We start from the raw sequence: 127982 nt of genomic DNA, 5'->3' as shown, positions 1-127982 counted from the left end.
ATATATATATATATATTATACTATATGTTGAATTTCAAAAATTAAACACATTGTCAAACTGAATAACTTAAATAAATTGAATGTTTTGCACTTAATTAGATAACCAACTTACTGTTTTAATACAACAAATCAAATTAATAATACCACTCCATTTAGTTGGTACTACATGCATGTGGCTATGATATTAAGTTAGATGTTACTTCCAAAATATGAAAGAGTTGAAACATATTATAATATATAGTCTGGCATAATAAAGTGAGTTTAGAAAATATAATTTATAAATTTAATCACTATTGCGATTTGTTAGGCTTAATACATAACCAACTCTTTAAATTTGTCACAATATTTTATTCAGACATTCGAACTAAGCGTTATTTCAATTAAATATCTTAACTCCTAATAAAATATTACAATAAGATACTTCCACATTTCAAAATTTAAAATTTCTTGCATGTGTTCTCATTTGTCTGTTAGATAGTTAAGTTAATCAAATAAAATATGTTATGTTTTTTAATTATATTCATTCGCTTCAATAAGCCGTAAATATACATTTTATATTTGAGATTGATGTGTATAATTAAAAGAGATAGATGTATATTATATCTAACTTTTTAAGGGGGATGGTGAAGTAAGAATCTAATTCCTTTGATTAATTAATTTAAAAAATCTAATTCCTTTGATTAATTTTTTTTAAGGAATATATGTCTTTTGAGCTCATTTTCATGCAAAAAAAAAAATAAAATGTAGACCCAATTTTCTATGCCATGCATTACATTATTTATTAGTTGTAAAGTAAGTCAATAACCTTTGTGCAGCTTTTTATTTTATTTTTTACATGCAATTATTTGTTCAATATATTGCTGTCACATAATTGGGACAGCTCTAGTCTAAGGGTAGATCTATCATTGAAGTTACGGATTGTAGTTATTTGCCTTTAAAATTTGAAATATATTTCACTTTTAAATTAATAATAATAATAAATAATGTGTTGAAGAAATTGAGTTTGATTAAACTCGTAATAAATATGCTATAATCATCTCTGAATGTAGCATTATAGTAGACTCTAGGAAGGATAAGATGTATATAAATTTTATTTCTATTTTTATGAGAAAGAGATGTTGTTTCTGATAGACCATCGGTTTAAAAAAGTGCAATCAAAGAAGGATTTAAGTAAAAATAGTGTATTTATTTTTATCAACATAAATTATATATGCTAACTCTATATATAGGAGTAACAAATGTCAACGAATATGAGCGCATTCCCAACATAAGTTGTGATGGAATGATTGAGATCTCCATCCTTAATTAGAGGTCTCGAATTCGAGTTCCTGCGAATGAAAAAAGTAATGTAAGGATTATCACCGGCAGAAATTAATCATATAATGCGCGAATTCCAAATTTAATATGAACCCGAATATCGATCGAAAATCCGACATTCAATCAGTGTCATGAACTCTTTAAAATCTTAGATCTACTTTTGGTTGTTGAAACATGTTCCTCTAAATAAACCTCACGTGATTAATACATGGAGATGATTCTCATGAAGATTCCAAATTATTTGTTAACTATGAAAGCTAATGACATGATAATGTTGTTTAATCGATTTTAGAACTTTTTGCATGCATGCATTATCAGAAAAGAAGAAATAATTAATATCTCTAAATTCTAATTAGAGAATAATTAAACAACCAACTAATTTGATTCCACTGATGGACTAGTGGGTGCTTAAAGTAAATCCAAAATTTAAAATTTACGAGTTTAATCAATAAGGTTTTTTTATATTGAATGTATTGTATTTTTAAAATTGAACTCAGATTTACAATGTGTTAACTTTAGTGAATTCTTATATTAATTTATATTTCACGTTGAAAGTATTGAATTTAAGTAAATTTGATGTCATAATATTGCTAATGTATTGAAAAGTTACATGACATGTGGATATTAATACTTAGCACTTAGCTATAGTTATTAATTAACATGTATTTTAACCTTATTAATCAATAAGTTATATAAATTTTTCATAATTTGATATAAACACTTAAACAAATAAATATTGAGAAAAATTCATAAAAAATATAATATATGTGTATATTTTACATTCAACGGGATTTTTGCTATTTATATAACATCTTATCTTTTTTCTTTGTTTTTTTATATCGGAGTTGTGGGGAAATTGTAGGGGTGTACATGGCCAGGTTGGTTCGGGTTTTTCTAACATCAAACCAAACCATTTGTGTCGGATTTTTAAATCTATAAACCAAACCAAACCAATTAAACTCGGGTTTTTCAACCTCGGGTTTTTCCGGTAAAGTATTCATACAAACATATAATTTACTTGTACTTTAAAAAATTCTTTAGTCCTACCAAAATACAACTATCTAAGGTGTTTCTTAAGAAAATAACACAAAATATGATATGAGTAATGACACTAAAATATCCAACAAAAAAATAATAATAATGAAATTGAGTAAAACAAATATTGCAAATTAACAAGTCATAATGAAAATGATCATAATTTAAAAGTACTAAATCATGCTAAAATAAATTTAATAAGTATTAGTTACATGACTAAATATTAAAGGAAATTAAAATTAGATTATGTATTTGAATTGTCTAAACCAATGTAAAACCAAGGAACAAATATTCAATATTATTGTCATTCTTAGTGTTGAATTGATTTTCTTTTTGCATTAGTATTAATTTGATTTTGATTTAAGCTTTATTATAATTACCAACATCTGTGTACTATAATTTTTATTGAACCATTTAGAATTCTTAGTTTCAAACTTGAAATAATATATTAAAGAGAAAATGGTCTAAAACCCCCCCCTCCCCAACCTATACCCGAAATCCCAACTACACACTGCAACTTTACAGGAGTCCTATCACCCACCTGAATTGTTTAAAACTGTAATAATTACACCCCTAAAAAGCCATAACCAGATTTGTGTTGGCCTGTGAACTTCACGCGTTTTACAGGTGAAAATTCAACTAATTTATTTATTTTTTTCAATTTTTTTATAATTCCTTTCACTTTTTCCTATACTCTCCCAATTTCTTAAAATCTCTAAAGGTAATTTCTTCCCCCAATTCTTTCAAATTCCTATGGAATTGTGAGAAACAAAGATGAATATCGACCTTGTTGTGAGAACAGAGGTAGGGTGGTTGTCTCGGAATGGGAGAGAGATAAGAGGAGAGGGTAAGAGGAGAACGGGGTTTTGTTGGTGGTTTGGGTTTCGCCGGAGGTGGCGTCAGTGGTGGCTGATGGTCGAACAGCAAAAGAGGGAGAACAAACGAAAGCACTAGCAATGCCATTAATGGAGGTCAATTGAGATTGAATCCTTTCATTTATTAATTGAAATTTGAGATTGATAATTAAAGGATCTACAAAAAAAAGGAAAAAAACATTCTCATTAGGGAGTTCAATTGAATTTGATGTAAACCCAATTTAATTTTTGTATGAGAATTTGGTCTTTGTTACTATGGAGAAGAAACAATGGTTTATTTTAAGGGTGGGGAAGATGACTATTTTCTCAGAAATTTTCGTCAAAATTCACCTTCTAACGCGCCTAGAGGAGGTGAGAACACCTCCTATGACAGGTCAGCATTTAAGTGTATAGAAAATAGAGAAATATAAAGTTCAGGGGGGTTATAGGACACTCTTGAAGTTGGAGTGTGTAGTTGGGATTTCGGGTATAGGTTGGGGGGGTTTTAGACCATTTTCTCTATATTAAAAGATAAAAACTATGATAAAATATAAGAAATATTTAAAAATTACATCAAAGAAAATATTTTTATGTATAAAATAAAATTTTAAAATTATATATATAATGTCGGGTTGGTTTGGTCTTGGGTTGATTTTTTTTAGTTAAAACCAAACCAACCCAAATATAGTCAGGTTTTTTTTTTCAACACCAAACCAAGTCAAACCAACCACTAGTCGAGTTTTTTTTTCTCGGTTTGACTCAATTTGCAGTTTGATTCGATTTTCAGTTCAGTTTTGTACGCCCCTAGGAAATTGTATCAAAGCTAAGATACAATTCTAATTGTCGTCATTAGTTGCACAATTCCTTATTTAACACGAGTAATTATGCAACAATATAACCAATTACAATGGTTAATAGAATTTAAGTTATTGGTTTGTTGCAGAGATGTATAATTTCATACTAATAACAAATAACAATATATATATATATATATATATATATATATGTTTGTATACATGCACGGGGCCCACTCCTATCATTTCTATTTTTCTTCGTATTTCATATTCAATGAGCCCACTTCCTTTACCTTTCTCTTTAAGTTAGGATGAAATTTCTAATTTCAAACTATCCAATAATATGTATAATTCAATTGTGTATCAATCTTTCTTCTACAACTTCAATGACAAGTAATTTTTGTACATCCAGAAATGATTTTTCTTAGTACTTCACTTTTTATCATTTCAAGAATTAATTTTTCAAACATTCATTTTTGCTTAGCTTATTCTATTAGCAGAAGAACACATAGTTATGGTGACCCAAGTGAGTAAAAATTGACAATCTTTTTAATCTTGAGGGGCAAATCTAATGATGAAGAGGAGAAAAGTATTTTCACGATTCTTCTCAGAGGGAGGAGGAAAATAATGCGTGTACGTTTTCTGCAATTTTATATTTATGAGTTAAAGAGGGAAATAACTTATATTATGGACATTGACAAGGAGAAGAAATTTCAAACCTTATCGATGAATTTCCGTACCCAAAAATGTTATAATTTTTTATAGGGGAGAAAAATTTCAAACACGAAATTTGAAATCAGAGAGCATTAGAGAGGATTACGAACCCCACAACGTAACATTAGGCTTTCAAATGAAAGATACCATTGGAAGCTTTGAAATGGAAGATGATAAAACTTAAGCTTTGAAAATGGCAGAAAAGAGGAAGAAGAAAGAAGATTTTTTCGAGAAAATGGCCAAAAAATGCAAGCTACAATTGGCAGCCTTGATTTTAGGTTGATTTCATCTTACACATGGATTTAAAATGCAGATTATATGCTTTAGATAAGTTTTTACGCGCCTAAGGAAAGTGCATTCATCTTCTTGGACATGTCAGCATTTAAGGGCTACAAATTATTAAAAATAAAAGGTTCTGGGGATTATAGGACTCTCGTGAAGTAGTGGTGTGTAGTTGGGAATTGACTAATAGGTTAGGGGGTCATTTTGCCTTTATCTCTCTCTTTCTCTCTATCAGAGTTGTCCTAATAATTTTGGGAAACGAATATATTATCCTTCTAGAACCGGGAGAACCTTTTCCTTATTCAATTAGGACTACTTAGAATCTATATATACAGGGGATGCAGTTGGTGATTCTTAGGTATTGTAAACTTTTCTTTTCTGTTCCTTTATAGTGGAAAACTCTCTCTGCTTCGTTACTTTATTTTCAAATGGGAAAAAACGATTTCTTGACTTCGAAGGCAATTGCTAACAGAATAAAAGCAAAGGGAATGCAGAAATTGCGATGGTACGGTCAAATGTGCCAAAAACAATGTCGAGATGAAAATGAATTCCAGTGTCATTGCACGAGTGAGTCTCTTCAATGTCAAACGGAATTTTATATATATATATCAAGAATCTGAACTGTAGCTGCCACTTGTGGTGGTACTAGTATCTATCGATCTGTTTAATTTAGATTCACGTTGTGTAGGATATGTTAGAAGAAAGACATTGTGTATTAAGAGTAACTCCATTTTCAGGGTTCAAACGAGATCTTTAGTTAAACGTGAAGAAGTCATATCACCACTTGTCTATCTCATAACAAAATAATGAAACTAGTTTTTTTCGATATTTTGTATCAAAAATTGTGCTCAGTTATATTTATTTTGCAAAGAACACTTGAATGTACCAAAGTATAATTTTAGAAGTGAAAAGTGAATCGTAAAATAAGCTACGTACAAACCATTTTCCAAATTTGAAATACAACTTCATGTTAATTTGAAATTGAGAAAATTTTATAATTGACATATATAAGACTAATTATTATTATTAATAATTATTTTCATAGTTAACTCATTAAAGAAAAAATGTAACTTTTATGGCTAAACCACCCCTAGATTGGGTGTCATGGATGAAATGGTTTCTCCGTTAATCAAAGGTCTCAGTTTCAAATTCTAATATGAAAATATGACTCCAAATGAGCCCTGCAAAAATGTGAATGCAAATTAGTCAAACTACAATAGAGATACCGAACAAAGAGGGGCATAAGAGTCCAAAAACAAGGAATTTGAAAAAACTAAAAACGTAAAAGGGGCTTATGCCATTGTAACAAAAATAGTGAATACTCCGAGTCGCCGGATTTTCTCGCCGCCGGTAGTTTTCCGACTAGTCCCTACCATGGCGGAGGAAGATAATGAGTTTCTGAGCTTATCCGATCTAGAATCTGAGCTAGATTCAATCCCTATCCCTATGTTCTTCGACAGAAATCGCCATATTTGTTATTTAGAGATGATGCTTGAGCTACTACCTTCACCTTACCAATCGCAGGAGATCAATCGCCTCACTCTTGCTTACTTCGTCGTCTGCGGTCTCGATATCCTTCGCTCTCTCGATCGCGTACGTATTTCTCTCGACCTTTCAGTTCACCGTCGATTAGATATCAACAATGTTTTCACTACTCTCAGAGAAGTGAAAATATTTATATTTTTGTCTATATGTAGTTAATACTGTTTTTATCAGAATTGATATCTGTATTTGCTTCTCAATCATCTACTGAAATGATTCTAATTATAAAATTGTTTTATATTGCATCTGTGCTGTTTATATGACGCTTTTATAGCCAAAATCATTGCTCGGATACCAAATGTAATGTTCTAAACAAAATGAACTCAGATAATTCAACCAAATTCAATTAATATTGCATGAAATTGAATTATCGAGCTAACCACTAATAGAATTATATCAGAAATGAGCCAAACTGCCCGACAAGGACTCGAATTACAATGAAAGCAATAAAAAACAGCTAAATGAGAAAAAATCCAGATATGACTAATCTTCACTCCAATCACAATACTAAAATCACCACCATACCTGAAAAGATGAACCCGATGTTAGGTGAGTGATTTAGGAAGTTTCCGTGGATCACAATTGAGATTGATTGAGAAGATTGTGAGGATATAGAGAAACTAGAATTGGAGAAAGAGAGAGAAGAGAATATCATACCAGATATATGCCTCTTCTTTCTAATTGAATTGGTTTTATATGTGATGATAGGTTTAATTTGAGTTGCTCCTTACCTTTTAATCTCAGCCATCCACCCGTACATACTAACTTTTGAATTGTTAATCCCTGTGCTAAACTTCCTTATACGCTGTTGTTTGAATAAGTAATGACTCAGCTCATTACACCCTACTTTTTAGATAGTGTAAAAATAAAATTTAATGCAGCATAATCAAATTTGAAGGTGTTTGCAAACTGGAAAATGCCTAAAACGTGATAATTATCTAATTTTTAATGTTTAGAAAAGCTGGCTAGCAGAAGTGATCTTTTTACTGACTCCAGGTTGACAAAGAAGGGGTGATTAATTGGGTTTTATCACTGAAAGCTCATCCGCAAGACGAAGCTGACTTGAGCAATGGTATGGTTCAGTTAATGTAGAGAAGTGACTTTGATTAGTCAAGCAGTCCTTAAGTTGAAAACATTAGAAATTTATTGGGACTTCTGGTTTTGTGCAGGACAATTTTATGGGTTCCATGGTTCTAGAAGTTCTCAGTTTCAACCAAATGACTATGGGGTACAAGAATGTGGTTATTATTAACTGTTAATTGTTGTTGAGGACAAAAAAACCGATCTAGAAAACTTATTCCTCTGGACTTACTCGTCTTATGGTCTGTACACAGAATGCACTCCCAAATTGCAGTCATTTGGCAAGTACTTACTGTGCACTATCCATATTGAAGACTCTTGGCTATGATTTTTCACTACTGGATTCCATGTCAATCATCAAATCAATGAAAAATCTTCAGCAACATGATGGGAGGTACTTTGTGTGGCCTTACTTTCTATTGTTTTCAACTCTTTGATCAGTGCTACATTCTGAATCTAACCTAACCTCCTTATTTTGTCTCTAACAAAGTTCTTTGTTCTTTGTTACTTCATTAAAACAAAAAAGTTCTTTGTTAAACTTCAAATACCCTTGGGTCTATACGCCATTGTTTTTGCTTACTCTCGTAGCACATATGGTAGAAGGTAGAATGGTAAATGCACTCTATACCCAGGCACCAACCCCATTGGTTCTCAATTTGGAGATATCATTTTCTTATCTTAAAATCAGTAACTAGTAAACTTTTGTCCTGCAAAGCATGTTGGTAAATAAAATGAATGAGACAAATAGGGATAATACTATCCGGAACTCCTACCTCAGGTAAGTGGTATACCCCTTTCTGACCTTTACAGACTACCACTTCTGTTATTAGCATTCACAAAGTGGAGCAGCACATTTCAGCTGGTGGGCGTTGTCTATGCAACCTCATATTGAATTAGCTAGAAGTCTAGAATTACAAAAAACAGACAGAACCATCTACTGGTCTACTGCAACTAATGCTTAAACCCTTTTTCATTTGCATGCAATATACCATTGTAGTTCACCAGGCAAAGCTTCATTTCTTTTTTATGCTCCAAGTGAATTCTAAAACTGAAGCCCCCCATAACCAGGATCTCAGCTTGTAAGGATCATGTGGTGAGCACTGTTCTGTTTGTTAGAACCATTACATGTTCGATGAGTTACAATAAGTTTATAACTGTTCATGAATGATTGTCAAACATTAAATGGATTAATTTTTTCAAGAAGACTAAAATGTTATCAAATAGGTGGATGGTCTAAAAGGTGAGTGAATGAAATAGAGGGACCAAGTGTTACTCAAGTATGTTTGGGCTTTATTAGTAATGTTGCTGGCAAGATTAACCTGTCCAACCTATTTCCTCGTTCTCTTCCAGTTGCTTTTTGATAGAGAATCTAGATTTGAGAGTTCTACCCTTTATTCCTGTCTCCTGAAGCTAAGAGTTTGGAGGTGTGGCATCATCAGGTTCACCCTTCCTGCTCAAGGCCACATCAACTGACCATACTGGATGACTAAATTGTATCTTTCTTTCTTTGTGTCCTGCAAGATCTATGAAGCAGAGTTAACATTTTCTTAGCTCACGACATTAACATTTTTTCAAATTGTTGTATTTACTAGAATTTCCTGAATCAGGCCCTTATCTACTATATAGGAGTATGATCTTCTTTGCTTGGTTTCTATGCAATCATGATAAAATCCAATAGATTAGACCTACCGGAATGGGCTTGATTTAATTGGTCAACTGATTAGACATCCTTGAGAAACAACTGTGCAATGGCGAAAAAGGATTGCTTATATCTCTTATTGAGCATGTCTGGTCTCAGATTTTGTTGTTTTGTTATTTCTGAAGGTCAATAATTTTTTTCATGCGTACTAAATACTAATTCAACTATCCTGGAGTATGTGCCCCGAAAAGAAACAAGAATAAAAAGGAAAAGAAGGGAACCAAAGAAAAAGGACAAAGGATTAATAATTTCAAAATAAAAAGGAAAGTGCTGAAAGTACTTAAGCCATGGTAATTGTGCATTTCTTTATGTATGGAGGCATTAAACAACTGCCGTTGGAAAGCTAGGACGTACAGATTGTTATATGCATCATTGATTCTGCCAATACGTCTTGAGAGCTATACCATTAGATGCATCTTTTACATACAAATATTGATAAATCTCCTGTACACATGTCCCAACTGTGAAATTAGTATGTCATATTTCTTTCACTCCCATTTCCTTATCCACAACAAATTGAAAAACTTTGACATGCAAAAGAGTGTGCCACAATATTGACCTCAGAAGATATGGGTGTTTATTCCTATTTAGGTTCTTTTTTATTAACTACTGCTTTTTTTTCTTCAACTTCCAGCTTTATGCCCATTCATAGTGGGGCAGAGACAGACCTCCGCTTTGTATATTGTGCAGGTATGATGATACTCTGCTATTGAGCTTATTGAACTTAAATACTTTTAGAATGAAAATTGATTTTGCTGACCTGCATACCAGCGGCAATCTCTTCCATGTTGGAAAACTGGAGTGGCATTGACAAAGAGAAAGCCAAAGAGTACATAATAAACTGTCAGGTATATGAACATCTGTTTTCGCTAAATTTCTTGTTCTGTATCTTTGATAGAGTTAGTGCTCAGGTGATGTGTACTTAGATAAATAAATGATATCTCATATTTGGCATATAGAAATTCATTCCTATTACCAACATTACTGTGTTTAGTTTATTGGCTGTAAACAAACCCAGTTAAGTATTTATTTTTATATAGTTGAGGTGCGCAATCTGTCATAGACAGGACTGTTATTAGGGAATTTTCTTACTTCCACAGAGAACGTCACATCCTTATTTTGAAATTTAGATTTTGTTCAATATTTGTGCATTCTCAATTGCAATTTAAGTCTGCCACCTGAAAAACCTCTTGAAACTCTTCAGGATTAAAGGTCTTAGAAATGGTTAAGTATTATAATTGACGCCCTTATGATAAATAAGTCTCTCATTCCTGAGATTATTGATGAGGAGTCAATGTTATAGATTCATCACTTGAGTTTTCATATCACTAGAGTTTTCTTTTGCACTGATTCTTGGTAATGCATCTCATGTCAAATATTGTTGTCTGGTTCATGCAGTCATACGATGGTGGCTTTGGTTTAACTCCTAGTTCAGAATCACATGGTGAGTGAATACTCCCATTGATGCATATTGTTAGATCCCTAGTTTTTACCATTCATGCAAGTGATGTCCTACTCTTTTGATGTCTCATATTAGAATCTTTTACTTTGATGATTTTAATGGGGGGGAGGGGGGATTGGAGAAAAATAAACTATTGCAAGTTCATCTAAAAAAATAAATAAAATGGGTGGTTGAATTAAAAGGATATTAGGCTAGCAGTTAAGTGGCTCCTTTCATTTGCTGGGAAGTATGTGTATCATTCAATAGGATGATATGCGATAAACATCATCCAATCCAGCTTGTCAAAAAGGAAAAAAAAAAGATAAATAGATAAGCGCACCTTTGAATGTTTCCTTCTATGGGCAGCCTCTCAATCGGATTACATATTTTTAAATATCTTGAACTGCTTATCCTTCATCTCTCTTTTATGATCTTTTCCTTTTATCAACTTGGGTCAAAAGTTGAAGTGGTAGAGTGAAAGATGGTTCATTTTCCTATTAATATAATAGTTCTCATAGAGGGTGATTGTTTAGTATCACAGGTGGTGCCACTTTTTGTGCGGTTGCATCTCTCAGATTGATGGGATTAATTGAAGATGATATATTATCGAAGAATGTATCCTCTTGTTTCATAAACGTGCCCTTGCTTCTAGACTGGTGCCTACAGGTAAAATTTCATCGAATACTGTATGAAGTTCTTATATTGCTCTGCTACATATGCTTTTCAGTATTCCTCCAAAGATTAAACGTATATGATTTAAAGATATCAGATTACAAACAGTAAAGAAAGTGTAATGTAGAACAAAGTAAGGAAGTAGGAAAAAAGAACTCCGGCAGCGATGACTATTTGTCAAATTCAATCCTTTGACGGAGAAATTGTCCATACCATCTTTCTGTCTTGCATTTGGTGTAACTCAATGTTGCTTCTTGCAGAGACAGGCAGCGACTGATGGTGGATTCCAAGGTAGACTAAACAAAGCTACTGACACCTGTTATGCTTTCTGGTGAGTTCGAATTGCTTTATCTTCAATAGATATCATTTTTATTTCTTCTGGCCTGACAAGTTGATATCCTTGATTAGGGTGGGAGGAGTTCTAAAGATCTTAGGGGCTCACAAGTTCATCGACCATGAAGGCTTACGTAAATTTCTTTTCACCTGTCAATCCCAGGTGCTTCGGCTTCTCCTCTTTCTTTTATCTCATCTATGATTGCTTGAACATTAGCACAGACTTTTTTTCAGCTTGCTAAAATTCAAACCTTTTTTTTTTGTTGTTGCTGTTCTACAGTATGGTGGTTTTGGTAAGACTCCGGAGCAGCTGCCAGATCTTTATCATGCCTATTATGGATTTTGTGCATTTAGTCTGTTAGAGGAACCCGACCTCAATTCAATCTGCACTGAACTGGGTACAACAATTGGACCTGTGCAGCTGCTATGAATCTCGCCTTGCGCTCATGATCACAATGATTTTCAAGGCCCAGGTACAATTAAGTTGCTTCGAGATAGAAGTATTGATACTTTTTATCTATTTCTTTTAGTCTTTTCTGTGTATTATTAAACTATAGCATATTTGATTCAAGATGTTTTTTGGCATTGATGATACAGCTTTATTTTCACCCTGTTTTGTTCATTACCTTTGAAAGTGATCACCTAATTATTGTAGCATTTTTAACATTCTGCTCCGATATGTTAATGATAGTGGCTTTGTCACAAGTAGTCGCCTATCTAATAATTGATTTGTCTAGTGGTAAGAGTGTACCGCGTGATATGTGGGTTAAGTGCATGTCACGGGTTCGGATCCTGCCAATAAAAGCTTAGTATTTAAGTGGAGGATAGTAAGTGGACTCATTATCCACCAAGCTTTCAATCTTGCACAATTGACCTTGGGGATCTCTTCGTTATCCAAAAAAAAAACTTGAATTTGATCATGTATCACAGAACGCACTTTGTGGGATTATACAAGGTATGTTGTTGTATCATGGGTTGTGGTGTAAATGGGTCCCGTGACCGGTGGTGACAAGTTTCGAACAGACGACCTCATGGGTGCAAAGTGGGGCTCACAATCATCAATCCAACAATCAAGTAAGGTCATTTAACTCATATGTAGGTTAATACATTAGTTCTATGAGTGATAAAATTTTCGGTCCTCGTTTGATAGAGTCCTCTCGTCTTCAAATCTTGGGTCCACGTTTGCATGTAAAGCCCATTTAAAGGAGAAAACACTTTTTATCGTAATATTTTCATTTTCAAGATACGAATTTTAAGATTTCTGATCAAGGATGGAGGGATGATAATGAGCATTCTACCATAACCTTACTTATTTCCTTACCCCTTTTTTTTTTTCAAGATGTCTATTTTATTTTTATTTGACACTAGATAGTAATATTTTCATTTGTACTATATAATATAATAATATATTTTTAAAATGGTTGTTAAAGGCAAATGGACCAAATGATTCTTTAAGGTGAATTTTACCTTTCGGCCTGCGACACGAGATATAATCACGGGCAAGTGTACATGTTTGTTCTTTACAGAAAATGCCAATTTTTCATCACTCTCCACAATTTATTATTTTCATCCCTCCTACTTTTGTCATTATGTTTTAGTTGGTACTTTATCTTTGGTCCAACTTTATATAATCACTAAAAATAAAAGGTACTTAAAGAAACAACAATTTGTTAATTCCAAATTTTGATACACATGTATCTACATAGAGATGTGATTGAAAAGAGTCGAATTGATCACGCTTGATGATTGAAAAAAGAATAACAAAATTAGTATTTGATCGGAAAAAAAAGTAAGGTTATGGACATCATAATCATCTATCTAAATCATTTCGTGTCAGTGGGGCTTCAAACATTCAAAATATGTTGGGATTATTGAAAATGACATAGCATTCCTGGTGATAGTTATCACCTTTTATCATTAAATAGGGATGTTGAATTTGAGTTAGAAGAATGGAGACTATTTTGATAAAGAATGTTTTATCAGATTTTGAGTTTGAACTCTAAAAATAGATTCTTTTCATGTGAATTTATTTGATGCAAATTCTTCATTAGAGACTCTTTCTATCTCATAGTGAATTTATTCAATGCAAATTTAAATTAGTCGGATTAATAGATTTCAGATGTTAATTGGCGAGTATTTAAAGGGAAAAGGGTATTTATTTTAATTTTAAACTTTATTTACTAGAGGGGAAAATCTAAAAAGTGAAAAAGGAAGGCTTTTCTTGATCTCTTTGTCTGAGTTAGAAAAAAAAATGAAAATGCATAAACCCAAAAAAATCAAGAAAGTTCTTTTGTGGTGGGTCAATCAATTTTCAAATGAAAATTATACATGTGTTAAAGAAAAGAAATTAGTGAAAGATCATTATGATTCAAGAGCATGCATAAAAAGATGGGGAAGATTATGACTTGTAAATGAGATATTACACAAAGCAATATGGAAAGTAAAAAAACTTCAACCACAACCACAACCACAATATACCTATTATAATTCTACAAGTGAATCTGAATAAGATAAAATAGACTCTCGACTCAAGAATAAACAGTTGGAACTAATAATGTGGGTTTCATATTATGGTAACAACTTGATTCGGGGAAGGATCCAATCACATTGGATTTCATATACACAACTTTATCTTGCATTTCTATCATAGTTTATTTTCGCGACTTGAATTCGTGATACTTTATTACATGAAAACTATTATATCTTATATTTGTTTTCTTAGGTAGTGTTGTCATTATCTCCTTGAATGATTGATTACAGGTGTATTTTTTTACAGAAATTGAATAGAAACAAACCAACCTCCACCCCCACCCCCCACCCTCCACCAAATAACCACTTGCATAGTGGAATCTGGACATTATTTGCAGTGTGGCAGACTGCAAAGAATGTTGTTCCCCCTTTGAAAATTTCAGAAAACATTGCATTGTGACTTGGCTTTTATCATTAACTTTACCTTCAACTTCATTCAAGTATGATAACAGAACTTTACTCTTTATAATGTTAAAAGTATAAAATAAAAAATAAAAGATGGTCAACTTTTAAGTATCACTCGTTATGCTAACACTTTGTTATTCTCTAAAAATGATCGAAAGGTCAACTTTTGAGTATCAGATTATGACTTATCACTTGTTATGCTAACACTTTGTTACTCTCTAAAAATGACTAAAAGGTCAATTTTCGAGTATCAGGTTATGATTGATCACTCATTATGTTAGCATAACGAATGATCTATAATAACCAGATACTCAAAAATTGACTTTTTAGTCATTTTTGAGTATTTGGTTATGATAGATCATTCGTTATGCTAACATTTTGTTACACTCTAAAAATGATCGAAAGGTCAACTTTCGAATATCAGGTAATGATTCATCATTCGTTATGCTAATACTTTGTTATGCTCTAAAAATGTATCAGGTAATGATCGTTATACTAACACTTTGTTACACTCTAAAACAGATTGAAAGGTCAACTTTCGAGTATCGGGTTATGATTCATCATTCGTTATGCTAATGCTTCGTTACTCTTTAAAAATGACTAAAAGGTCAAACTTTCAAGTATGGTTATGATTCACCATTCGTTTTGCTAACACTTTGTAACTCTCTAAATATCATGTCATGCAAAAAAAAAAAAAAAAATCCACTAATATTGCACTATGACTAGGCTTTAAGTCATTAACTTCACCTCCAAAATCATCAAGATGATGCAAGCAAAATAAAGCTCTAAAACTCATACACTAATAAAACAAAGAAAATGAGTCATTCTTTTTAGTACAATCAAGGGTTCGTGGGGGTTGGGGGGTGGGGGTTGCGAGGGGGGGGGGGGGGGNGGGGGGGGGGGGGGGGGGGGGGGGGGGGGGGGGGGGGGGGGGGGGGGATGAAACAAAATTTACTCTTGCTGGTTGAGCTGTTGGATTGGAGGTGAAGAAGCTAAAGGTAGTACTTGTGAAGAGCTTGATGAGTGTTGTACATGATGCTGATCATGTTGTACCTCTCTGTTCTTAGGGAAAATGAGTGTAATGAATGGTCCACTATTCTCCTCATGATCTTTACACATCTTTGAACTTGATGAAACTTCAAGATTTTGATCAAATCTTCTACAAAACTTGTTTTCTGCATCCCTCAAGAATTGAAATGTTGGTGGAGGTGAAGAATTAGACCTTATAAACTTGTTGAACTCAGCATCACTTGTTGATTCAAGAAAAGGGTTGAAATTGAAACCATTTTTTGACATAACAATAGGACTTAAAGGTGGAGTAAAACAAGAAGGTGAAGCAAGTGGTGTTAAAAAAGGAGTTTCAACATTTAGACACAAATCACTCAAACTTCTAGTTCTTGATCCTTTTCTACTCTTGGATTTACCATCTTCAGACTCCAAATCCTCTTTAGTTTCCTCTTTGATAGTAAACAAAAATCTTGGTGGTCCACAAAGTCCCATAAACTCATTATCCATTGTGTCATCTCCAAAGGGTTTGAACCAAAAATCACTACTTGAATCCACATTTGACCCAAGTTGAAGTTGTGTTGGTTCATGGACTAATTGTGTATCAGATGAACAAATTTCTTGGGATTTTAAAGCATTGGGGGTAGTCAAAGAAGTTGTTGAAGGTTTACCACAAAACATATAACAAAACTCTCTTGCTTTGCTACTATTGCTATAACCATCTTCAAGATTTGTTTTAAGAATCCTATTTTTCCACCATAACAAGTAGTAGAGCTCAGCAATAAGAGCTAACAAAAGACAACCAAATACCACACTTAAAGCAAGTCCCACTGAGCTTAAAGATTTCATCTTTACATCTATTTGAACCAAAATCAAGAAACTTAAAAAGACACAAAATAAAAATCCAATCTTTCACCTCCAAGATTTCATCTTTTTACATCCATTTGAACCAAAATCAAGAAACTTAAAAAGACACAAAATAAAAATCCAATCTTTACATCTATTTGAACAAAAAATCAAGAAACTAAAATGACACACAATAAAAATCCAATCTTTCACCTCAAAGATTTCATTTTTACATCTATTTGAACCAAAATCAAGAAACTAAAGACACAAAATAAAAATCCAATCTTTCACCTCAAGATTTTTGCTTTGAATCAAGAACTGGTTTAGAGAGAAAAAACAGATGGAGACAGCTAGTTTTCTTTAGTGAAACTATAGTGAAAGCAAGAAAACAAATTCAAACCAACAATTAAAGAAAATGACTAAAAAGTAAGAAAAGATTTTGCCTTTTTGCTGATCATCAACTTATTGAATGATGATGTACATGTTATAGAGAAAAACAACAAAGGTTTATTACTAAAACACCCATGGAATCTAAGTTAGCAGATGTGGACACTCATTAACTTAGTTTTTTTAATTAGAGAACTAATAAAGGTGATTTAGGGTGTTTATTTAATTAGTTTTTATTTTAAGGTAAATCTTAACTAAAAAATCGACTAGAGGGGTTACTCAAATGGTAAGCACTCTCCATTTAAGTGATCTTTGGACTAGTTTGCGCGCATCTAAATTGTTCTACAAAATATATATACTACCTCATATATCTGAATAGACATCAAATAACTCTTATCTCCAAAACTTAGGTAAATTAAAAAGATTACCTAATATTTCTCATCTCTATTATAATTTTGAACTCCAATCTCCCATAACTATCACTTGGTTCATTAATCCATTATCTCACATTCATTTAATTCAAATGAGTAATAGAGTGAGGATTGGAGAGAGGGTAGGAAAAAAGATAGGTAAAAACCATTGTCTAGTTTCTCTTTTTTTTGGTACAATTTGAGAAAATTTTGTCTAATTTATACTTTATAATAGTAAGGTCACATCTCTCTAGAGATGTTCACATGGGCTCACTTAGAAAAGTGCCCTATCTTTCATCAATAGTCTCTCTTTTTTCCCCTTTCCTTTTGCCATTTTGTTTACCCCTCCTTTTCCTTATCCTCTTTCTTTGATTTCTTTTGTTTTTAATTCGCGCGATATTCGTTTTGAGGCTCAATTAATTTAAATTTATATTGAAAGTCTTACTTTGAAGGTAAAATGCTTTCTGTCAATGACGATTTCATTCTCAACTCAAAATCAAAACTTTTAATAAAAATAGAGAAGTACTTATACTCGTGCCACACTTTTAGTTGGGGTAGCTATTCTAGTTCATTTGCATAGTGTTTGAAAAAAAATGATGAGGTTAAGTTATAGGTAAGAATGCTAGGGTTTTTGACAAATGTTCAACTTGTATAGCAAATATTACATATACTATACTTGAAAATTTAAAAATGGGGTAGAAAAGGATGATAATAGTAAAGTGGGGAACAATGTTTTCTTTATTGGGCTCTATCTAAAAGGGAATTTACAAGAATATACATATATTGAATATGTGAGGATAGTTTTATCATTAAAAAAAATAGAATTTAGCGACGAACAAATTTTGTCACTAACCTATAATATCGTCGCAAGTTAATTAGCTTCAAAATGGTTATCCACCTCTAACTTTAAATCGCACATAGCTTCCTTTTTCTTCTTCTTTTTGTGAGACATGCCTTGAAAATATATAGTTGTTGATTCTATTACATGTAACAAGAATAACTGTGAAATAAAATAGTGAAATATAACGATAATTTACTTTTATTGAAATAGCTTAAAATCATAAATTACCTGTTTCTTTCAAAGAACAATTAACCTAAGTAGTTGCTCAATCGATCACCTAATTGCTTAGACTAAAAAAAATAACAAATATATAATATAGGTATAATATAGATTTAGTCAAGAATCTATGTATATCGATTAGGAAAAATAAACGGTAAATAATTTGGGTAAAAACCCTATTTCTAAGTCTATTAGACCTAACATAAGCTACTTTTGGTAGGGGTCTATTACTTAAGTGTTGCACCATTTATAACACTCATTAAAATGGGACATATAATCCAGCTGTTTTTCTTTCCTATTTCTACCTTATTTTGATCGATATTTATACTGAAATTCGATTAAATTTAAATTCGTATATTGTAAGGTTCATTTTTCAAGATAACGCTTTCAACAACAAAAAAAACATCATTTCCAAAAATTTGAATTCGAGACTTTTAATTAAAAAGATAAAGATCTCAATTATCTTACCACGACTCATATCGATTCTTATTTTGTTTGCATATGCATGACATTAGCTTATGAACAACATTTTCACGTGCACTAACCTTTCAACTTTCAATCCCCACAGTATGTTTGCATACGCCGATGTAATAATTCAAGAAAAGTATTCGACCATCATCTTGTTGTTTATTTATTCTTAGAACGTATTGATTTGATTTGATTTTATATAAGCGGGATCAAGCATGTTGTCTTTAGAATCGAAATTATATATAGAATTTTTTTGGGAAAAGGCTCGAATATACCATTGAACTTTCAAAAAAGGATCATTTATGTCATCCGTTAAAAGTTTGGCTCATCTATGCCATTATCGTTTAAGAAAAGGCTCATTCATGCCATTACTTTTTAACAGTGGTTTTGCAAAACCATTTTTTACACATGGCCAATTATAATTCGGCCACGTCATTAATTTTTTTTATAAAAAAAATCAAAATTCTGAACAAAAATTGAATTATAATTCGGCCACATCATTATTTTTTTTTAATTCAATTTTTGCAAAACCATTTTTTTACACGTGGCCAATTATAATTCGGCCACGCCATTAATTTTTTTTATAAAAAAAAAATCAAAATACTGAACAAAAATTGAATTAAAACAAAATAATGACGTGGCCGAATTATAATTCAATTTTTATTCAAAATTTTGAAAAAAAATTAATAAAAAAATAATGATGTGACCGAATTATAATTGGCCACGTGTAAAAAATGGTTTTACAAAACCACTGTTAAAAAATAATGGCATGAATGAGTCTTTTCTTAAACGGTAATGACATATATGTGCCAAACTTTTAACGGATGGCATAAATGAGCCTTTTCTGAAAGTTCGATGGCATAGTTGAGCCTTTTCCTTTTTTTTAATCATCCTAAAGCTATTAGAAAATGATTTTTAATTTTAAAAAATCCATTAGAATATCTATTCGGAAGTTTTCACAACTCAATCATAATAGATGAAATCATCAAAAAAATTGACATTTTCGAATTTTGTCTCTAATTCACTTGAATTACACAAAAAAAAATTATGCCAACTACTATTTTAAAAAAAATATGATCGAAAAGTGGCTAGTGATCGCTAATTCCGAATATAAATAGACTTAGATGGGGCTCTAGTTTGGGCCCTCTTATATCATTTTTGTAAGACATCCTCTTCATCAAGGGTCACTTACACTTTTGTCCTTATAAATTACTTAACTACACTCCTTTACTTACATTAATATCCATTTATCCCTATTTATTTCAAAAATTTCAAAAATCCCTTATTTACCTATGTATCCCGTGCACAACGCTATGTATCCCGCTATGTGAAATGTATCAAACGTTATGTATCTCGTGCACAACACTATGTATCCCGCATGTATCTCGTACACAACGCTATGTATCCCGCTATGTGGAATGTATCAAACCTAATGTATCCTGTGCACAACGCTATGTATCCCGCAAACATCATTTTTAAGGGATATTTTGGTAAATAGAAAACTAGAAGGGATAGGATGTTATTTAGTACTTATAATATGTGGTTCCTATAATTTATACTAATTATATTGGTCTTTCATTTATACCCCTCGTTATAAGTTTATGTTTTCGTATTACAGTATCTCATAAGTTATAATCAAACGTGACTTTAGTTTTTAAAGAGCGTATGTCTCACTAAGCTAGCTTATTTAAACAGCAAAAATTAAAGATTAATCTATTTGAAAGACAACACGTGCGATTTTTTCGAGAAGTGTGTAAGTGAAGGAATCCAATGATTTTGACAAAAAAAAGGATAAGAAGAAGTTTGTGGGGAACAATGTGGGCCTTTAATAAAGTTAGTCTTATCAATAATCAGGCCCACATATGTCAATTTCATCAAAATGGGCCTTTAATTTTGTCTTATCATTGATATGGGCCTCATATGTAATGGGCTTATCACCAGGGCCAGGAATCTTGATGGGCCCAGAGTTTTATGTGTGCATATTTGCACTAATAGGGCACAAATAGCTAATTTGAGGATTCTTATTTAAAGCATAATCAAAATTCATGAATTTTCGTAAGTCTATTCGTTTTAGAATTAACTATGTTTTGTCAAAATTAAATTTAAGACAAAATAATTGAAGTTTTTGTATAAATTTTACCCAAATATCTGAAGCTGGTTATAACACTCTTTTTTTTCGACTTCAAATCTTGATCGAACCCTTCTCAAATCAACACAAAAGGCCCCCAAGTAGTTAGCTTCACTCAACAAGTTTGATTGGATACAAAAAAATTTAAAAACGAAGAAAAAAGAGAGGACCTAGCTCAACTTTTTTTTAAAAAAAATGTTTTTTCTTTAAATTAAGGAAACTCAAAAGAAGAGAAGTGGAATCATTTATGTAACAATATACTAAAAGAATATAGACACTTTAATTTTGGGTCACATATGGTCCAAGTTTAATATAGTATGGTCCTTTGCATCTTAGTCTATTTCTGGATATAATTCACTTTCCTTAGGTTAGGTATAAAGAGAATTTATTTATTTTTAATTAGCAATTTTGAATTTGAGTTTTTAAAAATGAGAAAAATCTTTTTTGGAGCTTCGCCCTTCATAATAGACCATGCAATATGCAAATTTAAATTATTGAATCACAATATAATATTAAATATTGAATGAAAAATCGAAAAGGAAAAATATATACAAGAAAGTGTTGATTATAATATTAGAATATGTTTATTAGCGATAAACATAAATTTCATTGAAGGCATTCAATTTAATACATAAAGTAATTTTTGATGTATATATATCATATATTTTTGTATATGTTTCATATAATTTTTCGATGAAGAATATGTTCAATTAATCACCCTTCATTTTATGTGGCTACGTTACTTACGAGTGTATTTATTGCACCAAAACATACAAGTTAAAAAAAAAAAAGCTTCATTTTATAACTTTAAAGAGTGGTATGTATAAATTAGCGAGTGATCAAAGGTTTTCTTGACACATATATTGCTCGTATATTGTTAAATTTTATAGATAATATATTAAATTATCGATCGTCTAACTTTGTTATTACTTATAAAATTTTAAATTATGTTATTAATATTTTCTTACAAGTTTTAAAATTTATTTAAAATGAATTCTTAAATCATAATCTAAAAGGTTTTTAAGTTGCAAGAGAAACAAATAAAATAATCATATGCTAAACAAATAAGAGACAAATTAGAGAAATTTCACTGATTAATTAAGATGAACTTGAATATGATATCATGATACAAAAACAAATATATTAAGTCTAATTCAACTCTGAGAATTATGTGGATCACTTAAAATCATATCAAAAGATTAATTTTCTATCTCCACTTAACGTGAAACTTCAACAATAAATAGAAATAACAAATTTCAAATTTAATCAAGTAGATTAAATATAGTAAAAATTCTCAATGAAAATATATAAAGTTAAAATCTTGAATCCGTTTTCCTATCGAGGCGGCAACCTCTTGATTATACCATCAAGATGTGGTAGATGAGATTACTAGACGTCTTGAGTTCAAGTTCAAGATAGGAAATTTTTTTTTGATAGAAAACACTTTCATTATATGAGCCCTACACTACACAAATTTAAATTAGTCAACTCTAATACGAAATTACAAATATTGGACCTCGAGTGAAAAAAAATAAATATGTAGGACCACTCTAATGTTCTACATTATTATGTTTTCAATCTGTTAATAACAATTGAAAAAAAAAAAAACTCCTCAAATCCAATCTCATCCACAAAATTTGCCTTTGCACTGCTCTCCATAATCTCAATCTTCAATCTCCTCTAACTCACTATAAAGTTGTTGATGGCTTCAGCTTCTCCTTCTCAAGCTAGTCTTCTACTTCAGAAACAGCTCAAAGGTATTGAGTTTTTTGCCACTCTTTTTGTTACTCAGCTCAAAGGGTTTTTTAGATTTTTGTTGTTTCCCTTAATTTGAATGTAAAGATCCTTGCTTTTTCATATTTTTGTACTCATAATTCATTATATGGACTGTTTGCTTAATTGGGTGTTCTTGATTTTTGTTGTTTACTTTAATTTGTATGTAAAGATCCTTGCTTTTTCATATTTTTGTACTCATAAATCATTATATTGACTGTTTGCTTAATTGGGTGTTCTTGATTCTTATTGTTGAGATCCTTGTTTTTTCTTCATTTTGTGCTAATATTCATTTTATTGACGGTTTACTTAATTGGATGTTCTTGATTCTTATTGGTTTCTTTAATTTGAATGTAAAGATCCTTGCTTTTTCTTGTGTTTTGTAATGGTATTCATTCTATGGACTGTTTGCTTAATTGGGTGTTCTTGATTTTTGTTGTTTCCTTTCATTTGAATGTAAAAATCCTTGTTACTTCAGAAATAACTCCAATGTATGATTTTTTTTCTCCTTTATTTTGGTACTTGTATTTCATTCTATGGACTGTTTGCTTAATTGGGTGTTTGTAATTCTTATTGTTTCATTTTCAGATCTCTGTAAAAAACCAGTTGATGGATTTTCAGCTGGTTTGGTTGATGAAAGCAACTTATTCGAATGGAGTGTCACCATTATTGGACCCCCGGAAACCTTATAGTGAGACTTTACTTGTGTTAGTTTAAAGATTTTTTTTTTCTTTTGATTTGTATGTTAAAGTTCTTTGGGTTTTTTCAATTTGTTTGGTTGTTGATGGTTTTTGTCTTTGATTTAATGTATGCTCGATTGAATAGGTTTGTGTTTTCTTATACGTTTATGAAAATTTTGGGTCTTAAATTGTTTTCTGATTCAGTGGATGCTGTAATTCTAATAAAAACACCATGGTGTAAGGTCTGATAAGTTTTGTGAGTTATAGTAGGGCTTAATGTACAGGAGAAGTTGTAATTTTGCGCCTAGGGTATATCGTTTTTATGTTTCTCGGTTCTGGAGCTTTGGATTAGATACAGTTTTTTTAATTAATATCAGATACAGTTTTTATGTGTTAATATTTAGAAACTTATTCAGTATGGTGATGAAATGAAATGAGCTAAAATGAAGAAGTGGGGATTCATAAAGCCGACCCCGACTTATTTGGGATTGAGGCGTAGTTGTTTTTGTAATGTTTAGGACCTTGCGTCCAACTTTTCCCAAGGGTGAACTCTCTATCGATCATTAGAAACTTATTTAGTGTGATGACAAAATGAAATGAGCTTAAATGAAGAAGTGGGTATTCATATAGCCAACCCTGACTTGTTTGATTGAGGCGTAGTTGTTGTAATGTTTAGAACCTTGCGTCCAACTTTTCCCTATGGTGAACTCTCTATCAACTGTGTTCCTCTTCACCTGAAAGTTTTCTGTGAAATAAAAATCAATAAATCTAGGTGCCACTAACTTTGCACATTACCGTCTCTGGTTTTTAATCATATTCATCGACTTTTTCCCCGTCCAAAGATTCCGATAACCTTTTATTAATCTTTCATCTGCGTTTGATGCAACTCTTATTGTTCGCCTCACCCATTCTTGCTATTTGCTAAGAAGCATCGTACACAGGTAGGTAGATATAGAATACTTAGGGGCACGAGACTCTCTTCAAGGAACTCGGCATAATAGCTGTCTAATTTCAGGAGAAGGGGTGTCTCCTCAGAAAGGGGGTTGGAGTGACCAGGCCCAACTGTTTAAACAGAAACTCATGCTCATTCTTGGTTGACTTTGCAGCTTAGCAATCGTTATGCATATTTCCCTTTAGGTAGTTTTTGTTGTTTAAGTTGATGACTTTAGTTAAGAGTAGATATTTCGTCATTTCCAATGTTTACTTATGCATTAGGTTGGGTTGGAAAAAAAAATCCTAACTTTGTGTAATTGTTGCAACTGCAGTGAGGGGGGTTTCTTTAATGCTATCATGAGCTTTCCTCAAAATTATCCCAACAGTCCGCCTACGGTTAAATTTACCTCAGAGGTTTGGCATCCTAATGGTACGTAAGCTACACATATATTTCGGAGAATTAGTGAAGTGATTGATCTTCAGTACCATCATCGTCTCATTATTTTTGGCTCTATCGCGAAATTCTGGTTCGACATACAGTTTACTCTGATGGAAAGGTCTGCATCTCAATTCTTCACCCCCCTGGTGATGATCCAAATGGTTACGAGCTTGCTAGTGAGCGTTGGTCTCCCGTCCATACGGTATGGAAACCTGTTATTATTTCAATTACCAAAGAAAATAATCTTGAGCTATGTTGCTTTGACTCTCCAAAATATTGTCGCAACCTGCACCCGTATCGGATTCTTTAAAAAAACACTACTTTTGGGAGGATCCGACATTCACCTAGCGGTACTTTTGAAGAGTCCGGGCAACATAGATCTTGAGGACCGAGGATCTCAATTTCTGCGATATTATTTTGTACTATATGGCTGGTCTTCTCTTCTATGAGACTGCATTTAATTTTCAACTATCTCGAAACTTCTGGTACTTCTCCAATTCAGAATCTCATGGAATTTTGGATCACCTCGTCTTTAAGTCCATATTTTGAAGTAACAACATGTTCATTGTCTTCTTTCTATGTATGTACATGAAATAAATGTTTCCGCCTTCTTTTCCTTTTGGCCAAACACATACACAGCCCCTCAAACTTGGCCCAATTTTTCATTTTGGCACTCCAACTTAGCCTTGTTCCATTTTAACCCTTGAACTCCATTTTTTCTGTTCCATTTTAACACGAAATACTATTTTTATGATTTCTTTATTTTATATATATTCTTCAAATGCAACTTCTTATTTTAAATCGACACGTGTCAGTTAATTTTAGTTAAAAAAATTAAAAATTAACAAAAAATAATTCATTTTAAAAAATAATAATTTCTTTTTAAGAGTGTTATCTATTTTTGTATAAAAAATAATCGACGAAATTGTGTTGGTAACATTTTTTAGTAGTGTTATTAGCAATGAACAAGAGTCTTTTTTTACTCGTATTGAAGATGAGTTTTTTTATTCGTATTGATTTATATTAAAAATTAAAAGTGAGTATTTGCGTTAAATTTAGATAGCCTAGATGATAAGAAAAAATAAATAAGTAGTGTTATTTAATTTAATTGAATGTTTAAGAAAGAAAATCAAAGAACTTTCGTCAATTTATTTTCATGCAAAAATACAGAGAAATCTCAAAAAATAATATTATTATTTGAAAATTTTTATATTCGTTTGCGATTGTTTAATTTTTTTATGAAAATTAACAGGCACACGTCTATTTTTTAAATTTTTTTAACTAAAATTAATTGACACGTGTCGATTTAAAATAAGAAGTTACATTTGAAGAATATATATAAAATAAAGAATCATAAAAATAGTATTTTGTGTTAAAATGGAACAGAAAAAATGGAGTTCAAGGGTTAAAATGGAACAAGGCTAAGCTGGAGTGCCAAAATGAAAAATTGGGCCAAGTTTGAGGGGCTGTGTATATGTTTGGCCTTTCCTTTTTATTAGTAAAATAGATGTTCCCACTTCCTTTGGTAAAAATGGTTATGGTGCTGGATCTCGTAAACTTATCTCGTGGTTCAGCTCACTTTACAGGAGTGAAGATCTATGGTAATATTAGTGTAGATCTATAGTAGCAATTCCAAAAGTGACTGGTGTCCAACAACTAGAAAATATCCACTTACTAGTACAAGTTGGACAACTTTTTTTGAAATTGAAAACAACAATGTATTGGTTTAAACTTGACTTTAACTATCTCAACATCTGTGTCAAAATTGGAATATAGGTCAATAAATTAATCACTAGTTGCATCATAGGAGTGATTCCTCCTATTTTCATATAAAGTTTGGTAATATTGTAACTGGAAGACCACTGCCATACCGACCTGTTTTCTTTCCTCTTATTTGTAAAATATCTTCTGTGAAACCATACGTGATTCAACCCGAGGATAATTCTAAAGAGACACTTTTTGCCAGGTTTGACTATATCTGACCTATCCAAACAGTTCATGAATTGTGCTATTTGATGCAATTCAGTTAGGACACCTTTTTATTTCTAACTCATCCACAAAGGTTTTATAGTTGGCTAGACAACTTGGTCTATTTCTTTTAACAAACTAGACATAAGAATCAGATTAATTCTGTAAAATAATTTGTTGTTTTCACTTTTTTCGTAGCTCAGAACTCTTTTTTACCTATTATTTGAGCCTAAAGGCTGCATCGCTTTGTTTCATTCGTCACTTCGCCACATAACTCGCTTTTGAACTAAACATGCTTTTTAGTGTTACATCGGGGAGTGGAGGTAGATGGGAAGGGGATCCTACACACACCTCAATTGTGGAAGGCGGGGAAGTTCACCGAGTGAGCTAACCTTCAACCCCTTATGTTTTTGAATGGTTGTCACTGAGGGGCTAATAGGCACATTTTGAACATACATTAGGTGTCTAATTGGAAACAATCTCATTTGAGGTGTCTAAATGAATATACGGGGAAACTTTAGGCGACTTCCATGTATTTGGCCTTCTCCTGTTGTGGTGGGAATTTAGAATGTTGTTTCTTTCAGAAATTCCTTCTTTGATGCTGGATACCTTTAACATCTCTCTATATGGGTATATGATGATCCCCTCTTTTAAATGGGTGTGTCTTGATGTGGCAAATTACATTTGATAGTGTCGCATGGATCAAATAGGAAAGCGATGCAATTCACGAGCTTTTGATATCTATTACCTTGTTTGCTTCTCTTCCTTACACTTCTGTGTTCGATGGTGTTTCTCTTATGATTGTTGCTCCTGGTTGTTCGGTGTTCATTTGTTGTATGTTATTTTTCCTTCAAACACACAACTTCTCTATAATAAAAAATTTGACTGGCTATATGATATGCAGGTGGAGAGCATAATGTTGAGCATCATATCAATGCTTTCAAGTCCTAATGATGAGTCTCCAGCTAATGTCGAAGCAGCTGTAAGTAAATCCAATTTATGAACTTCTTTTTTCCCACTTGTTCCCTCTGAACTGCACTGCGCTGCGCTGCGTTGCGTCCTCCTGGTGTGGGTATAATTTCCGAGATTCACCTTACCATATGGGGTCAAAAGGCCAAAATGAGTGATTTTAGCCCTTAGAAAAAGAAATTTGATTCTTGAACCCCTTTTAACGTCATGTCACATCGAGGTACTGAAGGGAAAAAACAACAAAATTCAATCCAATTTATCATAATTGATTGGTTAACTGTACTCTGAAACCATCTCTTCGGGGATTGTGAAAGATGTTCTACTTGAAATATTCTTGTTATTGCTTCGACTCATATTCCCCAGAAGTGGATTATGCTCTAATAGCTCCAAATGAACTTACAATGTTTCCCTTTTCAACTCTAAGGATGGATAGATCTCGTGCCACGAATTTACACGAGAATTTGTCCGATGCCAAATCCTAATTCTGCTGTTATCACCTTCTAACGCCTTCTTTTATACGTCTCTTTCTGGCATATTGCAGAAGGAATGGAGAGACAACAGAGATGAATTCAAGAAAAAGGTTAGTCGTTGTGTAAGACGGTCCCAAGAAATGACGTAAAACTAACTTCTTTCGTCATCTGCTGTCGATTGATACAAATGTAGAATTGCTTGTCAAGGTCATACCTCTCTGTAGTCTGTATTATTATGCCTTTTCGTTCCGCGAATTCGGTCATTGTTTTACATTTTTTGTTATAACATAAGTTTTGAGGTTCATTATTTCATAGCTCTAAAGATGTTTACTGCTGGTCTCACATTGTCTGTATTTTCCTTTGTAGTCTACTAGATGTTAATGTACATCTCAGAAATGAGCTAAATGAATCTTTCTTATACTTCGATTATCATATTAATTTGTTGTAGTTATTGTTTCACTTCCGTTTATTCTTTTTTTTGGGACTTTTTTCCGTTGAGCTGAGGGTCTACTAGAAATAACCTCTCTACTCAGACCTTACCCTTCCTAGACCTCATTTCGTGGTATTACACTAGGTATGTTGTTGAAAATTTGGCTCGTTAAAGAGTTTTACCAGAAATTAGCTATTTGTTTCGTGGTATGTAATAGACACTAACAAACATTGCCTATTTTCGTGATGTGCAATACTTTTCGTGTCAACTATAAAAAGAGAGCTTATATTGCTCCGACTCTTCAAAAATGGCAGTATAGTGCAATTTGGGATCATTTGCACTTTTGTCCTTACTTTATGTTGTTCTTTAATTTATGTCCCCTTTAACTAACCATTCTCTTGTGAGGCATAAGTTTATATTTTTGTATTATAATATTTCACAAGTTATGCTTAGGTTGTCAGGCATCATTTCAATTTTTAAAGAACGTATGTCCCACTAGACATAACTTCGATTGCTAAAAAGCAAAAAATAAAGATCAATCAATTTGAAAAGCAAAACGTGCCCCCACCGATGTCAATTTCATCAAATGGGCCTTTAATGTTGTCTTATCATTGATATGGGCCACATAGGTAATGGGCTTGTTACCATTTTTAAAGGCTCATAGCTTTATGTGTGTATATTTGCACTATATGTCATTTTCCAGGGGAAAGTACATAAATAGCCAATTTGAGGATTCTTATTTAAAGCATAACCACAATTTATGAATTTTTAAAGTCTATAGAATTAACTTCAAAGATATAGGTAAATCAAATTTTAGACAAAATAATCGAAGTTTTTGTATAAATTTTACTTTAATATCTGAAGTTGGTCACAGCGATCCTCATTTATGCAACAATATACTAAAAGAATATACACTTTAATTTTGGGTCACATATAATAGAGAGTAATATGGTTCTTTGCATCTTAGTATATTTTTTAATATGATTCACTTTACTTTTTTTAGGTATACAAAAAAAGAATAACATCGGTTGTGATGAGATGATCGAAATTTCTTTTTTTTAATCAAAGGTTTTGAATTTGAGCTTCTAAAAATGAAAAAAAAAAAAAAAAAAACCTTTTGGGAGCTTCATCGTCAATAATGGGTTATGTAGTACACGAATTCAAATTTAGTTGAACCACAATATGATATCAGACATCGAATGAAAAAACAGAAAGAAAAAAAGGTATACAAGAAAGAATTTATTGCAATATCGGAATATATTTGTTAGTGATAAAACCATAAATTTTATTAGAGATGGTCCATTTAGTATATCGTAAATTAATTTTTGACGTATATATAATTATATACCATACATTTTCTTATATGTTTCATATAATTTTTCGATAGATGATGTGTTTAACTAGCCATGATATGTTACTGACAAATGAATTATTGCACCAGAATATATAAGTTAAATTTTAAAATATCTTTCATTTTATAATTTTTAAAGAGTGGAATAAAGGCAATGTTCTAACATAAAGGTGCATATTTATATGACACATGAAGATAGCAAGAATTTGGTTCTTTGGACCATCCTATTTTACGGTTATTGTACGTGACGATGAATTCAAAATTTACTTTTAAGATCTTACTGCTGAATTCGTTATATTGGTAATTATCGTGAGTTTATGACTTATCATGTTCTTTTTAACTTTTAGTAAAATCTCACATGTATATATATCTATATATGATCTATATCAAATATCGAATTAAGTTGAACCATTAACTATATGCTCCATCCGCCTCTAGTCATGCATGTTTCAATACCGGCAATGTTAAAATAAAAATATGAATTTTAATAAATACCTTTATTAAGAAAACCATCTAAAAGATTTTAAACATTTTGATTGGAGTTTTTCTCTATTTTTTAATAAATAATGGGTTTGAGTTGAAATTTGAAACTAATTGAAATGATGTAAAGGGGTTTTTATTATTTATTTTCTTTTTTGTTTTTTAGCTTTTGAACTATCGAGACTTATCTTAATATATATAGTAACTTAAACACATTAAAAATGTTGATTATGGTGGTCCTAAATACCAATTAAAAATATACACATTATCTCTAATCCTTTTTAACGTGACGTGTACATCAATTTTCATATTTTGATTATTCTATTGAATAATTGTTATAAATATCTTTGGCATTATCACTTAAAAATATAGAAGATGATTCAAAAAGTTAAGACTCACTTAGATGAAGATAGGCCATAAAATAGTTAAGAGGCAGCTTGTTTCAAGTTCACTCGACTACGATGAATTAAAATATTTTTATTGGTGCTAATTTGGATTTCGGGAGATGGAATAACATTTAAAATTTAAATTCAATTATAATTTCAGAGTTTATAATTTTGAACCTCGAGTATGATAAAATATTTGGTAAGGAGCACATATGTATTGAGGAATTTCATATTTAACTTGAGAATGATTAAAAATTAAGATAGACTTGACTATGATAGTATGATATCAAAATAAATATCATGTCTAACCAAAACTATGAGAATCACTCAAAATTATAATAAAGAATTAATTTCTATATTTACATCGAACCCGACGCATAACTTTTCAACAATAAACACAAATAATAAATTTCAAAGTTAGTTAAGTAGATTAAATATAATAATAAATCTCAATCAAAATATATAAAGTTAAAATCTTGAATCCGTCTCTTTGCACATATAGCAATCTCTTGATCATACAACCAAAATATTTAATGCAACGAATGAGATTACTTCTTAATCTGAAGTCTCAATTTCGAGCTTTGATATAATAAAATATTTAATAGGTAACACTTCTATATTAAGGAATTTCATATTCAACTCGAGAATAATTAAGAATTAAGATAGACTAAACTATGATATTATGAATGCAAAAACAAATATCAAGTCTAACCAAAACTAGGAATATCACTCAACAATAAATTTCAAATTCAATTAAGTAGATTAAATAAATAGATGAAGTTAAAATTTTAAATTCGTCTCTACACAAATAACAATCTCTTGATCATACTACCAAAAAATTTAGTGCAACACATAAGATTATCTTTTAATCAGAAGTCTTAATTTCGAATATTCTATAACATATTTGATAGAAGCACTTTTAGTAGTGAGGGATTTCATATTTAACTCAAAGAATTAAAGATATTTAAGCCTCCCTTGCAGCCTTTCTTTGTTTGGTCTAAAAGAGTACTTATTTGACTTCTAAATTGAAACCTCTACAGGGATTTGAATAGTTTGTATAAATCTACTGATTCTGTTTTTTGATTTCTTTGCCAAGAATCTCTCTGAAGTATAATGGCTTCAGCTTCTCAAGCTAGTCTCCTACTTCAGAAACAACTCAAAGGTATGTTTTTTCTTTCTTACTCCTAGTATTTTGTTGTTGTTCTTTTATTTGAATGTGAAGATCCTTGCTTTTTCACTTTTTGTTTGTTGATATTCATTCTATGAACTGTTTGCTTCATTGGGTGTTTTTGATTTGTGTTGTTTCCTTTAATTTGAATGTAAAGATCCTTGCTTTTTTACTTTTTCTTGTATGCATATTCAAACTATGGACTGTTTGTTTATTTGGGTGTTCTTGATTTTTGTTGTTTCCTTCAATTTGAATGTAAAGATCCATGCTTTTTTGCTTTTTGTGTACTCATATCATTCTATGGACTGTTTGCTTGATTGGGGGTTCTTGATTTTTGTTGTGTCCTTTAATTTGAATGTAAAGATCCTTGCTTTTTTACTTTTTTCTTGTATGCATATTCAATCAATGGACTGTTTGCTTGATTGCGGGTTCTTGATTTTTGTTGTTTCCTTTAATTTGAATGTAAAGATCCTTGCTTTTTTACTTTTTTCTTGTATGCATATTCAATCTATGGACTGTTTGTTTGATTGGGGGTTCTTGATTTTTGTTGTTTCCTTTGATTTGAATGTAAAAATCCTTTCTTTTTTCACTTTTTGTGTATGCATATTCAATCTATGGACTGTTTGCTTAATTGGGTGTTCTTGATTTTGTTGTTTTCTTTCATTTGAATGTAAAGATCTCCTTGCTTTATTACTTCTCCTTGTATTCATATGCACTCTATGGACTATTTGCTTGATTGGGTGTTCTTGGTTTTTGTTGTTTCCTTCAATTTGAATGTAAAGATCCTTGCTTTTCACTTTTTCTGTACTCATAGGGAACGATCCATACTAGATCTGACCAACTGCCCATCCTTCCTCCTCTACGTTCTTGATAGACCATCTGTACATTCTATGATCTGTTTGCTTAATTGGGTGTTCTCGATATTTGTTGTTTCCTTTAATTTGAATGTAAAGATCCTTTCTTTTTTGTTTTTTTGGTACTCACACTTCATTCTTTGGTCTGTTTGCTTAATTTGAAAGTGAAGATCATTGCTTTTTTTGGGAAGTCATATTCAGTTTATGGACTCTTTGCTTAGTTGGGTGTTCTTTATTATTATTGTTTCCTTAAATTTGAGTGTAAAGATCCTTGCTTTATCTAGTCATATTCATTCTGTGGACTCTTTGCTTAATTGAGTGTTGTTAAAGTTTGTTGTTTTCTTTAATTTGAATGTAAAGATCCTTGTTTTTTCCACTTTCAGATCTATGTAAAAAACCAGTTGATGGATTTTCAGCTGGTTTGGTTGATGAAATCAACTTATTCGAATGGAGTGTCACCATTATTGGACCGCCGGAAACTTTATAGTGAGTCTTTACTTGTATTAGTTTAAAGATTTTTTTTCTTTTGATTTGATGTTGAAGTTCTTTCCTTTTTTCAATTTTGTTTGTTCGTTGAAGGGTTTTTGTCGTTGATTTGGTTTATGCTCGATTGAATAAGTTTGTGTTTTCTTATATGTTTAAGAAAATTTGGCGCTTGTGATCTGTGCAGTAGGCAATAGTGTTTTTATGTTGCTCGGTTCTGGAGCTTTGAATTACTGATGAGCTTCTGATTAGATACATTCTTTTATCTGGTAATATTTAGAAACTTATTTAGTATGATGATAAAATGAAATGAGCTTAAATGAAGAAGTGTGGATTCATAAGCCTACCCTGACTTGTTTGGGATTGAGGCGTAGTGTTTTCGTCGCTGTTGTTGTAATGTATAGAACCTTGCATCCAACTTTTCCCAGGGTGAACTCTCTATTGACTGTGTTTCTCTTTACCTGGAAGTTTTGTCTGAAATAAAAATCAATAAATCTGCACTCTCCTTAGTCTCAAACGAATCTATGAAGTTCCTTGTGGGACTAGGTGCCACTAACTTTGCACGTTACCGTCTCTGATTTTTAATCATATACATCAACTTTTTCCCATCCAAAGTTTCCGATCACCTTTTATTACTATTTCATCTGTGTTTGATGTAACTCTTATGGTTCGCCTCACCCATTATTGCTATTTACTAAGAAACTGAAAGAAGCATCCTTACACAGGTGAGTAGATATAGAATACCTAGGGGCACGAGACTCCTTGACTCTGTCCAAGGAACTCAGCAGAATAGCCTCCTAACTTCAAGAGAAGGGATGCCTCCTCAGAAAGGGGGTCGGAGTGACCAGGCCCGACTGTTTATTACTGAATCTCATGCTCATTCTTGGTTGACTTAGTTAGCAGTTTGGCAATTGAAATGCATGTTTCCTTTTAGGTAGTTTTTGTTGTATAAGCTGACGACTCTAGTTAAGAGTAGATATTTCGTCATTTCCAATGTTTACTTATGCTATAGGTTGGGTCGGGAAAAAATTCCTAACCACGTGTAAATGTTGCCAAGTGCAGTGATGGGGGTTTCTTTAATGCTATCATGAGCTTTCCCCAAAACTATCCCAACAGTCCACCAACTGTTAAATTTACCTCGGAGATTTGGCATCCTAATGGTACGTAATCTACATGTATATTTCGGAGAATCAGTGAAGTTATTGATCTTCTGTACCATCGTCTCATTAATTTTGGCTCTATCGTGAAATTCTGGTTTTATATACAGTTTACTCTGATGGAAAGGTTTGCATCTCAATCCTTCATCCCCCTGGTGATGATCCAAATGGCTATGAGCTTGCTAGTGAGCGGTGGTCTCCCGTCCATACGGTATGGAAATCTGTTATTGTCTTCTTTCCTATGAATATTCATGAAATGGATGTTCCCGTTTTCTTTTCCTTTTTATTGGTAAATTAAATGTTCCCACTTCCTTTGGTAAAATGGTTATGGTGTTGGTTTTCGTAAACTTATCTCATGGTTCAGCTCACTTTACGAGAATGAAGATCTACCGTAATATTATTAGATCTATAGTAGTAATTCCAAAAGTGACTGGTGTCCTACAACTAGAAAAATATCCAATTACTAGCTACGTTACTCCGACTCTTCAAAAACCGTCAATAGGTGCATGCTGGATCCTCCAAAAGTATTTCAGTTTTAAGGATCCAATACAGGTGCAACAACATTTTTGAAGAGTCCGAACAACATAGATTACTAGTACAAGTTGGACAACTTTTTGGAAGTTTAAACAACAATAAATTGGTTTTAACTCGACTTTAACTATATCAAGATCTTCGTCAAAATTGGAACTCTAGGTCAGTAAATTAATTGATGAAGCTTTCTTATGACACCTAGTTGCGATCAATGCTCTTTCAGTAAATTTTAACTGGATTATTAAAGAGTCAAGAGTAACATGTTTCATGTTTGCGTAATGCACAGCTATTGCAGTCATGGTTAATAGTAAGACACAACATATGCAGGTGAAAACTGCATTTCCAAGTTCAATAGAGTCGCGTCAACATTAAACAATCTTCTTATGATGGATATTTTCTTAATTTTGACCTAAGGTACTAGTCTTTAGTGGAGATAGAATCTAATTATGACAAATTTGCAAAGCCATGAAGTTCAGTACACACTTGCACACATTGGCTCTCTCTCTCTCGTACAAGTCAGTCAGCAACCAAAGACAGTTGGGATCCTCACCAGTCACCACTAATTCTTAAATCGGAATCCATGTGAATTTTGCATGTCTCTTACCCTCGACATCATTAAAGATACCTCTGTTCTAGTTACATCGTAGTAATGATTCCTTTTATTTTACACCTAGCTGTGTTTCTTTCCTCTTATTTCTGAAATGACTTGTGCGAGACATACGTGATTCAGCCAGAGCAAAATTGAAAAAGACACTTTTGGCAGGTTTGACTGCTTATGACTGATCCAAACAATTCATAAATTATGCTATCTATATGAGCTTGTGGTAATCCCTCGTTTAAATGGTTGTGTTTTTATGTGTCAAATTATAAAAGAGAGTTCCACGGGTCAAGTAGGATTAACGAACGGGTGAGCAAGCGCCGTGGTAACAATCCAGGCGTTATTTGATGAATAAAACTTACCTTAGGAAAGTGGTTCAGGTAGCTCAGCTGGCTAGAGCAAAGGACTGAAAATCCTCGTGTCAGTGGTTCAAATCGATGTAATTCATGACCTTTGACAACTATTACCTTTTATGTTTCTCTCCTTTACATTCTGTGTTCCAATTCTTGATCAAGAAAATGTCCTTTTTTGTACTTCTCTATATTTTTCAAGGTTGGGACGGTGTTTCCTTTGATATCGATTCTCTTGATTGTTTGGCTGAAGTTCATTTGTTGTATGCTATTTTTCCTTCAGCACTAGACTTCTCTATTATCAAATTTGACTGGTTGTATGATATGCAGGTGGAGAGCATAATGTTGAGCATCATATCAATGCTTTCAAGTCCTAATGATGAGTCCCCTGCTAATGTCGAAGCAGCTGTAAGTAATCCAATTTATCGACTCTTTTTCACTTATTCCCTTTGAACTGGGCTGCATTGCGTCCTCCTGGTGTGGGGTAGGGTAGACACTGTATGTAGAAACTCCCCCCGCCGCCAAAACAAACCAGGGTATATCACCATGAGGTATCAGGTTCCTATGATGCAATTGGGACTTATCTGCCGAAATGAAACAATTTTGATAGTCCCTTGTGGTAGCGGAGGTAAAAAGTCCTAGGTGATTTCTTCTCATCTGTTCAAGTCTTGATGGATAGAGTTATCCTGTATTTGCGTTGGTGGGATGTAGCAGGTACTATGTGGAATTAGTCGAAGCTCATGCAATTTGGCCCGGACATCGCAATTATTAGAAAAACTGATTAGGGCCATATCATTTGAAGTTCATTGAAGAAGATCATTAATATTCTCTTCTTCTGAACCTCTAAGGTCTTTTTACAATGTTTCTTGTGTTTCCCTTTTCAACTCTAAGGATGGATAGTTCTCGTGCCATCGAGACTTTATCCGATGCCAAATCCTAATTTGAGTGTTCAAACTAATATCAGGAGAGACGACCATGGCCAGCATGTGCCCGTTATTTGGTTTTTCTTCTTTTGTTGTAACGCCCTTATTCACGTCTCTTTTTGCTGTCATATTGCAGAAGGAATGGAGAGACAATAGAGATGAATTCAAGAAAAAGGTTAGTCGTTGTGTAAGACGGTCCCAAGAAATGATGTAAAACAAACTTCTTTCGCGTCATCAGCTATTGATCGATACAAATGTAGAATCGCTGTCAAGGTCATACCTTTCTGTATCATTACGCCTTTCGTCTTGCAAGTTCGATCGTTGTTTACATTTTTTTGTTAAAACTTAGTTTTTGAGGTTCTTGCCATTAAAGTGAGATTTATTTTATAGCTCTAAAGTTGTTGAACTGCATAATGTACATCTCAAAAATGAGCTAAATGAATCTTTCTTCTTATTATTAGAGAACTGATTATTTGTTTCATGAAAATTTGTCTTTGTTACGATGTTTCGTTAGGCTTTCACTTCCGTTTATTCCTTTTTCTAGATTGTTTTCCCTCAAGCCGAGGGTGTATCAGAAACAGTTTGTCTACCTCTACGGTAGAGATAAGGTCTGTGTATACTCTATCCTTTCTAGACCTCATTTTGTGGGATTACACTGAGTATGTTGTTGAAAATTTGGCTCGTTAGTGAAGGGTTTCCCATGGGAAACTCGTCTCAAACATTACACTGGATATGTTGTTGTTAGTCTACAAGTCTAATTTTGTGTATCGAAAAAAGTCTCTCTACCTTTACAAGGTAAGGGTAAGACTACATATACACTACCCTTTCCAGACATCACTTGTGGAATTACAGTGACTATGTTGTTACTTACTCTGCAAGTCTTAGCAACAACAATATTGTTGTCTATAGAGTCAATACATAAAATAACAAAACATTGAAGGAATTTTCAACATGGACAAGAGGTCGTTGCTCAGATGATAAAAAAAATAACTTTATTTTCGTTTTTAGTAGTGTCTAGCTAGATTCTTACGTTTTAGTTTAATCCGAGGATGTTCTCAATTTTATCCCGAGGATTGTTGTGGTTCGATTTTTTTCAGACCCCGCGCAGAATGAGAGTTTAGTGCACCAACTTATTTTTTTTTTATACACTTAATATAATTGATCATTTCTTGTATGTCAATATTGTCATGCTAAATAAACAAATAATTATCTTCTTTTTTTCTAAAGGCTAAAGTATTCATTACCTCCTTGAACTTGAAATTTTTTATTTGGTGTACACTTAAACTATATTCCGTTTTAATTACCCCCGAACTTGTTTATTCCTCCATCGCGTACACCTTTATTGTCCACCTGACATAGAAATTGACAACTCACTCTACTAGGAGCGTGAGGAAGTTATTTTTTGCCACATCATAAAGCTACAACGATAAAAAAAACCCTGTAAAATCTCCATTTTTCTTTAATATTTGGCATATTTTAAACGAAAAATAGGGCAAAATGCAAATGACAAGTAAAGGAAACAAAGATTAACACTTGCTTGGTAAGAATTCAGACAAATTTGAAATTTAATCGACCAACTTCACGTCTAGAAAAATCCAAATCCAGAAGGAGTTTCGCGAAATCAGCCTTTATTCAAAAATAACTTTTAAACAATGAATGTTTGATATTTATTTTTTTGCTATATTAATTTATCTAGGTGGCTATTATTTATCCAGGTGGAAATCCACATCACCACTTTTGCCAGCTATCGCGCGCATGTAGTCAATAGGAGCAGGTGGACAAAAAAGGTGTACGTGATGGAGGAATAAACAAGTTCGGGATAATTAAAACGGAATATAGTTTAGATGTACACCGAATAAAAAGCTTCAAATTCAGGGGGTAATGAATACTTTAGCCTTTTCTAAATAAAAAATTTAACATCAACCAATTTATTTATTTTTAAAAAATAATAAAATTTTGTTTTTTAAGTGTTAAAAAGTCATTCCTTTTTGCTTGGAAATTGGAAGAATTGACTGACTTTTATTGTTTTTTTTTTTTTTTACAATTTAATAGTTTAGTCAAGGAGTGCATGAATTATTTTTCATATATTTTAAATTCTCTCTATTGACAATTACCACATTTAAGGAGCTTTTTTCAAATAGAAAAAAAAATAAGTATTCTAAAAAATACATTAAAAACCAAAGTAAAAATAAGAAACGATAAGTGCATGTAATACAAGCTAGTGATTTTTTATATGGTGTCCGCTACTTATATTAGAATCTCAACTAATTTAAATTTGTATTACGCAATCAAAGTAATAAACAAAGTATTATTATTGAAAGGGGAAATGTTATTATTATTATATATAGAAAAAGGGAAAAAGATAAACGCAATTATTATATATCCATTTCAGATGGAAATCCCAAAACCTGAAAGGAGCGTCTAACAGCTTTAATATTATAGAAAACTACCAAACATTATAAATTTATAATCCGACCAATAAATCAGAGATCTCGAGTTTGAGCGTGAAAATCAAATTATTTTTGCACCTATTTGCTTCAAAAGTAGATTTTTTTAACACAAATTCAAATTATTCAGATATCAAAATAAATATTTTCTCATCTCATTACGTAAAAGTATTACTATTTGAAAAGTCAAACATTTTTTCATGTGATTACTCATAATTTTTTTTGAACATTTTTAAAAAATATTTTGAATCATTCAGTATGTTCGCTTGTAACACTTTTCGTATAGCTTCCAAATAAGTGAAATTATGCATTAATTTATAAACGAAATTAAGTGTTTTAACTTTCATACTACAGTCCCTTGCGCATATATTGAAACAGAAGTATTAAATATCACGTGAGACTTACGAGGGTAAATACTTATACTTGCTTGTATCAAATATCTATAACAATCTAATATAAATACCTGATGCAAATAATTTTTTATCGAATATAAACAAAATGTAGTCAAAGGAAAAAGAGTATGTAAAGAAGAAGAAAGAAGCACGAAAAGTGCGCTAATAACCCCACTTGTTCCCATTCGTTTCTACCTAATAATATTGAACTGTCTTTTTCTATGTTTTTTTTAAATAAAATAAAATAAAAATTTCAAAATCTATTGATTTGATTAATTTTAATTTATATTAAGTAAAAGAATTATCGTAAATTACTTGATTTTTAAGGCTTGAACTTTTTCTAGAAGGGTGCGTCAAACCAACGTAGTAGCACAATACTAAGGCGATACGTGAATTTTCTAGAAGGGTGTGTCAAACCAACGTAGTAGTACAATACTAAGGCGATACGTGAAGATCCCAATAACAAGTTATTTTGTTGAGTTAATATTGTATGAGTCGTTAAAACATGAATCAAATGTTACATATATCTTGAAAGTACCTATGCCTTCTCATTTTCATAGATTCTTTTATTTATTGTTTTGCGTAATAATTTGTTATTCAAAATTTACTGGTTTGAATATTTAGATTTATATCAAAAAAATTCATTCTCTCAACACGAATCCAATCCAACCATTTCACTATATCCTTGATGGCAAAAGTAATTTAATTCAAATATAACACACATTAAATTCGGGTATAACAATATGAGTTTGTCCTAATTGTATTTCTTTATTCTTTATTAAATAGTTTGAGTTCGAGTTCTTTATATGAGAAAATTCTAATTGTGAGAGTCTTTTCTAGAAATAGATCCTTATACAATACTCAAGTTCAGATTAGTCGAGCTTTAATGAACACTTGTGATGCTTATATTGAGATTAGTAACAACGATCTGCTACGCAAATTTAAATTAGTCGAGCTCCGAGAAATTATATGTTCTCTTGCTCCATTTATCATTTATCCTTGTCATGAGAATCATGCCATGTCTCGTGACTTCAAATCCCCAAACAGAAAAAAAAACTTTTTCACACATGAAATCAAATTTTCCAGAAAATTAATAAATTCACCCAACTTTAATTTCTCCATGAATTTCTCCATCTCCGTCTGAATTTCTCGCCGGAAAAAATGATGAGGTCGCCGCAGGAACCGAACCGGAACGGCGGTATTAGAACTCCGTCTCCCCGGCCGAGAAATCAATCTCAGTTTCACTCAACCGTTTCCGTGCAAAAAAACCAGCGGTTAAATATTTTGATACTCATTTTCCGGTTCGCCGCCTTCTGCTTCTCACTCGCCTCTGCAATTTTCATGTTCGCTAACTCTCACGGCGGTGGCTCCGATTCCGATTCCGATTCTCTTCGGTGGTACCACTTCGATGCGTTCAGGTACTACTACTATTAGCTCTTTCTATTTTTCTCGAAAAAAATATATTAAATTGAACTTAATTAAGCATATTTGCAATATAATTAGCTGATAAAACTACCTTAATTTGAAAATTTAGATGAAATTTCTTCGAATCCCCTTCACTTATGTTATCTCGACGAGGGTGAGTCAAGCAGGACTAACAAATTTCGAAGGTTAAAAAGTTTTTTTTGTAGCGTGTATATATACGATTATACATATATCATATATTTGTCGACTATTATAAGGTTAATAAGTTCATTAAATTAAACGATTATTTAAGTTGATTCTTTTGAAGAAAAAAACATAGCTCAAGTTGTCATGGTAGCTAGTTTGGTGCTCGATTGCGTAGTTCAAAAGTCAATTTTCTGAGATCGTAGGCCAAAGCAGACAATACATATCAATAGGCTTGGATCGTGACAATTTTAATTATGAATATACAATCAATTAGTCAATTACGTCTCAATTTCAAACGATTAGATCGAGTTTTTTTTTATTTGAAGTCTATAATGAGATTTTGTTTTTCTATAGATTTGTGGCAATTGCAGCTGGGATTGTAGCATTGTATTCACTATTCGAAATTGGAGCTTCGGTTTGGGAAATATCAAGAGGCACCACTGTTCTTCCTGAAGTTGTACAAGTTTGGTTCGATTTCGGCCACGATCAGGTTCGGCAGAATTCAGTAATTTTAGTTCAAATCATGTATTTATTTTTTAAAATTATTGAATATGTACAAGTTATTTTAGAATCTAATAACTTAAAAACACTAAAATCTTGAATATTCATAAAGTTTAAATCCTGACTTCACGTTGGTTTAAGACGTGAAATGAGTCAATTATGTTTGCATTACGATAAGCTGCATGCATCACACCTCCTCGTAGTTTTCTTCACGAATTCTATATGAACGCGAAATATTTTGTACGAAGGCATAGTGTGAGAAAACACATTGTTTTTACTGTGTAGGTTTTTGCATACATGTTGTTGTCGGCAGATTCGGCGGGAACGGCGTTAGCTCGGACGTTAAGGGATCGGGACACGTGTACGGCTAATAATGCATTTTGTGTTCAATCAGATATATCCGTCGCCTTAGGATTCGCCGGGTTTATGTTCTTGAGTTTTTCTTCTTTATTATCGGGTTTTCGGGTCGTATGTTTCATACTTAACGGGTCACGTTTTCATATGTAATATTCATTCATCATTATGTTGTAAACTTTACTCATTAATCTTAATGAAGGTAAATTTTGATTTTAGTCTCGTATCTGATTTAGCATAATGAACCTTTAAACTATATATCGAATTATCAACTTTTACATAACTTGTTATTCAATAATTGAGGATAAGGTAATCTTATAAATAGTGTAAATATAATATAGTTTCTATTTGTTATTTTAGTTACTTTGTATTTTGTTATTATGTTGTCATATTTTTCTCGCAACTTGTTTTGAGAAAAATCTCTTTTGAGTCGAGACAGTTCTTCTACTCTGCAAAGGTAGGATATAGTTTATGTATACTTTATCCTATTCTGATTCCATTTATGGAATTATACAATATTATGAGAACTAATAATTGAAACACCATGAAATGCTAACATCCATTTTATGAAACTATCACCTCGTAAGTTTAATCTTAAATATGAATTGTGAACAATGAAATGTTATATTGAGATAATAAATATTCCTTCATCTTTAGTTGAAGGTCTCAAATTCGAATCATGATAATACAATTATCTTTAGTAAAAAAAGTGCTTTATTCCTGAAATCAAACGTTATCATGTGAATTCAAATTAATCGAATTAAAATGATTCTAGCGAGTTTCTTATTCCTCAATAAGACAATGATGGTTAGCTTCGTGGTTACGTTAGATAACAATGATATGCTATAAGATACTTTGAATTTGTTCGATTTTATCGAATATATACATTGCACTTAGTTTAACTTTTTTTTAAAATAAAACAAAAAATTAGCTAAACATTGAATTATTTATTCTTAGTTGATTTGGTCCCATTTTGGCAAAAATATCTTGGCATATCTTGCACTATTTTTTTTCTTTTTTCGTTATTCTTTAGAAAAAAAATCACTCAATTTTTGTCCTCTCAATCATATACTTGACAAAAAATTATCTATAGATTATAGAGCTAATATAATTGTGAACCAAATCAAGCATAATAGGATATTATAAATTTATAAATTCATAAATCTAAGTAAATTTATACTTTCTTTTGGACAATTTCTTTAATATTAAATAATCAAAACATATTTTATGACCCTACAAGCTTTCTATATATAACCAAACAAATACTATTTTGAAATTCCTTATCTTAGTATAGTGAAAGCATTTTTTTAAAATTTGAGACAAATGAAATGAAAAACTTAAAGGACACACTCTATAAATAGATTAAATTCGTTTATCATTAATAAAATGTATCAAATTTAAGCTTAAAAAATGAAGCAACTCCTAATAAGAAATGTCTCCTCCTTTTTCTTAAAATAGTGAAAAGATTATCATGGACAACCAATATTTCTTCGTACAGAGCACTCTAAAGAATCATAATTTAAATGTAGTCATTTTGAGCCTCAAAACCAGAAAGAAAACAAACAACTAGTTACAAATTTTTTGAATTAAACTACTATACTTTTACTAAACACACGAGTTTGAATTAGCTAATTCAATGAGTTTCATATTGCAAAAAGCAAAATATTTCAAGTTTGTTATTTTTAAAATAACACTTGTCAAAGCGAAATAGATGACGCATGAAATGGCTCACTCATGCTCGTTTACAAATTCTCTCGTAAATTTAAATATTTTGTCAAAAATTATTGTGACACGTAAAAATTAACCTCCTTATTTCTTTAGGAGCATTTAAAGTCTAACGTAAAAAGTAAAAGTGAATGAAGAGAGTAGTTATATTACAATCATTATGAGTTTTGGTAGAATGATTGAGATTCCTACATTCTTAACCAAACTTCTGAATTTCAACTCTGAACATGAAAAAATATTAGGACAAACTACATAATTACACAAACATTACTAACATATATACTAATAAACTCTATAGTTTGAAATAATTATATATTGTCTCATTAATTAATAATTTTATACCAAACTTCAAGTTACATACATTTTATCTTTAATGTCATATACATTATGAGACATATATATACATAGGAGAGTGGCGAGCGAGAGAAAGAGGTGAGCGAGAGAGAGAGAGGAGACAAGCGAGTAAGATAAATGAGAGGCGAGCGTGAGAGTCAACATGTATCTTTGATACTAGATACATGTATCTTTGATATCAGATACATTTTGAATACATATACATAAGGAGAGACACAATCGAGAGAGGGAGAGAGGCGAGCAAGAGAGTCAATAAACCTCAGATATATGTGAATCACGCTTGAATAAAGTGTATCTGAAATAAATTACACTTAATTTAACCGCATATATACAAGATACATGTATCTGATGAATTAAATATAATACAAAAAAATTCAAAAACTAAAAGAATTATGCCTCAGTAATGGATGATGTAATTGGCGAATGGAATTAATCGGATTTCAATACGAGTACAAAACACGTGATCTAGCGGGGGGGACGGCGTGTCAACGTGGCAATCCAATCCAATAGAAAAAACTAAACCGTGATTCAGTATCAGGTGGGACCCAATATCTGTATCTTCTAGGGGAAACCAGACGACGATAGGAGAGTGAATTCACGCGCCATTTGCCCAAGCAAAGTATAAACCTTCCTTCCCGGTCAACCTCCGCCGTACTCCGCCATATTCTTCCCGTCGTCAGCGATTTCTCCCTGAATATCAACACTCAACCTAAGTTTCCGGTGAACTCTCGCCGTTAATTCAACCTGATAGTATATACGGTACGAAATCCGATTTTGTTTCAGGTAATTGACTGAACATCCACATGTTAATCGAGAAAATATGTAGTAATTAATGTGTTCGTCTTTGATTGATTTGATAGCTATTAATGTGTTCGTATCTCCTGTTCTCATTTGCTCGCTCTGTTTTAGATGATTATGGTTTCATTTTTAGTCGGTTTAGCTGCATAATTTGTGAATCCTTGTTGAGAAATTCGCTTGCAATTATAGTGATTATTGAATATAGGAAGAAGAAATTCGTGACTAAATAGATTTAGCTAGCTTTTGCTCGTAGATTTTGGGAGTAATTTTTGAAAATTTAACTTCAAATATTTGTTTTAGATGATTATGGTTTCATTTTTGGGCGTTTTAGCTGCATAATCCGTGAATCCTAGTAGAGAAATTTGCTTGCAATCATAGTGATTGGTGAATATGAGAATAATTTCGTGACTAAATAGATTTAGCTAGCGATTGACCATTGATTTTGGGAGTAGTTTTTGAAAAGCTTGGGACTTACACTCACAAAACTTATATTTTTTCCAAGTAAAATGCATGTCTAAGCACAACTTCAAAACTCAAATTCTGAAGTTTCAAATTTCAGCTTCAAATATATGGCCAAACAGGAGCTTAATTTAGATATTATGAGTTCATTGTCATCCTTAAAGATACCATAACTAATCCTGATTATTGCTAAATTTTGTTTTATATTGGAAGTTTCTTCATAGCGTCGTCATACTTAGCAAGTTTTAAAATCTGGTTAATATTCTTTCAGTGGTGGTTTTGTTATGTCTGCCTGGTATATATGAATTGATTACACAATAATCCAATAGTTGGGCGGGAAAACTGGTGTATGTTCTAATTTCCACGATTTGTTTTTTCTTTTGTTGATGCAAAGCTGTGACTGAGATTTATGAGGTCGTCAATATGGGTGACTTACCATGTCCACCATATTCTAACAAAAGTTTGGAGGCGCGGATGATTAGCAAGGAAAAGCTACCGAAGATTTGTTTAGTTGCTTCTGCTACAAAGCACTTCTCAGCAAAGACTTTGAAATGTATAACTAAAGTGAAACACAGTGTACAGACTAGTGGAGCTGCTGGTGATGTTGTCATATTCTTGGCTACCACTGCTGTTCTAGAGGTTGTACGAAGGCTGAGCAAAGCTAAATGTCCTTTTATTTGGCACGGTTTGCAGGCGCTGCAAGCTTTATGTTATCCACCGCTTAAGTGGATCCAAAAGTGGGTTCCTTTGGAGCCATTGGTCAGACAATTGCAGGTGGGTTTCTGTTCATCTTTTAGTGCATATAATTCTTGCAATTCTGGGAATACTTGCATTCACTTTTTGAATTTGTTATATTCTACTTGTGAATTTTTGACAACTACGGTTCCTAGTATTTGGATGTTACCAATTCATCTTTAATCTGCTGTATGATTGCACATCTGGTTATCTGGAAGTGTGTTTCTTTGCCTGTCTTTAGTTTTTCTGGTGCTTGTTTGCTTGACAACATTAGTGAAAAGAACCAATGTCTTTTGTTTTTCAATAAATTATGTGAGGATTGTGACATTTCCGTTGCCTATCTATCTTTTCTTTTCTACTTATGTTTCTGAAGATTACAAGGAGAACAACCCATTTGTGTTTTACATTCGATATATGACGTCATTATGTTAAATGTTTCTCATGAGTTGAAAGTGCTGCAGAAGGTTTTGGACTCATTATAAGCATGTTCATAACCACCTTGGTCACAATAAAGCAAACAACATTTGTGATTCAGATGCTAAATCTTGAGTGTAATGTTGACTTTTTCCCATATGGCTGTAAATCCTTTTACATGAGAGATCCAGGTTCTGGTTTTTGGCCCAAATATTTCTCTTTTATTTGGCTATTTTTGCTGGTTACTGTTTTCGTATTTTAGAGAGCACCTCTTGTTTGATTTAGTGCATAAAAAAATAATCTCTTCTGGCACTTGGCCTTCCTTATAATTTATGTTATCACTGCTCATTTAAGTCACCTCAAATGTTGGATTCTAGAAGCGGTCTTGAAGGGCTTTAATACAAGGAATATTATATAATCACAGCAGATGAACTTCTTTTTGTTTGGAGAGATGGTATATGTTTTACTGCTGCAGCACTTCATAGAAGATAAATTGTTGACAGCCAAGACTACTTTAGTTGGTTATTTGTTATTAGATCTAGCATGCATAACTTAATTTTCTACACTACTGTTTAATCTGCTTAACTTAATATTCAACGCTGTTGTTTAATCTGCTTAACTTAATTTTCGACACTGTTGTTTATTCTTTTCAATTTTTTTCCTTTCAAATCGATTGGTGTTTCTATTGTAATGACTATGCTTATTTTGGTAGAAATTGTCTAGGCCAATGCTATTGCTCTCAATTGCAACAGTTTTCTCCGATCAGTCATCATCTACGGGAGAAACGACACCGAACGACTTTCATCATTCTCAAGCATATTCACAAGCAAGGTAGGTGTACCATTCGAAGTATATTTTCTTTGGAAGTTTCTCACTTCCTGGACTACAGCAGCTGTCTAATGGCTAAAAGGATATAGTAATAGAAGAGTTTATAATTTCATGTCAAGTTCAGATCCTTGTATTTTGGCTTCTCTTTATATTGTTTGGTGTATGCAATGATTATGATACACAAGTTATTATCTTAAGCTTCTACTCGTTCAACCACAAACACAGAAAATAAATTATTAGGATTTATGAAATTAATGCCACAATAAGAATGAGGATTACTCCTTTCGGGGTGGCTCAGATGGTTTGGCTTGGGACTTCCATAATGGAGGTCTCAAGTTTGAAACCCCTTTGGCTTGTGCCAGCAAGGGGGTTGACCTTCTGGGTCGAGCTCATCTCAGGGACTTGCCTAGTGCGGCTTACCTCTCCCGTGTGGTTTGTGAGCTATTGCACAGAGGTAGCGGCTGTTGGTTCCCTTGTCATAAAGAAAATGAGGATTACGATCTTAGCTAGTCCTACACTGAAACCTAATTCTTTTATTGTTCAATTTTGTTGTGATGTTTGGAAACTGTAATGAATATGAATTTCCCAACAATAACCACGTGAATCTTTGTGAAAAACAAACAACAATGACAACATGAAAGAAGATCATTCATGAGATTCAACAGAAATTATCATTTTTTATTTTTCTTGGGCTGTTCTCAAATTCAAAATTGTTATTCAGCTTTTAATGTAATTACATTGAAACATATTGTCAACAACAACAATAAATTGAAAGATAGGAGGCCTAGCAACTATACTTGTGTGATCACTTTCTTTATGCCTTGTGTGATCATGTTTCTTCGTGAAATTGATTTTCATTATCTCTTTATGAAAATTGTGCTCTCCAGGTCCTTATTAAGGTTATTAGTTTTAATGTATGCTTCATGGTTTTCCTTACAGATCTCATGATGAAGTACAGGATGATGGTTATCCTCAAAGATGGTTGCTAGAACTCCATAAGGAACTGAGGGAGGAGGGTATTAGTGTACCTGAGAGGTCAGGTGACCTCCTTCACTTTTGTCAGTCTCAATGCTAGACTGGTGGTACTGGGGAAAAAAATGTTGCTTTGACGTTCCATATTTTCATTTTAGTAGGTTTTATTTAATTATGCTTTCCCGAAAAAAGGAAGAACACAAGAAAAGAGAGACTTAAAAATAATAAAGCTTGCTAAGTCAGACTTCCTTATTATTTAGTGTGTCCCCTTTGATTCTGTATTTTTCTTTTCTACTGGCTTTGATATGCATTACTTGAGCCAAGGGTCTTCCGGAAATGGCCTCTCTACCTCCACGAGGTAGGGGTAAGGTCTGCATACACTCTACCCTCCCTGAACTCCACCTGTGGGATTACACTGGGTATGTTGTTGTTAAGTCCGACTTCCATTTATCTACAAACGTAGTTGCTCTTTGATGCATTACACAAGTATTCTTTTCTTAACAATTTCAATTTATATTTGACTAATTTGTCAGTGATACTAACATGTTAAATTGGAATTTTAATGTTCCCTGGTCAACCTGCTAACAGGTTGAATGATGATGAGCTCCGTCAATTCTATGCTGCTGCAAATGGTGATTTTGCTAGGCTGCTTTCATCAGTTAAGAAAACCATTAAATGGCGGCAGAGTTACACGTTTCTTTCACCAGAAGAACTTAAGGCTTGGTCTCCTTTCATTTTTTGGCACGGCCACGATGCCAATCAACGGCCTTGCCTCATCATTCGCCTTGGACTTGCTTGCTCCAACCTGAGATCGAATGGCAAATCTCTCTTGATAAAAGCAGTTGGTATTCATATCTTTCTTGAGTAGTTTATATATCAGTGCAACTGGAATACATGTAAAGACTGTGTCAGTGTCACTGGTGACTCAATAATATCATTGCAAGTTTTAATACGAGTCAAGTATGCTATAAGAGGCTGAGGTCAGGTTCTTCAGGATAGAATAGTATGATCTGCCCAAGTGCATGTCATAACTCAGGTTTAGAGTTGTCATAGAAAATTTAACCTGTACCCTTAGTGAATCAATCCTCTTTGCTGCCGATATGTAATTGTTACACCAATTTTCTGCTAATTGAACTGGGTTGGCCTGGATAGACCTCTTTGTTCTATGCCAACATCTGAGAAACCTGAATATGCTTAGTAAACTTGGGAATTAGGGTCTGGGATAATGGCTATCACTGGGATAACCAATCCTGAGTTTTAATTCTTTTGCTAGTTTCATGGTATCCAAGTAAAAGCTGCTTCAATGGAAATTTCATTGCAGGATTTTCTGTTAAGCAGCTCAATTGCGCTTCGAATAATTTGTCAAATTTGCATGGCATGAAATCACTGATATTTTCTGGTCTGCTATTTGGAATTCATACCCAGACCCCACTTGTGGGATTTTACTGGGTATGTTATTGTTGTTGTATTGCCAGCCCTTTGGTCTCAGTTTTTCATGTAGACTTCTTCAATTTGCATGCTGATTTTGGATAGGATTCTTATTGAGGTTTTGATTCCACAGTTTCGCAGATTGAGCACGGTATTCTGAGAATGGTCAATGTGGAACATCCTCAAATAACTGTTTTGATGGACTGTGAAGGACTCTCTCCCTTTGGTTTTCCCATACACATGATGAGATCTTGTGCTATGCTCTTGCAGGATCATTATCCTAATCGTCTTAGCTCTTTGATTATAGCTCGGCTCCCTCAAGTTGCCCAAATAATAATGCAAACTTTCTTTCAGGTAACTCCATCATTGATGCGTTTAAAGATTTCACCCCCACCCCAAGAAAAAGAAAAAAAGAAACCAGCAACTCCTGAACCCTTTCCTTACAGGTGTTAGAAATGTCTTACTAATTTACTTGCCATTGAGATGAAATTTTTAAGAAAAGGCTGTGTGGGCTGATGTGGCTGGTATTTGTGGTGGCAGGATGGTTAACATGTCACTATGTAGCTTCTAAGTAGGTGATGTCTGACCTGAAATTATTGTGGTTGACACAGGATAATCCATGTCAACCAAAAAGGCTTTTGAATTAAAAAAAGCGTTGTTGGTGGTTCAGAGGACGAGTCACATGAATCCACAAGTTGCTTGATTTTGACTTGTGATGATCAAATAGTTGTGAATTGGTTTTGATTACTTCTGCTGACTGGGGGAGGTTTTCCACTATTTGTGGGGATCATAATGAAGAAATCGTATGTAGTCATCACTTCAGTAAGATTTTACTAACCATCCATAGCTCTAATAGACACAAGAGGATGCTACCTCCCCCCATGAGCTACTTCTTTTTGTTTTTTAAATCACTGTTCTCCCTTCTAGCAAATCTGTTTTTGCTTTCCCATAAAGAATTGGGTTACTTATACTTATAGTTTGTGGGGTAATATTTTGTGAATTCAGTAGGGGTATTTGGGAATCCAAAATTCAAGTGTTCATTTGTCCGGTACATAATCCTCTACTGTGAACACACAATATTCTCTTGACTACATAATCCTCTCATACAATCCAACACGAAGGGAGGACTATCCCATCTTATCTCATTTTCATTTCAAATGGCTGGTTAAGATTTCTGCTTGTTGGTGTATCGCCCAGATTATTATCTCGTGGTTTGGATTTTGATTGGTTATGTTGGATTAATATGCACCTCTCCAGGTTAACTACTGATTATAGTATGGAAATGAAAACTTACTTTGTTTGCATGATTTCGTTGGTTTGTATGTATGGCTGCATTACTATTTACATCAAACTAACATTGTGCTTGCAGGTGCTTAAACCAGCCACACGTCAAAAAGTGAGGATTATTGGGAGAAACCATCTAGAGTTTCTATCCCATCACCTCGATTCAATCCCTCCGTTTCTTGGTGGAAACTGCTCATGCTCAAAATGCTCAGACCAGACCAATGCAGAAGGTGAATCCGATGAAGCTACAAGGACAGAACCAACACCTGATCATGTGAATGAATCCAATGAGGTCACTCCGACAGAATCAGCCCCTGATCAAGTGAAAGATAGCCTCGAGTTTAATCATCACAACGTCTCCAACACGAGTGTCTGCAGAGAAGAACTGATAAAGACCATCATCATCGGTATACTGATGGTGTGGGTATTCATTGCTGTGTTTGTGGCTATGGATTATCCAGAAAGATGGCCTCTTTTGCGTTCGACTTAGATAATAAAATTTGTGCTTCTTATGCAGAATCACAAAATCTGCACTCTCACTTTCTAGTTAGACATCGGTATACATCATATAGTACGTAGTATTTTCGTAGAGGATTTACATAATTACTTGTCTATGTGCAGTACTTTGAAAGCACCGGGACGAGTAGATTTTCACATGGGAACTACTTATGATCAATAAAGCAACGAGGATTCATATAGTTGGTCCTAACTTGTTTGAAGCAGAGGCCTAATGTTGTTTCCTATGCTTATTACATATAAAGATGGGTTCAATTTCCTTTTATTGATGTTGATACTTCAAATGATGATCCATCTATTTAATCGGTTATTTATTCCATTTCTTAGGTTCCAAATTATATCACTATGGAGAATTGCTTAGTCATATAACCGACTTTTAGTTTGAGGTGGTAATTGTTGTGTGTCATTACGAAGAAAATTCATGAGTAAATACTATGACTACTAGCATAGAAGTTTGGAAATAATAATAAACGAATTGTAAGAAAATAACAGAAGATCACTATCGACAAAGAACTTTTCTAAATCACTTCAGAAATACGCGGTGGATTGAAAATGAAAAGTTTAAATAAAAATGGTAAATGTGGCTGCTGGGATTCGAGCCCAGGTCTCCACGGCCACAACGTGGAATTCTTACCACTAAACTACAGCCACAAGATGTTTTAATTAGTTCTATTTTCTAATTTATCTTAATAGAGTAATTAATCATGTTCTTTACCGATTATTCTTTGGTGTGGAACATATTTAAACTCTATTAAAGCTTTTAACCGCTGTGTATTTATATGATATTTTTTGTACTCTATGAATCATAATATATACTGACACATTCATCAAATCCAGCGTAAATTTAATATATAGGATTTATATTTCAATTTTTTGATGATTAATATTGTTTTTTTTATGTATAAAGTGAAATGCATATATATTTTATAGAATCTTATCATCCGGTCTTTGATCTCCTAGATATTAATTACACGTCCCCATTATCAACTGGTCAATCGAAATTTCATACAACCTTATAGAATTAAGAATTAGAAATGTTCCCTTTGATCAGAAAAAGAACAGACAAGGAATTCTTATTAATAACTGGTCATTTTGATCTTTTAGAATAACTCGTGAATTTAGTAGATCGTTTTCTTTTTATGAAGGCTAAAATAACTTATTTTGACTTTTTTACATCATATTGTGGAATGAATCTCGTTTTCTTTTTATAAAGGCTTTAAAATTACTTATTTTGACTTTTTTACATCATATTATGGAATGAATCTTGAAAGATACGAAAGATCTTTCTAACTTGCTCCTACGAAACAACTAAAAGATCCATTCGAGGAACATCGGGACTAGTTGAAGTACTAAACCTCCCAAAGATACGTGTTTGGTTGCTTTAATTAATTAAAACAAAAGATAAATTCTTAACAACCTATTATAGATAAAAATGTGTTGACTAATTAATTAAGCGATTTAGATGGACTGATAAAAAAGTGCAAACAAGTGTATATATATAATGACACCAATTATATTTTTGCAGTATCAAAACGTTTTCGTTGTAGAAAAATTAGTGTTAAACTACTCAAAACTTTTAGGATTAAAATATGCTAATAGTAATAAAAGAAGGGCTTGTGTTTAGGTCCAAAACAAAATTATCCACTAATTATAACTGAATTTAAATATTGTTTGCATACTAGTACTAGAAACATAAAGGTGAAAGTATGTTTTTGAAACCAAAAAACAGACAAACATCACAAACAAGAGACTTAATCAAACAAACTGAAACCCATGTCATCATCTGACTCCTCAGCAGGCTCATCCTTCTTTGCCTCCTCCTTAGCAGCAGCAGGGGCAGCTCCAGAACCAGCAGCTGCAGCAGGAGCAGCAGCAGCGACAGCGGCAAACTTGCTAGGATCCGCGAGGTATTCCTTCACTTTGTCAGCTAGAGGGAAAGAATAGTCGGTTTCAATTGCAATGGCCAACACATTCTTGTAGGCGTTGGTGAACATGTGTGGTGCAGCAGCAAGAGTTGGGTAAGAGATGGCCAATGCCAAAGAAGTAACCATAGATACTCCCATGGCAAACTTCTCAATGAGATCATCCTCAGTCAGGTCAAGAACCTCAGGGCTGAAGACGGATCCATTGTCGTAAACAGAGACAACAACAAGACCATATGAGAATGGCCTAATTCCAAGTTTGGCAAGCAGGGCAGCTTCAGAGGAACCAACTTTGTCACCCTTCTTGATGAGTTCAACAGGAGTGATAATTTCAACAGTACCCTTGTTAATCTTAGTTGGGATGTTGAGCACCTGCAAGAATTATATGGTAAGTAAACAAGAAATAGCTTCCCAACACAAGTGGGAAAAAATTTTCTTTGGCGGCATGAGGCACACACCTGGAAGAAAGAGGTCTGAGATGGATCAAGACCAGTGTTACCAGGAGGGACAACAACATCAACTGGAGCCACCAAACCAACACGAGCAGGTGCTCCAACCTATTAACATATAAATGGAGAACCCAAACTTCAGCATAAAACATACTAAAACTTAGAATAAATTCAAACATCCAACATAAAACATGTCTTCAACAATTCAAAGAAATGCAAGACAAATTGACGAAACACAATAAAATAATATTGAGAGCAACAGCATATACAAACCATAGGACTTTTTCAGTTAAATTTCAAGAGAAAACGACCTTTATAAAACTTTCATATATAACTAGTAAAAAGTGAATCTTAATGGCATTCATGTAACACTCGAAGCATATCATGTAACATGTTTAACATACTTTAAACTGATTCCCAAACACACATAGAAAGCCATAAACATAAGCAACTTTCATCATTTTACAATATAAAGAGTAAAGCAATTAATTTACCTTGTACTTTGCGACTTCCTCACTCACTTCCTTGAGGTCACCCTTGGTGAAGATCAATCCCACATTACCCTATAATAAATCAAACAACAAATTTAGTACAGCTATATACTATGAAATCCAATAAAAACATGCTTAGAATATACACATTGAACATACAAATGGAAAAGTTTCTTTACTTTTTCTTTTAATGTATGGAATTGAAATATCAAAAAACATTACCGGAATACTAGACAGTTAAACACAGATTACACCATTGATGAAGATCAATCCTACATTACATTAGTATAAACTGAACAACAAATTCAGTACAGTTAATTGAGTACTACCTATACTATGTAAACAAGTTTTGCTAAGTCGCTAGGACTCTGAAAAAATGTTGCCGCATCCATATCGGCCCTTCAAAAATACACTATTTCGGAGGATACGACATGCACCAGTCTCACATTTTTAAAGAGTTAGCTTTTGTTGTTTATTGTATCAGATTGGAATATCAATTCTACATTACTCTAGTATAAACTGAACAACAAATTCAGTACAGTTAACTGAGTACTACCTATACTATGAAAACAAAAACATACTTCTATCATTTTCTGTATCAATTGATCAGATTCAATAATTGAACACCAAATTCAGTACAATTAGCATGCTTCGAATATGAACACCATATTCAGTACAATTAGCATGCTTCGAATATATAGATATACAGAATTTGAATGTCAAAATGGTAACAGGATATCAGTGAGGGGCAAAAAGACTTACAACAAGGAGAGGGATGAGGTTGAGGATGGTCTCATTGCCAGTTTTCTCAGCATGAACCCTAATAGTTCTCTTCATCATAGTATTCTTCCCCATGAGAACAACAGAATCACCTCTCAAACCTTTCCTAATACTCTGAAGCTGATTAGATCCAACATTATCCGCAGCAGCCACAAGCACCTGAGTAAAATCATCCAGAAGTTGACACATCTTGGTATCATAAGCGATCTTCTTCTCAGCCTTAGTTGCTTTTGGAGCCATTTGAACTGGTTTTCAGATAAAACTAACAAAAACCCTAAAAATGAAAAGAAGAGATTTTTACTACAACAAAAAGAGGGCCAAGACGAATTCAACTTTCAGTCAAGGCGGACAGCAGCGGCGCCGTCACTTTAACCTCTTCAGTTCAGATCTATGGTTTGCTGAAAAAGGGAGAAATGAGAAAAACCCTAAATCCTGATTTGCTCTATGAACTGATGGAGAAGATGATGGAGAGTTTATATAGTGGTGGGTAATTGAATGACCTAAATTGGACGGTGTAGATTGATTGGGTTTTGAGGGTGAGGATTGTTTTGGGAAACGGGCTGGATATCTAGCTTTGGTTTGGCCCAAAATTCATATGATCCGTCTAGTTCGTTTAAGAGATTCAACTCAAATTCATATGATTTGTCTAAATTCGTTTAAGTTTTACTCTATTTGGGCTAGAGTGATATTGTGGTTAAAATACTTGAATTTAGAGGGTGGTGATTCTCTTGGAAATGACTGGATATCTAGCGTTGGGTTGGTAAACTCTGGTTCGAGTGGCAAAATAGGCCCAAATTCATATGATTTGTCTAGTTCGTTTAAGTTTTAGTGGATTTGGGCTAGAGTGATATTGTGTTTAAATTACTAGAATTTAAAGGGTGGTGATTCTCTTAAAAATGGCCCAAATTCATATGATATGTCTAGTTCGTTAAAGTTTTAGTGGATTTGGGCTAGAGTGATATTGTGGTTAAATTACTTGAATTTAGAGGGTGGTGATTCTCTTTAAAATGGCCCAAATTCATATGATACGTCTAGTTCGTTTAAGTTTTAGTGGATTTGGGCTAGAGTGATATTGTGGTTAAATTACTTGAATTTAGAAGGTGGTGATTCTCTTTAAAATGGTTAGATATCTAGCGTTGGTTTGGTAAACTCTAGCCTGGGTGGCAAATTTGGCCCAAATTCATATGATACGTCTAATTCGTTTAAGAGATTGACTCAAATTCATATGATCCATCTGGTTTGTTTAAGAGATTAGACCAAATTCATGTGATACATCTAGTTCGTATAAGTTTTAGTGGATTTGGGCTAGAGCGATTTCGATTGGTTAAGTTCTTGAATTTAGCGGATGGTGATTCTCTTGAAAATGAGCTGGATATCTAGCTTGGTTTGGTAAATATGGACCCATCTAGGGATGATGAAAAAAATGATTTGCAAAATTATTTAAATTGTTCATTAAAAAATAATAGCATAAGTATATATTTTATTGAAAGACAAGGATATATATAAATTCAATATTTTACAAATGACGTAAATGAGTCATTGTTCAAAGGTTAATGTTATATTTGAATTTTTTTTCCTTAACAATAATAATTATAAAGTAGTTAGTATAGAGAATCGAAAATTAAACTAATCGTTTGGATTATTATTAAAAATAACAAAAAGGGGAGTTTAATACACCCTCATGTTGATTAACAATTTTGTTTAGAACCAAACTCAATTAGATTATTCACTTTCAGTTGAACTCTCTATTATTTGAATAATAATATAAAATTTGGTCCTAAATTAGGTGTATTGTACTGCTAATAACAACAAACTTCTTTAACCTAATAAATTTGAATTAATCGACTGATAACTAAATTTATTATTGTCATTAATTCGGATTAAGTCTGATTTCAATTTAAATATCGAACACCGGATAAAAAATAAAAAGAAAAATCTTGACATTTTCGTTTAACATTATATGGTTTACATGAGTTGTTGCTTCAACTTAATAGATTTTTTTATTTACACCGTCACCTTAAAAGTTTGTGACTACAATAATCATTTTTTTCATACAATAAGAACTATTTTGATCATTGGTTATACGAAATATTAAAATAATCACAACTATTTCAGTGATTTATATATGAAGAACTAAAATAGTCCAACCACAACAAAATAGTCAATGATGCCATTACATACAAACAAACACTAAAAAATAAGTAAGAATCTTTTTTCACGAAAAACATTTTCCTTCACTACAAATACACCCTTAGAGTAAAATAATCTATGTTTGACATTGTTAGAATCAAACGCTTACCATAATTTCCAAAAAAAAACGTAATTTTTTTTCTTAATTAAGTCTACCAAGCAAATGTCATGACTGACCTGAACCATCTCAATCCCATTACAAGCCTTGTCATAGGCAGGTTGTTGACGTTGCCCAAGAGACGGTTGCATTAAAAAAAGTATAACATACTATCTTGTTATTAACAATAAGGCACATGTATTCATGGTTTCATATTAAAATTCTTTATATCTTCGTAAATAAAATAAAAAAATTGGTTAGTTGCATAGTTCATGGGAAGCAAAAAAATATTTAAATTATAAAGATTTTGTTAATAATAATATTTTTCAACTAATAAGATAGAGTAGTAGTAAATATCTACTGGGAAAAATAGACCAAATATTGACCTTGTAAACTTACATAGCATATAACACTATTTACTCCAAAAAAAAAAAAATCAATCCAAAAAGTCTAAGTAATTAATTTCAAGATCTCAATTTTCTTATAAAATAATAAAACCCCATAATTTTTATAATCAAAATCTCAACATAATCTGGGATTCTAATTTACTTCTTTCACTGTATCGTTTTTTTAAAAAAATATATATTTTACAGGTACCTCTTTTTTCTTTAAATATTTTTTTTATAGTGTATGAAAGATTTTTGTTTCAAGAGGTAATGCGTATAAGATAAAGTTTTTTGTTTTTTGCTGAATTGATTAAGGAAAAAAAAATATTGATTGGATTTCAGTAATGGGTATTAAAAAGATTCTTTTTTTAATTGATTTTTGCTTTGTTTCTGCTGAATTCATTAAGTATTTGGTAATCTTGATTTAGCCAAAAAAAAACTGATTAGATTTCAGCAATGGGTATTAAAAAGATCCTTTTTTTAAAATTTATTTTTTGCAGAATTTATCAAATATTTGCTAATTCTATTGAAATTATTTGTTTGATGTTCAAAAAAAATTAGATTCAGATCTGTAATTATTACTAAGAAGGTTTGATTTCACTATCAGTTTCCCCTTTTTTGTCTTTCTGTCTAATTTATTTTTATATTATTTTTGCGTGTGTTGAAAGATTACTTTTTTTATTTAAAAAAATAATATTTTTTTTAGGTTTATGTAATTTCTCTCTCTTGTTGGTAAAGTTTGGTGTGATGGGTGTTGTGGGGTTTTTGTTTTTTCATGTTCTATAAATTTGTTTTATTTTTTGCTAATTTTATTTGTATTCAACCTTTTTCCCTTCTGCAATTGTAATTGTACTAATCAAGGTGATGATTTTGAGTTTAATTTAGTTTTTTTTTGTTTTTGTGTTCTTCTCTTCTCAATTTTGGGAATCAAGATTTCAGCTTTTTGTTTTTTCGATTTCTGTTACTATCTCATTATTCCTTGTACCTCGATTATCGTGTCATTATATGTTTGATTTTTGTACTTTCGACCTCTCTACTTGTGTGAGGTAACACTGAGTTTATATTGTGTGGAATTTTCATAAAGTGCAATATTTTTGGAGGAATTGATACTCACATGTCAAACATTTGTTAAGAGTCTGAGCAACGTAGATTTTTCATGAGTTAAGGAAAAATGGGTTTCGAAAAATTTCAACTTGTTATGTTTTTTTTTGGGTGTTTGTGTTAAGGGGTTGATTGATCTTGGATTGTCTTGAATCTGTTTTTTCTAAAATTTGATTGATCTTTGGTTACAGAATTGAAGTGATCTGAAAAAATGGCTTCCAATGGGAACAATCATGTATCCACAAAATCACCACCAGAGCCTTCACCGTTGCGAAAGGCGAAATTTTTCCAGGTATTGCACAGAAGCCTCTCTGTAATGTGGTAAATCCAGTTAGTGTAGGATGTGCTTGATTGGATCTTAGTTAGATTTATATATCGTGTTTATAATAACCATTACGCCTCAATCCCAAGTATGTTGAGATCAGTTTTGTCCATGTGGTCCATTTAAGCCCGTTTCAGTCCAATTGTTAAGATTCATCGCGAATTGACTAGTTTTACATTAGTTGTCCAACCCCCTCCTCTATCCCGGCTTGGGACTATCAATACTAGGAAATTCACACTGGCATAGCTTTTACATCTCCTGTTTACGTAGTGTAATTTCACAAGTGGGGTCTGTGGAGGGTGGTGTGTATGATTAGTCGCTTACCTTACCCCTACGTTGTTGTGGAGGTAGAGAGGCTGTTTCCGATATAGTTAATATTCATTACCATTCTTGAACTACTTGAATCACAGGCTAACATGAGGATTCTGGTGACTGGTGGTGCTGGATTTATAGGCTCTCACCTTGTTGACAAACTGATGGAAAATGAGAAGAATGAGGTAAATAGTTTTTTCGCGCTGGTGCGTCCTTGTAGATCAATGGTTAAATACGAGTGTATTTACATAAACTTTTTTACATCGCGTTCAGGTGATTGTTGCTGATAATTACTTCACTGGATCAAAAGATAATCTAAAGAAATGGATCGGTCATCCAAGATTTGAGCTGATTCGCCATGGTAAAACCACTGCTTCTGGTTTTTTACTACTACTTGTTGTCTCTTATGCCTCTAGTTTCTCACTATCGTGTTGTTGTTATTGCTTTATGTCTTTATAAACGTTAGTGTTTTTGTTTATCGAAAACAACCTCTCTACCTGTCAAGGTAGGGGTAAGGTCTGTGTACACTCTACCTTCCATAGACCCTACTTGTGGGACTCAGTTACTGAGTATCCTTTGTGTCGATTTTCTTCTTATGCAGACGTTACTGAGCCATTGTTGATTGAAGTAGACCAGATTTATCACCTTGCTTGCCCTGCTTCCCCCATTTTTTACAAGTATAATCCTGTTAAGGTTAGTAACTGCAGAAGTTTTCTTCTTTTCTTTATGTTCGTCACACTAGTTGTTACGTTGCTCTGATGTTACGACTTCTGTTGTTTTTCTACCAGACAATTAAGACAAATGTAATCGGAACGTTGAACATGTTGGGACTTGCCAAACGAACTGGAGCAAGGTCGGAACCATCTTCTCTCTGTACTTACTACTTAGTTCTTGGTAATGTAGATCCTCTATCTCACCATTTGTTCCTTGTGCAAAACAGGATTTTACTCACATCGACTTCTGAGGTTTACGGAGATCCACTCGTGCACCCTCAAGATGAAACCTATTGGGGCAATGTTAACCCAATTGGTACGTTTTTAACATTATGATATTGAAGTAATCGAAATAGTGAATGGTCTCGTTCTTGAACTAAGATAAGATAATAAGGTCGATCAGTTGAGGAGTCAGTATTTTCACTAAGGGGTTTGAAATATGAAAAAGTAAACATGTGATGAAGTCAAAGAATGTTCAACATCTACTAATTTTATGCAAATTTTCAGGAGTTAGAAGTTGTTACGATGAAGGCAAAAGAGTGGCTGAGACTTTGATGTTTGATTATCACAGACAGCACGGAATAGGTAAACCTTTCTTCTGTGAACACATATGTTTTCGCGTTGCTTCCATCAAAGCTCTTCTGATATGATCCAAAAAACAGAAATAAGGATTGCTAGGATCTTCAACACTTATGGTCCTCGAATGAACATTGATGATGGTCGTGTTGTCAGCAACTTCATTGCCCAGGCAATTCGGTATTGCTTCTGAATTTTTCTGTTAACAGTTTCCGTCAACTTTGTTACCTTAACTCAGTTTGATCGTAAGTTGCCAACTTTGTTTTTGCACACTGCAGTGATGAACCCTTGACTGTCCAGTTACCAGGAACACAAACGCGCAGCTTTTGTTATGTTTCTGACATGGTAAGAACTAATCTTTGAGTTTTATAACGATGGTGTATGGGTTATACCATTGAGTACGCGTTACCTACCACCAACACAATCTAAGGTTGTGCAACGCTTAGCAGATGGAAAAAAATCACCTATAACATTCTTTTATCCTTTGAGACTTACCTTCCTTTCTTGATGAGTAGGTTAATGGCCTTATGAGACTTATGGATGGAGAAAATACTGGACCAATTAACATTGGAAATCCAGGTTAGTTCGCTGCCAATTCCTCTCTATTTAACTCGTAAAAAGGTTAAAATTTTGATACATCATCCTAATTCAATCCTGTATCATCAGGTGAATTCACAATGCTTGAACTTGCGGAGAATGTGAAAGAGGTAACCCTTATATTAGTTATTTTTTGGCAAACGTTTAAGATTTTACCCTTTCTCTTCCAATTAGTGAAGTGCTTGGGGATGAGCCGAGGGTCTATTGAAAAGAGCCTCTCTATCTCTCAAGGTAGGGGTAAGGTCTGTGTACAATCTACCCTCCTCAGATCTCACTTGGGATTACTTCAGGAGAGATAAAGTGGTAATCTAGACGAGTACTTTTATGATCTAGGCAATTAAAACTTTGAAGAGTTAGATACATAAATTGGGTGTTATCTTGTAGCTCATCAATCCGGAAGTGAAAATTATCACCGTGGAGAACACACCAGATGATCCTCGACAGAGAAAACCCGATATCACAAAGGCAAAAGAGTTGCTAGGGTGGGAACCAAAGGTCAAGTTGCGCGATGGTCTTCCTCTCATGGAGGAAGATTTTCGCGATAGGCTCGGGATTTCAAGAAAGAAGTGAGAAAAACAAGCATCCATGGTTGGGAATTGATGGAAAATGAGAGTTCACAAATATATATGTTTTTGCATCTTGGCTTTGGTTTATACCTGAGATATCAACTTTTGTTTCTCAAAGTTTTCTTTTGTTGCTTTGTCTTTCTGAATGGAGAATAAACTATGTCCAGCATCCATCTTTTATTATCCAAAAATATATTTTTTTTGTATTCGTGGTATCATCTAACACTGCTTCGTTGAAAAATATTACTATTTTTTTGTTCTTGTATGCTCGTTAAAATATGAAAGACTCACCCCTAATCGATAATAAACAGACAATACTTGCAAATAATGCAAAGTAAGCATCAAGATGAGTTCAAAATGTAATATTTGTTGAAATGTTAGAAGTTTCTCTCTCTATATTTACATTCCGAGTAAAATAATGTTGAGTTCATATGAACACCTCGTGTTTGGTCTTTCCATAAGTAGTACAGGAGGCTGTTTTTAATGACTGGTTCTCTCTACATATACATATGAAAAGTACAACAACATACTCAGTGTAATCTCACAAGTGGACTCTGGAGATAGTGTATTTGTAGACCTTACCCGCACATAAGGTAGAGAGATTGTTTCTGATAGATCCTCGGCTTAAGGGAATATGTGTATATGAAAACTAAGGTAGATATATTAATTCATCAACTCATGTTCAAGCAAATCTCATTATGTATTTGCTAAACACCATCACATGACAGACTAATAGCCTCCTTCCTTGTGTGAAAACCTTAAAAGTTGCAAGGGCTCAATGTCAACTTGTATTACAACGAAAGTTATCCATCCAAATTTGGTCTAGTTTTGCAGGAAAACGACTCGTTTCCCTTAAGGAAACGTGCAACGTTGCTAGTTGCTAGCTACTAATCGATGGAACAGGTAAATGGCAAGAGTGAACGTAGAAAATTGGTCGAAAAACTGATAGTTCTTGACATTACAAGGGACAATCCAGCTCTAAGTTATGACTTATGACTAATAACACAGTTGGTTAAAACAAAATCTATGCAAAGCAATATCGATAGATACTTATTGGTTGTAAGAATCAATGTTTTACAGTTCGCGGAGGAGAAAAAAATGATGTTTAAGATTAGCATGAAAAAAAGTTCTAAGCTTCAACGGGACTCTTACTTTTAGGTGTCTTCTCCTTCTTAACTTTCTTTGTTGCTGCACTTTTGGTCTCAGCTTCAGTTCCATCTTCTATTCTGGCAAAGATTGGTGTTGCCTGTGCCATTACTTGACCGGCTTTCAGCCCTCCCCATTTTGTATCACTCTGAAAACAAGATAATCGATCACTCACAAGAAAATAACAATTTTTTGCTAGAAAATCATCTAAGATATAGCAAAAGAAAGATGAATGTACCCAGCTAACAGCTTTGAATTGTTCCTCGGTGTAGCCAAGTTGGGAATATATTTTCAAGCTCAAGCCTGGTGTAATTGGTGATAGCGCAATTGATATGATTCTCATTGCTTCTAATACAATTACGAGATCCTAATGAATAATCAAAGGGAAGAATAAAGCATCTTAGAATGCAATGACGATAACTTCAGTGAGTTCTATACCCACAAAATTTAAGGAAATAGCTTGAAGAAAAACCTTTGCTGCAGTTTCAAAGGCTGTGCCGCCTTGCTTGAAAAGAGTCCACGGTGCTTGTCCATCAATGTATAAATTTCCAGCATTACCAATCTCTAGCACAGTCTCGCAAGCTGCTGATAATTCCAATTTTTGATAGTGCACGCATGCTTTCTCTACCTATACAGACAACACATTACATCATCAAACGCATACATGGGCTTCGTTTATTAACCTATAAGCACCTTACGCGGTTAAACTGCATTCTATGTACATCTCAATGCATGAAAAGAGAGATGTGTTTACCAGTTTCTCCACTGCAGCCTTGAATTCGTTTCCTTCTGCCGCAATATCTGAATCAACGGCCAGAGTTGATTGGCAGTTCTTTTTCAGAAGTCCAAGTGTGCGATTTAGAAGATTACCTGCATTAATAAACCTTAGGTCAGACTCAATATCCATGCCTACGTTCCAAAAGTAATCAGAACGAAATGACAATGCAACATATTTAAAACAAATTAAGTACCAATTGTATTAGCTAAATTTGCGTTTATCATTCTGATGAACCGTTCCTCTGAGTAGTCCCCGTCATTACCAAATTCTACCTCCCTGAGGAAAAAGTACCTGACTGCATCAGGTCCAAACCTCTGAACCAAGTCTGTTGGCTCGAGTGTATTTCCCAGTGACTTACCCATCTTCATTCCATCCTAAAATTTCAAAAATAAAAGAACAGCTGCATCAAATATAAAACAGGACTATACGTGAATTAGCATAACTACATGCTTGCCTATATGTTTTTATCGAAGTTATATAGCTTAAAACAGTATATGTATGAAATAATGTTAACGCAGTCCAGACAGAAAAATACAAAATTATCTCGATCAAAGAAGACTGATGTATTTGAACAGATTTTTATCAATCATACAAACGTTTAATGCATGCTTCTACAAAGCTTCATATGAACGAAGAATTAGAGCAACGTCAGCAGATGTAATATTGGTATAGTAGTAAGAAACTCCTGAAACATATAAGAACTTCATCTACTGTTGTTTATTTGTCTTTTCCTTTCCTTTTTCTTGGAGGGGTGGTTGGTAAGGAGATGGAATAGGTGATAACAAACTACAACTCAGACAATGTCGAAGAACCAGATCTTCCAAGGTCAAGAAAAATATAGAGTAAAAGTTCCAACTGTAACGTAAATACCTTGGTCAAGAATCCATGACCAAATACCATCTTAGGGAGACCAATTCCTGCTGACATTAACATCGCTGGCCAATAAACAGCGTGAAATCGCAATATATCCTGTCAAAATTGTTAAGGAGAACAAAATGTTTAAGGAGACACATTGATTAGATGAAATTTAGCTAAGTAAAAAGGAACGTCTTCATCAATAAGAGGATTTTGAGAAAGTTCTCTAGCAACAAAAGTACATGAACTATATAACCTTTCATATTTTATTTCATTTAAACATAAAAGAACTTTAGCTTTCCAACGTTGCTTAGTTATGATAACAAGATGCTTTTAGGTGTATCCAAAGAAGCATCTAAAATGAGAACTTTGAACGTATATAAAAGATATTAATATCAAACATCTGAGTTTCTTCAAGGTTAACCGAGGAACAAAATCTATAATCAAAGATCAAGAAGATACTAATTGGCATACACCAACAAGAATAGCACAACTCCAGTGCCTATTAATACTTACGCTTGGACTTGAAACTTGAATGACATAAGAACGTAATTCATCTGTTTAACTACGTGCTTAGTTTACCCTTTTTGTATGAGTAACAATCTCCTTATCTGCCAAGTGCCAACGACGACTAGATTTTGTAAGAAACTACCAAGGAAGTTCATGGAACTAAGACTGTCCAAACAAGATCCACAACAACCTCCCCCCCACCCCAAACAAGCACTAGCTTATCTGAATTTAAATGTGACTAAAAGCACTGCATACCTTGCCAATTAAGTGGAGCGAGGCAGGCCATCCAGAAGAAATTGCAGTATCTAAACTGGCTAGCTCGCTATCCTCCAGAAGTGCAGATACATAACTGTTTGACCCAAAAAAGAGCAAAAGGAGAAGAAAATGATAAGGGAGATTAAGATACGACAACGGATGAATGGAACATCATATTCAGGGTACATAACGATGAGAGTCACTTGCTACTATGTTCATAACAACAGTTCAATTACTGAAATGTTGACTAGGGGTGCTTTGGAATTTAAGAACCCTTCGCATGCAGCATGTGGGTTGACCAGATTCAGAAAAGAACTTAAAGCCCTAGCAACATTATGTAACATGCAACTAGCTAAGTTGAATCTATTTTGAAGTACAGGCAGTGAAATTTTCCAAGTTTACTCGAGATGAACCCCTGAATATATGGGAAAATAACAACCACCATGTAAAAAAAAATTATGAAAAAAAAGACTACACAGACGTTTTATTTATAAAGAACTATACAGGCACTTTCAGAAAGGGAAAAGATGCCAACACTATTGAATAACATAATGAACAGAATCCAAACGAAGACAGAATATCAAAAAGGTCAAAATATCTATATTTGCACCAGGCGCAAAAGAGATAGATGACTTACCCCAATAAAGCATCAAACCAGACATATATAGTCTGCTTCGAATCATTAGGAACAGCAATACCCCAATCTACTGATGCTCGGGAAATGGAGAAATCTTTCAGGCCATTTTTAATCCAACCTTGAACCTTTAAATAGTCTATATCAGTTTTATTTCATAATGTTTTCAAACGAAGCAAACGTGTAATGTGAATTATGCAAGAATGATGACGTGTAAACTGAGACAGCAATTGGAATAGTATTTCAGGAAACAGTATCATATAGAGCAAATGACAATAGTGCAGTGCGGAAATGAAATTTTTTTCTGGACAAATATCTTTTGGTTTATAGAATAATATAATTCATCTCTAGTGAACCTAGTTTGACTGAACTAATGTCATATCAACAGAAAATGTGAATTTTCACCTCCGGTTAAATTGATGCTTTGGAAAATCCAGGAAGAGTTCAAATTATTTACTATACGTTTTGAGAAGTGAGCAAATTCCAGGAATGAGATGTTTTCCAAACAAAGATATTGTTTACATATTTCACCAAAGTCAATCTCATCTCTGCATCTTTTCTAGCCTTTTTCAGGTGATATTACGAACCATTAAGGTGCAGAGTTTAAAATAAAAACCCAAATAGATATTCCAATCTGCCTACCTCATTTAGGCGATAAGAAGGCTGCACGAAACCAGGGTTTTGCTTTAAAACTTCTTCCAATTGTTGTTGATACTTTGATAAGGCAAAGAAGTAATTATCTTCTTTTCTTTTCACACATGGCTTTAAGTGTGTAGGACAACAATTATCATCCAGCAAATCCTTCTCGTCCTGCAACTCTTCCAATGTTACAAATGGACTGCCCAATAATAAACAAACTAGATTTAGCCATGCATAAATGCCAAAGAAACATGGATTTAGTTGGATATTGCATAATTCGAATTCTTTGAGCTATAGAACATTCGTATAATCTCATGCATCCTTTATTTTACCTATTATACATCAATAATTTTCTTATATGTAATGGAATAGTTTGTAGATGATAAACTTGCACTAAGCCAGTGCGAGAAAACGTGATTACAAATTGTACAATCTATGTATTAAATAAGAGGCAATGTTGCAATCAATCACCACGAAATTGCTAGAAAAGTAAAAGATGGAAAGTGGTTTCTATTATATATCAATCTTTTTTTTTTCGCAACTGACTACTCCAAACAACATCAATATGCTTTTTAGACAACATCTGCCAGCGCCAGTCTTTTGTGCATGAATTCTGAAAAGAACATGGGAATGTAGATTTATGCAGTTTACCGGCTCAAGTCACAAGGAAGTCATTAGAAACTGTGTAACTAGGTTAACATCTTCCACCATGAATGAAATTTTTTATGGAAGAACCAATCACTTGAACGACTCATGACTAGAGTGACTACTGACTACTGAGGCATGAAAAAAGATAGTAGTAAAATTGTATGATCCTATATACTCCCTCCGGTTCAATTTGTTTGTTTTACTTTCCTTTTTAGTTTGTTTCAAAGAAATGTCTCTTTCCTTTTTTTGGCAACTCTTTAATTTCAACTTTCCACATGGCCTGTTTAAGACCACAACATTAAAGGACATTTTGGTACATTCCACATATCTTTAGTTTAAGACTACAAGATTCACAAGTTTCCATTATTTTTTAAAACTTCATGACAAATCGAAACCAGAAAATCGAATTGAAATGGAGGGGTAATAGACTATGAGGACAAGAATGTCATATTAAGGGTACGCACAAGATTTCTTTGGAAAAATAAAATTGAGTTCTCACCTTGTACTCCTCACAGTTGACACAATAAAGTCCCTCATAATCAGCCCTGTATATGTCACCATTTGCAAGAACCCGAGAGTAAAATTCCTTCACAACAGCTTCATGCTTTGGATCAGTTGTTCTGATAAACTTGTCATAACTTATGTCTAACTGCAGTAACAATTAAAGAAATAAAAAGGCATGACGTTAGCTCAATTGATGAGAGCTCCCCTTACATGAACTAAACTCTTAATTTTGAACCCTCCACACCCAATCAAAAAAGAACATTCCAGATGCTGTACTTGAGAGTAAAAACAAATGAATTAGCACTAGTTGAAGAATATACATCTTTCCAGAGAGATTTATAAGCTTGTGATACAACGTCACAGTGTTCATTTGGGCTAGAACCATTGGCTGCAGCTGCAGTAGCAATCTTCTCTCCATGTTCATCTGTGCCAGTGATGAATATAACTTTCTTCTCAAGTAGCCTCTGCAAGAAAAGGAACTCTACAAACATCAGCCTATGCAAATTGCACACCAGAGTATACTTTGAGGAATCTGACATTATTCTATTTTAATTATGTCCTCCCTTCTACTTAAAAAAGCTAAAATCATATTTTGTGGCAGTCTATTCGTGGAGGAGGCATCTTTTCATCACAACCACAAGGAAGTTCATTGCTAAGTGAAAAAGGAGGCTCTGATTACCATCTATGCCTAACAAACTAAGTATATGAAAGAGTTCCAAGACTCCTGAATTCATATTCGAATAGACAACCAAAAACATGAATAGAGATGGCTTAGGTCAACTATGACATCCGCCCCCTAAATATTATGATAAGACATCACCATAAAAGAGGCTATAACCTTGTAATGCAAAGGAAGACCAGCAAATGTACTGAATCATAGTAGGAACAAATGCATTTAAGATGCACTAAAGAGGTAATATGAAGATACTTCAGACTGGAAATTTAGAAAATCAATCAACTACGCCTCAATTCAACCTAGTTGGGGTCAGCTAGATGAATCCTCTATATCTGTTCCTCTATATTCTGGCCCATTTCATTCTATAATACTAATCAATCTGTCTTAAATGCAAATTAGAGGATTTATAAAACTTGGGATTCTCTAAAATCTCACACTTCTCCCGGCACAAACAAACAAGTCTATAACCAAACTAAAAGTCCTCCATAAAATTATACTGAGAATTTAAAATCCTCCCTACGATTTAAACACAAAGTTCAAATCTTTGAAAAAAACAATTACGATCTTAAAAGAGTGTAATGTGAGAACGGGTAACGGTGTCAGCAACAATGGTGGTGTAATCACTACACTAAAGAGGTAGTGTGAAGATAACTTCACTCCGTCAAATTAGATAATCAATCAGCTACATCTCAATCTCACCCTAGTCAGGGATAACTATATGAATCCTCCATATACATTCGTCTCCTTTTGGGCCGATTTCATTCTAATACTATTAAAAACTATGTCTTTAATGCGAAGTAAAGAATTTGTAAGACTAGAGATTCTTTAAAATTTCACACTTCTCCCTGCACTAACATACAAGTCTATAACCAAACTAAATGGACCTCCATAAAATTATACTGAGAACTTCAAATTCTCCATAAGATTTAAACATAAAGGTCAAATCTTTTTTTATTTTCTTTTTCTTTCATAACCGTGGTGTCCGGGCCAAACATAAAGGTCAAATCTATGAGACCAACACTTGCAATCTTAAAGAGTGTAACTTGAAAACGAGCAATGGCGTCAGCAGCAGCAGTGGTATAATCACTACACTAAAGAGGTAGTCTGAAGATAACTTCACTCCGTCAAATTAGATAATCAATCAACTACACCTCAATCTCAACTCAGTCGGGGACAACTATGTGAATAGTGAATATTATATATGTTTCTTCTCTCCATTCGGTCACATTTCAGTCTAATTCTACTAAAAGTTCTGTCTTTAATGAGAGTTATAGGATTAGTAAAACTAAACAGTCTCTTAAATCACGCACTTCTCTCTGCATACAACATAGACTCCATAAAATTACAACAACATACTCAGTGTAATATCACAAATCCTAAGGAGGGTAGAGTGTACGCAAACCTTACCCCTACCTTGGAGGTAAAGAGGTTGCTTCCTATAGACACTCAGCTCAAGGAAAAAACAGTCCATAAACAACATGACAAATCATTCTAACCAGTAACTACAACAAAACAATACCATAATCGAGAATTCAAACATAAAACTCAAATCATTGAAACCAACAATTACAATATGATAATCCAGAATTCAAACAAAAAGATCAAATCTTTAAAAACAACAATTACAAATCTTAAAAGGGGTATAACCTGAAAACGAGCAATGGCATCAGCAGCAATGGTAGTATAAGCACTCCCCATATGAGGAGGAGCATTAACATAATAAAGTGGAGTTGTGAGTACAAAAGAATCATCACCCCCAACCCCATTAGCCAAAAAACCATCTTTATCACCACCACTACTGCTGCTGCTGCTGCAAGTGCAGTAAAGGGCAGTTCTTGAAGAAGATGAAAAAAACAATTCTTTGCCAAAACTAATTCGATTCTTGAAAAAAATCCTTCTTGGGTTCAACCAATTTCGTAAAGGGGCTGAAGATAAGAACCAAAAACTGCTCTGAATTGAATGTTGAACTCTACATGCCATTTTTTTTCTTGAATTTGACTAACTGTGTGTGAAAAAAAATGGATTTTGTGCTTCTGGGGTTCTTAAATTTGGCTTCAATAAGCTGTAAATAATGAAGAAATTTGGTGTGAGCTCAAAAAAAAAAATTGCAGAAAAGTGGAAAGGAAGAAGACGAGCCAAAGCTTTAAGATTAGGGATGGACTTCACACTCCTATATTTTTATTTTTATTTTTAAAAAATGGAGTAATAAATACTACCTATTATTTCTGTAATTTGTTAAAATTTATAAGCTGGTTTAACTATTTATATTTTATAAAAAAACTATGTCAAACTAACTTTTTAACTATTGGTAATTAGATTCACTATTTTACTAATACTAGGTAAATTACATGTGCTTCGCACGGGATTGAACTCTTTTATTAAGTTTACATATGATTATTCAGTAATATCCGTATTTTCGATAAATATTCTATATTGTCAATAACATTTTATCTTAAGGCAAAGCATTCCTCCGAAATCTTAAAGTGCTATACTAATAACATAAGCATAAACTAATGCCTATAAAAAAACATACATAGAATGAAACAGAAAGGAAAAAATTTAGCCCACTGAATGCACAGTGTCCCTTTAAGAAAATTATTCACCTCTAGTACTCGAGATTTAAAGGAATAGATCATCTCAGGATAGAACGATTCTATTCACCAGTGTATTGATACTACAATGGTGTAGTAAGTCACTCAACATGAGCAAAGTACGTGAATATTTATTTGTGCAGAAGAAGAAGAAGTTCAGAATTTTTGTTGTTTTAAAATGAAAGGAAATACCTCTATTTATAAACAACAAAGAAAGGGTAGTGGCAACAAATGTTTATTGTGCTTTATCGGAAAGGTCACAACTCTTTGGAAAAGTTACAACCCTTCGGAAAGGTAACAGTCTTTCATAAAAGTCACAATTTTTCATAAAAATCGCAAATATTCATAAAAATCACAACTTTTCATAAAAGTCACAACGTTTCATGAAAGGGGAAGACTAGTTTTGGAAATAAATAAATTTAAAAAGAATCCTTGTTTGTGGTAGCGCCACGTAGGCAGGCATAGGGTTCTATTTTATATTTGTGGTGGCGCCACGTATGCAGGCCTAGGGTTTTCTTTTATATATATGTGATTATTCATTAATAAGTCAAATTAGAGTCACATATTGATATGTTCAGTTCGATTTTAAAGTTTATCGATTTGTAGACATGTTAAATCATTAATAACTATTGAGATATTGACTTATCGGTTATTGATTGTTATAATAACGCATGTACATGAGTTAATAGATTGTATCTTTCTAAAAAACAACACTAACACATTGTAGAATAATAGAAAGTTTGAGACTGTCAGAAATAAAAATATGAAACTAAATTCAAAGTCAAGGACTTTATATACCGAATGGTATAAATATAATTCATTAATTTATTATCGAGTTATCGGTTAATCCGTTAAGAAAAACCTCAAACCGATAATAAAAAAAATCAAAACCGTTAAATCAATAACCCATTACCAATGAACCAATAACTTTCTTTCGATTCGAATTATCGATTTCAGTTTGATTTTGAACCGCCTAAGTCAAATGTATCTAAAGTGTAGTATTTAGTTAAATTTTGAGTTAAGAAATGGAATTGATTAAGTATTTATTTTATATAGACTATTTGTTGATATGTTTTTTTTAACTTATTGATAAGAAGAGTTTGTAGAAAACAATAACATAATAAATATAATTTCATAACTTAATTCAAAAGAAAATAAACAAAGGAGAATTGGAAAGAAAATAACGTTTTTTTTTTCATAGAAATAGAAAAATAAAAAAACACTTAAAGATAGTAGTAGTAATAATAAAAGACAGAAAGCAGAATGATTGAGTAAAAGAAAAATTTTGATTTTAAATTATGTTGAAAGTTACTTGATACAAAATATCAACAATTCATTAGTGGTAAACTAGCGAGTCGATTATATGTATCTTTAATAATTATTTTTGTTTAATTTTTTATATTTTTTAAGCCATTATATTATCGCAAATTTGCGATGGTACACATTTATCTTTTGATAGTAACTCTAGTCAAATTTACTTTTGTGATTATATAAATGAATTTGATTTGCCTTTATTTACTATCGATAAATATTTAGTATATATATTTTTTTTATAATAAGTATTTAGATTATGATAATGTCATGTATCCAACGCTTTAATGTTTTTTATATAGGTAATGCCCTTGACATAAGATAGTCTTCATTTGTTATGTATTTTTGAAATGATCAATTTTGATCTTTTATTATTTATTTTTTATAATTTGATTCTCTCTAGTTTTCACTCTCGAAAACATTAAATGGAGATCATTATTACTCCATCGTTTTAGCAATTGATTCTAATGACTTATTCTCATACAATACGATTGTAACAAGTGATTTCAATTAATTGTTCTTATTAGTTAAATCGAAAATAAAGATAAAACAAATATATTATATACATTGTCTTTGTTCTATTGTCACATGAATCTTTTTTTTTTAAATAATTCTAAAGTTGCTAAATTTTAATTTGATGTCAAAGTGGAATTTGAGAGCCTTTAGTGAATCAAATATCAATTCAACACTTCAAGTAAAATCCTTATTAATCTTCAGTTATTCACTTTTCAAATGAAATAGAGATGTCAAGAACTCATTACCTATTAAATAAGCTACAATTTAATCAACATATGTAGACTTATGTTCATCAATAATTTAATGATAAAATATTTGAACAAGAATGTTACAATTTTATAAGAAACATATTGTTGAATCATCTTTTGATTTCAATCTTAATTTATTGATACAATTTCAAATTAAATCACTCTCAAACCAATATAATACTCTATGTGTTAGATGTTAATATGATTTTTCTCAATTGTGGTTATTTTTTACAGGTAAAACGATGATTTATTAATTCGTTAGTGCATTATTAAACTTAGAATTTTTACCAGAAACATTACAATCATATTTATTCCTGAATCTCACACAACTCAATATAAAATTACTACATGATCAAATGATCTACCTCTCACGTTTATTTTTACCACTTTATTTTCACCAAACCACAGACCATCAACTGGCCATTACACCATGCCTTAACTGCTATAATACTTTATGCAAATTATTTAAGTGCTAATTTTTTCTTACAATCAAACTTCGTTATAACAATATTTCATTATAACAACATGATTTTATCCAGAAACAAATTTTCTTATTATATTTTTCTTCTCTATAATAACATCAATATTCATTTCAGCATTACTTTATTTGTAAAATTATCCATATGGCTCTATATAATAGTCCTACTAAATATTATGTAATAATATTTTATAAGAAACATATTACATATATAAACATAATATTAGAATATTTATAATTATCATCGTTATTGTCATGCACATAGTAAAATTCAAATACGAATATTCAAAAGATTTTTTACATATATTTAAATGATGTCTATTAGTTATAGTCATAACTTCATTACTTACTTATGCTTACCTTTTTTTTTCCCTTTTCATGTTCATACTTTTCTATTTTTTTTTATTAAACTGACTAACAAATACAATCCTTATTCTAAATACACAAAATTATTAAACTAGAATTTTTACATACTTTTATTTATAACCGATAAATAAAATTCAAACATCAAATATCTATACCTAATAATAATCAAGTTAATATTCAGGAAATATTCAAACAAACATTGCCATTACAACTAGGGTTGACTTGTAATATCTTTAGATTGAAAACATTTAAATATTAAGTAATTGGCTTCAAAGAGAATTAATCAATAGTAATTAATTACACTAAATAAATAGAAGTACTCCACGTCACTGATCCGCGTGCTTCTATCTATACATATCGATCCACCGTTAGATACACATTTCATCGAGCGGCTCATATTAAAAACAAAAAATTCGCTCCAAAAATCGAAAACAAAATTCAAATTCTACCGCCAAAACCAAAAAAAATCCCCAAATTCGAAAATCAAAATCTCTATAAAACCATAACCCTAATCCCATTGATTTACATCACAAATCAATTCAATCTCTTCTCAGTTCAATTTGATCTCTGAAAAATGTCTGGCCGTGGAAAGGGAGGCAAGGGTTTGGGAAAGGGAGGAGCAAAGCGTCATCGGAAAGTTCTCCGTGATAACATTCAGGGAATAACTAAGCCGGCGATTAGGAGGTTGGCGAGAAGAGGTGGAGTGAAGAGAATCAGTGGATTGATCTATGAAGAAACAAGAGGTGTTTTGAAGATCTTTTTGGAGAATGTGATTCGTGATTCTGTGACTTACACTGAACATGCTAGGAGAAAGACTGTTACTGCAATGGATGTTGTTTATGCTTTGAAGAGACAAGGAAGAACTCTTTACGGGTTTGGTGGTTAATTTCGTATGTATTTGCCATTGAATCTAGCTGGTGTTTTGCTTAAATTTCTATGTAGGTGAAGATTGTGAGATTACTATAACTGGTGAATTTGTGTAATGAAATGAATCTCATTAGTATTTTGGATTAAATTTTCTTCTATGAATTGCTGTGTTGAAAGCTCATATCTTTTGTCTATCTACAAAGTAATTATCTTTCCTTTGTTCTGTGAATATTTGAATTGGTGTTGCTGTGAATTTGTCAAGAGTCTATTGGAAACAACTGTGTGTTATCAAAAACTTCTCTTGTTGTTGTGTATATGCATTCATGAAGTTTGTGCATTTTCATTTCTGGTATTTGTACATCATTCTTACATTGTAATTAATTTTTTGCTGATTGTTGCTTAAGACAATTTTGTTACTGGTACAAGGGAATATAATCTTCTCAATAAAATTGTGCTCATCAGATGCCATTTTTGAAAGGGGTGCTGTAGTATTTGAAGTTTGTCCTTATGAGCTAGTTTTGTTTCTTGTTGAGTATTGATTATATGCTAATTGTGGTAGTAAACTTTGGTATGAAATTGTAGTCGTTGCTTCAAAAGTTTCTCTTTAAGTTCTGTTGTTTCTTTGAGAACCAGAACAACGCTACATGTATTGGTGTGGCTAGATATTTGTTTGTGCTTGTGGAATGTTAGTATCACATTTACTGTTCTGGTCATTTGAGAGGAAGTAAAGGTTTTGTTAATGCCCTTATGAGTTCCCTACAGGTAATCATTTTGAGTAAATTACTGATTCATTTGGTTACTCATTTTCAACCTAAAATCTTGCAATTTTGTTTCCCCATTTATAGAGAATGCCATTGCTACTACTTATATGTAAGTTTAAATGTTAGTACTACTTTTTGTACACATCTATCAACAACGAACAACATATTTGGTGTAATGTAATTTCATAAGTGAAGTCTGAAGATAGTAATTGGATTCAAACTTTACCCCTACTTTGATATACACATGTATAAGTTTGAAATATATGTTGTTGATTTGACTATTGGGATTAATTGGACATGTCAACAATTTAGAGTCTTGATTTGCCTTTCACCAAGAGGTCCATCTTTGTTGCTATGAGGAGTTAGATTCTTATTACGTCAAGTTTAGTTTTTCTTATCAAGTATTACTACAAGTATCAAATTCATTATAATTGGCTTATTTTAAGCACTTTTATAGTATTTGAATAATATAAAAAAAGTAACATTATTGTCCGTAATAAAAGAAATTCGATGTTTTTTACACTTGAATTATTGCATTATTTTATTTTAGATATGTTTCTTTTATCTACATACTTCCTTTAACATGTCATATATAGCAAATTTTCCAGGGAAAAATTACAAAAACATGCCACATAATCAATCCTATTAAAATACACAAATAATTACTGTCCGTTGATTGCAATGTAATCGAAGGTCCAGAATGAGCGAAAACAGCTCACTCGGATCGCAATCTCAAACCGTCCATCCAAAAGTTCAATCAACCGCCAAAATTTTCCATCCAAAATTCAAAAAATCCCTCCAAAATTTCCCTTATATAAACTCCCGCCCCTCCATTTTCTCTTCACCATCACTTCAACTCCACTCGTCTTCTCAAATCAATCCATTCTTCAAAAAGAATGTCTGGCCGTGGAAAGGGAGGCAAGGGATTAGGAAAGGGCGGAGCAAAACGTCACCGGAAAGTTCTCCGTGACAACATTCAGGGAATCACTAAGCCAGCAATTCGGAGGTTAGCGAGAAGAGGTGGAGTGAAGAGAATCAGTGGGTTGATCTATGAAGAAACAAGAGGTGTTTTGAAGATTTTTTTGGAAAATGTGATTCGTGATTCTGTTACTTACACTGAACATGCTCGGAGAAAAACTGTTACTGCTATGGATGTTGTTTATGCTTTGAAGAGACAAGGAAGAACTCTTTATGGATTTGGAGGTTAAAAATGGTGAATCTTTGATGTAATTGACTCAATTTTCTTATCAATGAAATCTTTCGGAATCTGGAATCATCTTCTTCTTCTCTCTGATTTTGAATTTCTAGCTGTTTTTTTACTTTACACCATTTTTGCATTTTTCGAGCTTTAAATTTGCATCTAAATATATCAATTTTGAACTTGAATAAGATTAAATTCTAAATCGGTCTCTACTTAGTGAGTTAATAAAATTGAGATGCGAAAGAATAAGGTATATGGTTATGGTATAATATTGAAATAGATGAATAACATTTTTATTGGTATTTTATTTGGATTCATTTTAGTGCTCTCGATTAATTTGAAGATCTTGTTCTCAAATTTTGAATATAAAATTATCTTAAATTAGGTAATTTATTCGCGTTTCACGCAGACATAAATAATCTTTATAACCTTTTGAACAACCCTTTTAATAATCAATTGTTATAAGAAAAAAAAATTTGTAGGTTTTTAGAACATTTCTGTAGAAATTAAATGTTTGACATTATCGCATATCTCAAAAATTGTAAATATATAGTTAATAATTAAAAATATCTTGATATCTAATTATTTTTATCTTTTACATAATTTATCATATTATATGTTTGATGATATAATTGTCTTTTTTAAATTGAGTGATGTTTTTATGTATCAATTAAGCATCACTTTTTTTTTTTATACATGAAAAATATAGAATCTAATAATTTTATGGTTAGAATAACTCCTTGTGTAAAAAAAAATTTATGTGAAAGTTTTCGATAATCAATATTAGTTATAAATAAGTTAAGGCCATTAAAAAATGTACACCGCAATAACATATATAAATTTTTTTAGATACAATCTACTTGTCTGAGGTCAAATGTTCACCACTTTTCGTTATTATTACATTGTTACGCTAACAAATAGAAGGAGAAAAATAATTTTGGAACAACAACAAAATAATATTGTTGACCCTTATAGAAATTCATTCTTTATTAAACTACGGAAGGCCCTTCTGGATGCTTCTTCAATGCAACTTTACGACTTTTCTGAAATATTTATGTATAATTGTTACATTATGAAAGTACACATAGATCAAAATATTGGATTCTAGACTCATGTTAAATAAATATTCTCGAACATTAAAAAATTAAAAATGAGTCTAACCTAGATAACTCAAACGCTCAACAATGACTTGGGACATGAAGGATAACAAATCTATGTTATTAGACATATCTTTTGTAGCTTAAGATATTACTTTTATTTAGAGTAGGTTTTGTTTCATATTCTTCAAATTAAGTTTGCCGAAAATAATCATAACTTATACCAAAAATATTTAGAAGAGCCGAATGAGAAGGAAAAAAAGAAAAACATTAAAAGGACGAAAAGCTTTGTCATAGTGAGATCATATACATATCAAACAAAAAATAATCAATACAATTTTAAGGAGACAACAAAACAGCGAGAAAAAATAAAAATCATTCTAACAAGAAAAGTTCGTGTGTTTTGACATAAGATACCTCAAAAAATTGACTTAACACTTCAATCAACTTTCAATCCTTAAAGTACACATAATATCAATTGATAAAATTTATTAAAAATCGATAACAACATAAAAATAAAAAAATATGGGAATGCAAAGTTATTAACTCTTAGAGGATTTTCTAAAGAACACAAAATCGCATCATTGTATGTGAAGGAATAACGTTGTTGATGAAGAAATTAGGGATTTGTAAGAGCTTTTTTTAATTGAACCTTCAACAATTTCAGTAGAGAAAACTTGCTTGAATATTCAATTAACATTTGTTATTTAATCTGTACTAACAAATAATTATAACAATAACTTTGCATAAACATAAACAACTAAGTTTCAAGCATATATTCAAAAATAACAATTAATAATATAAGTATAAATTAATGATTGTAAAAACATACCAGGATATGCAACAATAGAATGAAACAGAACGAAAAAAATTGAGCCCACTGAATGTACAGTGAGTCCTCTATTTATAGACATCAAAGGGTAGTGTGAAAAAAATGATTATTGCGTCTTATCAGAAAGGTCACAATTCTTTGGAAAAGTTACAACCCTTCGGAAAGGTCACAACATTTCATAAAAGTCGCAACTCTTTATAAAATTCACAACTTTTCATAAAAGACAATTTTTCATAAAATTTACAGCTTTTCATAAAAATCACAACTTTTCATGAAAAGGGAAGACTAGTTTTAGAAATAAAATAAATTTAAAGAGAATCCTGACTTGTGGTGGCGCCATGTAGGCAGGCCTAGAATTCTCTTTTATTCTATACTCCCTCCGTCCCTATTTACTTGTCCATATTTCCTCTTTTAGATGTCCCTATTTACTTGTCAATTTTGACAAATCAAGAAAAGACAACTTTTTTTTCCTATTATACCCTCATTTAAACTTCCCCCAACATTGATTAGTTATCTTGAATAAATTTATTTTGGAATCATAATTAATAAGGGCAAAATTGTAACTTCACTATGCTAATTATTGTTGCCTTAATATATGTGTCATTTCTAAAGTGGACAACTAAAAAGGGACGGAAGGAGTATATATGTAACGACCCATTTGGTCGTTTTGAGTACTACAACTTTTTATTTCATAAAATACTTTCCGATAGATTCTAAATGGATATTTGGACTATCCATAACTACAATTATAGAATTAATGGGTACTTTTAATAATTTATTTAGTTGGTGGTTAAAGAAAATAACATTAAAATTTATAGAGGGTTACTTTCACACTTTTATAGTTGGTCTTATATAATAATTAGGGATTAAATATTCTGTAAAAAGAAATTATAGGGTTTAGTAGTTATTTACTTATTAATTGGTTGATAATTATTAACCCTAAATAATTAAAAGACGAGACAATAGAGCGAATGCTTACCTGCAGCTCACGAGATGGCGGTACCCTCAGGTAAATCTACAACAACCGTCAATATTGTTCTTTGCATATTAATTATTGGGCGGAAGGTATTGTATAATTACCTGATATGACTTAGTGCCATTTTATGGCTGAGTGAATAGTAAAATTAATATTATATGGTGGTATTGAATAATTTAAAGTGCATTGTGGATGGAATGTTGTGACCAACCATTAATAATCAGTAACTAAAGTGTTGGCTGTGATTATTAATCAAATTTGATTTCTAATATTGTTTATTGGGTTTAATGAATGGGTTGCGTGCTTAGTAAAAGGGTTATGTGTGGTGTTGGTTTGGGAGGAAAAGAATCAACAATTAAATTGGTTTTATGTTAGAATGAGTACTTAAAGGTACAAGTTTGAGTAGGGAAAGGTGATAATTAATTGCCTCTAGTGATGCTAATAATTGGCTTGGAGTAGTCGGTCACTGGAAATTGTATAAGGAACAAATTATTAGCAGGTTAATGTTTTGTCGTAGTTAAAGTACTGGATAAATTTGTGGTTTCGGTTATGGGGATTTCTACGGTTATCACATTATAATCTAAGTTTTGATAAATTGGTATAGATAATTAAATATTAGGTTTATCGAATTATTTAAATTCCATTAAAAGTTATGCTAATTGGAGGAATTAAGATCTACCCTTAGGTTTGAACTTTAGGAAATTGATTATAGAATTAGGTGAGTTTTGGGTCTAGGCTAGACAAAGAATAATATAAGTGTTTATAGACTCGTTAACTTACAAATTATGCATATATACTTGATAGATTGGAAAGGTTCGGAGGCATTGAGGAAAGGAAAAGTATTGGAGAAGTAGTTGCTTGACTTCGGTTCTTCGGTGGAGGTAGGTTATGATTTATTCTATTTGATAGATAGACTCTTAATAGTGATTGATATGCATTGAGTGATAATGTGAAGTTCTCCATGTACTTGATTGTGTGATTGTGTGGTTTGTGATTGGTCTAAAATCCTGAGATCGTGAGATTTATAATCTGAAAACCTCTCTATCGAAGTGATGCCTTGAATACAGAAGGCTTGATGTAATATTATTAATGAATTGAAAAGTGGTGATAATAAATGATAAATTAATAATATTCTTGGATCGGAGTGTCACGTTCCGACACGGTATTTTTGGATCGGAGTGTCACGTTCCGACATGATATTTTTGGATCGGAGTGTCACGTTCTGACACGGTATTTTTGGATCGGAGTGTCACGTTCCGACACGGTATTATTGGATCGGAGTGTCACGTTCCGACATGGTATAATTGGATCAGAGTGTCACGTTTCGACACGGTAAGATTAAAGGAAAAAGATATTGAATTAACTTAATGTACTCAATCTCAATGAATGCATTTACCAAACGAGTGTGAAATAGAGGCATGAGTCCTCGTGTGTGTGCTTGATATTGTGTTTGATTATGTACTTGCTTCAACTGTCACTTGTTCATGTTGTTGTTTCTTATCACCTGCTAAATGCTATAGTTGACTTTATACTATTATTCATTGTATATTAGTTTCTATTTTGGGTTGGCCGATGATACCTACTCAGTACATGTTGCCCCGTACTGAGCCCTACTTGTATTTTTCTTTGTTTTCCTTTTATGGAGTACATCGAGTGTACCAGCGAATTTGACTCGCCCTCAGCTCTAGCCAGTCTCAGCATATCAGGTTTAAGGGTGAGCTATTTATTCGAGCTTGTGTTGGATTCCCTCGGTCGTGACTTGATGTCCATAGTTTTCGGACACAAATTACTTTATTTCATTTATTTCGGTGTCCTTGATACTCTTAGACTTAGTATTTAGAGATTAGATGTCCTTAATGCGATGACTTTCAGATTTTGAGGATAATATGTAATAGACTTTAGAGGTTTATTTGATTAGTTACTTAAATAAGTTTTGGAGCTTCCGCGTTATTGTTGTTATTCGTAGTTGAATTATTGGTATGTATTGGGGTTTAGATTCCTTGGTCCGCCCACTTAGGAGGTTAAGTGTGGGTGCCACTCATGACTCAATTTGGGTCGTGACAAACTTGGTATCAGAGTGTTTGGTTCGGTGATCTCATCATACAAGGACAAGTCTAGTAGAGTCTTGTGGAACGGTATGGGGACGCCTTTACTTTTGTTCGAGAGGCTATAAGACTTTAGGAAAACTTCATTCCTTCTTTCTTTCGTGCTACTACTTGAATTCAATTGGTATCTAGGTGATACAAATTGTTATCTGAACTTTTTCACTCTATTTCATATATGGTTAGTACTAGAGTATTAGAAGTTGAAATAACAATACTAGAAATAAATAAAAAAAGTGTCCTTGGAAATATGTATATTTTCTCGATTGACTACAGGGCCTGTAACGACTAGTGTTCAACATGTTTTTGTTATTAAGTTCATAAAGTTCATGGGTATTGATTATGAAGATGCTTATTCTTTCATAGTTGATTGTTTTGAGTTGCTTCATAAAGTGAGTATAGTGGAGAGGCTTAGTGTTGAGTTTGTGACATACTGGTTTCGAGGAGATGCAAAATGTGGTGATAGTCTCATGTTGAGTGCCAATTAGTAAAGGCACTACCTATGACTTAAGACAACATTGTGTAGCTTCTTCATCCAATTATACACCCGAACTTTGAGCGATAGGAGGAGAGATGGTTTTCTTAATATAGGGAAACAAAAGTGTTGCAGCATGTGAGGTCAAATTTTGCACTTTATCTAGATATGTGACAATATGCAAGTAATTTTGTAAGAGACAACTAGAAAATGAACATCATTACATTAGAAAATACAGTTAGTAAAGTTTTCATAACATGTATGGATTGTTTAGCAAGTGATGAAGTTAGGTTGCGCCAATTGAGGTTAGGATCTTTACTACAATTTTATAGATTAAGTGTATACCAAAGAGGGTCATGATACGACTATTAGAATAGTACTGATACTTACTTGATTAGAGTTATGAAGTGTGTTACTTTTGTTATCGACCTGATCTAAGAAAGAATGCAAATTATTTGGGCAAAAGACCAAACAAATTTGGTAATGTTTTGCAGCTATTCAATTGGCAGAAATGTGTGGGCTATTTGGGTATGATCTTCTTGATAAGTATGATGTGTTCTAGTGATGGATCTAACAGACTTTCACGATGTGGTTCTAGTGTTATATGAAAATAAATAAATTCATTGTCAAGTGGAAATACTAACTACTAAAAGAGTTATCAGTTGTATGACATGTTCAGATAATTAGATTCAGTGTTGCATTCCCATTTGAGAAACCAACTAGTTTGTTACTACGGATGCTTGGGTTAAGCATTGATTTAAGGAAGTTTTTAGTGGTGGATCTTTGGTACGGTATTAATGCATTAGGTAGTGAAGTATATCTTGAGGGTTCTAGGACTAGTGATTTTATCTTAAGCTCCAAAGGAGTAGATTGATACCGGAATGACAAACTTATGGATAAAGAAAGTCAGTGAGTGTACTTAGGTGAATGCAATTGAAGATTTTAGTTAGAAAGTGTGCATAAAATTTGGGTTAGTCCTTTGGATTTGATTGATATAACTAGGTTGATGTGTCATGTCAATGAAAAGGTTGACTTCGTCGTGATGACAAGGGCTTACTGAGCATGATGGTAATACGAGTTAGTGATAGATTGTGATTGAGATGCAAATATAGAATACATATTGTTGGTTAAATAAATTTTGTATGGTAATAATGACTTGTGAGTATCTAAGGTTGCATTTTCTACTATTTAGTAAGTAACGTGGTTGTATGAAATTTTTTGAGAGATGTTGGGGCACCGCTCGAATAGAATTTAAAAGATCTAGAGTCATAATGACAATGAAATAAAATTAGTGGGATGAGTATAGCCTTCGGAAAGTGGTGAGAGTAAGAATATTTTCTCCGATTGCAAGGACTTAAAAGGTATTTTCAATGGGATTGAGAATTGGGTTCAGAGATGTGTAATTTCATCCGTTTTACTCTTTTATGGTAATAGTGTCACATGTTCATCAGATTGATTAAAACCTATTGGATAAACTTAAGAAATGAGTGTACAAACGTTTAGCTTGAGTGTGATGATAAGTTCTGTTGTAGTGTTAAATTTGGTAATGAGTATGTTGGATTGTTTGTGAAGGATATGGTAAGGTCGATGGATAGGCGATCAATGATAAGCTAAGATACAAGAATTCATAAAAGTCTTCAAAGTATAAGCAAATATAGATAGATAAGGGCATTGGGTTACACAGTTGGATTTACAATTCAAATTTTTCATTATAAGTCTGCATGTCTGGTGATATATTTTGTCAAGGTATGAATTTGTAAGGTAATAAATGATTGAATCTAGTATCGAGCATTTGAAAGAACTTACACATGATTGGAGTCGTAAAGTTTGTTACTTTTGATTATTAAAGGACCTAAGGAAGGGTTTCCCTCAGAGTTTTGATTTAGAGTGTGAAGTAAATCGTCATGATTTGTTGGTAAAAGGATGAGATCGGTAAGCGAGCTAGAGAAACATGAGTCTGATATATTGAAGGGCTGAGATATTTAGAATTTTGCACCAAGGGAAGAATTTAAGAAAAGTGAAGGAATAAGACCTCTTGTATAAACCCATGGGGTGTAGTTGAAGGTTGTATTGATTTTTGCCTATGAGTTTAGATATGATTGTGAGATGTGAACTGGTTCGGTACAGACTTACTAGGAATTTATCATCGACTTTTATAAAGATTGAGTTTAGGTTTAAGGGTGAGCTATTTATTCGAGCTTGTGTTGGATTTCCTCGGTCGTGACTTGATGTCCATAGTTTTCGGACACAAATTACTTTATTTCATTTATTTCGGTGTCCTTGATACTCTTAGACTTAGTATTTAGAGATTAGATGTCCTTGATGCGATGACTTTCAGATTTTGGGGATAATATGTAATAAACTTTAGAGGTTTATTTGATTAGTTACTTAAATAAGTTTTGGAGCTTTCGCATTATTGTTGTTATTCGTAGTTGAATTATTGGTATGTATTGGGGTTTAGATTCCTTGGTCCGCCCACTTAGGAGGTTAAGTGTGGGTGCCACTCATGACTCAGTTTGGGTCGTGACAATAAGCCACAATGCAACTATCATTGTAACTATCTTATTAGCTTTCAACCAAAGGCTAACAAAAATTTTAGTTAATTGTAAAAATCTTGTTAGCTTTTAGTTACATATTTATTATTTAGTTTATTATTTATTTATTACTCATTCCTTTTGAATTTGTTAAATTTTGATCTGACACATAGTTTACGAAAGTAAATTAGATTTTGAGAAAAAACATTAAGTGATACTTGAAGTTGTCCCAGATTTTCAAAAAGACACCTTAACTTTGCGTGCGTCCTAATACCCCACAGAACATTCAAAATCACAATAAATACACATTTTTTACACAATATTTCCACTTTGGATAAAAATATCTTTCGAATGTGCAATTTCTTAAAAACAAAAAGTCGGACCCATTATTGATGTATTGAAGGATGCTTTGGTAGTTTCCTATGATGAATTTGTTTTGTTTGTTTCTTTTAAATTTCTATACTAAATAATTCTATAAAATATTATGAATCACGATAATTAATTACTCAAATATTTAAAAGATATAAAAATATATAAAAGATCTGATTTGACTTTTCAAATTTAACCGGTGACACATAAATTGGGACAAATGAAATAATATATATTATTTGAAAATTTCTTAGAAAGTACTATAAATTACAGTAATTAACAGCTAGAAATATTTCAAAGACAAAAAAAATTGATTAAATCTCAAATTTTTTTTAGTACTACATAAATTGAGAAAGAAGAAATAACCTCTATTATTTGAAAATGGCGTAAAAGTATTACAAATCATACAATAAGAATTAACAATTTAAAATTTTAAAAGACTTTAATGCTTTATACTTATTCTATTTCCACTTTGGACAAAAATATCCTCCCAATATGCATATTTTTTTAAACAAAAAGTGGGACCCATTATTGATGTATTCAAGGATGCTTTGATAATTTTTCTATGATGAATTCGTTTTGTTTGTTGTTTAATTTTTTTTAAATAATTGTATAAAATATTATAAATCACAATAATTATTTACTTAAATATTCAAAAGATATAAAAATATGTAAAAGATCTGATTAACTCTTCAAATTTTATCGGTGACACATAAATTGGACAAATGAAATAATATATATTATTTGAAAATTACTTAGAAAGTATAATAATTTACAGTAATTAACAATAGAATAATTTAAAGACCAAAAAAATTGATTGAATCTCTAAATTTTATTAGTACCACATAAATTGAGAAAGAATAAATAACCTTTATTATTTCAAAATTGCGTAAAAGATATTACAAATCATACAACAATAATTAGCAATTTAGAATGTTAAAAGACATAAATTTTTTTTACCGTAGTTAACAATAATTAAAAATTTAAACTATTTTAAATTAATATTAAAGTTTGATTAATTCTTTAATTTTGTCTTTGTCACATAAATTGAAACAAAAAATGATACATATTGGGCTCGTGCTAGCACGGGCTCCGATGTCTAAGTATATATATATATATGATAGGAAATATTTAATTTATTTTATCGTGAAATAAAATTTTCCGACACGCTAAGATGATAAAATTTATAACAAACTCAACATGATCTTTTCACGTTACATTTATTTATATCCACTCAAATTATGTCATATTTTATCTTTTTGTCTTTTTTTTTTGTATTTTTACAACAATCACTCATCATTAAGATAAGGTTCATATACAGTTTGTAATAATTAAGATAAGGATTTAATCAATTATTTAATTATTATATTTAGAAATTTAAATGCCACTCCAACTAATTATCATGTATGCCTTATAAAAACAAAAATGACAAAAAGGCAAAATATTGAAAAGTTTTATTGGAATTGTTTTAACAATTAGATATTAGTAGCCGCCTTATATTTTTTCAGTATCTAATTTATATGACATTTTCCTATTTAGAAATATTTAAATTTGTCCTTTTGTTGTACGTTTTCATAAATCAATCAAAGATTATGATGTGATGAAACATTTCAATCTTTTTAATAGCGATATAAATGTCATAACATGTTTAATACTACACTTTTAAAAGGGAGTTCTACATAACAACCGATCAAATCCACATTTTCTTTCTCTAGTTTGTAAACACAAATTATACATTAAGTGCTTGTCATTTATTTTTAATTTAATAAAATGAGTGATTTATTATTTATATATATTTTTCATTATTTTAAAAAAATTTATGTTGATTCAAATTATGTCAGGTAATTAAAATGAATGGACTTATGGTTTTTTTTTGTCCAAAATCAAAACACAAGTTGCAAATTCATTCCACCAATCCTTTCCTATCATTTATATACAAAGGATAAGTCAACTTCAATTATTGGATGAAATCGTACAACCAAATAGCAACCACTTGTTGGAGATTTTTTAAAAAAAAATTATGTCATTAAAAATAAAATGAAATTATTTTAAATAGTATATTATTTTTTGAATATTATTTTTTGGTTGTTGTTGGATTCATGATACATCCTTACAGTGATTTTAATAATTTATATAAGGGAAAATACATAAAAACCCCCCTGAACTTGGCACGAAAACTTACTTTAGTACTTCAACTACACGGGTGTTTATANACTCAAATTATATAAAGATGATAAAAAGAATTCCATAATCCTCCTCATCACTTGTTGGAAAAATCAAATTTGATGCCAAACCACATAAATTCATGCGAAGTAAAACGTTATACGTATAATAGAGCCTTTATTTAGATCCAATACAAATATTGAACACACGAATAGTTTATTGCTAATAGTGAAAAATGTCAAACCACATTAACACTTGCGAAGCAAAATATGCTATGTAAAATAGAGCATTTGATGTTGTCGAGATTATTCAGACTCAATACAAATATCGAACACACATGATTATTTTATTGCTAATAGTGAAAAATGCCAAATCACATCTGATGTGGTAATGATGTGTCTATGAATCCCATTTTTTTTTAAAAAAAAATTCCATTAAAGTTGAAAAGTTGTTTCCAAATCAATTTAGCTTCGAAAACTAGTCAAATTAACATTTGCAAAGCATAACGTGATACGTATAATAGAATCTTTCGATACTATTGAGATTATTCAGCCCAATACAAATGAACACACAGTAGTATTTTATTGCTAGTAGTGAAAAATGTCAAACCATATCAACACAAGCAAAACGTGATACATACAATAAAGTATTTGATACTATCGAGATTATTTGGATCCAATACAAATACCAGACACACACGAGTATTTTATTGCCAGTAGTGAAAAATGCCAAACCACATCAACATCTGCGAAGCAAAACGTGATATGTACAATAGAGTATTCGATACTATCAAGAATATTCAACCCAATACACGCGCACAAGTATTTTATTGCTAGTAGTGAAAAATGCCAAACCACACCTACGAAGCAAAACATGATATGTACAATGGAATCTTTCGATATTACCGAGATTATTCAGACCCAATACAAACACCAAACGTGCACGAGTATTTTGTTGCGAGTAGTTAAAAATATCAAACCACATCAACAACACCTGAAGTAAAACGTGATACGTATAATAGATCATTCAATATTATCAAAATTATTCAGACTCAATATAAATATCAGACACACAAAAATATTTTGCTGCTAGTAGTAAAAAATACCAAACCATATCAACACGGGCGAAGCAAAACGTGATATATACAATAGAACATTCAATACTATCAAGATTATTTAGATCCCATACAAATATTAAACTCACACGAGTATTTTATTACTAGTAGAGAAAAATGCCAAACTACATCTGACGTGGTAATGATGTGTCTATGGGTCCCATTTTTTAACCAAACAACTTCTTCTTCAACAATTATTATCACTGATGAAAAAAAAAAACATTGATTTGTTGCAGAATAGGGGGTGGCGATTTTGTCTTTAAAGCCCCTCAAAGTTCATATATATATATGTATTCGCCCGGATAAGTTTCTCAGATTCAGACGCCGGTCACCGGTGCATTCTTCCCGGAGAAATTTCTGATATATAGCCGCCGGTGCCGGTGAATTTGAACAAAAAATGGGGATTGCATGGGACGATGTCGTTTTGATTGAACACAGAGAGAAATCCGATGAACCGACTTCTATCACCGTAAATTGCCCTGATAAAGCTGGACTTGGATGCGACCTTTGCAGGATTGTTCTGGAATTCGGACTCTATGTTACTCGTGGAGGTTAGACGGAAAATTACACTGTTTATATATTAAATGTTGAATCCTGCTTGGCTTTTTCGCGTGTTTACTTCTTCATTTCTTCATGTTTTGAATCTGCTTGGTGAAAATCATGGCTCTGCGCCTCGGGTTGTGAGGTGTCTTATTCTTTCATTAGGATTTGGATCTACATTTTTCTTTTTTTGAATTGTTGTTCTCAGTTTCTATTGATTGTTTTTTAACATTGAATGCTAATTTTGCTTGATAAGCTGATGGTTTGTGGTTGATTTGTATGTATGCTATATGTTGGTGTATTTCAATATGTATACTGAAATGGTGGCTAAAGGTTTGTGCTTTTTGTGTTAGTTTTTTGATTTGGTTTGTTAATCTTTTGAGTCATTGATAAAAAAATTGAAAAAATGTTTGTTTTAGTAACCATGGTGTATGGTTAGCTTGCGTCCGCTTCAACTGATTTTGCAAGGTACTTGCTATCTCCACATTCACTAGTTGTCAACTTCTCTACCTTCTCAAAGGTAGGGGTAAGGTGTGTGTACACTTCTACCCTCCCCGGATCACACTTGTGGGATTACACTGGATTTGTTGTTGTTGTTGTTGTTGTTACCTGGTACCTCCACAAGTACGGTGACCGAGTAACTCTATCCACCAAGGCGGGGATAGATGGGAAGAAACATAGTTTTTTTGCCTCCGGTTGGTGTTGAATCAAAGTCCTCATGTTAATAGATGAGGTTTGATTTTCTAATTTCCCAATCTATGTTTAGTGTTCAGTGTTATGATAAAACTGTTAGAGGGAGAGGAGAGGAGAAAAGAAAAGAGATTAATAAACCATCGTGTTGCTTGCTTTCAGGTTGAATTTTCTGTTTAAAAGTACTTAGCTTATTATAGTTGAGGTTTTCTGAATCCTGTCCAGTGTCAAAGTTTGGAAACAATTACTAGACAAACAAACTACTTGCGATGAAATGTCAGAATACATCTTTAGTTGAACTAATGTGTTTTCATGTTTACATATAGCTTCAAGTTCTTGCATTTTCCTGACAGAATGTGTGTTAGCTCAATTATTTCCGTCTTTTTAACGCCTTCATGATTTTTTTCACCAGCTACTTGACGTGTTTTATGATATGGATGGATAAATTAATACAGATTTTGCTACTGATGGGAAATGGTGTTACATAGTACTGTGGGTTGTGCCACGTCCAAGCTCGCTAAAGGTGGATTGGGGAAGCTTGAAAAATAGGCTTATGTCTACATGTCCCTCATGCATGATTTCATTCTACCTAAACCAACAGTCCACTGCTTCTGCACCGCCTTCAGTTTACCTATTGAAGGTGTTTTGCCTAGACAGGAAAGGATTGCTACATGGTAAGCATAATGTGTCTTAACTTTTTGTGCTTTTTTTTACTAGCACACGGTTTCTAAAGTTCTCATGTGGTTATTTGTGCTTTTCAGATGTTACTAAGATCCTTTGCGAGCTTGAGCTAACAATTCAAAGAGTGAAAGTTATGACAACACCAGACGACAAAGTTTTGGATCTCTTCTTCATAACAGATTGCATGTAAGTCTCTTGAAGTTCTCAACAGGTTTACGTTGCCTTTGATCTTTAGCCTAATTGACTTATGGTGATCTATTCAGTATAAAATTTGTTTATTCTGTGGCCTTGCTGCATCTTTATTGATGCTGCTAATGCCATAAGACCATACCACCTCTGATGGTTGAACCAGATACACAGTGGTTGGCTGTTAGACTGAAAAAGTCCCCTTTTCAACTGACCAGTATAAACTAAGCCCAACAACCATTGAGGTGAAAGAAACAATGTCAAACTCAATTCCCAAGCATTATGCTGTCCTTACACATGTATACCGAACCAATACTGAAAGATCTTATATGTTAAAGACATGGATGTACTTTAGTGAATTCTCTATGAAAATTAGCAGTAATTTTTTCCTTTTCTTTGGAATGAATTTTTGTTTGTATAGAGAAAATTGAGTATAGAGGAATCATATAGCCCCAAGTAGTTTGAGTTTGAGGTTTAGTTGATTGGTTGGCTGATTTTGCCTTAAGCATGAAGTATATTCACAAGATATGTCAGCCAACGTAGTTGTTAAAAATCTTTTTTTTTTCTATTAATTATTGGAAGGATTTTATTATTTTTGCACTTTTTACCGGAAAACTGAACAATTGACTGCGGATGGAATGGTGATGCTGTTGGTGGCTTGATATCAGTTTCATAATATAATATCTTAAAACAACCAGAATGTTTAACTACAGAAAATAATTATTGATGTAACTTATGTTCCACAAAAACCTGCCCCCAAGTTATGCTGCGACTCTTCGCTAATATATTATTGTGTTTATTGTAGAATACTATGATTTGTCTGTTGTTGATCCTTTTGGTAATTCTACTTCATTTCCACCATATGATTTAACTGTTGGGCCGTGAAAGTTGATGCTCCTCTGCTGCTATCAAATGAGGAAAAGCCTAAGCATTACAGTAAAAGTTATCAGTAATTGCCTGTTATGTGGTATTTACATTTCTGCTTGGTATTCTTGCATATCAGGGACTTGCTGCACACAAAACAAAGACGAGATGAGACATGTGAACATCTAAGCAATGTTCTGGGAGAATATTGCATTAGCTGTGAACTTCAGTTGTCGGGGCCTGAATGTGAAGTTCAGCAAGGATTCACTTCTCTTCCACAAGAAGTTGCAGAAGAGTTGTTTAGTTGTGAATTGTCTAAGGAAGCAGTTCCCATGTCCTCTGCATCTGATACAGCAAAATTAAAGAAGGCAACCATCACAGTGGATAACTTATTGAGCCCAGTCCATACGTTGCTTCAAATACAATGCGTTGATCAAAAGGGCCTCATCTATGACATTTTGAAGACTTCAAAGGACTGTGATATTCGGGTAACCATATATTTTACCAACTGTGTAGTGAATGCCTTTTCTCTGGAATCAAATTTGTGTTGTAAGCAAACCACTTTCGACGTGTAGATGGTTCTCAAAATTTATGTCCTGTGAAATTTTGATGTGTTAAAGGAGTCTGCTATATATACTGGAGCTGCAGTTCTTGTCTAAATTGTTCACAACGGACATAAAAGATCGGAACTATCTAATGAATGTGATTATCTATACTTCATATCTTCATTGGTGCTTCTAGTTTGGAATATCTTTGCTATTGCCTTATTTTCAGACGTTAAACTTATGTGCCTGTTATTTCTTGTCTAGATTGCTTTTGGAAGAATCCAGTCTACTGCCAAGGGTTATCGTACTATAGACCTATTTATCCAGACAACAGATGGGAAAAAGATTATCGATGATGAAAACATAAAATCTTTGTGTTCTCGCTTGAAGGAAGAGATGCTTCATCCACTTCGAGTCACTGTTGGTAGTCGTGGCCCAGATACAGAACTACTGGTTGCCAACCCCGTTGAGTTATCCGGAAAGGGAAGGCCACGTGTTTTCTATGATGTCACAATTGCCTTAAAAGAGCTCGGGATCTGTATTTTCTCTGTAAGTAGCCATATCCTCAAATTCTCCTCCATACACGTTTTTACTTCCATGGCTCTAACAGATACACATTTCTGCAGGCTGAAATTGCAAGACATTCAACAGCAGAGAGGCAATGGGAAGTTTATAGGTTCCGATTGGATGAAAGCCCAGAGTACCCGTTAGCTAGCAAGAAAGCTCGGACTGATATCGTGGATAAAGTGAAAAAAGCACTAATGGGCTGGTGAAAATTCAAAATGTACCATAGCATCAAGTCTTTTAACTCAGCTCAGCAACGTCCAACGGTCACCATGTATGTATATCTACCTGCAAGAAAACAAACGGAAGCTTAAGGAGAACCCTGAGCCATCGGAGAACCATTGCCTCGAGAGCTGATTCTGTGACTTATCTAGGCTTCTTTTGAGAACAGTAGCTGTATGAGTTTTATGAGAGGTTGTAATGTTGTACCTCTGCTTTAAATCAGATCTCCTTTACTTCACCATTTCTCTTCCCTTTCTGCATATTATGTTGTTATGGGCAGTGTGCATTTGGTATATTTTAAGATAAAAATGTATATATAAGTAATGTATTTCGCAGGTGCTTGATGAAATGCACACAAGCTAAATAATATATCATTGTTATAATTTTCTTTAATGTTTCTCTAATATATATTAATTTTGGAAGTTGTAATCTCATATAATAAGACAATGATCAAAACAATAGTCGATAGGGTTAAAATTGTCCTTAAACTATCGTAAATTGACAATTTTGCCCTGTTAATAGTTGGGATTAACCGTCCCCTCGACGTTATCTCTAATTTGCGAAGTGATTTACCTTTTTGTTCCTTTTTAATGAAGTGGTCTATACTTTTGATTAAGTTTTTCGATTCGAGCCTTAACAAAGCATTTCATTTTCAATGTAAAAAAATTTCAAAGCGAATTTAAATTTAACTTAGACGCAACGTCGTATTAAATACTTGCTGAAAATAAAGGTAAAATTTAATGAGTTATTGTATAAATACACACCTACTGAATTGGATGGTGACCATCACGACTTACTGGAAATTTTTGAGTCGTGATGATTTTGACTTTCTTTTAGATGAGAGACTAGATGAAAATAAAGCTAAAAATTAATGAGTTAATTGTTAAATACACACTTATCAAATTGGATGTAGGTATAATCACGAATTGTGATAATTTTGGCTCTATTTTTTTTTAGATGAGACACTAGATGAAAATAAAGCTAAAAATTTAATGAGTTAACGGTTAAATACACACCTATTGATTTGGATGTAGGTGCCATCACGATTTAGGGGAGATTTTTGAGTCGTGATAATTTTGCTCTCTTTTAGTTTTCATCTAATATTTCATATCCATTTTAGAGGCTGACTAATTTTAATTTGCATAAAAAATCTCATTTCAAAGGTAAAACACTATCTTTGTGGCTCAAATCCATTCGAGATAACTAAGTACTTACAACACCATTGCAACTCAACTCGTAAAAAAAAAGTTCTCTAAAAACATAATAAGTTTAAACCCTAAAACACCTTCTTCTAGGGTTCAGCAACCAGTAAAACCCAAAAAACCTTCTTCTTCTTCGTTCATCAATTTGGTCTCTGAAATTCTTCGATTCGGTTGCTACCTACACAAGGAAGATGAAGAATCTGAAGATATTGAAGGAGCAATTCTCGAAGCTTCAGTTACAGTCCGAAGATGAAGTTATCAGCTTTGCAGCATTTGACGTCGAACGCAATCGTCTCTTTTTAGCTTCATCTTCAAACTTCATATACACTTTATCTCTTCCATCATCTGATGTAAGTTCTTCCAAATTGTTGCAGTTTTATTTATTTTTTTAAATTTTGAATCTAATTGTTGCACGCATTTGATATATACTAGTATGTGAACTTTGACGAACATGTTAAAGATGTGTTTTTATAATTATATTGATAAGAGAAGAATTGTCCTATCAAGGTAGGGGTAAGGTCTGCGTAAACACTATCCTTGTTAGACCTCACTTGTGAAAATTATATGAGGAGAATTGTCCGGGTGTGTATAGGAAACAACCTCTCTACCTCTCAAAGGTAAGGTAGGGATAAGGTCTACGTAAACACTACCCTCCCCAAAATCCCACTTGTGACATTACACTTTGTTGTTGAAATGATAAGGATTGCAACTTGTATAGTTTTTGAATAGTGAGTTGATATAATCCAATTTAACTTTGAAGATTAATCATTGGATAAGTAAAAAAGTGTGTCATATACTGGGACATATTATTATCACTAATGACTAAGATAAACAATTTAAATGGCCTATGGCGTGTCCTCGATTTGGAGTTAGTTCTTCTTATGTATGCGCTGGCCTTAATTGGAGAAGTGGTGAATTTTTTTCTTTTTCAATTTTTGCTTGCAAATTTGTTTGTTTGCAAAGGTTTTAACTTTCTTTGCTGACTTTGAAAAGCTTATTATCAAAGAAGGTTAATTTTTTCCCCTAAGTTTGGAGAAAAGATTGTTTTTAAACAACCTTAACATAGCTTTAATACTTGAATTTTTCTTTTTGCAAAAGAAAAAAAAACAAAAAACAAATGCCTTAAAAGATTTTCCTAATTTCTGGGAAGTATTATGTAGTTAGACCAAACACTATGAATTTACTTTGCTTCCTCTTCATACTTGATATACACTACTAAATTGTTGTTCGTATTTAGTAATCACTATTATCATCAATAACTAGGATAACAAATTTAAATGGCCCTGTTACAGGCTCAGGATTTAGATTTCTTCATATGTAAGTTTGTCCTCACAGAAAAATTATTCTCTGACTAGCTTGGTGTTATGGCAGAATGCAGGAGCTTGGGATTCCATATCAGATAACCTTATTGATTTAGAGCCTGGGGATTTCATTACTTCCATGGATTATTTAATGGAAAAAGAAGCGTTAATTATTGGGACTTCGTATGGTCTTCTATTGCTATACACTGCAGATGATAATACGACAGAGATTGTTGGCCGATTGGAGGGTGGAGTAAAGTGTATCTCACCTAGTCCAGATGGAGATCTTCTTGGTGTAATTACTGGTTTTGGACAGATTCTAGTGATGACACCCGACTGGGATGTTTTATACGAGATGGCTCTTGATGATCTGCCTGAAGATATTGACGTACGTAAGGACTTCTTTCCATATATCTGAATTAATAAATGCTTTTGCCTCTTCAAGTGAAGTTCTATCATCCTTTTAAAATAATCTTTTGGTGATTATATGTACATTTCAGGAATACTTTTTTGAAGATCAAATTCTTTGAAATCACAAGCATGACATCATTTTTGGTTGCTATATTTTCCTCTATTGGGATCATTTTACTATTGTCTTTTCCAGGCTGAAGCTATGTATAATATTAAGAGGGTTGAATTTTACTGGTATAAACATTTTCTTATGTTTAAAGAAAGTTGAACTGCGGAAAATGACAGTTCTAGTTTGGTTTAGTTAGTTTCATAATTATTTGAAAATTATGTTTACTATCCAGACAGTATCTGAAATTTTGGTTTCTAGTTTGGTTTGGTTTAGTTAGTTTCATAATTATTTGAAAATTATATATATTTTCCAGACAGTATCTGAAATTTTGTTTAATATGATAAACTTGTACAGTAATTGAAGGTAACAGGAATGTCTGCTGGCTTTTTAATTGGTGTCTTGTCCAGTTCTTCGATATATGTGCTAGTTTTCTTATCAAAATGCCACTGGTCCTCCGCATGTGAAAACATTAGTTCTTGTGGTATTAAGGATTACCGAGCTGACTTAATTCTGATGGAGGTTGAAGCATGCAAAGGTCATTATATTAACTCTTGATTTTCAGTTTGCAAGTATGTGAATAAGCCTCCATTTATATTGCCCTCTCGGAAAAGTTAATACGATAGCATGTCTTGTACATTGAGTGTACTAACAGAGTTATTGAAGTCTTCACTCTTACCTTTTCTCGCAAACATATTTTCTTTCAAGAATGTAACTTGAATGTACATTTTCATATTTGATTGCACACATTTGGTGCTTGAAATTTGTATTATGCTTCTGTTAAGAAAATGACTGAAAATTATTGCGCTGTTGATTCAGATGAACATACTTACTCTTCCAATTATTCGTTGGAGAGCCCTATTTCATGGCGAGGTGATGGCAAATACATTGCAACGTTAAGCAGGGTGAATAATTCTCAGACCTTGCATAAAAAGCTTAAAATCTGGGAACGGGACTCAGGGGCACTCCATTCTGTTTCAGAATCAAATCCTTTCATGGGATCAACTTTGGATTGGATGCCCAGTGGAGCCAAAATTGCTGCAGTTTATGACCGAAAGGAAGATAGAAAATGCCCATCCATAGTTTTCTTTGAGAGGAATGGGTTAGAAAGAAGCTCATTTTGCCTCAACGTAGAAATTGATGCTACTGTAGAACTTGTGAAGTGGAATTGTAACTCGGACCTTCTAGCAGCTGTGGTCAGAGGAGAAAAGTACGACTCTCTGAAGATCTGGTTCTTAAGTAACAACCACTGGTATTTAAAACAAGAAATCAGATACATGAAGGATGACAGAGTTAGATTCATGTGGGATCCGATAAAGCCTCTACAGTTGGTTACTTGGACTACAAGTGGGCATATCACAACCTATAACTTTGTCTGGAATACAGCTGTCATGAATAACTCAGTGGCACTTGTAATTGATGACTCCAAGATACTAATAACCCCTCTTTCTTTATCTCTCATCCCACCACCTATGTACCTCTTTTGTATGAATTTTCCCTCTGCCATTCAGAGTATGGCATTTTGCTCTAAAAGTTCTATGAATCACCTGGCTGCATCCTTGTCAGATGGCAGATTATGTGTTGTAGAGCTTCCTGCAATTGATTGTTGGGAGGAGCTAGAAGGTAAAGAGTTTGATGTTGAGGCTGCCTCTTTTGATTCAGGATATAATTCTTTCATTCACCTTGCATGGTTGGATTCACACAAGCTTCTTGGTGTTAGCCATAATCTAATTTGCAACTCAGCAATAAAAGAGTCCTCTAAGGATGAGCTTTCTATGTATTGCCTCCAAGAAATTGAGCTTATGTGTTCTGAAGATCGTATTCCTAATTCAGTGACATGCTCTGGTTGGCAAGCTAAAGGTTTGAATAGTTTGTCTCTTGAAGGTACTGTAATTGGTATAGCTACTGAACAGGGAAATGGATGCTCAGCATATGTTCAGTTTGATGGTGGGAAAGTGTTTGAGTATGCGTTGAAGTTGGCTGATGCCAGAGGGCTTCATCAGAAACGTGAGGATATGAGTTTTTCTTCATCTTGCCCCTGGATGGATCTTGTGCAAATTGGTGGCTCCTTACCTCAGAAGGCTTTGCTTTTTGGTCTTGATAACAGTGGTAGATTGCTTGTTGGTGAAAGGACACTGTGCAACAATTGCAGCAGTTTTTCTTTCTACTCGAATTCTGCTGACCACACTGTCACCCATTTGATTCTTGCAACTAAGCAGGATTTGCTGTTTATCGTCGATATTAGTGATATCCTGAAAGGAGAACTGGAGGTTAAGTATGGGAACTTCCTGGCAGTTTTCAAGCACAGAAAAGGAGAAGATGAAAGAAACTATATTCAAATATGGGAAAGAGGTGCCAGAATCGTAGGTGTTTTGCATGGGGACGAGTCTGCTATCATACTTCAAACAGTTCGAGGGAATCTTGAGTGCGTCTACCCCAGGAAATTGGTTCTAGCCTCAATAATTAATGCTTTGATTCAAGGGCGTTACAAAGATGCATTACTCATGGTAAGAAGGCAAAGAATTGATTTCAATGTTATTATTGACCATTGTGGTTGGCAAAACTTTGTTCAGTCAGTTGCTGAGTTTGTCAAGCAAGTGAACAATTTAAGTTATATAACTGAATTTGTCTGTTCAATAAAGAATGAAAATATCATGGAGACACTGTACAAAAACTATATATCCCTACCTCATGACAATGAAGCTAAAGCTGTAGAACATGGAGACCTTAAGAGTTCTCATAGCAATAGCAAGATCCACTCTGTCTTGCTGGCCATAAGGAAGGCTCTTGAGGAGCATGTAACTGAAAGTCCTGCAAGGGAACTTTGCATTCTGACCACTTTAGCTCGAAGTGACCCTCCAGCTCTTGAACAAGCTTTAGAGAGAATAAAAATAATCCGAGAAAGGGAATTATCGGGTTCAGATGAACTGAGAAGGGAACTCTACCCTTCTGCCGAGGAAGCTTTAAAACATCTTTTGTGGTTGTCTGATTCAGAGGCAGTTTTTGAAGCTGCATTAGGTCTTTATGATTTGAACCTTGCAGCTATTGTCGCCTTGAATTCACAAAAGGACCCGAAAGAGTTTCTTCCCTATCTGCAAGAACTAGAAAACATGCCAATAGTGTTAATGCGATACAATATAGACCTGAAATTGCAGAGGTTTGAGGCTGCGCTTCAGCACATTGTTTCTGCAGGAGATGCTTACTTTGAGGATTCTATGATTCTCATGAAGAAAAATCCCCAACTTTTCCCCTCGGGACTCCAATTGATCACTGATTCTGTCAAGAGAAACCAGGTACTTGAGGCCTGGGGAGATCATTTTAGTTCCATAAAATGCTTTGAGGATGCTGCTGCGACATATTTGTGCTGTTCTTGTTTGGATAAAGGTTTGAAGGCTTATCGTGAGTGTGGTAATTGGGGTGGGGTTCTGACAGTAGCTGGTCTCATTAAACTAGGGAAGGAGGAAGTCTTGCAACTAGCACAGGAGCTTTGTGATGAACTCCAAGCACTTGGTAAACCAGGGGATGCTGCAAAAATAGCTTTGGAGTATTGTGCAGATGTTAATGCTGGTATTAATTTCTTGGTCAGTGCAAGGGAATGGGAAGAAGCTTTGAGGACTGCATTTCTTCACAGGAGAGACGATCTGGTCCTTGAAGTAAGGACTACATCACTTGAGTGTGCCAGCTCATTGGTTAGTGAGTATGAGGAAGGGTTGGAGAAAGTGGGGAAGTACTTGACTCGATATTTAGGTGTTCGACAACGGAGATTATTACTTGCTGCAAAGCTACAGTCAGATGAGCGATCTATAAATGAACTTGATGATGATACTGCTTCTGAAACTAGTAGCAATTTCAGTGGAATGAGTGCATATACCTTGGGGTATGTAATATTTTAATAAGCAACCTTGGAATGTCTTATTGTTTCTTCCAAATAATTGATTCTTGTCATGGTATATGTCATGCTATTACCTTCCTTTTCCAAATATTGCTTTTTTCATTTTTTTTTGGATGTATTCTCTCATATATGCACTGGTAAGTGATGACCCTCTGACCTATTATTTCCTTGTATCTGCCTGTTATCCACAGTGTAGGAGCTACTTTATACCCTTCAGCCTTTTACTATCACACACCAAGGGGGGGGGGGGGGGGGGNGGGGGGATGTATTTGTCAATAGAAAATGATGAACCAATTTCTTCTGTTTCCATGGAAATGTATGTTCTAACTAGCTTCCTGATAACTCTCTTTCATAAGCAGGACAAGAAAGGGATCAGCTGCATCAATCAACTCCAGAGCTAGTACAAAAGCGAGAGACATGAGACGTCAAAGGAATAGAGGGAAAATACGTGCTGGAAGGTATGTTATTATGTCAATGTCATATTTCTTTCTGATGCTGATTATTTTAGTTCCTGATTCTTGTCTTCATGGTAAATTGCAACTTAGTCCTGGTGAGGAGATGGGTTTGGTAGAGCATTTAAAAGGGATGTCACTGACTAGTGGAGCTAAGCGTGAGCTTAAATCTCTCTTGATATGCCTTGTGATGCTGCAAAAGGAAGATATTGCCAGGAAGTTGCAACATGTTGCTACAAATTTTCAACTGTCCCAAATGGCAGCTGTAAAATTAGCTGATGAGGCCATATCAAATGATACAATTAATGAGCATTTCTATGTTCTGGATAATTACATTCCCAAAATAAAGGAAGAAATTCAGCATTCAGAGCTTTTCTCTTGGCAGTCAAAAGTATTGATTTGAAATGCAAAGGTATGCCATTCGGTTCTCTCTCATTTTATGTTACACTTGATCTTTTGTCTTCACCGAGGGTTCTGGTTTGAGCTCAGCATGGTCTTGTAGTTAATAATTGTGATGGTACAATTTAGTGACCCTACCTTAACTGTTTCAGCAACCAGTAATGCTAAGAAAGATGCTAACAAAGCTATTCCACATGCGTCGAGATCCTGTAAAATTGCCAACACATCTAAGAAATAGGGAATAGCAATACACACATATGCGCAACTGTGTTTTACGTATAGATACCTGAATAATATGCTTATCAGAAACGTTGTTCTCTTTCTTTTTTAGACGAAAGGACAGTAGCATATTCCTTTTTAGACACGGAATGGACATTGTCATGTTCTTTTTAACCTGAAGAGTTAACTTACTAGATGGATTTTTCGCCTGAAAGTTCTATGGTCATGACCTCGTCCACTTTTAATACATCACTAATCAAATCTTTTATTTGCGTGGTTTGCTTGAATAGCATTTGTTGGATGATTCTTATTTTTTCATGCCTTTGCTGTTAAAGATAAGTTGCTACAACTATCTTTTCTATGTTAGCAGGCATGTCGTTGATAATCTGAAATGTCATCCTGTTGACTGATGTGGTGGGAAGCGCTACTGAACTTACGAGATGGCTGGCAGAAGTCGATATTTCTTCTAGTTCTCATCATCACAAGATGAGTTCCAATTTCTTGACTAGTAGTATCCCAACGGAATGATTTTCTTACATTTACATTGTAGGTTTCAATTCAACTCATTTTAGTTTTGTAATCTTCTGTATTTTGCATATTTCCGCAGAATCACGGATCTTTTTAACAATTATAAATGGTTATTGCCTTGTTGGTTTTCAACATATGGAATGCAAGTGATTTTTTGTTTGTTTGTTTTAGAAATGAGGCCAATTATCAGTTTATCACTGTGAGCCCAACTTATTGAAATAGTTTGCAAGGCATTTCCATATAAATGATACGTCTTGAATGCTCGTCGTAATCTTTTCTTTTGAGTTGAGGGTCTATTGGAAACAATATTTCTACCTCACAAGGATAAAGGTAAGGTCTACACGCATCCTACCTTCTTCAGACCCTTCTTGATCTGCAATCATTGAGATTACATGGGGTATGTTGTTGCTTGAATGCTTGTCATATGATAGGGATTACAATGAGTATGTTGTTGTTACTTACATGCTCTTTGTATAGTCCAGTTAATCCCCCCCCGCCAATACTTACTCTTTTCCCTGGGACAGCTAATAAAAACTAATACGTCCCCTTCTCAAAGAGATTGCCCTTAGGACTCTATTAAGTGAAGTCATTTAACAGATAGACACAAGTTATGACAACCCTCACTCCCAAAAACAAAAAAGGAAAGGGAGAAAAATTGTGAATGTAGAGATTAGTTGAGGTGAACGAGACGAAGTTGGTTCTACAGTTCCCCGCCCCGGCATAGCGCTTCGCGTTGGAAGAATCAACTTATGTCTTCCTTCTTCATTGATTTGGGGTAAAAATAATTGTCTATCTTCCGTGGTTTGATGAGGATAACTAAGCTGACACACCGGGGTGAACAATTGCCTGACGACAGATTGAAAGCAATCAAAGTGATGATAAGACAATCATATTTATGTATCGATTCTTCATTAATGCAAATGTGTGTATCGAAGTAGGTATCTTTATTTTTATGATACTATTATTTAGTTAATCCAACTAACACCAAAGGGTCCATAGCTCAGTGGTAGAGCATTTGACTGCAGATCAAGAGGTCACCGGTTCGAACCCGGTTGGGCCCTCTTTTATAAGTTGTTTTTTATTTACGTGAAAAACAAACTCATATTTGACTTCGCTTCAATTTATCATTACAATAAATTTAATGCTGATGTGTAGCCATTCCAAAAACATACTAACAAATACACATTTTTAACAAATTTTTTTTATCGATTTTAAAATTCAATGCTAACGTGTAGCTAGTATAATCACACAAATGAAATCTGAGAACAATAGAAAATACATAGATCTTTACCCCTTCTTCTCGAAGGTTGAGGCACAACTAGTTAATACATCGATATAAATATTTTACTTTTATAGAATTCAATCTTTTCCTAAATTAAAAGATTATTATTCTTTTTCATAAAAAATCCTTTTATAATATTTTGGTCAATTACTAATTAATATAAAAAAGGGAAAAAATATAAAAAATTATTCCTAAGTCCCTATAGTGACGGGTAGTGTAAAAAGGAAAAATGGAAAACACACAATTCATTCTTCAGTAGCAGCCGCTCAATGTTGAATCTTCTCATTTCTCCTTCAATTTTTTTTCATTCGCCATGCTCGTTCTAGGGTTTCAGAACTTCTAAGGTATCATCAAATCTCTTTTCTCTGTTATTGTTCATTGATTTTTCCGTATTATGTATGTTTTTTTTTGTAGATCTGTTCGATTTTGAGCTGTATAGGTTGATGTATTTGTATTTGATTTCAGTGATGTTCGTTGATTTAGTGTAATTTTAGTGTTTCGTTTGTATGAACTTTGACAAGATATAGCATGTGAAAAGGAGAAGGATTGTGGAAAATATAGTCGAATGATTAGTTTTGTAGCTGAAATGGAGGATTTATGTAGTTTACTCCAACTAGTATGAGATTGAAGTGTAGTTTATTGATATTTTTTTTAACAACAAAGATGTCAATACCAAATGAAAAATAAGTAGGCGACAAGAGAGTTCGAGTCACCAAGGGTGGGGTAGAAAAAGGTAGGCGTTTGGGACATGAATGGAGTGATATTTGGATAAAATAAAAGTACTCCCTCTGTTTCGATTTGATTGTCTGGTTTTGACTTGGCACGGAGTTTAAGAAAGTAAAGAAAAACTTTTTAATCTTGTGGGTATTAAACTAAAGATATGTAGAATGTACGATAATGTCCTTTAATCTTGTGTATTAAACTAAAGATTTGTAGAATGTACGATAATGTCCTTTAATCTTGTGTTCTTAAACTTGCCACGTGGAAAGTTAAAATTAAAGAGTTGTCAAAAAAGGAAAGAAATATTCTTTTTTGAAATGGACTACAAAGAAAGTAAGATAACAAATTGGAACGGAATTTGAGCTTGAAGTATAATTGATTGATTTACAATACGAGGTTTTGAATTTCGCCGATGTTCTGCAATTTTGGTGTTCCATTTGTAATACAGGATTAAACCGCCTATATGAACTTGACAACACATATCACATGTGAAGGAGGAGGGTTGTGGTAGGTTGATGGTTAGCATAAATTTAGTGGAATGCTTAATTTTGCGGTGGAATCGATATGTAGTTTTTCTATAGTAGTTGACTCTGATAAGTTTGGAATTGAGGTGTAGTTGATTGATTTACAATATGAGGTTTTGAATTTATATACATGAAGCTGATGGTCTGATATATCTTCTTTTCCCAGCCATATTTTGTTCATTTAGGAGATTATAAGCTACAATTTTAGATCCAGTGGAAGTTGAATTGTTGTTTCAGGGAAAATGAACTACTAAATTGTTACCTCTTAGGGGTTTGGACGTTTGATTTCTTCCATAAATAATATACTGCTGAGTCTATTCAAAGTTCTACTAAATGATTTTGGATGTTGGTTGATTGAAATTTCTATAATCAAAAGATGTTGGTTGAATGCGTGTCGTTTGCTGTTTGGCACCAATACTCATTCTAATGTTTTCTATGCTCCTTTCCTAGGTGTTATCCATGTATTATGATTGTTGTTGAGGTTTGGATTAAGTGAAGAGATTATCAAAGCTTTCGAAGAGTTCATCTATTCAGAATTTAAGTCACGGTAATGGCGTGGTTTAGAGCTAGCTCAAGTGTGGCAAAGCTTGCTATTAGAAGGGCTCTATCACAGGGTGGTTCTTACATCCCAAGAACTCGCATACTTCCATCACAAGGTCGATATTTTCATACCACAGTTGTCAGGCCAAAGGCACAAGCTGCTCCTGTCCCAAGACCAGTGCCACTTTCCAAGTTGACTGACAGCTTCTTAGATGGGACGAGCAGCGTCTACCTTGAGGAGCTCCAGCGAGCATGGGAACAAGACCCAAACAGTGTTGATGAGTCGTGGGATAATTTCTTCAGGAATTTTGTTGGACAAGCTGCCACGTCTCCCGGGATTTCAGGCCAGACGATTCAAGAGAGTATGCGTCTTCTGTTGCTCGTGAGAGCTTATCAGGTTAATGGTCATATGAAAGCAAAACTTGATCCATTAGATTTGGAAGCGAGGGAAATACCTGATGATTTGGATCCAGCATTATATGGGTTCACTGAAGCTGATCTCGATAGAGAGTTCTTCCTTGGTGTTTGGAAGATGTCTGGATTCTTGTCTGAGAATCGTCCTGTGCAAACTTTGAAGGCAATATTAACACGACTTGAGCAGGCTTATTGTGGAAGCATTGGGTATGAGTACATGCATATTTCTGATCGTGATAAATGCAATTGGTTGAGAGAGCGGATTGAAACCCCAACATCTATGGAGTACAATCGTGAGCGACGGGAAGTTATTCTTGACCGACTGATGTGGAGTACTCAGTTTGAGAACTTCTTGGCTACCAAGTGGGCGGCAGCCAAGAGATTTGGCCTTGAAGGTTGTGAAACCTTGATTCCTGGCATGAAGGAGATGTTTGACAGGGCAGCAGATCTTGGAGTTGAGAGCATAGTTATTGGGATGCCACATAGAGGAAGATTAAATGTTTTGGGTAACGTTGTTCGAAAGCCACTAAAGCAGATCTTCAGCGAGTTTAGCGGTGGTATAAAACCTGGGGATGATGCTGGTTATGTCGGAACTGGTGATGTCAAGTATCACTTGGGAACTTCTTATGATCGGCCTACTAGGGGTGGGAAAAGAATTCATCTATCTTTGGTTGCAAATCCAAGTCACTTGGAAGCTGTGGATCCAGTTGTTATTGGAAAAACTAGAGCAAAGCAATATTATACGAATGACGAGAATAGAACAAAGAGCATGGGTATTTTGCTCCATGGTGATGGTAGCTTTGCAGGCCAAGGTGTTGTCTATGAGACATTGCATCTGAGTGCTCTTCCGAATTACACAACCGGAGGGACCATTCACATTGTGGTGAATAATCAAGTGGCGTTCACTACTGATCCAACGGCTGGAAGATCATCTCAGTACTGTACTGACGTTGCAAAGGCTTTGGATATTCCAATTTTCCATGTCAATGGTGATGATGTTGAGGCTGTTGCTCATGTGTGTGAACTTGCTGCAGAATGGCGCCAGAAATTCCATGCTGATGTTGTGGTTGATATTGTCTGTTATCGTCGATTTGGACACAATGAAATTGATGAACCATCCTTCACCCAGCCTAAAATGTACAAGGTTAGTTCAATTTAAGTGTATGTGCTTTATAGATAACTATTACTATATTTAGAGTTTTAGATTCGGGGCACAAGTCACTCTGTTCACCTTCCTACTGCAAATTGTGACCTAGTGCGATAGAAATTCATTTATATTCCCACTGGCATTGGGGATCTTCATATATTCTGTATGAAAACACTGATATCTTTATCGTTCTATGTCTTGCAATAGATCATCAGAAATCATCCTTCTTCATTGGAGATCTATCAAAACAAACTCCTAAATTCCGGTCAGGTGGCAAAAGATGATGTGGAAAAGATACATAATAAGATCAATAGAATCCTTAATGAAGAGTTCATTGCTAGTAAAGACTATGTGCCTCAAAAAAGAGACTGGCTTTCTGCTTTTTGGTCTGGTTTTAAGTCTCCTTCACAGCTTTCACGTGTTCGAAACACCGGGTATGCTTTGAACTTAAATGGTTTATTTTTAAGCTTGAACCATGTGACTCAAGATAGGTGCTATTCTGCAGTGTCAAACCTGAGATTTTGACGAATGTCGGGAAAGCAATCACTACGTTTCCAGATGGTTTTAAGCCTCACAGAGCATTAAAAAGGGTTTTTGATGACCGTCGAAAGATGATTGAGACAGGGGAGGGTGTCGACTGGGCTGTTGGAGAAGCACTTGCTTTTGCAACATTGCTTGTGGAAGGTAATCATGTTAGGTTGAGTGGTCAGGATGTTGAGAGAGGTACTTTCAGTCACAGACATTCTGTTATTCATGATCAGGAGACAGGGGCACAGTACTGTCCTCTTGATCATGTTATGATGAACCAAAATGAAGAGATGTTCACTGTGAGCAACAGGTATATTCTAATAGCTGTTTTATTTGTAATCCAGTTTATGAGGTTGCATTCTTGATGTGTTTCGCCTTTATGTATGCCAGCTTTCCATGCGTATTTTTTCTATTCGTTGGGATATTCAGTTTCCGTTTGATCTCTGCTGAATGATGCTAGTTGCTGTGGCAAATAGTCTGTTGGCTGAGTAAATTCACTTCTAATTGCCTGTCAGAATATGCTTAACTTGATTCATGACTTTTCTTTTGAAGAACTTGATCAATCTACTCAAAAGTTCACATTTGATATCCAGCTCCATTTTAGGAGCACACTTATCTCCTTCGTTTACCAAATCAACAGAAATGTGTTTCTTTCTGAGCTAGTCACTCATGTCGGTCTTACGTTCCTTGTGTTGGTTTCAAGAGTATGATTAAGTTTCAATAAGTCTGTTGAGCAAGTCTTGAAGAGTTATTATGTTTTTGGAGTGGATGTTTTTTTCTGCGGAATATAGTTATTTATTAACAATATCTATTTATCTAATATAAGAGCCTTAAGATCAACATATAACTCTGTTTGCTCTTGTATTTCTGTGCAGCTCCCTTTCAGAGTTTGGTGTTTTGGGATTTGAATTGGGTTATTCAATGGAAAATCCAAATTCGTTGGTAATTTGGGAAGCTCAATTTGGTGATTTTGCTAATGGAGCTCAAGTAATATTTGACCAGTTTGTGAGCAGTGGAGAAGCGAAATGGTTGCGCCAGACTGGATTGGTTGTGCTTTTGCCACATGGTTATGATGGTCAGGGCCCTGAGCATTCAAGTGGACGTTTGGAACGTTTCCTCCAGGTGCATTAGCTGTTCTTCTCTCTAGTAGAAAGCAGAACTTTCTGACAGTTAGGAACTTTCACTTTGCATTCTGGCTAAGGAGCATTGGATAGTCATGAATATGAATATGATATGACATGGTTGAAAGAAAATATAAGATACAAGAGGTTGGAACCATGTGAAATTTTATGAATGAAATTGTGCTTAGAAGTGTGCTACTCAGTGCTAGGTTAAAATAGAATATAAGGCCCAATTTATGTAGTACAGTGAAGTGAATATTGATATGGGCCTGGTTAAAAGATACGATACAAAATTTTATAATGTAATGTCCAATTCATGTACTACAGCGTAGTGAATACTTCAAACAGTTTCCCAAAGGTTCTTGTAATGTTCCGTCTTCCTTTAGAGTCCTGCATCTTCTACTTTTAGGTTTATGAGCTGTGTTCCTCTGATTGCTTCAACAAAGTAAATCACCTTTGTATTTTGCTCAATTTAACGAGATGCTTTCCCATGACAGATGAGTGATGACAACCCATTTGTTATCCCGGAGATGGAACCTACACTACGGAAGCAGATTCAGGAATGTAATTGGCAGGTGGTGAATGTAACAACTCCAGCAAATTATTTCCATGTTTTGCGGCGTCAAGTAAGTGCAACTGCAAGCTTGTTTAAATTTTTGAACTTTTCTGCTTCTTTGTTTTCTCATGTGTAACTGCTTCTCAGATTCACAGAGATTTCCGTAAGCCTCTCATTGTGATGGCCCCAAAGAACTTGCTTCGTCACAAGAGCTGCAAGTCAAATCTATCCGAGTTCGACGATGTCCAAGGTCATCCAGGTTTTGACAAACAAGGTACCAGGTTCAAGCGTCTGATAAAAGATCAGAAGGAGCACTCGGATCTTGAAGAGGGTATCAGACGGCTGGTCCTTTGCTCAGGAAAGGTGTGTAGCATACTCTTTCTTTTGATAATCTCATTTTCATGATCATGTTCTTCCTAAGTTTTTGACATGCAATTATAAACACATTACTGATACATACGATGAGTTAAAAACTTTTCTTTTGATGATGACATGCTGTAGTGTTCTCCTTTCTCACCATGCAGATACAAACATCTTTAGATGCAATATAACACGTTTCTTTGTCACTAGGATAATGAATACATGAATAACACTTTTCTTTTACTCACTCAAGTTAGCAGAGTTAAAATTATTCTTTCATGCCTGTAATGCAGGTCTATTATGAGCTTGACGAAGAAAGAGCTAAAGCTGATGGGAAAGACATTGCTATCTGTCGGGTGGAACAACTTTGTCCTTTCCCATATGACCTTATCCAGCGTGAATTGAAGCGATATCCAAGTATGTGCTCTGAAACATTTGGCTTACCTTTACTCGTTAAATCAAATGAAAATCCGCCTTTATGTATATTTATCCCGAAATTGCATTTGCATAAGCATCCCTGAATGATTGCATGCATACATCTAACCAGGACTTCTGCATAGAGGTAGACAAACCGATTGTCATGTGATAACGAATTCAAACTTTCATATTTTCAGATGCAGAGATAGTTTGGTGCCAAGAAGAGCCAATGAACATGGGCGCATTCAATTACATTGCACCACGCCTTTCTACTGCCATGAAATCACTAGGCAGAGGTAACATGGATGATATCAAGTATGTTGGTCGTGCTCCTTCTGCTGCCACAGCCACTGGTTTCTTCCAGGTTCACGTGAAAGAACAGACCGAGCTTGTCCAGAAAGCGCTGCAACAGGATCCAATTAATCAATTCTGAAGCTTGAACCGTTGATGTACCCATAGCACTGGCCTCCAAAAATGACGCGACGATAGAAATGTTAAGCTATTCTCTGTGCCTGGTATAGCCAGTGTGAGTTTTAATTTGCTTTTTGGAAAAATAAGGCCTTTTTGTTTGTGCTAGTTTTCAGTCAGTTACACAGTTTAAACTGATGCTTTCATACGTATACATATTTCAGTTGGTTACAATTTTGATCAACAATACAACTCACTCAGACTTATCCTTGTTACCTCTAGTTTTGTATTTTGCGATATGGTAAATTGGTGACCATAGCTTGTTCAACGTTGGCTTATATATATTTTTAATAGAAAATTATGTTGGTTTTTCAAAAAAATGTCTCAATTGTGTCATCTAACACCTTACACACATAGAGAAATATATATTCAAAAGAAAGTATAAGTACTTCCTTTGTTAATCATTATACAACAATATACATTTTAATTGAGATAGTCGGATAGAGTAGTCAAAGAGCTAGTCGGATAGAGTAGTCAAAGAGCTTGTTTGGATTAACTTATTTTAGGTGTTTTTTTTTAGCTAAAATAGTTTTTAAATATTTCTGTGGTATTTGGATATAGATAAAAAAGTACCTTTGAACACTTGTTCTAAAAACAAAAACATTTTGTTTTGTACTAATATTAGGTTATATATTAGTTAGTATTATAATAGTATAATATAAATTATTTATGTAATTATATAGGGGAAATGCATAAGTACCCCAGCCTATGCCCAAAATCCTGAGACACACCTAATCTTTACTAAGATCCTATTACCCCCTCGAACTTATTTTATACTCCCTCCGTCTCATTTTATGTGACAACATTTGATCGGGCACGGAGTTTAAGAAATAAATGAAGACTTTTCTCTCTCCTCATAAATGTATTGGAGTATTATTTTAAGATTAAGTAGGACCAACAAGGATAAAAAATGAATTGTACCTTTAAATACTTACCATATAAGGAAATGTGACATTTTTTTTGGGACTGACTAAAAAGGAAATGGTGCCACATAAAATGGGACAGAGAGAGTATATAATTTTCTACCCCTTTTCGGCCTACACGGCACTATCCTTGGAAAAATTGTCAACACGCGCTGTGCCCACAAGATAGTGCCACGTAGACGAAAAGGGGTAGAAAATTATATATAAAATAAGTAAGGGGGAGGGAGGGGGGTAATAAGACCTTAGTAAATGTTAGGTCTGTCTCAGGAATTTTGGGCATAGGCTGGGGGTACTTATGCATTTTCCCTAATTATATACTTTGATACGATATTCAGTATTTTTTATATATAAATACCATGTCCACCCTACCTCATACAACCGACTTTCTGGGTTGTGTGCATTTTTTCTTCCAAAATCTCTTTGCAATATTCACTAAACATAGGGGAAATACATTGCTTCCAATTCCAATACATGTATACAATAATATATACACAACAATAACATATTCAACATAATCTCACAATTGAGGTGTGGAGAGGATAATGTGTACGCTGCCTTAACCTTAGTTTGAGGAGGCAGAAATGTTATTTTCGATATAACCTAAGCTCAAGTAAAGTAAATCTAATCAGGCAGAGATGTTGGTTCCATATGGGATTCAGTTGAAACTGAATGTTTCATTGGCAGCTAGACCTAATATTACAGTTGATTCTATAGGAAACGATTCCCTACAAGCCTAGCAACCAATGAAACATTTAGATTTAACTGGAGACCCACACGAATCCATTTGATTATAATAGACCCTCAGTTCAAATAAGTATATCAAACTCAAACCTCTAAGTAGTAATAAATATGACAATAATTGAGGTATTGGAAACTCTTCCTTCTCCATTTACTCATTTTGCACAATGATAGCATAAAGTTATTAATGTATGATTATCTATCTTAAAATTTCGATAGTGTATATTAAAAATGCAGTCTCCAATATATTTACTCTATAGTCTCACATCGTCAAGTGAATAAGACATAAGAGAATCAAGGAGATGCTATAAAGAACGACCAAATGACAACAAAGAAAATATGCCTAATCAATTGGTTCCGTATGGGATCCAGCTGAAATTGAATGGTTTATTGGCAGCCTAAAAGCCAATGAAACATTTACATTTAGCTGAATTCCACACGAATCCACTTGATTAGACCCTCAGTTCAAATAAAACTATCAAACTCAAACCACTCATTAACCATTAGTAATAAATATGATAATAATTGAGGCATTTAAATATCTACCTTCTCCATTTACCCATTTTGCACAATAATTAATAGACACAAAGCTATTAATGTATGATTATCCATCTTAAGCTATTATATACTTAATCAACTGGTTCCATATGAGATTTAGTTGAATCTGAATGTATCATTGGCTGCTAGGCTCGTACTATTGTAACCTTGAGTTATAATTAAGGAGACATGAACCCAAGTCTGGTAAATGAACTGTGGTCATCAGAGTAGACCATGGTCTTTGTGTCATAGTACCAATGTGCCATAGATTATCGTTTTTTGTCTGGTTCCCTGGATTTGAGATGGTCTCGTGGTTGTTTGATAGACTCGTCACCTCTTATAAATGTTAGGTTCAATTAAATGATGACATAGTCCCACATTGTTAAGAGAAGAAGATAGAAGAGTAATGAGGATATACTATAAAAAAAGGTCAAGAACAATAGTAAAATATACTTATCTGAACGGGGTCAATGGGAGATCAATACGACCTATGGCCTAGGTTGGTGACCCTCATTGCACTTTGGAGGGGTGCCTGTCTAAGGTCGATCCAATTGATCGAGCTTATGTCATAATTTGTGGTAGTGGGGCCTGCGTTCGCGCGACCCCATCCAATTCATAAACCAACAGTTTTTACTCATTGGGCCTCTATCACACACATATATATAGCCCAAATGCTCTTCTAATCCAATTTGAGTCCCTCAATAGCATAGGCATGAAAGGCTTTAGTAGAGATGATGATATTATATAAGCATAATGGATTAGAGGGTATTTTGTTTTAATTGTTTATTAAGTTCTTTACATTTATAAAAAAGTTTTGTTCAATATTATACATAGCATATTATTATTTTACAAAAGTAACAAAGCTAGAGTATTGACTTTAATGATCAATATTATACATAGCATATTATTATTTTACAAAAGTAACAAAGCTAGAGTATTGACTTTAATGATCAAGAAATTAAAGTAATACCTCTAATCATAGATAAAGCTTAAAAAAAAGTCATTTTTTCTATTTTTCACCTGATATTCGATATTCGTATTAATTGAGGTTGACTAAATTTTGATTTATGCATTGCAGAGTTCATTTATAAGGGCAACACTTTGATCCCAACATGATTTGACCACTAGTGAAGAACAAACGAAAATCTCAACCATCCCACCACAATCCATGTTGATAAAAACAAAGTAAATATATAACATTATAAGTTAACCTTGCTATTATCATGAGAAATAAAATAACAACATGACTAGTAGAATTCTACAAGGTCCAGAAAAATTGAAGTCACCGGAGTGTACGTAATCTTATTCTTATCCTACCTTATGAAAATAGAGTCTGTTTACTATAGACCCTCGATTGAAAGATAAGTCATCGTATTTTTCATAGTGTACTTTATTTTTTTGGGTCTCTTGGTACTTTCCAAAGACCAAAAAAATAAAAATAAAAATAGTATTTTGCTAAAGGATGAATTATAGAAAAAATTTTAATTTGTATCCAGGTCAGTGTTACGTAGGAATAGCTAATAAAGATCATCTCAAAGTTGCTTCTTTAACAACCAACAAAACATAATAAAGTTGAAAAATACAAAAAAAAAAATTGACTAAATACTCCACTTGGGATCAAATCAATTTGTCATCTAAGCTTAAAAAACAACTAAGCAAGTCTATGAAACTGACATGTCATTTTTAGAAATTAATCATATATGGATTTACCTTATATTACTCTCGCTCCCTTTTTCATCATTTAATTTTCACTCGTTTTGATAATTAATTTAGGTAATACAATCGATCCGCTAAAATTCTTATTAATGTATCTTTGTCATCGATATCTTTGATTAGTTTAGTCTTTACTTTTATGAACCAATGAAATAGTTCTTGTACAAAGAGCATGCCGAGGGGCAACTATGCTCACCACGCACTTGCAGTACTACCTGAACTTCTTCTTTATACTTTGAACCCTCAGAGCAAAAATCCTGGATTCGCCACTGCTTATATACATTAATAGTGTAGATCGATCATTTTAACCTAACGTATGTTTAAAAGACAATATTTTAATATTAATTAAGATGTGGATACATGTCTATATAAATTATATTACTATCTATTTACGAAAAATCTTGCCGTACGTTACTTGAGGGAGGACTTTATCAACAAAGTTAAGTCTAGACGTTATGGTCAGTATTAATTAGTCAAGAAGACCTACCCTATTTGAATGATAAGACAAACCAACTAATAATTCAACAAATGTATGGCTAAAAATTAGTTACTAGTGAAGCAAGTTGAAACAATATATTTAGTTAACTAATTGAAAATGATATTTTGGAACGTAGACAATAATATTTCTCACTAAGCAATAATATAATAATTTTAAAAGGTTTAAATTATATAATAACAAGTAGCATGTATTTTTAAAATTACAAATTTCATATTTTATAAAGACTATAAATAGATATTCTTTAGGTACTTCATCTGAAAATTTTTAATTTATTTTTTATATCAATAATATATATTATTTAAATTCGTATGAAGACATATATGTAGTTGAAAGATCTAACAAGTAAGTGTTTTCAAACAATTTACTATGGTGGGATACTTCTTTCAAAGATATATATCCTTATCCACACTTGTACTAAAAGGAGTTTTGACAATTTCCAAAATAAAAATTGGAGAAATATATTTGAGAAAAAATTGTAGAAAACAAATTAAATAAGAGTTCTCAAAAGTTCAAATTTTTGTATATTTGAACTGTTTTACATAATTCAAGGGTAAATTAGACCTTTTGTACGTAATATATATCGACAAAGTTAGAGAGAAATTAAGCTACTGAATTTAACATAACCTTATATTTATGTTAATCAATTCAATGACAACAACAATAAATATAATGTAATCCTATAAGTAGGTTCTGAAAAGTGTAGGATATACATTTATTTTACCCTTAATTTTATGGAATAGAAAAACTATTTCTGATAAATTAATTCTTGGCTCAAAAGAGGAGTATTCGAAGCATGATTAGAAATTTACTTAATATCTATTTTTTTTAAAACTATGTATAATTAATATATTTAAAATACATTTAGCTACTTGTTTTATTATTAGATTCAATCTTTTGATATATATAAATATCTCTGTCCCAACTAAACCTACAACAATATTTTTGTACTTTTTGTCAACTGATGATTTTAAAATTCAAGTTGTACGAACAAGTACATGAACTAATCAACAACCTTCTAGATATTTAGATAAGTCCAATTTTATTTTATTTTTACTATAAAGTATTTGTCTGACTTTCATTTACTCACGTACACCTCATGAATAAGGTTATCCATTTTGTTACGTATTTTTTTATTCATATACGAAGGTTCTTGGTAGTTTCCTAATGCAAATACAACTTGAATTATTTTATTTTATTTTCGAAAACTAAAATAACAATAAAAATAATTTCAGTGTAATTTCATGAGTGGGGTTTGTAGGGAGTAGTTTGTACATAAAAGAATAATAGCAAAGAAAACAACAAGTAATATTAATAAGGGGAAAAAACCTAACTATACAAAATAAGCATCTAAATAACCACTATTTGCCAAAAACGTTGTAGTGGAGTGCTAACTGATAAATACTCATTTATCTTTAACTAGAGGTCATAGGTTCGAATCTCCCTAGCTATGAAATCGCCTTTGTTGGAAAATATTTTATCCCTAATGTGAGACTTCCCGACACAAATCCAAATTTAGTCAGACTTCAGTATGATACCGACTAATAATTAAACCCTAATCAGAATGCATAAGATATTACACAAAAAATAAAATATATAGAAGTTATGATGTAGTGTGAACAATTAAATATTATATAGTACTATATAGTAATGAAGACATGGTACATACGAATGTTAAACGCGATTAGCACACACATTTTCAGTCAATTAATTAATTACTAATTGATAATATGTTTTTAGATCTTACATAATCTTTTTTTTTTTTGATACATCAAATATCTATGGAGTATATTAAACTACATCAAATATCTGTGGGCGTGACCTATTTTTACTCTGATAAAGTCGTAAATACTCTTTATTCTTAATTAAACATTTTGAGTTCGAACCTTATTAAATATAGAGCTTTAACCTCAATATGATATATTTTGACTTGAATTCAGATTTAATTAGATTTCTATACGGATATCAAATACCGAGTAAGAAAATAAGAAAACAAAGATAAATAGTTGTTCAACTTACATTTTAATTCTTTCGAATTAAAGAAACAAAAGTGTGAATTGGACTAATAGAATTTCTAGAAAAAATGAAATTGCCAAGAATTTACATAAAGATATTTATTAAGAATTAAAATGCTGGTTCACTATAGTCAACTTTGCAAGTATTAGACTTGTAGTATATCTAGTATTAATATTTCCTAATTAATATGTCATGCTTACGTGCTCCATGACATCTCACTTTATTAAGTTCCTAATTAAATACCACTAATTTAAGTTCCTTTTTTTGAATTAAGGGTGTGTTTGGCACATTGGAAAATACTTTTAGTTTCTTACTTATTTTCTGATGTTCGATAAATCAACAAAAATATTTCTATATAATTTTAGCAAATACGATTATAACCGGATAGGTGGGTTAGGGGTGGAGATCGAGTGATAAGGGTAGCAGTGGGGTGGCGGAAGTAGGAAAGGGGTCGAGGGGAGTGGGGATGGGCGCGTAGGCGAACACAAACAGATGATAACAGATTCATCTGAACTCATTACTTTTAACACAAAATGTACATTATGTGTAAAAATTCATAAATAATTTTGCATCGAATAGTACTAAGTATGAATCTATAACTTTTAAAATATAAGAGATTCAAACGTTCAACGCTAAGAATCTTAGAGGTTGAGACTATAAAAATTAAATCATGGATTCACCTCTTGAATGAGCAGATGGGAAGGCAAGCCGGGTAACAATAAGTAACATGAGTGGGAGAGACAATCAACACAGAATTTCACTAACGATATACTTGTTTTCCTAATTTTAACAAGTAAGTCATTTGCTCGATATTTGTAAAACAAATGTGACGTACAGTTAAGTATTCTTAGACGAAATAGTGTTCTTTCGGAACTGATCATTGTGCATTACCACCTTCCACCTATCCTACACAATTGACAAAATATTTTCCAAAAACGTTATCTTGCTGACTGACCAAACATGAAAAAATCGAAAACCCTCCTTAACATACCAAACACACCCTAAGCCAAAAAAAAAAAAGTTAATCAATCATAGCAATAAACCCCGGTATCATTTTTTTTTTCTAATGAGAAAGAGAATAAATCTAACTTACTTATCCCACAAGAAATCAACATGCCCAATTTCGTCATAACAAAAAAGTCAACTAATACTAGTCAAACTATCCAACTAAAAATCTTTATAAATAAATAACCTTCCACCACAAAAACCTAAAAATATTTCATAATCTTTTCTTCCTCTTACCAAAAAAAAAACCATTCACACCAAAAAAATTAAAAAAATTCTCAAAATTGCATACAATTATGGTGGTTCTACCAATGAAAAGAGAAAGAGAAGGAGAATTTGATATAACAACCGTGGCGAATTACTTGATGTTGTTTTCACGTCAAGAAAATCATTTTAATACGATGGTGAACAATTCTCCTTCTCGAGTTTTTGAGTGCAAGACTTGCAATAGACAATTTCCTTCGTTTCAAGCACTTGGTGGTCATCGAGCAAGTCATAAGAAGCCAAGATTAATGGGAGAATTGAATTTTCATTTGCCAACTTCACCACCTAAGCCAAAAACACATGAGTGTTCAATTTGTGGACTTGAATTTCCTATAGGACAAGCTTTAGGTGGACATATGAGAAGGCATAGAGGTATGTTGAATGAATCTAATAATAGTAGTAATAATAATATTCAAGTTCCTCATCATGATGTTGTGAAGAAATCATCAAATAATCCAAGAGTTTTGTGTTTGGATTTGAACTTGACACCATTGGAAAATGATTTAGAGTTCAAGTTGAAGAAGGCAAATACTATAGTTGATTGCTTTTTGTGATCAATGAATAATATTGGACCAGATCACGAATCTAGGACAGGTTCTATGAGTTCAAATTATCAATTCATCATTTACACAAATTCTGAACTCACTGATTCTAGATTCTGGATTCATATGGATATATATTGCACATATATCAAAATCCCATCTAGACATCTAGACGTTTGATTATTAGTTTTTTTTTCTATTCTATTTTCTTCTTATGTATTTTGTACTAGATATGGATTTATTTGTTCGTTTATATAAGGGATATAGGACCTTAGCCCTTGTAGATGTAATATATAGTACCCTATTTAGTGTAATTAATATATACTTGATGATTGTTTTACATTATGCTTTTTTGTATCATTTTTTTCGTTGATAATTTTAGATCATATATATCTATTTCCTTCCCAAATACTAAAGTTAATTTAACAAGTAACAACAATAATAATAACATATCGGTCAGTATAATTCCACAAGAAAAATTCAGAGAGGGTAGATCAATAACATACATAAACCTTATCCATCTCAGCTCGAAAAAAAGAGTACTATTCAAGTAGAAATAATTTTATTTAACGATAATATAAAAATTAAAATGTAGATTTGATTTTTATTTAGATGATGATCATGCATGTGTGAACATTTAGGCAAAGTGTATATGCTAACAACCCCTTTTTTTGGTTTGGACTTAATTATATTAATTTGACCCGTGATTTATGCTTATTATTTGATGACATTATTAATATTTGAGTCTTAAATGAGCAAGAAAATTATCCACTTCACATGTGATCATAGAATATTTTTTGGTCCGACTAATTAAGATTCGTATTTTATAAGACTCTTGTATAAAAGTCAAATCGTGTTTCAAAGAAACCTTACAATATTGATTTTTTTTGTCAATATTTTTTCTTCTTTTTATTTTTGGGTATTTTTATCCGAGCTTTCATTTTGTATTTTTCAAACTGTTTTGAAATATTTTTCTTGAATCGAGAGTCTATCGATCAAAATTAACAATCTCTCTACTCCATAAAAGTAGGAATAAGGTCTTCGTACACACTATTCCTACCTACCTCCTTAAACTCCATTAATGAAATTACACCGAGTATATTATTGTCGTTTGATAGGCCGGTGGTTGATCATTGAGACATTTAAATTCCAACGGTATTGTATCAATAATCACAAACTAATAAAATTGTCAACATCAATTTTAGGTATCACTTGACTTAATTAGAAATGATAATTACATATATATAAATTCATAAATGAGCTAAACTAAATCAAAATTCTTTCATTACTACAGAGTTATGTTATTTGCTATAATAAATAGTTATTATGATGGAATTATGATCTGAAAATTCGAAAACTAAAATATATTTATACGTAAATACGTACAATGTATACGATCATAAATTATATGAATATGTATGAATCGTATAAACGAATAATTAAATCTCTATCTAGTAAAGATCCATAATTAAAAGAAATAAAAATGAAACAGCAAATAAAAGTAAAATTTAAAAGAAAAAACAAAAAAACTAAGCGTCTATATATTATAAGTTCAAATAATTATAAGTTTGTTTATTTTTTTATTTGGTGTGAAATGGAGAGTTGTTATAAATGGTTTTGGTTGAATTATATAAGAATATAAATTGAGGATCTCATGGAGGTAGGTTATTTATATTGTTTATAATATGGTCATAATATAGTTGGTTAGTTTGACTAAGATTAGTTGACTTTTTTAATTTTTTTTTTTGGTAATGACGAAATAGGCAACATTGTTTTGTGGAATAAATTAGGTATATTCTATTAAAACAAAGTAACTGGGAGTAATTGCAAAACATTTTTGCAAAATCATTATAGGACTAACCGTAACGATCTGGATAGTAGTATGTACACTCTCATTATTTTTATAATATTTTTTTTGAGAATTTAGATGCCAATTTTACATGAATTAGTTTTTTTGTTTTTAATTTTTTGTGTGTGCTAGTTCAGGAATAATTTGATAATATGGTTTTCGATCGATTTTTTTTGTAAAACCTTTATGGAACCCCTCTGTAGGGAGTTGGGGGAGTAGTACATACAATCTCACAATTTTTACAGTGTTTTTGGGCATTTAGGGGTCAATTTAAACGAATTAGACGATTTTCTCAATTTTTTGTGTGTGTTAGCCCATGAATATTATGGTGATATAGCTTCCAATCGATTTTTTGCGAAACCTTTACGGAACCCTATGTAAGGAGTTGGGGGAGAGATAAGTACAATCTCACAATTTTGAGGCATTTTTGGGCATTTAGGGGTCAATTTATAGGAATTAGGAGGTTTTCGCAATTTTTCGTGTGTGTTAGCCCATGAATATTTTGGTGATATGACTTCCGGTCGATTTTATGCGAAACCTTTAGGGAACCCTCTATAGGGAGTTGGGGGGAGCAGTACGTACATCTCGCCATTTTTAAGGCATTTTTGAACATTTAGGAGTCAATTTACAGGAATTAAGAGACTTTCTCATTTTTTTGTGTGCTAGCCCATGAATATTTTGATGTTATGACTTTCGGTTGATTTTTTGCTAAACTTTTACGGATCCCCTCCGTAGGGAGTTGGGGGAGATGTAAGTACAATCTCACACTTTTACAACATTTAGGGGCCAATTTACAAGAATTAGGCGGTTTTTTTTTCCAGTTTTGTGTGTGTTAGCCCTGAATATTTTGGTTATATAGATTTCAGTCATTTTTATTTTGTGAAACCTCTACTAAACCCTTTGCAGGGAGTTGGGGGAGCTGTACATATAGTCTCACAATTTTTACAGCATTTAGGAGCCAATTTACATTAATTAGACAGTTTTCTCAGTTTTTTGTGTGTGTTGATCCATAAATATTTTGGTGATGTGACTTCGGATCGATCTTTTTGGGAAACCTTTATGAAACCCTCTATAGGGAGTTGGGGAAGAAGTACGTACAATCTCTCCATTTTTGAGGTATTTTTAGGCATTTAGGAGCCAATTCACAGAAATTAAGCGATTTTCTCAATTTTCCGTGTGTGCTAGCTAATGAATACTTTAGTGATATGACTTCCAGCCGTTTTCTTTGAAAACAAACTTGATGAGACTCTCTGTAATGAGTTGGGGGAGCAGTATGTATAGTCTGACCATGATCCACATTATTTTTTGGAATTTAGGGGCCATTTGATAGGAATTAGGCGATTTTCTTAATTTTTCGTATGTGTTAGCCTATGAATATTTTGGTAATATGGCTTCATATCGATTTTTTTGAAAAAACTTTATATAAGATCCTCCGTAATTAGTTGGAGAGTTATACATATAGCATCACCATGATCCACGACATTGCCTTTTCTTTCTTTCGTCTTCCTAATTACTTACTTAAGCTTCATATCAAAATCTCCCAAATATGAAATTAAAAATATGCAGGTCTACATCTGTACTAGTTAGTACTTATTCGTACAAATATGAATTCTTATAATATTTTATTTATGGAGTTTATTATCTTAAATGGAAGAGTTGCTCATATATAATATTATTCTAATTATATTTTTTATAATACTAGAAGGTTTAATTAATATTGGATTGAATGGAGCCAGCTTTATTGGCTAGGTACATTGATATATAATTTAATTAGTATTGTAATTTTAAATTATAAATTGTTAATTATACAGCTATTAGGCTGCTTGTCAACTATATTATGATGCCACCCCTTGCGTGTAGTGATGTAACTAAATATAAATTAATATTTTCAAGCAACTCGTCCTTATTTTATAAATTATTTTTGTAATGTGCGATATAGATTTTCAAAAGCAATATCGATATATTTCTAGAAGAGAGAAATAAATATTAATTATGATATATATAGACAAGAGATCATGACGTTGATCCATCAGTTTAGTTTGATTTTAGATCACAAAAGATCGTGGATTCGAACCTCAAACCTCGAGAATAAATCATGTGTTTAACCTACATGTCAAGCAACGCTCAATGCTAATTGATTTTACTTTCTTTCTATACATCATGAATTTTTGCATATATAAGATTAATATACATGTTTAGTAAAATTTTCTAGACAAAGTGATGTTCTGTGCCACCGTTTGATTAACGTAGATCCACCCCTTAGTGTGCATATATATATATATATATATATTATTTTTTATTTTTATTTATTTTTAATTCAACTGAGAGTATTATTATTATTATGCAAGCAAGTGATCACAAGCTTCTATTAGAAATAATTTTTCTTACCTCATAAAAAATAATGGCAAGATGTATCATGTACACACTTATGTATTAGTACGTTATTATTACAGGAGGTCATGAAATTAAATCTCATCGTCATAAAATTTTATATATATCAACTTGTATGGGTTCCACGATCGTTTTCACACTCTACATATACTAATTCAACTTGTTGCTTAGTTCAATTATTAAAATTTTAGCCAAAAGTTAGTTGGAAGAAGTTTTGTTATTTTTCATCAAATAATAATTAATTGCTTTGACTAATAATAGTGAACGTTATAGTCAATTGAATAAGTCGTCACTTGAATGTGTACTAGCAAATTGACAAGTCATAGTCATAGGTGTTTAAGTTGTCATTTTTTTAAAAAAATACATTTATTTAATTTAATTATCCCAAATAAAAATGTTGTATATATATATATATTTTTTTTTTTTTGTTTTTGTTTTTTTCACCATCTCAACAAGATTTTTTCCGTTCTCCTGTGATTCGAACTTAACATCTTTGATTAAGGTTGTAAAAATCTCAATCATCCGATCTCATTAATAAAAAATCATTATATTTTGTTTCTCTAAGAAAGAACTTAGAGAAATAAAAAGTAATATTTGATTTATATATACAATATAGTTTTTCAGCGAAAAATATTCAACTGACCACCCTTAGTAACATCACTACAATCCTATAAATACATAAATAAACCCCTATCTAGAACATGATCCATAAGAAGAAATAATTAACTTAATTCTATACATCTAGATAGGATTTATTTTACCCAATATTCAATAATCACAAGAACTCTAAATGATCATTCTCCAATGGTGGCAAATTCAAATCCAAACACAAAACTGTTGGACTTTTTAATTTCTTCACAACATGATGAACTTGAATATTCTTATTATTATTTTCATTCAATATACCTCTATGTCTTCTCATATGTCCACCCAAAGCTTGTCCTATAGGAAATTCAAGTCCACAAATTGAACACTCATGTGTTTTTGGTTTAGGTGGAGAAATTGGCAATTGAAAATTCAATTCTCCCATTAATCTTGGCTTCTTATGACTTGCTCGATGACCACCAAGTGCTTGAAATGAAGAAAATTGTCTATTACAAGTTTTGCACTCAAAAACTCGACTAGGAGAATTGTTCACCATCGTGTCAAAATGATTTTCTTGACGTGAAAACAACATCAAGTAATTCGCCATACTTGTTATGGTCTTAAATTCACCTTCTCTTTCTCTCTTTGTTGGTAAAACTACCATGATTTCATGTAATGTTTTGAGAAATGTGATTTTTTGTGTGTGTGTGGGGGGTGGGGGGGGGGNGTAGGGGGTTTGAATATATGTTAGATGTGAAAAGGGAAATTTTTGGTTTAATTGGAGAAGAAAGAATGAAAATGAAAATCTCATGGGGGTAGATTATTTATAAGGTTTATTAGTTGAATAGTTTGACTATGACTAGTTGCCTCTTTCTTTTGTTATGACCAAATTGGATAGTAAGTAAGTAAGATATCTTTTGTTTGAATTAATTAGGTTAGCTTAACTTATCACATAATATAAATATTTTTTTTGTACAATTAGATTACCTAAAGGATATCTATAAATAACCTTCATAAAAAAATATAAGATTTTGTAATCTGGAAAATAAGATATTTAATTTTTTGCATTAGTGGTGAAGATTTTAAGATATCAACGTAATTTAACATATTGTACCATTTTATTTGCCTTATTTTTCAGATAACTTGTTATATTTATCTATGAACAAGGTATATTGATCTTTTAGGATTCCAATGATAAAATCAAGAATTGTTCTAAAAGAGTTTGTCCAAGTTGTTGTAGAAGTAGACTTGGAATGGGAAAAATTATTGCATCATCTATATGTCACACCTCTCTATTTATCTACTATAAAGTTGTAGGAACGGTAAAAGTATTTTACATGTGATTTATTGATTACAAGTTTGAGTTGTGAAAATAACCATTAATATAATTAATATTTGTATTATGATAGACTGGTCACATCATATGCACCCCTTGATCAGATGCGACCTTAACAAAATCCTACGTGAATATAAAATACTTTGTGCATCAAGCTAAGATGCTTCTTTAGGCTCATGTTATGGTAATAAATAATAATTAAGATAATATCAAAATGAATTATCTTTTTTTGTGTGTGTAAACAAATGGATATGTATCTATATATGTAGATGGAAGTAGGTGAAAAATGATAGAAAAATTTGCTCAAGTATTTTGAATATTATTATTGGTGTCTTTTGGGCAATTGCAAGTGTGTATTTGGTGAGCCATCATTGAATGTATTGATGACCCTATGTGAACATAATGGATATATATACTAGTCTTTTTTTAATAATTTAATCTTATTATATATCATTATTATGTATTGCGATTTATATAATTGAGACTCTTTCATTCTTTAAACGAAAATTGAGTTCACGATCTAGAAATTGTAACCTCTTGGTAGCAATGACGGACCTACGTACCTAGCAACCAATGATGTTCAAACACACATTGTTTTTGGCTTAAGCATGGTTACTCTTTTTCAATAAATAAAAATCAAAGATATATTCTCTTTCTTACATATTTGAATGTAAATTCACTTTCGTTTTTCTACGAAACGAATTTTCTTATTTAGAATGAATATATTTCAATGAAAAAATTGAATATTTTGTAGAAAAATTTGCTAAGATATAATTGCACAATCACCATCACTCCTATATATATAATAACAAATATCACTAACCACTTCAATTATTAATTATTAATTATTAATTATTAATTATTGTACAATCATTTTCAATCATCTCTATTATAATAATATATTCAGTAAAATCATACGAACGAATTTGAACTGTATGACTAATATATATGTTTTTATAAAATAAAGGTCGTGAGTCGTGACTGACCATTAATATTTTTGTAAATTTGTGGCATTTTCATTCTTTTACAATATTCTTTTAGTCCTTTCCCACCTAAGTTTTTTTTTCTTTTTTGGAAAAAAATTAATTAAAATTAAAACTTGACAAGTTATTATCACTTGTCACTAATCATCTGTTGGGGGTGGGTAAGTGTTTATTACACTAATAAATTCTAATTAGTTAATAAACACATCAATATACACACACTTAGAGCTATTATTGTGTGTGGTGGTTAATTTTATACTTTGGAAAATAAAAAATTATTTATTACCGATAACAAATTTACAATGATCAGTACATGATATGCATCTTTACATATACTCTTATTAGTAAAATCATAAATCATTAATATTATTTTTTAAACTATACTTTGATTTATGACTTAGTCATAGTAAATTAATATAATTTAATATAAATATTATATGTGAGTCATATAATATTAATAATATATATATTTGACTTCGATTGTTTAGTGCCGCTCATAAATTTTGTTATAATATCATCCGTTTCGATTGATGTGCAAGTGTAATTATTTAAAGGATCTAGATAGTTTTATTTTTAATTACAATTTTATCGATCTTTTATTAAATCATTAGCAATATTAACTTGTAGAATTTTTTTATATATAATTTACACAATACAAATTTAATTTAAAAAATTTATAATCAAATTAATTAATATTATTTTCGACCCTCATACTTCAGACTTTTTCATATAAATTGAGGCAAATCGAGTACATATTTAATATTAATTAAAATATTGTAAACATATACGTGCTAACAATAATAGTTTTGGTGATGATGCTCTTATGGGGCCCTTATCATGCATTAAATTATTTTGATTGTTTTTACTTTGAATTTGCATTAAAATTAAATTGTGTATATAATTTTAAAAATATTGGGGTAGTTGTCCGTACTTATTCATGTACTTGCCGTACATAGATGGATTAATATAATATTATATTTTCTGGAATTTATTTAATTTTTTTTAATGTAAAAGTCTTGCATATTATTCTACTTATTTTGATAATTCTAGAAGGGTAAGAAATTGGATGCACCCCTTACATATAGTGATGTTACTAAATACATTTTCCAAATGAATTTTAAAAGGATTGTTCGATGCACAAAATATTTTGTGTTTATGTAGAATTCAGAGATGAATCGTATTTCAAAGGATTTGATTATTGATCTCTTAATTCATATATTATGCCTATTTTATTTTGTAAGTGCCTTTTCATATATTTGAAAAGAGGAGGATATATATAATTACCTAAAGGATCTTTGAGAAATTATGTCGACATGTTGAATATAATTAACATTACGCATTATATTTATATTATATATATATTAGTTAATTAAAAGTATGTTATCTCTAAATTCAAGTTGTTGTTTTTTAATAAGAAGATCACACGATTTAATATGATATAAAATCATTTAAAAGGTTTTGGATTCAAATTTCGTTCCCACAAAATGAAATTTAACGTGCTTGATCCATAATTTAGAATAAAAAAAAACATAAGAAATAATAATATGTGTGTGGAAGACATGATACAATCACCCATTTTCTTTATAAACTTTTTTCAAAGATGAAATCAGATTTTTTATTTAAGAGAATCAAAATATTAAAAAAGTAAATGCAGAAGACTTTATTATATTTAATTTTTATTAAATCTTATTTTCTGTTCGATTTTTAGATAACTACATTAAAATTAATTTGAATTTGCTCATTTTCAATTTTCACACTACATATACTATTATTCAACTTGCTTGAATGAGTAGAGCGTATATGTGTGATTATTCATCAAATAAATAAGTGCTTAATTTGACTATAATAATAGTAATAATAATAGTAATAACATCAGCAATATAATTAATCATCAATATTTTTTCATTATTAATTAGAGATTTCATCGAATTCTGAATATGAAGTCACTTTTAATAGAAAGCGATTTATTTTAAAATAAATTTTCCAATATAAATTTAAATTAATCAGATCCGATCCAAAACGAATACCAAACAGAGAGTCAGTAACCAAAAAAATATAATGATAACATAAAGAGCATATTATATAAATTTAAGTCGTCACTTAATGTGTACTTAGAAAAAGGACAAAGTCAAAGTCGTAGTTATCATATACTTAGAAATTAGTACATTGATTTGATCCTAATTACTAGAGTTAGTCAAATAAAAGCATTATACTTTTCAACTTTATTATATTGTATTTTTGGTTCTTTAAGTAACAACAAATTAATAAGAAATAAATATCTTTATTTTGTCATTCTTACGTGACACTGACTTGGATCCAAGCATGTTAAAGTTTTTTTTTTTTTTTTTGGATTTAATTGATATTCATAATTATATCCCGGATAACGCTTGCATTTTCTGTATTACCGCGGCTATTTGCACGAAGTTGACCGATGCTTGTTCCTATTATTATATATATATATTGCTTGTTCTTTGGAAAAAAAGTTCATGACCTGTGGGCTTTCAACCTCAGTTGTGTTAGTTTGCTTGTACTATCGCTCGCATGTCTGACCTGCTTTCTGGCTAGCTTCTTTATGAAAAGCTAGCGCTATTCCATCGCTTGCACTACATTGTCGCTTCCACTCTGACTGAGTTGACCTTCACACATGACTTCTATATCATATTATTCATAGATCTCCTTCTTTATCGGTGTCGGTCTAAGCAAAAGGTTGTTAAGTCAGATGCTGGTGATCACATTCGTAATGAGTAGGTCTATATAGTAAATGTGTATTAGTCAGGAAGTGAGATACTGAATTTAACGTTGACAAGACAATTAG

At 32.7% G+C, this 127982-nt stretch overlaps 16 protein-coding genes and 3 non-coding genes across 23 annotated transcripts; 14 read left to right on the top strand and 5 right to left on the bottom strand.

Moving 5' to 3' along the window:
- The first annotated feature begins 6289 nt into the window (after positions 1-6289).
- LOC125867927 (geranylgeranyl transferase type-1 subunit beta) lies at positions 6290-12387 on the top strand. Its single transcript, XM_049548513.1, has 11 exons — positions 6290-6589; positions 7535-7610; positions 7708-7766; positions 7873-8012; positions 9952-10007; positions 10089-10165; positions 10716-10761; positions 11300-11424; positions 11691-11761; positions 11839-11926; positions 12044-12387. Exons 1-11 carry the CDS (start codon positions 6371-6373, stop codon positions 12191-12193), a joined length of 1107 nt encoding a protein of 368 aa, XP_049404470.1. The 5' UTR covers positions 6290-6370; the 3' UTR covers positions 12194-12387.
- A 3227-nt stretch (positions 12388-15614) lies between these two features.
- On the bottom strand, positions 15615-17012 carry LOC125867931 (uncharacterized). The gene is made up of 2 exons (XM_049548519.1): positions 16762-17012; positions 15615-16618 (listed from the first exon to the last, which is right to left on the bottom strand). Exon 2 carries the CDS (start codon positions 16549-16551, stop codon positions 15649-15651), a length of 903 nt encoding a protein of 300 aa, XP_049404476.1. The 5' UTR covers positions 16552-16618; positions 16762-17012; the 3' UTR covers positions 15615-15648.
- Positions 17013-22568: 5556 nt separating this feature from the next.
- On the top strand, positions 22569-28692 carry LOC125867937 (ubiquitin-conjugating enzyme E2 7-like). Its single transcript, XM_049548524.1, has 6 exons — positions 22569-22758; positions 23363-23465; positions 24720-24817; positions 24928-25028; positions 27699-27776; positions 28305-28692. Exons 1-6 carry the CDS (start codon positions 22704-22706, stop codon positions 28380-28382), a joined length of 513 nt encoding a protein of 170 aa, XP_049404481.1. The 5' UTR covers positions 22569-22703; the 3' UTR covers positions 28383-28692.
- A 3068-nt stretch (positions 28693-31760) lies between these two features.
- Positions 31761-37404, top strand: LOC125867938 (ubiquitin-conjugating enzyme E2 7-like). Its single transcript, XM_049548525.1, has 6 exons — positions 31761-32042; positions 33286-33388; positions 34448-34545; positions 34653-34753; positions 36352-36429; positions 37081-37404. The coding sequence occupies exons 1-6, from the start codon at positions 31994-31996 to the stop codon at positions 37156-37158; spliced, it is 507 nt and encodes a 168-aa protein (XP_049404482.1). The 5' UTR covers positions 31761-31993; the 3' UTR covers positions 37159-37404.
- Positions 37405-40794: 3390 nt separating this feature from the next.
- Positions 40795-42467, top strand: LOC125867934 (CASP-like protein 4C2). The gene is made up of 3 exons (XM_049548522.1): positions 40795-41201; positions 41749-41884; positions 42181-42467. The coding sequence occupies exons 1-3, from the start codon at positions 40945-40947 to the stop codon at positions 42400-42402; spliced, it is 615 nt and encodes a 204-aa protein (XP_049404479.1). The 5' UTR covers positions 40795-40944; the 3' UTR covers positions 42403-42467.
- Positions 42468-44913: 2446 nt separating this feature from the next.
- Positions 44914-51944, top strand: LOC125867558 (phosphatidylinositol/phosphatidylcholine transfer protein SFH11-like). Of its 3 annotated transcripts, XM_049548103.1 has the most exons (8): positions 44914-45111; positions 45799-45840; positions 45980-46359; positions 47447-47565; positions 48502-48597; positions 49123-49379; positions 50096-50316; positions 51332-51944. In XM_049548103.1, the coding sequence occupies exons 3-8, from the start codon at positions 46009-46011 to the stop codon at positions 51734-51736; spliced, it is 1449 nt and encodes a 482-aa protein (XP_049404060.1). In that variant the 5' UTR covers positions 44914-45111; positions 45799-45840; positions 45980-46008; the 3' UTR covers positions 51737-51944. The 3 variants fall into 3 exon arrangements, with proteins under 3 accessions (XP_049404060.1, XP_049404061.1, XP_049404059.1); XM_049548104.1 differs by lacking the exon at positions 45799-45840 and having other exon boundaries at positions 44914-45087; XM_049548102.1 differs by lacking the exon at positions 45799-45840.
- A 397-nt stretch (positions 51945-52341) lies between these two features.
- TRNAH-GUG (transfer RNA histidin (anticodon GUG)) lies at positions 52342-52413 on the bottom strand. Its single transcript has one exon. It is a non-coding gene; the product is annotated as a tRNA-His (tRNA).
- Positions 52414-53381: 968 nt separating this feature from the next.
- On the bottom strand, positions 53382-55856 carry LOC125866684 (60S acidic ribosomal protein P0). Its single transcript, XM_049546991.1, has 4 exons — positions 55387-55856; positions 54628-54696; positions 54143-54241; positions 53382-54056 (listed from the first exon to the last, which is right to left on the bottom strand). The coding sequence occupies exons 1-4, from the start codon at positions 55642-55644 to the stop codon at positions 53514-53516; spliced, it is 969 nt and encodes a 322-aa protein (XP_049402948.1). The 5' UTR covers positions 55645-55856; the 3' UTR covers positions 53382-53513.
- A 3034-nt stretch (positions 55857-58890) lies between these two features.
- Positions 58891-62410, top strand: LOC125866683 (UDP-glucuronic acid decarboxylase 6-like). The gene is made up of 13 exons (XM_049546990.1): positions 58891-58938; positions 59370-59470; positions 59911-59997; positions 60086-60173; positions 60414-60505; positions 60601-60665; positions 60753-60841; positions 61033-61110; positions 61188-61281; positions 61380-61446; positions 61617-61680; positions 61768-61808; positions 62083-62410. Exons 2-13 carry the CDS (start codon positions 59390-59392, stop codon positions 62266-62268), a joined length of 1032 nt encoding a protein of 343 aa, XP_049402947.1. The 5' UTR covers positions 58891-58938; positions 59370-59389; the 3' UTR covers positions 62269-62410.
- Positions 62411-63276: 866 nt separating this feature from the next.
- On the bottom strand, positions 63277-71061 carry LOC125868163 (methionine--tRNA ligase, chloroplastic/mitochondrial). The gene is made up of 12 exons (XM_049548780.1): positions 70557-71061; positions 68554-68697; positions 68229-68378; positions 67085-67252; positions 66446-66570; positions 65809-65902; positions 65059-65157; positions 64382-64562; positions 64165-64280; positions 63883-64038; positions 63649-63777; positions 63277-63558 (listed from the first exon to the last, which is right to left on the bottom strand). Exons 1-12 carry the CDS (start codon positions 70887-70889, stop codon positions 63394-63396), a joined length of 1860 nt encoding a protein of 619 aa, XP_049404737.1. The 5' UTR covers positions 70890-71061; the 3' UTR covers positions 63277-63393.
- A 3888-nt stretch (positions 71062-74949) lies between these two features.
- On the top strand, positions 74950-75434 carry LOC125867414 (histone H4). Its single transcript, XM_049547909.1, has one exon. It carries the CDS (start codon positions 74994-74996, stop codon positions 75303-75305), a length of 312 nt encoding a protein of 103 aa, XP_049403866.1. The 5' UTR covers positions 74950-74993; the 3' UTR covers positions 75306-75434.
- Positions 75435-76909: 1475 nt separating this feature from the next.
- LOC125867415 (histone H4) lies at positions 76910-77344 on the top strand. Its single transcript, XM_049547910.1, has one exon. The coding sequence runs from the start codon at positions 76944-76946 to the stop codon at positions 77253-77255; it is 312 nt and encodes a 103-aa protein (XP_049403867.1). The 5' UTR covers positions 76910-76943; the 3' UTR covers positions 77256-77344.
- An 11797-nt stretch (positions 77345-89141) lies between these two features.
- Positions 89142-93595, top strand: LOC125867369 (ACT domain-containing protein ACR9). Its single transcript, XM_049547845.1, has 6 exons — positions 89142-89461; positions 90596-90814; positions 90902-91007; positions 92011-92359; positions 92681-92965; positions 93043-93595. Exons 1-6 carry the CDS (start codon positions 89308-89310, stop codon positions 93187-93189), a joined length of 1260 nt encoding a protein of 419 aa, XP_049403802.1. The 5' UTR covers positions 89142-89307; the 3' UTR covers positions 93190-93595.
- Positions 93596-94490: 895 nt separating this feature from the next.
- On the top strand, positions 94491-101876 carry LOC125866830 (elongator complex protein 1). 3 transcript variants are annotated; one of them, XM_049547191.1, is made up of 6 exons: positions 94491-94754; positions 95776-96097; positions 97042-100099; positions 100474-100572; positions 100660-100978; positions 101555-101876. In XM_049547191.1, the coding sequence occupies exons 1-5, from the start codon at positions 94596-94598 to the stop codon at positions 100967-100969; spliced, it is 3948 nt and encodes a 1315-aa protein (XP_049403148.1). In that variant the 5' UTR covers positions 94491-94595; the 3' UTR covers positions 100970-100978; positions 101555-101876. The 3 variants fall into 3 exon arrangements, with proteins under 3 accessions (XP_049403148.1, XP_049403149.1, XP_049403150.1); XM_049547192.1 differs by having other exon boundaries at positions 101552-101866; XM_049547193.1 differs by lacking the exon at positions 94491-94754 and having other exon boundaries at positions 95878-96093.
- An 825-nt stretch (positions 101877-102701) lies between these two features.
- TRNAC-GCA (transfer RNA cysteine (anticodon GCA)) lies at positions 102702-102773 on the top strand. Its single transcript has one exon. It is a non-coding gene; the product is annotated as a tRNA-Cys (tRNA).
- Positions 102774-103199: 426 nt separating this feature from the next.
- LOC125866567 (uncharacterized) lies at positions 103200-110004 on the top strand. The gene is made up of 9 exons (XM_049546834.1): positions 103200-103338; positions 104689-106336; positions 106547-106773; positions 106845-107177; positions 107743-107989; positions 108486-108614; positions 108692-108907; positions 109198-109321; positions 109519-110004. The coding sequence occupies exons 2-9, from the start codon at positions 104789-104791 to the stop codon at positions 109752-109754; spliced, it is 3060 nt and encodes a 1019-aa protein (XP_049402791.1). The 5' UTR covers positions 103200-103338; positions 104689-104788; the 3' UTR covers positions 109755-110004.
- A 2432-nt stretch (positions 110005-112436) lies between these two features.
- LOC125869467 (U1 spliceosomal RNA) lies at positions 112437-112596 on the top strand. The gene has a single exon (XR_007446839.1). It is a non-coding gene; the product is annotated as a U1 spliceosomal RNA (small nuclear RNA).
- Positions 112597-117440: 4844 nt separating this feature from the next.
- On the top strand, positions 117441-118368 carry LOC125867739 (zinc finger protein ZAT12-like). The gene has a single exon (XM_049548308.1). The coding sequence runs from the start codon at positions 117514-117516 to the stop codon at positions 118033-118035; it is 522 nt and encodes a 173-aa protein (XP_049404265.1). The 5' UTR covers positions 117441-117513; the 3' UTR covers positions 118036-118368.
- Positions 118369-122827: 4459 nt separating this feature from the next.
- Positions 122828-123557, bottom strand: LOC125868019 (zinc finger protein ZAT11-like). Its single transcript, XM_049548611.1, has one exon. It carries the CDS (start codon positions 123510-123512, stop codon positions 123039-123041), a length of 474 nt encoding a protein of 157 aa, XP_049404568.1. The 5' UTR covers positions 123513-123557; the 3' UTR covers positions 122828-123038.
- Between the last annotated feature and the right edge of the window lie 4425 nt (positions 123558-127982).

Source organism: Solanum stenotomum, chromosome 6 (assembly GCF_019186545.1).
Source record: "Solanum stenotomum isolate F172 chromosome 6, ASM1918654v1, whole genome shotgun sequence".
Lineage (NCBI taxonomy): Eukaryota > Viridiplantae > Streptophyta > Magnoliopsida > Solanales > Solanaceae > Solanum > Solanum stenotomum.
The sequence above is the reverse complement of the archived record's forward strand: the minus strand, read 5'-3'. Positions and strand labels throughout refer to the sequence as shown.

What these genes read in the sequence shown, in the direction of transcription:
- LOC125866567 (XM_049546834.1), top strand. Translation starts at nt 104,789, where the DNA reads ATGGCGTGGTTTAGAGCTAGCTCAAGTGTGGCAAAGCTTGCTATTAGA. An exon ending in CCCAGCCTAAAATGTACAAG is followed by an intron (nt 106,337 to 106,546) that starts GTTAGTTCAATT and finishes GTCTTGCAATAG; the next exon opens with ATCATCAGAAATCATCCTTC. An exon ending in ATGTTCACTGTGAGCAACAG is followed by an intron (nt 107,178 to 107,742) that starts GTATATTCTAAT and finishes ATTTCTGTGCAG; the next exon opens with CTCCCTTTCAGAGTTTGGTG.
- LOC125867938 (XM_049548525.1), top strand. Translation starts at nt 31,994, where the DNA reads ATGGCTTCAGCTTCTCAAGCTAGTCTCCTACTTCAGAAACAACTCAAA. An exon ending in ACTTCAGAAACAACTCAAAG is followed by an intron (nt 32,043 to 33,285) that starts GTATGTTTTTTC and finishes TTCCACTTTCAG; the next exon opens with ATCTATGTAAAAAACCAGTT. An exon ending in GGAGATTTGGCATCCTAATG is followed by an intron (nt 34,546 to 34,652) that starts GTACGTAATCTA and finishes TTTTATATACAG; the next exon opens with TTTACTCTGATGGAAAGGTT.
- LOC125867937 (XM_049548524.1), top strand. Translation starts at nt 22,704, where the DNA reads ATGGCTTCAGCTTCTCCTTCTCAAGCTAGTCTTCTACTTCAGAAACAG. An exon ending in AGAGGTTTGGCATCCTAATG is followed by an intron (nt 24,818 to 24,927) that starts GTACGTAAGCTA and finishes TTCGACATACAG; the next exon opens with TTTACTCTGATGGAAAGGTC. An exon ending in CAGCTAATGTCGAAGCAGCT is followed by an intron (nt 27,777 to 28,304) that starts GTAAGTAAATCC and finishes GGCATATTGCAG; the next exon opens with AAGGAATGGAGAGACAACAG.
- LOC125866683 (XM_049546990.1), top strand. Translation starts at nt 59,390, where the DNA reads ATGGCTTCCAATGGGAACAATCATGTATCCACAAAATCACCACCAGAG. An exon ending in ACAAGTATAATCCTGTTAAG is followed by an intron (nt 60,506 to 60,600) that starts GTTAGTAACTGC and finishes TTTTTCTACCAG; the next exon opens with ACAATTAAGACAAATGTAAT. An exon ending in TTGCGGAGAATGTGAAAGAG is followed by an intron (nt 61,809 to 62,082) that starts GTAACCCTTATA and finishes GTTATCTTGTAG; the next exon opens with CTCATCAATCCGGAAGTGAA.
- LOC125867414 (XM_049547909.1), top strand. Translation starts at nt 74,994, where the DNA reads ATGTCTGGCCGTGGAAAGGGAGGCAAGGGTTTGGGAAAGGGAGGAGCA.
- LOC125867558 (XM_049548104.1), top strand. Translation starts at nt 46,009, where the DNA reads ATGGGTGACTTACCATGTCCACCATATTCTAACAAAAGTTTGGAGGCG. An exon ending in CAAGCATATTCACAAGCAAG is followed by an intron (nt 47,566 to 48,501) that starts GTAGGTGTACCA and finishes TTTTCCTTACAG; the next exon opens with ATCTCATGATGAAGTACAGG. An exon ending in TCTCTTGATAAAAGCAGTTG is followed by an intron (nt 49,380 to 50,095) that starts GTATTCATATCT and finishes TTGATTCCACAG; the next exon opens with TTTCGCAGATTGAGCACGGT.
- LOC125867415 (XM_049547910.1), top strand. Translation starts at nt 76,944, where the DNA reads ATGTCTGGCCGTGGAAAGGGAGGCAAGGGATTAGGAAAGGGCGGAGCA.
- LOC125867739 (XM_049548308.1), top strand. Translation starts at nt 117,514, where the DNA reads ATGGTGGTTCTACCAATGAAAAGAGAAAGAGAAGGAGAATTTGATATA.
- LOC125867369 (XM_049547845.1), top strand. Translation starts at nt 89,308, where the DNA reads ATGGGGATTGCATGGGACGATGTCGTTTTGATTGAACACAGAGAGAAA. An exon ending in ACTCTATGTTACTCGTGGAG is followed by an intron (nt 89,462 to 90,595) that starts GTTAGACGGAAA and finishes AAATTAATACAG; the next exon opens with ATTTTGCTACTGATGGGAAA. An exon ending in CAAAGGACTGTGATATTCGG is followed by an intron (nt 92,360 to 92,680) that starts GTAACCATATAT and finishes TTTCTTGTCTAG; the next exon opens with ATTGCTTTTGGAAGAATCCA.
- LOC125868019 (XM_049548611.1), bottom strand. Translation starts at nt 123,512, where the DNA reads ATGGTAGTTTTACCAACAAAGAGAGAAAGAGAAGGTGAATTTAAGACC.
- LOC125868163 (XM_049548780.1), bottom strand. Translation starts at nt 70,889, where the DNA reads ATGGCATGTAGAGTTCAACATTCAATTCAGAGCAGTTTTTGGTTCTTA. An exon ending in ATAAATCTCTCTGGAAAGAT is followed by an intron (nt 68,379 to 68,553) that starts GTATATTCTTCA and finishes TTGTTACTGCAG; the next exon opens with TTAGACATAAGTTATGACAA. An exon ending in GTCATGGATTCTTGACCAAG is followed by an intron (nt 64,563 to 65,058) that starts GTATTTACGTTA and finishes TTGAAATTTTAG; the next exon opens with GATGGAATGAAGATGGGTAA.
- LOC125866830 (XM_049547191.1), top strand. Translation starts at nt 94,596, where the DNA reads ATGAAGAATCTGAAGATATTGAAGGAGCAATTCTCGAAGCTTCAGTTA. An exon ending in TATCTCTTCCATCATCTGAT is followed by an intron (nt 94,755 to 95,775) that starts GTAAGTTCTTCC and finishes GTGTTATGGCAG; the next exon opens with AATGCAGGAGCTTGGGATTC. An exon ending in GGGAAAATACGTGCTGGAAG is followed by an intron (nt 100,573 to 100,659) that starts GTATGTTATTAT and finishes ATTGCAACTTAG; the next exon opens with TCCTGGTGAGGAGATGGGTT.
- LOC125866684 (XM_049546991.1), bottom strand. Translation starts at nt 55,644, where the DNA reads ATGGCTCCAAAAGCAACTAAGGCTGAGAAGAAGATCGCTTATGATACC. An exon ending in ACCTCATCCCTCTCCTTGTT is followed by an intron (nt 54,697 to 55,386) that starts GTAAGTCTTTTT and finishes GATTTATTATAG; the next exon opens with GGTAATGTGGGATTGATCTT. An exon ending in CTCAGACCTCTTTCTTCCAG is followed by an intron (nt 54,057 to 54,142) that starts GTGTGTGCCTCA and finishes TAATTCTTGCAG; the next exon opens with GTGCTCAACATCCCAACTAA.
- LOC125867931 (XM_049548519.1), bottom strand. Translation starts at nt 16,551, where the DNA reads ATGAAATCTTTAAGCTCAGTGGGACTTGCTTTAAGTGTGGTATTTGGT.
- LOC125867934 (XM_049548522.1), top strand. Translation starts at nt 40,945, where the DNA reads ATGATGAGGTCGCCGCAGGAACCGAACCGGAACGGCGGTATTAGAACT. An exon ending in TACCACTTCGATGCGTTCAG is followed by an intron (nt 41,202 to 41,748) that starts GTACTACTACTA and finishes GTTTTTCTATAG; the next exon opens with ATTTGTGGCAATTGCAGCTG. An exon ending in TCGATTTCGGCCACGATCAG is followed by an intron (nt 41,885 to 42,180) that starts GTTCGGCAGAAT and finishes TTTACTGTGTAG; the next exon opens with GTTTTTGCATACATGTTGTT.
- LOC125867927 (XM_049548513.1), top strand. Translation starts at nt 6,371, where the DNA reads ATGGCGGAGGAAGATAATGAGTTTCTGAGCTTATCCGATCTAGAATCT. An exon ending in TTCAACCAAATGACTATGGG is followed by an intron (nt 7,767 to 7,872) that starts GTACAAGAATGT and finishes GTCTGTACACAG; the next exon opens with AATGCACTCCCAAATTGCAG. An exon ending in GACACCTGTTATGCTTTCTG is followed by an intron (nt 11,762 to 11,838) that starts GTGAGTTCGAAT and finishes ATCCTTGATTAG; the next exon opens with GGTGGGAGGAGTTCTAAAGA.